The 109,459-nt window shown below is 46.7% G+C and overlaps 5 protein-coding genes across 18 annotated transcripts; 2 read left to right on the forward strand and 3 right to left on the reverse strand.

Annotated features, from left to right (window-relative positions):
- Window positions 1-996: 996 nt before the first annotated feature.
- prss35 (serine protease 35) lies at window positions 997-6,468 on the forward strand. Its single transcript, XM_030370245.1, has 2 exons — window positions 997-1,225; window positions 3,352-6,468. The coding sequence occupies exon 2, from the start codon at window positions 3,371-3,373 to the stop codon at window positions 4,658-4,660; it is 1,290 nt and encodes a 429-aa protein (XP_030226105.1). The 5' UTR covers window positions 997-1,225; window positions 3,352-3,370; the 3' UTR covers window positions 4,661-6,468.
- A 626-nt stretch (window positions 6,469-7,094) lies between these two features.
- Window positions 7,095-47,672, reverse strand: snap91a (synaptosome associated protein 91a). Of its 14 annotated transcripts, none has more exons than XM_030370233.1 (29): window positions 46,679-47,672; window positions 33,146-33,288; window positions 31,130-31,205; window positions 30,217-30,319; window positions 29,361-29,454; window positions 28,945-29,056; window positions 28,747-28,853; window positions 28,386-28,427; window positions 24,517-24,578; window positions 24,390-24,398; window positions 23,501-23,513; window positions 23,075-23,310; window positions 22,339-22,433; window positions 21,706-21,720; window positions 20,578-20,820; window positions 19,207-19,284; window positions 17,712-18,017; window positions 16,595-16,678; window positions 15,565-15,636; window positions 15,048-15,173; window positions 14,174-14,251; window positions 13,439-13,693; window positions 11,463-11,678; window positions 10,736-10,754; window positions 10,419-10,509; window positions 10,094-10,168; window positions 9,661-9,741; window positions 9,135-9,226; window positions 7,095-8,831 (listed from the first exon to the last, which is right to left on the reverse strand). In XM_030370233.1, exons 1-28 carry the CDS (start codon window positions 46,806-46,808, stop codon window positions 9,143-9,145), a joined length of 3,045 nt encoding a protein of 1,014 aa, XP_030226093.1. In that variant the 5' UTR covers window positions 46,809-47,672; the 3' UTR covers window positions 7,095-8,831; window positions 9,135-9,142. The 14 variants fall into 14 exon arrangements, with proteins under 14 accessions (XP_030226093.1, XP_030226094.1, XP_030226090.1 ...); XM_030370234.1 differs by having other exon boundaries at window positions 11,463-11,693; window positions 19,207-19,263; window positions 46,679-47,668; XM_030370230.1 differs by having other exon boundaries at window positions 11,463-11,693; window positions 46,679-47,668.
- A 754-nt stretch (window positions 47,673-48,426) lies between these two features.
- Window positions 48,427-76,642, reverse strand: dop1a (DOP1 leucine zipper like protein A). The gene is given in 39 exon segments (XM_030370204.1): window positions 48,427-49,083; window positions 49,780-49,909; window positions 50,351-50,515; window positions 50,963-51,018; window positions 51,604-51,740; window positions 52,217-52,369; window positions 52,756-52,817; window positions 53,040-53,189; window positions 53,447-53,556; window positions 54,195-54,274; window positions 55,007-55,151; window positions 55,503-55,569; window positions 56,208-56,312; window positions 56,415-56,470; window positions 56,979-57,113; window positions 57,936-58,061; window positions 59,480-59,662; window positions 60,559-60,670; window positions 60,924-63,168; window positions 63,434-63,702; window positions 64,195-64,295; window positions 64,838-64,990; window positions 65,384-65,676; window positions 66,308-66,678; window positions 66,680-66,813; window positions 68,250-68,525; window positions 69,818-69,938; window positions 70,368-70,487; window positions 70,579-70,699; window positions 71,312-71,426; window positions 72,397-72,506; window positions 73,187-73,286; window positions 73,480-73,578; window positions 73,876-74,065; window positions 74,767-74,937; window positions 75,139-75,320; window positions 75,466-75,661; window positions 76,003-76,041; window positions 76,415-76,642. Coding segments are annotated over 37 exon segments (7,596 nt in total). The 5' UTR covers window positions 75,604-75,661; window positions 76,003-76,041; window positions 76,415-76,642; the 3' UTR covers window positions 48,427-48,768.
- Window positions 76,643-76,841: 199 nt separating this feature from the next.
- ube3d (ubiquitin protein ligase E3D) lies at window positions 76,842-92,603 on the forward strand. The gene is made up of 10 exons (XM_030370205.1): window positions 76,842-77,397; window positions 78,098-78,300; window positions 79,204-79,294; window positions 79,874-80,096; window positions 81,321-81,393; window positions 81,654-81,732; window positions 81,947-82,055; window positions 82,507-82,688; window positions 85,548-85,686; window positions 92,189-92,603. The coding sequence occupies exons 1-10, from the start codon at window positions 77,318-77,320 to the stop codon at window positions 92,207-92,209; spliced, it is 1,200 nt and encodes a 399-aa protein (XP_030226065.1). The 5' UTR covers window positions 76,842-77,317; the 3' UTR covers window positions 92,210-92,603.
- A 13,144-nt stretch (window positions 92,604-105,747) lies between these two features.
- Window positions 105,748-107,935, reverse strand: tpbg (trophoblast glycoprotein). The gene has a single exon (XM_030371428.1). It carries the CDS (start codon window positions 107,461-107,463, stop codon window positions 106,327-106,329), a length of 1,137 nt encoding a protein of 378 aa, XP_030227288.1. The 5' UTR covers window positions 107,464-107,935; the 3' UTR covers window positions 105,748-106,326.
- Window positions 107,936-109,459: the final 1,524 nt, after the last annotated feature.

Below are 109,459 nucleotides of genomic sequence, written 5' to 3' on the forward strand. Positions count from 1 at the left end.
CCCACCCTTCCTTCCACGCCCTCCTCCATCCCTGACGGCCGTTCTCCCTCATTACACATGCATACTTCCAACGTCTACCCTACCCCCCACCCCCTGCTTGGGATTGAGCTCTGGTGCGCTGTGAGTCCACTGAGAAGCACAGACAAATTGCGTCACCCCGTTTCATGATTTATGGAATTTGGTCCCCTAGCAATAAAGATCCAAATATTCATGAAAACACTGCCAACTTCATCTAAGATCATGTGACGGCTCATATTTCTTTTCAATATATATTTGGGTTGAGACGGTCAGGGGGAATCACACTGTGTATTTATGTTGGCCTCTGTGTTAAACACATTGTGTTCTATGTTAGGAACAAGTCATGCACATCATTGTGTGGCTGATTGGCGATGCTTGTCCGGACTGGAACGGCCAAGACGGGACATAACATGCTGTGGATATTATCAGTTGGCTTTAAAACAGTTATTCTCAATTGTTGAGTTCCAATACAACACGATACAGCAAGAAAAAAAGTTATACTACACAGCGGTATTTATGAAATGACACACTTTCTTCCTCCGATCATAAAATAAAAACTCATACTCAATTGACACTGGTTTTGTTGTTTATTTTCCCCACGTGTCTATTGTGGCCCAGGGCATGCAAAACACTAAAACGGCTGTGTTTGTTGGAGCTAAAATGGACATGGCCTATATTGTGGACCAACTCAATCCTTCAGAACAATAATGAAAGACCTCAAAATGCCATCGAGCACAAATAGCTCTAAAATACAGGCGCTTACGTGCGTTTGTGCCTGCCTGTTTGCGCCCACGGGCGCGCCGACGAGGGGACCTCCTAACTTCTAAATGGGCTGTTGCCCGCCGCTGACTTCGCCTAGTACAGCCTTCAGTGAAATTGTTTGGTCCCACCCATTTGTGAACAGCTTTTTTCGCTCATGGTGAAGAAAAAAACCTTTTCCTTCCCCCCCCCCCCCCCCCCCCCCCCCTCTCTCCTCCCTTCCTCAGCATCAAGTGCAGCCCAGGCGGACCGTCCTGGCTGCGACTTCTCCCAGCCTCTTTTCAACGCACTGAGGAGAAGGGCAGCATCAGCACCGCACCGAGCACAGGACGTCTGGGATGCAGTACTACTTTGTTTTACTTTCTTGAAAACGAACTGAAATATTTTTGTTTTGAAGACAAACAATAGAGAGCGGATTTTGGCGTATCCGTCAACCGGATGCAAGCAGGTATGATGAAGTCTTCTTGTTGTCCGACTTCTTGGAAGAGCAGCGGGAAAAGGGTCCATCTCTTTGGATTGCCATTGAAATTTTCGGTGGATGTTTGGATATTTGCAGGATTTTCTCTTGCAGAAAATCCCGTTGTCAATACTGGCCACGGTTGTCTTTTGAAGACTTACTTATTTTGGAATGGAATAAGTTCAGCGACATTTTGCAAAGTTTGCCTATAGTTTGCAGAGACAGGCTTATGAGTAGGGAATGTACCAATGTCAATTGTGACAATTTTTTACAAACTAAGATAAAATGTTGTAGAAATGTCCCTGGAATCAATAACATTCAATTATTCAAACTAAGTTGCGTTTAGTTTGAATAATATAGCAACACATTAACAGTTTTTCATTATATGCATCAATGGAGAAAATCGATGGAAGACAATTCAGGATCAATTGCGTCCATTGAATTAAATATACAATAATGCTAGTTTATGAGGGATAACCAATTATATTTGATGACGAGATTTGCAGACATTGATACACATATTTTATTCTGCTAACCCACATTGATAAAACAGGCAAACAAATCACTTAAAATGCTGTCCTGTTTAGATTAACTGAGTAAGTCCAGCACGACTATAAACTATTAACGAATTCAGCGTGTTGCAAGGCATTGATTAACGATGCTTTATTGAAAAAAAATATTGAACATTGAACTATAGTGCCATCTGTTGGTGATTCTGTAAATTTCCTTAATGGTGTGGTAAATCTCTTGGATCTAGGATGGGCTTGCCAGTTTGGTTTGGAAACCAGCTTGATTCCTCATGGAAGGGTATCAGATGTAGCAGCTTAAAGTAATATAAGGCCTTGTTTACATATGCTTTAGTCACTGTGGCAATCGTAAAAATGTAGCAGTAATTGGGAAAAAGTTTTAAAATTGAAATGTGATTCTTAATCAATGGTATTGCTATAATGCATTAACTACCTTTAGTTCTATAGTATTTCTACAATGCATTGTCGACCCTAAGCTCCCCAGGTATGAGGCAGATGGCAGTCTTTCTAGGGGTGAAGCATGAATGGTTTTCTCTGGCAGCGTCCTGCCGGTGAACCCTGGCTAGCCCACACTATTCAGCTACTGTGACGTCTTCTTCGTCCTCCCTTAAGCAACTCCATGGCGCCACATTGATCCACGATTTAGGCTATACAGTTTCCATGGTTTCTAATTGTGGTTTTGGTTTGCTGTTATACTTTTTTTTTATTAAGAATGGTCAGTGTGCTAAGTGGCAGGCCATTGCTGACCAATGCGGGAGACAGACAAAATGAGAAGCTTCGCTCTCTGTAGTCTGCTCAATGCTTTAACGCATCAGGCACAATCAGAGGATACGTTCTCATGAGCTGACGTTCACTGTAGCTAAACTGTGCTTTGATTGCCTGGCCATGCGGCCGGGAAGCTGCTCAGCACTGAGAAACCAGATACGATGGTCATTGCTGAGAAGGTTAACCGCTGTGGAGAATGCTCCAAGCCACTGTCTCAGCCCAGCGAGGGGATCATCTTCTGCCCTGTTCCCGGACCACAGCTCAGGGAACCACTTCATAAATCCTCTCCAAACCGCAAAGTTAATGTATGCATTTCCAGAGAAGTGATGATCGTTTCACTTTTAACCATAGGCCTTTTGGAAGCAAGGCAGCCGTCTGGTTTTGTGCAGAAGACAATATAGCAGACCGGTGGAGAACATGCCTGGAACGTGCCGAGGGTTAAGCAGGAACCGCAGGATACTTGCTTGGCTGGCTTGTGGTTAATTTGTGGGAGAGCGTAGATGACTCCCCCTGGGCTTCCTTTGGTTGTGTCGAGCTCCATAGTGCAGTATACTCTACTCTGGTGTGCTGCGCCCTCTTGTGGACCAAAATCGTAGAGTACAGAAGCAGACAAATAAACTTCTTGCTCGGTAAACAATCCATTTAAAAATAATTAGGATCAGATCAGAATTATATATAAATAATGAATCCATAATGATATTGGAACTCAAAATACTGAAATGTAAAAAGCGAAAAGCAAAATGTCAGACGGATGCGAAAGTACGTTGACCAGTGTCAACTATGTCAACCCCTCCAACCCCCGCTGTTTTTCCTTCCTCATTTCAGAGCCAGGCCCACCTTAACAATGGGCCTCGTAACGCGGTCCCTCCTGGTCCCGTTGGCAGTGCTGGCTGTGGTGGTGGCAGCCTCGCTGACAGAACAAGCCCCAGCAGAAGACGAGTACACCTGGCCACAGTGGGAGCTTCCCCTGGTGAGGACCAGGCGCACGGTGCCCCTCAGCAGCCCCAGCTTCTCCGCCCGCCCCCAGGCGGAGCTGAGCGCCACCTGCGGGATCGAGTGCCAGCGGCGCCTCCCCGAGCCCTCGCTGCTGGACCTGGAGCAGTTCCTCTCCTACGAGACGGTGTACGAGAACGGCACGCGCACCCTGACCTCCGTCAGCGTGCAGGGCCTCGACGCCCCCGCCCGGAACTCCTCCTCCCGACCCGCCTCCTCGGCCAAGTCCCGCCGCAAGCGCGAGGTGTACGGCATGGACACCCGCTTCACCATCGCCGACAAGCTGTACTCCACCAAGTACCCCTTCTCCACCACCGTCAAGATCTCCACCGGCTGCTCGGGGGTCCTGCTGTCGCCCAAGCACGTGCTGACGGCGGCCCACTGCATCCATGACGGGCGGGACTACCTCAGTGGGGCGCAGAAGCTCAGGGTGGGCATCCTGAAGGAGAAGTCCAGGAGAGGGAAGGGAGGAAAGGGAAAAGGAGGACGAGGAGGGAAGGGCAAGAGGAGGAAGGAGGAGGAGGGCAAAGACGAGGAGCAGCCCGAGGAGAACCAAGAGAAGGGGAAGAAGGGAAAGGGGAAGGGGAGGAAGAGCCGCAGTCGCCGCAGCGCCGACAAGGCGGACAAGCCCTCGTTCAAGTGGACCCGGGTCAAGCAGACCCAGGTCCCCAAGGGCTGGTTCAAAGGAGGCACGTCCGAGGGGGTTACGGCAGACTACGACTACGCGGTCCTGGAGCTGAAGAAGGCCCAGAAGGTGAAGCACATGGATCTGGGCGTGGTGCCCTCGGTGAAGAAGCTACCGGCCAGCAGGATCCACTTCTCAGGCTTCGACGACGATCGGCCCGGCAACCTGGTGTACCGGTTCTGCTCAGTGTCGGAGGAGTCCAAGGACCTGCTGTACCAGTACTGCGACGCCGAGGCGGGCTCCAGCGGCTCCGGGGTCTACGTCCGCCTCAAGGAGCCCGGCAAGAAGAGGTGGAAGAGGAAGATCATCGGGGTGTTCACGGGCCACCGTTGGGTGGACGCCAACGGGAACGGGCAGCAGCAGGACTTCAACGTGGCCGTGAGGATTACACCGCTCAAGTATGCCCAGATCTGCTATTGGGTGCACGGGGACTCCAGCCAGTGCCGGGCCGCCTAAGGACACACACATTGCCCAGATACACATGTACACACACACATTTACAAACACTCTTACACACACATACATACAGACACACAAACACACACAAACACACACACACACACACACACACACACACACACACACACACACACACACACACACACACACACACACACACTCAAAAGCAAACACAGACACATATTCAGCAGGAAACACACATGCAAACAAACAAACACAAGCGTACAAATACGTATACAGAGACAAACACAAACACAAACAAACACGCCTCAAAAACCATTCACCAGACATCTCACTACGATCGGAGCACTCATAAAGAAAGCAGTGCTAGGTCACTTTACTGTCAATCTAAACTCCCTCAGCTGAAAAGGGGACTTGTCACACTAATTGACGGTATCAATATCAATATGTCACAGAAACCTGTATGCGTGTAGCACATGCAAGCAGACAACCCACGGCATCTACAGACCGACATTCAGAAAAACAAAGAGTCCCAAATACGAACACATATGCGCTTACATTCACACATGCATCCCTTCACAGACACAAAGCCGCAAAGACTCCATGTTGACAATACCAGGAACTTGCAAACTCAACGGGTGCTAAGGCTTAGCAGCTCTTCTAATTTATTTAAACAAACAAAAAACAAAAAATATCATTATTATGTATTTACAGATAAATTAGGTGCCTTTTTTAAAAAATGTATATATTTAAATGTTATAAATTGCTCTATATTGGCAAATCCTCACATAACAGCAATGTTTCCAATAAAAGTTTTACTATTCTGCATTTTTTTGGTGGGGAGCATAATTCATACAAAGCAAATGCATCGGCCTTAACACAAGACAACACAACAAGACCCAGGAAAAAATATTTTTTCTTATGAATTTACTATATTAAAATATTGAAAAGAGGAACGTTTTTATGATGATTTTTTATACTCGAAGTCCAGTGTTTTCTGTATATCTAGCTTTAAGCATATTTTTCTCTTCTTTGTTTGTTTTATCCGTTTTTGTTTGTCAACCACCTTTGAAACCATCATTTATATTTCTTTCTAAATAATTAAGTAAATATTCCCAGACTGGTTATGGTATGAAACTCATCACTTAGTCTCTGCTCCTCCAAAGAGGTGAACTGCGGATTCATTGTTGTTTCAGTGGTGCTTATCAAGATAAATGGTGCTAATGTTTAGTTTATTTGTTTATTAAGTGTTTTGGGGGAGAGTGTACTTGAGTAGACTCGTCAGATAATATTTTCATTTTGGCTCCCTCATGTGGAGGTTTGTCACACAGCACTGTAAAACTCAATTTTCACATCAACTTTTTAGATTGCCGCATTAGGTATATAGTTAAACTAAATCCTATCGTCAAATTTTAAAAAAAATTCCAGTGTGTGTTGAATTTCAACTCCTGTATTGTATAGGCTTAAGATATTGTTGAATGAAGTTCCATAATTCATTTTGAATTCCTAACAGTGTTGATGCAGAGTGAAACAGACCAACCATTAAACCAAGATTACAATATAGCGTGTTACTTTGTGTGTTCATGAACACCTTCTTGCCTAACGTCAAAGTTCTATATTTATTCATGGAAATTCGGTATATTATGAAATTCTATGTTTTGTTGACATTCTATGCACAAAGGATTGCAGGACAATGCAGCCTTTTATCTATGAACAAGATGGCGACTTTTAGCATCTCTTTGAACTCCTGTCTCCCTCTTTCATCTCCTCTTCTCGTCTCAAATTAATATTTTCTATTCTCATTTCAAATAAATTGCAAAGCATTGCTCAGCAAATTAAATATACCTCTGGCTGGTTATTCCACTTGTTGCAATTGAAAGCAAACAACCTCTTACTACTAATCTAAAACGTCACTGTGTACGTTTTTCCATTTGCAGCTTGTAGTGGCTTGAGTTTTTGCTACAGTACATTCTTTAATAGCCATGCATTATTTCATATAATGTAATGGTTGGATCTTTCATGCCAGTCACTTTAACCTGCTTCCGTTACGTTTTTTAATTTTTTTAACAAATATTGCAGATTAATCAATTTAATTGTGTAATAGATAATTAATTGTGTGCACGGAAGGGGATTAGGGCCACAAGTGATTTTCTTTTTTGAGTTCTGAGTTTATAATCAGAATTCTGAGAATAAAGCCAGAATTCTGAGAATAAAGCCAGAATTCTTACTATATAAAATCACTTGTGGCCCTATCCTCTTCCGTCTACGTGACCCCTCGGCCCGAACCCGCAAAAACATGCTTGAGACCGATTTATTCGGTCAGCATGTGGTTCCCATCCTGTATGTCGCAAAGCGACTCTCATTGAACTTGGTTCCTTATAGGTAGCCTTTAAGGAACTTCCCTACTTAGCATGTGAGATGAAAATCAGATTTCGGACTAAATTGTCATTAGGAATAGTGAGCATCCGTGGGCAGTTTGTTCCGTCATCGGGTTTATTGCATTTCATAGGGCTTACATGCACTGGGTAGGGCCATCGTAAATAAAATAAACAAAATGAAACAACATAAAAATAGCATTTTTTCATCCCACCATTTAGTCATCCAATTGTCTTCCCACCAGTTGCTAAAATGGTCCATTGAAGTTACACAACAATACGCACACAAATGTTTATATTAACGGGGGTATATAAAGAGGTATACACCACAGGACTTGGTACTCGCTGGTAATACACAGCCATTCAAACACAGGTCAACGCCAAGAACAAAGTTGGGTCTAGTTGAAAAGTTCATGGAACTAGGACACACTGTGCATGAGAATGATTCGTTTGAAGCCCCTACCCCCTCCCGAAGAGTCCCACAATACACAGCGTTTCACTGGTTCACTGTTACTGACGACGGCTGGACAGAAGCAGGACCAGGGGGTTCAAAGAAACATGTAGAAAAGGAAAGGGGTACCTGATGGCTCATCAATCTGCTGTGTCCTTTCTTCAACGCATCCAATCACACGCACCATGACCAGTTAAGAGCCATTTTTCTTTAAAGCACATACAATGGTTATGGATAAAACAAAAACAATGTCATGGACAGTATCAAAAATGGCAAGTTGTGTGTGAGTGTAGATGAGTCACACGGGTCAGTTGTTCACATGGCAACCGTGATCCAATTGACCGGCGTGAATGAGTTATTCTATATTGTTTTGAAGAGATAATATGTTGAGGAAATATGTTGAGGATAAATACCAATGTTAGTGAATATTAACAATATGTGATACTAAAAAAAAGACACGACAAATCATGGAGCACAATATTGACCGAAACATTTTAAAGGCTGTGGATGAAAAATAACAAATGGATGAAACATACAATTATCTTGTACAATTAGCTTTAGAAGCCCATAAATGTTTCTTACTATACAGATACCATCTATCAGGATTTATATTTGTCACTTAATTCTCCCAAACAATGACAGAAAATCAGATAATTCTCACAAGATTTCATAAATTCCTATCGGATCACATGTATATTTCTTCTCCACAGACATACAGAATACAGACACAATCCTTACATTTGTCAGAGAAATGTATGTACATCAAAAAAGACCCTTTTGTAAACGACACACTACACGTTTTGTTTGTTGGTCTGTTCTTCTGTTTGTTTCCAAACTAATGTGAGTTTTTTTTTTCTTTTTTTTTACCATTGCCCAAGAAGAGCAGGAAAAGGAAAAGAGTTGCCCTCACATTCGCAAAGTACGCAGAGTTAGACGGGATTATGGGTGGGGTTTAGGACACATGACGCACATCCGAACCAAATTCAAACGGCAAACACTGGTAACGAAGAATCAGAAAACACACACTCCTTAACCTTCTCTCAGTTACTTTTGTATATATTTTTTCTGTGTTTTCTCAGCTTTGGCTTAGACCAAGGATTATTACATTGACATAAGCACACGCTTGTAGTTTAGTATTTTTTTTCTCCATCTTTTATATATAGATAAACCGCTAGTGTTCACTTTCACATTTTGTGCTACGACATCACACTGGAATGAGGGAGGGGTAGGGCTGGGGTCAGGGGGATACCGGGCCGGGGATGAAGAAAAGGGGTTTTAAGAAGCTAAAGGGGATGTTGGGGGGGGTCTCTGGTATCTTGGGATTAACGGCGACATCCGGCAAACGGGATGAGAGCTCAGTCTGCTCCCCAAACAGCAGTATCTAAAAGAGAGAGGGAGAGATACAGTCATTCAAACTGTTGATTTAAAGGTGGTCTAGGTGAGATTTATTATTTGAGTGAAACGCCGTAGAAATGCCGTAGCAATCCATCGGCTATTAGTGAGTGCATGCTCCGTTAGAATTTCTCCCTATCTGAGAGTGGAGAGGTGTTCTTTGGGGTGGGGTTGCCGTCCAAAACTTGCTAACTCTTTTCGGCCCTCTCTCTTTTCAAATCTTCTCTACATGACCTATATTATTCTTATCTTCTGTTGAAAACCAAAGGTCCTGACTGTGCTCAGCACCCACCTGAGGCTTTATAAGAAGTCTTTGAGGTCCAGTTCTGCCAGAGGGTCCTTGGGTTTCTTGGGACTTTGGCCGGCAGGTCCTTGAGAAATCTGCTTGATAGAGAGAGCAAACGACTAGTGGTAATGATCAATAAAAAATACACACTATGTATAATATAACTGTACAGTGTAAAGTCCTATAAAATCTGTAGTGTATATGTAGGCCGTTACATGTAGTGTGTGTGTATGTGTGTGTGTGTGTGTGTGTGTGTGTGTGTGTGTGTCTGTGTCTGTGTCTGTGTCTGTGTCTGTGTGTGTGTGTGTGTGTGTGTGTGTGTGTGTGTGTGTGTGTGCATGGTATGTGTATGTGTATATGTGTGTGTGTGTGTGTGTGTGTCTCTGTGTGTGTGTGTGTGCGCGTGCGTGCGTGTGTGTCTGTGCGCGCGTGTCTGTGTGTGCGCGCGTGTCTGTGTGCGCGCGTGCGTGCGTGCGTGCGTGCGTGCGTGCGTGCGTGCGTGTGTGTGTGTGTGTGTGTGTGTGTGGTTTACCGGAGCCCCTGGTGCCGAGGCCATGCCAGTGAAGGGTGGTCTCATCATGGGCTGGCCCATCATCGGCTGACCCATCATGGGCTGGAGCGGAAGAACAGAAACCATCAGATTTTCAGCTACAGAAACTGTAGAGCAGTTGGCCCATTTCCACAAGGGGGCGCCACAGAGTTGCCCTGAGGAGGCTAGGAATTGTAACTTTGATAAAGATACTGAATGCATACAAAAAAGGAATTAACATTCTATCATTTGGCCGACACATATATCATACAACTTATCAGTGAGGAGAAAAAACACAAAAAAATTGTAAAAGAGCATGCATCCTATCTCATTCATAGTGATTTACAACACTGATGAAGGCGAAACATGTATTGAAGGCAGGAAGAACCTCTGGTTATGGTTTACAAAAATGCTTCATCATATCATAAATGCTCACCATGCCATAACCAGACTGTGAGCCAAGCGGTGGCCCCCTGGCTCCAGCAGGGGGCGCTGCAGAGGTGGCACCGGCCTAGGATTCCAAGGAAGAAGAGACATTAACAATACTCCATTTTAAAATACAGACTACATTCAGACTACTTTTCTAAAATACCCCGGTAATTATTTAATTATTATGTTCTTTCATTATGGTGCGAAACCATGAAGCATTTTCATCAGGTTTTGATAAAAAAAAAAGATTGTCACTACAGAAAAAAAACAACCACAACTAAAATGTTACTATCCACTATGAATAATATCTAGAGTGAAATGCGGGCTCATACCAACGGGGCTGCAGGTGTACCCCAGCTGGAAGGGGCTACCTTGGGGGTCCAGTTGGCCCCTCCTGTGAGTTTCTTCTCACTGTTTGGGTCCCTGGAAGGAGAACCAGTTAGCCAAGCTGTGTCAAATGGTGGAGCCTTACTGTACATCAAGGAGCTATGGATCACTGTGTACAAGATTCCAGAGTTGTTTTCATCAAAGGTCCAATAAAACACAGGGTAGTTGCATTGGAATTATTACAGTATATAATTCCATTAATAACTAAAGCTACTTGATCAAAAAATCAAAAAAACACACGCAAAACAACACATTAACTTACCTTTTCTTCATTCCGAGGTCTGCATAATAAAAAATAGAAACAGGGATCAACCGAAGACAACCAACAACTGGCCAACTGTGGTTTTGTTTGTTGGTTTATTTCAGTTACATATCAGTTACATTTCCCATTACTGCCTCTCCATACTGCCTACCCCCAGGTCACCCACACTGCCTACCCCCAGGGCCTCCACACTGCCTACCCCCAGGTCCTCCACACTGCCTACCCCCAGGTCCTCCACACTGCCTACCCCCAGGTCCTCCACACTGCCCACCCCCAGGTCCTCCACACTGCCTATCCCCAGTTCATCCACACTGCCTACCCCCAGGTCCTCCACACTGCCTACCCCCAGGTCACCCACACTGCTTACCCCCAGGTCACCCACACTGCCTACCCCCAGGTCCTCCACACTGCCTACCCCCAGGTCCTCCACACTGCCTACCCCCAGGTCACCCACACTGCTTACCCCCAGGTCACCCACACTGCCTACCCCCAGGTCCTCCACACTGCCTACCCCCAGGTCACCCACACTGCTTACCCCCAGGTCTCCCACACTGCCTACCCCCAGGTCCTCCACACTGTCTACCCCCAGGTCACCCACACTGCCTACCCCCAGGTCACCCACACTGCTTACCCCCAGGTCACCCACACTGCCTACCCCCAGGTCCTCCACACTGTCTACCCCCAGGTCCTCCACACTGTCTACCCCCAGGTCATCCACACTGCCTACCTCCCACGAGGTTGGCCAGGGACGAGTCCAGGTCCCCTACGATGGTTTTAGTAGGTGGAGGCGTCGGTGGGGGGGCCGCCGCCATGCCCATGCCCATGCCCATGCCCATGCCCATGCCCATGCCCGAGACGGGGGTCCCGAGGCTGCCTGACACGCTCCCACCCCCGGTGCTGCCCCCGGTGCTCTGGGGTGTTATGGCGGGCATCAGCAGGTCACCTATTCCACCAAACACTTAGGAGGACAGGAAGGACAAGCATGAAATACAAGGAGGCATGGAGGTACAGAGAAGTAACCCCAATAATGAACAACACCGGTCTTGCAGATTATACCATTGAAACCATCGCTCAAGGCTTCACCAAGACCTCTTTTACCAATGTTATTACTCTTTAGCACATTTAGCCTGAGCGGGCATTGAACATGCATGCGCCAGTCTTGAGAGTATACAACCTCAGTGGCACTTTTGTCTTTTTTTAAATGTTGTTTCGTAAAGTACTTGAATTGTAATTTGCTGTCCTATTGTCCACTAATTCTCAGACTGACATTCATACATAAACGTAGACAATTATATTGGTAGATCACTGATTTAGTGAAGCCAGGAGAAACAGCTACGATGGTTCCATCCCCCAAACTGATTGGTCCTGTAAGCAGGGTAGAACAGGGGTAGGACCAGGCTGTGCTTTTGGTAAGGGGGGTCAAATGTCCACGCTACACAGCCCCACCAAGTCGGCTACACACTGCATGCGGCATTTACATGAGGGAAGGGGGACACACACAAAAAATGACTGCAATGCCATTTGTCTGGTATCCATGAGAGAGCACGATTCAATCTGTGAGTCACTCCCTGAATAGGTTGGGGGGCAAATGAGGTAGAGCAGTGCAGCCTGTCTCATGCATCTGAAGGAAGGGAGGGGAATGCAGTCATACATGCCAAACAGGGCTACAAATACTTGCTTAAAAGGAATTTGGTTCCGTATGTGTGTCTGTGTGTGGTCTAGCTTAAAGTACCCATGCTGCACGTTCCATAGCGTTTGGGGGGCTGGGGGGGGGGGGGGGGCATAGAAACTCACCCATTATATATTAGAAGTAAGCAAGCAAGCAGAAAGCCCTCAGCAGAGAGAGACAGAACAGAGGGGAGGGAGTGAGTGGTGGTGGGTGTACGGGGGGGGGGTTGCAGCAGCAGAAGATGAAGAAGAAGAAGAAGAAGAAGAAGAAGAAGAAGAAGAAGAAGAAGAAGAAGAAGAAGAAGAAGAAGAAGAAGAAGAGGAAGAAGAGGAAGAAAGGCAGATTTGAGTTACATATGTAGAGCAAGAAAATAAGCAGAGCGGGCCGTTTGTTGGCCAGCGAGAAGGAGGAGAGAGAGTTGATCGACAGATCCGCAGATCAGGAGAGAATGGAATTGCGAGGGCTAGAATTATGGATCAATTCTATAGAGACGGATAGAGAGCGAGAGAGATGGATAGAGAGCGATTGAGAGAAAGTGATGGAGGGAATGAGAAAGCAATGGAGTGAAAGCGATGTAGAAAGCCAGAGAGATGGGGAGAACGTTTGCGACTAAAGGGAGGCAGCAGCAGTAAGGCGTTAGCTTGCTGTGACCGTGGTCAGTGACCGTGGCTTGCCATGCTCTGAGGTAACGAGGACCCCTCGCACCACTCATGCGCAAAGAAAAAATGCAGTGAGTCAAGACCAGAGCAACCGAACCGCTAGGCTAACAGACCACAGCTATGACAAAGCGCCAGAACCGCTAGGCTAACAGACCACGGCTAAGACAATGCGCCAGGCTTACTTTACAAACCAATTCACAGATGTAAAACACATTTAAAAATAGAAAGGCTTTAATGACTTTGGACTGAATACAACATTGGACTGAATAAATGTAATGCTATTCTACATGTTGTGCCACAAAGGTGTTGTAACAGAATAATCGTTGATACAAATGAAGAAGAAAAGAATTTCACGCTCATTAATCCTCCACTTACTCGAAGCATCAAAGCCACCAGAGGGCGCTGGAGCCATCGTGGGCTCCATGGTAGCTGCCGGTACCATGATGGGCACCACGGGAACTGAAGCTGGCATCGGGGGCGTGGGGGAAGGCAAGGAGCCCAGGGCCTCAAAACCAGACTCCAGGAGGTCGTTCTGGAGGGGGGCCAGGGCCGGAGCCATGGCCGGAGCCAGGGCCGGGGCTAGGGTCAGGGCCGGGGCAGCTGTTGGCGCCAGACTGGGGGAGATCAGTCCTGGGTGAGACCAATAGAAATATACATCAATAAATACAGTAATATATAACATTAAATAACAGACAGGCTTCAATCAGAAAGGTTGAGAAATTGAATTTGAAAAAGCAATGAATTACAGTCAGTAATAGGGTCAAATAAATGAGTATCCTAACATATTATAACTTATAACGATGATAACAAAGTATTACATGAGGATTTGGGATTATAAATGACATATCCCGGCTAATAAGCAACTGTAATAGAAAGGTACTTCAACTGTACTACAACCAGATTACGATGAGCGCTCCAATTTGTGTTCCACGTGATGTTTGAGCGATCCAAACTTTAATTAAAACACATTCTGAAAATGAATCAGACACGCAAGCGTAGCGGGCTCACGTTTACAGTAAAACCACAACCGGCAAAAAGTCTAAAAGTTCGCAATCGCAGACTGACGGCTGTGAAGGAGCACCAGACTGACGGACTGACAGAAACACACACCTCCCAGCAGGTCCACAGCTTCCACAGGGCCAGTGGGTGCTGAGCTGGGTGCTGCGTCGCTGGGACCGCTGAAGTCATCTGTAAGGGTCGTCCCGTTCGCCAGAGGGCCGCATGGAGGGAGAAAAGGGGTTTAGAAGCAGTCAGCCTCGGGACTTTCCCACTGGGACAAGTGAGGGGGAACACCAGGTCGCACAGGGTGTGTTGTTGTACTGTGTAGCCACACACAGCCACTCCGCACAGTCGAGGAAAGTTTCAATCATGTGACCTGAAGTTCCATAAAGGAAGTTCAAGCCCGCGGTCATGGGAATCTTGACCAAACATTCTAGAAGGACCAACTAGCCATGTTGTTGTCATTGTTGTAATAGTGGTGAAAACATACCAAGATGGTGGCTTGGAATGTGCGTGACATCATGCGATATCGTCCTATACTATAAATGACCTGTACTTCTAATGTCTAAACTCCGCTCTGTTCTCTTGCTATAGGAAGCTATCTACGAGCTGATCTGCTCCTGTCTAAATCACACTCTATTATCTCTCTATATACTACAGGGATCTATCTAAGGGGCGGTGAGGACACTACCTTCAATGACATCAACATCATCCCTGGTGATGGAGTACCTGTTCCGGTCCTAACAGCCAGACTACTGATAGGAGAACAATACAAGTTGTAGAAGCGTAGAGAAAGGTGAAATTATCAATATAACGGTTAAGAAACAAATAATGGAGGAGAATAGATAAAATGGAGGATCAAGGCTTTGTGAGTAATTCTGCGTTTGAGTGCATGTGTGCGTGTTAATATCCATGTGTATCTGCATATGATTGTATGCATCCGATTGGCTGTGCAGGTCATTTGACTTCTCGTCAGTGCCAGTACCCAGCAAGTCAATGACGGCTGCTGGCTCTGCTTTGGGTGGAGAGGGGACGTCTGGCAGTGGAGCTGGAGCAGGAGAGGCTGCAGGAGCTGCAGCAGTAGTAGGAGAGGAGGAGGAGGAGAAGGTATCTGGAGCCCGAGACCCAGAAGATGACGAGACAGGTAGAAGGATAGAGCGGTAAGGATTACTCAGAACAAGACAAATCCACGTTCATTCAAGTGGACGGATTCATTTGTGTCCTCTCTTGTTAGAACAAGCCGAGAGCAAAGGAAAGGCATCCTGCTCAGACAGGAGGTCACAAAAGAGGAAGGCATGCCTCTCTGTGCTACACAAGCACGCTACTCCGACACGCCTGATGTGATCCGGACAACCGCACGCACCGAGGACTAAACCTAAACACAGAGATCCACCATGCCAGGCCTTAACGTCCGGGTAAGCCCCCCCCTTGCAGTGTGCAGAAGGAGGAAGGGGGGGGGAGGAAAGAGAGTAGTAGGGGAGGAAGCAGAGGCCTAAACTCACCCGTCACGATGTCCCCAGCCAGAGCGGGCTCCTCGGGCAGAGGAGAAGGCCCGCGAGACACGGCAGGGAGGTCTACAGCAGCCAGCGAAGGCCAGGCAGTGGCAGTGCAAGGGAGGAGCAGCAGCAGCAGCATAGGAGGAGGAAGAGGAGGAGGAGGAGGAGGAGGAAGAAAAGGTGGAAGCATAGTAAAGGCGTTAGCGTAGACAGGGGGAAACGGGGGGACAGAGACAACAAGAGATTGAGACAGAGAGAGAGTTAGACATAGAAAGAGATCAACAGAGAGGAGAGAGTTATATTGATAGAGAGATACAGAGACAGAAAGAGGGACAGAGAGGGGAAAGAGACAGAGAGAGACAGAGAGAAACAGAAATTAAAGAGAGAGTAAGAGAGCCAGGGAAAGACAGAGAGACAGATAGGGAACGAGAGAGAGACAGAAAAGAGAGATAGACAGAGACAGAGGGACAGAAACAGAGACAGAGAGAGGGAGAGACAGAGACAGGGAAACAGATAGAGACAGAGACAAACAGAAAGGAGAGAGAGAGAGATCGATAGAAGCACAGACTGGAGAAGTTGCTCCTAGTGGCCGTGTGGGGGAGGGGAAGGGGAAGGGTTTGGCGTGCACAGTCACAGTTGTCATACCACGATGGACGGATCAAGACACATGCCGCCACGACTAACAAACGACATGAGAGACGACAGGGAGCAGTGAAGGTCCAGTGACCGATGGACGATAGGGGAGGGTTGCTCTTAGAGAAAGAGAGAGTGAGAGAGAAAGAGAAAGAGAAAGAGAGAGAGAGAGAGAGAGAGAGAGAGAGAGAGAGAGAGAGAGAGAGAGAGAGAGAGAGAGAGAGAGAGAGAGAGAGAGAGAGAGAGAGAGTGTTAGAGCAAAATAAAGTGGAAAAGAGAGATAGATTGCACTACAGAAGAAAAGAGTAAGAGAAAGAGTGGAGCAGATAAAGACCAAGTGCGAACAAAAGAGTGAGAGCAAGAACATGAGGTACAGAAAGGTGGTGGACATGGGCTCCTGTACCTGAACCAAACAGGTCTACGCTAGGTGTGGTAGCAGCTTTGGATTCAGCGCTCGGGCTTTGCTCAGGCATAGAATCAAACATATCTACAAACAAAGACACACAGGTCAGATTCCCAGGCCAAGTGCATTCAGGACATGATGGATAAGTAAGAAAAATAGACGGATGGAAAGGAATGCATATATGAACTAAAAACTCTCTCTGGAATTGTCTGAGTTGCAAGGATTCATTTATTGTGGTGAGAAAATAAGGGAGCATCGGTTAAAGAGAAGGAAACCAATAAATTTCATTGGATGCCATGAGGCCCACTGAGCAATCATTTAAAGATATTACTGATATCAAAATAAATTTGATTAAGCATAAAAAGGTTGAATAGCTTTTCACAGTAGTCACGCATAAAAGCTTGTCATGGTGTCACTGAAATATATATATTTTTTTCTCATATCTAAGTTATAGTGACACAAAATAAGCAGTATTACACATGGCTCTTGAAACTGAGTGGTATTCCCTTTAAGCGATGCACAGGCTCAGGCGAAGCACTACAAACTACCGCTAGCAGCTAGCAGTCCACGTGCCTACAACCACACCATCCAGAAGTCCGAGGCGAAGAAAGCATTGTTAGCGTGTTAATGGTCAACTGTTGTGAGAGACAACAGCTTCTTTCTTCGCCCAAACGTTGGACGGCGTGTGTGTTAGTTTGTTAGTTATCACGCGACCAATCAAATTAGGTTGTGTCACGTCTTTGGATAGGATATACGTCACAAAGGTAGGATATAGGACAATGTCGTAATAACTGACCATGTCTGTGGCACCGATGTGTCCCACCGTTAAAACTCATGGTGGCTTCAACAATGTGTGAATGTTTTCGGAATATTTCAAATAATTGGATTCAGTTGCCGTCATGTGGCCAATTCAAGTGATCATGACAGAAACTCAAATCAAAACAGAAATGTAGGGATTTGGGTATGCGGGTTACCATAATCATCATCATCAGCATCATCACCATGTCATGGTCATAGTCAAAATGCAGGGCAATGCAGAGCGAGAGGCTTAATGAGAGCAAGAGAGAGAGAGGGAGAGAGAAAGAGAGAGAGAGAGAGAGCGGGAGAGCGACTTTACCACCAAAGATATCTAGAGCGGGTGCTGCTGCAGACTCTGTGGTGGTGTTGTGACTAGCGGTGGTGGTGGTGGTGGTGGTGGTGGTGGTGGTGGAGGTGGTGGTAGAGGAGGAAGAAGAAGAAGATAAAGAAGGGGTGGAGGCCGCTGCGGGGGCCGGCGCCTCACTGGGGGCGGGGGTGACGACCACGGTGGCGACGGCGGTGGGCGTGGCGGGGGTCTCCGCGGACGGGGGGTCCGAAGGCCTCATGGCGAACAGGTCCATCTCTGGGGCCATGCTGGCACTGCCCTCGGTCGTGGCGAAGGGGTCTTCAGGCGGACGGAGGTGGGGGTTGGTAGGGGGTTAGGGTGGAGGGTAAGGGTGATGACCAGAGGAGGGGGGTGGGGGGGGGGATAATTAACAATCATATAATTAAAAAAGGGAAAGCCCCCGATCCAGGGTTAGTTGGGAGGTAAAGTAAAAGGCTGCATCCCTCATTAACTTCTGTCCTGCAACCACAGGCTTGAACAGACAGAAAGGCACTCACACACATACACACACGGACCCACGCACACACAGCCGCACCCACACACTCTTTTGATTACCAAATGTTAATCGTTTTTTTAACAGAAGGCTCTGTCTGAAGTACAGCTTTTACAAATCGAATATTCCCATTTAAATTTTGACCATTTCAATTACTGCAGTGCTCTCCTATTACGAACACTGTCTCAGGTTGCAGAACAAAGTTAATGTGGAGGCGTGTTAGATACAGGCAGCCCGGTAACCTTTGTGGTTATTCCGGCTTACACACGTTATGACATGGGTTATGTACAGGAGTTACATGAATTGTTATTGATTTAAAGAAGAACAAAAAAAAGATGGTTCCTCTGCCCTGCCCTCATACTTACACAACCAGGTCAAAGAGAGAAAGGACACAAATCATTGTCCTTAAATAAAGGAAAAGGCCTGAGCGATGATTATCCCTATCATCGTCTTCAGGGCTAGCTTGCGTTGGTATCGGATGGAGGCGGAGCTCCAGGAGAGTGTGGAACAGTCAGCAGCAGCTACTAATAGAAACTATTAGCATGCAAACTGTGTTTCCGTGTTCACCAGGTGAATGTCCCATGTTGGTAAATCACAGAGTGAGGGCTGCGGGGGGGGGGGGGGCTGCGCGAGGATTCATGACAGACCCTATCGGGGGGGCAGGGGTTGGGGCGGGGGGTGTTTGGGGACGAAACAGTATCCTTCTGCCAGGACACACAGTCAGGGCAAAGGATCCCACTGTTCTCCTCAAATGTAAGCAAAGAAAGCTGGTACAAAACAGACTCCTGCCATTCATACACTCAGACACAGACGGACAGACTCACAAACACACACATACACAGACACACACACACACACACAGACACAAACACACACACACACACACCCACACACACACACACCCAGACACACACACACACACACACACACACACACACACACACACACACACACACTGGCTGTTTTGTCACCCACCAGATCCACCGAAGGCATCGGCAGCAGGACCGGCGGCCGCAGCTGCAGGACCATCTCCTGGGGAGGGAGCAAATGCATCTATAGGTGGAGGAGGAGGAGGAGGAGGAGGAGGAGGAGGAGGAGGAGGAGGAGGAGGAGGAGAGGAGGAGGAGGAGGTGGAGGAGGAGAATGATGGGAGGTGGAGGTGGAGGAGGAGGAGGAGGTGGAAGAGGATAATGAGAATGATGGGAAGAGGGGGGGGAAGATGGAGAAGGAAGAGGAGGTAAGGGTGGAGGAGCAGGAGGATGAGGTGGAGGAGGGAGGAGATGGAGGAGGTGGAAGCGGGGAGAAGGAGGGGAAGGTGGAGGAGGAAGAGGAGGTGGGGGTTGAAGAGGGGAGGGGATTGATTGGAGGAGGGGGTGAAAGTGGAGAAGGAAGAGGAGGTGGGGTGGAGGAGCAGGAGATAGAGGGGGAGGAGCAGGAGGTAGAAGGGGGGTTCGGAGGAGGAGTAGGAGGGGCAATGACGCGGAGGAGGAGAGCGTGGATGGATGGTGGGTGGAGAAGGAGTTGGCGGGGAAGTGGAGAGTTTGAAAGGGGGTATGCATAATGAAACGCGAAAAGAAAAATGTACACAGCGACATTGGACAGAAGGAGATTAAGTATGAGGAAAATAAAAAGAGCAAGGATGGAAAATAGAAAACGCATGGACGCACGAGGGACAACACATAAAACGAAGAGGAACAATGAACGAATACAAAAAAGTCTGTTAGGAGGGAGAAAATTAAAGCATAGAATACAAGAAATATGCAGCCCATGTGGATCAATTCATAAGATCTGTCTGGTCTTAGGCTGGCGGGGCGTCACTCTTTTGGAGAGTGACAGGGGCTGCATAATGCTGCATTCGATGAGCTTGTAAGTTGCCATGGAGGGAGGGGGAGATGGGGATGGACTCATCATTGTCACAAATGGTACTTTGTGACAGAGAAGGCGAACTGGGTTCAGCGATGAACAACAAAGCAAATAATAAAATCTCTCTTTGACGGCAAGCGCCGGCCTTTTCAGCGGAAAGTGCACAAGTGCATTTTTATCATCCTAATATTATTTTAACGTATTCTAACAATATCACCATTACTGCTGTAATTGGTGAAATTGATGACGTCAACACTTCACAAACTAGGCTACTCACCACCATTGTATTTCCAGTATTTAAATCCTACGAAAAGGTTAAGCTTGACATGGGAAGCAGTAAATACCAGTAGAACACAATCTCATGCTTTCCTGTCCTATAACTGAGGACATAGCGTAGTCAGGCAGACAGCGAACAACATCTGCAGCATGGGTTTGTGCCCGTGTCCGTCACGCCTGTATCTGTTGAACTACGACCCCACTGACCTCCAAACAGGTCCATGTCAGAGGTGGCAGAGGCTGGCGGGGGCAGGGTGGCCGGAGTGGGCGGGGCTAGTGCAGTGGGAGGGGCTGTCTTGGCAGGAGTAGCAGGAGCGGCGGCGGCAGCTACAGCCCCTGCGGAGGTGGAGGAGGAGGTGGTGGTGGTGGTGGTGGAGGGGGTGGTAGTGGCGGCGGGGGTGGTGGTAGCATCTCCGTCAGATGCACCGTCAGAAACAGCCGCCGGAGTGGCTAAGCAGGCGAGAAGCGCAAACCCACCCCCGCAACCAAACACACCCACCCAACGACAACAGCCAGATCGTAACCACGGAACAGTGGGAAACAGACAGACAGGGAGAGAGAGAGGGGGAGAGAGAGAGAGAGAGAGAGAGAGAGAGAGAGAGAGAGAGAGAGAGAGAGAGACGCAGAGAAAGAGAGACGGACAGCGAAGGAGAGAGAGAGAGAGAGACACAGAGAGAGAGAGAGAGACACAGAGAGAGAGAGAGAGAGAGAGAGAGAGAGAGAGAGAGAGAGAGAGAGAGAGAGAGACGCAGAGAAGGAGAGACAGACAGAGAAGGAGAGAGTGAGAGAGAGAGAGAGACGCAGAGAAAGAGAGACGGACAGAGAAGGAGAGAGAGAGAGAGACAGAGAGAGAGAGAGAGAGAGAGAGAGAGAGAGAGAGAGAGAGAGAGAGAGAGAGAGAGAGAGAGAGAGAGAGAGAGAGAGGGAGAGAGACGCAGAGAAGGAGAGACAGACAGAGAAGGAGAGAGTGAGAGACAGAAACAGAGAGCAAGAGAGAGGGAGAAAGAGTCAAAGACACATACAAAAGGTACAAGAAGACAAGGAGAGGAATAGAGAAAGGAAGGGAGGATAAGAAGGAGGATATAAGAGAAAGAGAAGAGAAGAGGTGTCAAAGCGATGACAAAGTGAGAGGAATAACGATGCACTCGTATATCCCAAGAGCATAAAGACAAATTAAAAGGATTGCAGGGAACTGACTCAAACCATTGAGCAGGGCAGCTCTACCCACAATATACTGCTGCGACCTTGAGAGAACGGAAACAAGTTGGTAGGCCAACAAGTAGTTCTTAGTCATCCCTCCTATTTATACTGCAGAAGGAAACTGTTAACACTCACCCCCTGCCAGGAGATCTGCAGAGAGGGGGAGAGGGAGAGAGAGAGAGAGAGAGAGAGAGAGAGAGAGAGAGAGAGAGAGAGAGAGAGAGAGAGAGAGAGAGAGAGAGAGAGAGAGAGAGAGAGAGAGAGAGAGAGAGAGAGAGAGAGAGAGGGGGGGAGGAAGATGAGAGACAGAGAGAGATGGAGAGATGAGAGACAGAGATGATTCATGGTGGGCACACAGAGGATCCAATCAATAGTTTTCATGGTGCCAACATGACAAAGCTCTGCCCTCCTGAAGTCAGACTCATAAGACTAAAAGGCCCATTATGACTCAGGCCTGATGAGAAGCCTGGCCAAGAGCAATGGGGCCAGATAGGAGGGAATGCCAACCACGCGCACACACACACACACACAAACACACACACACACACACACACACACACACACACACACACACACACACACACACACACACACACACACACACACACACACACACACACACACACACACACACACACACACAAAAGTCTACAACAAAGTCAAAAATTCAGTGTCATTCCAAGGGTTTGTTTAAAACATCTATAATGAAACCATTTGTGATATTAAACAGCTAGTCCTATGGCCCGGAGCCCAGCCAGGGGGTCTCACCTCCCCAGGCTGTAGTAGAGGAGCCAGCCGCAGCGCCCCCTGCTGCTGAGGAGGACATGGGATCCAGGTCCAGCAGGAAGCCATCATCCAGGGCACTGGAGGGAGGGAGGGAGGGAGGGAGGGAGAGAGGGAGAGAGGGAGGGAGGCAGGCAGGGAGAGAGAGGGAGGAAGAAGAATTTGATTAAAGGAGGAAGATGTGGGACTGAGTAAAATGAATAAATACTTAGGTATATTAAGTATTTAAATTATATTTAAAGCTGGGATATATGTTATATCTTGGCTTTATTTTAAGGAAGGGAGTTGAAATCGACTAGAGGTCTTTGCCCTTTTCCACAAATAAGAAAGATGCTTAGTCAATGGTGGCATCAGGGAAGACGATCTTAGGTAGAGCAGAGATGGTGTGGGAGATTTGATAATGACAAGTGAGAGTCCTTGTCACAACAAAATTGGCATGAAGGAACCAATCTGTTGGTGGTCGATACATCAGGGTGGCCAATACATGATAACATTGGTCACGATGACAACAACAGGGAGGGATTATATCTCCCAGCTGTCCTGGGAACACTTTGGTCCCCCCAGGGTGAGCTGGTGGACGATAGTATCTACTATCCCCCCCAACCACAGAAGATGGATAACATCCATAACCATGGTGCCATTGTCGAAAAGGCAGGAGCATTGGACCGACAGCAGGTTATCGTCCCGTTGTGTGAGGTCCTGAAAGCGAGGGGACTCCTACTTGCTGCTGGTCGGGGCCAGGGCTGGAGGGGGGGCAGTGGGAGTCACGGCTGGTCGGTGGCCGGGTCGCGGGGGGGGTCCGGGGCGGGCCGGCGGGCCACCGGAGGCGGGTGGGCCCGCCGCTGAAGCAGCAGCGGCAGCAGCAGCTGCAGCCGCTGCTGCCACGGGTCTGGGTGGAGCTGTGGCTGTAGGTGTAGCAGCAGCAGCCATCGGCGTGCCGTTGTTCTCTGTGGAATCCTGACAGAGAGAAATACACGGAGAGAGAGAGAGAAAGAGAGCGAGAGAGAGAGAGAGCGAGAGCGAGAGCGAGAGAGAGAGAGGAGAGAGAGAATCCCACCCATTCATCACTGTGGTGACCTACACAATTGACATCAATTGACAATCATTGTGGAACATTTGAAGTGTATGCGAAGAATAGGCGGCTTACCTTGTTTGGTGACCTGCCAAATAAAGGATAACAGTATAGTTAAAGTTGAACAGCTTATGATTTATTGTGGCTTTTATTGTTAAGGGAGGTAAAGAGGGGGGAAAAGTTAAATAAAGGGATTAAAGGTGCTGTAGGTAAGATTTAAGAGCTGTATTTTCGTGTAATCTGTTGCAATGGTATAGTCATCCCTCAGCTGCAACAGTGAGGATAATGCTCTGTGAGAATATCAGTTCTGGTTCAGTTCAGTTCATTTCTAATGGTCTTGGGAACCCATCTTTCCTGTCAATCACATTGGGGTTCACAGTAATCACTCTGCGTTATCATCTCAAATGTGGGGGAGAGATGAAGGGTATGATTTCTGGCTTGTTCATTTTCACAATCTTGCCCTCTGACACTCGTCTCCACACTATTTCTCTGCAACTCTCAAATCTTACCATCAGACCTTTAAGTGGCCAAATCACTTTGACAGACGACAGTACCACCGACTTAATGCAAAGCTTTACTTTCTGTACAGTTTCATGATCTGACGGAACATGCTCCCGGAGACTTTGTAGGAAGTTACAGTTATGGTCATGAAGTCAATGGCAACGATGAAGAGCTTTTAGTACATGTATGTGAAGGGAATTCATCGTAATATGTTAAGACATATTGCAGGGTTAATAAATGATGAACGTATCTTTTAAAAACACAACAAAATATCAAACTCAAAAGAACATAGAAACTAAAGGGAACCTCTCATTCTGTTTAGTCTTGATCTGTTGTCTTGACAACAGTCAACATTAAACAGCAATATGAAGACAAATTGCTTCCATGGATTAGAGTGAAAATGTTAACATGAAAGTACAATGTTAACGGGATCATCAATAGGTTTCGTCATTCACAAACTTACTTGTCCTCTCTGAAGGTAGAAAAAAATAAAGGATAGATCATATTAACAATACTGCACATTTACATTTCAGCAGACACACATGCTGCGTACATGTATCTCAAATGAAGTGATTTGACTGTCTACTCACGGCTTCTTGCCCTCCAGAGTGTTGAGATGAGTCTCCAAGGACTCCAGAAGACTCTGTGGGGCCTGCAAAAGCACACACACAGCGGAGAGAGCACTTAAATATGCATGCCATACATGTAGAACCCATAGAGAACACAGTGAGGCCCATAAGAGAGTTTAACATTGACATGGAGATGCACCTGACACAGTTACCGATAAACAAAGGCACTGTTGGATAGCTGGGATCAGATGGAGATATGTCCACTGAGATGATGAAAGTAAAAAAGGGTAGTAACTAGGAGCTACTGGTAGGTTCCAAGGTCCTGAGAGTGGGCAGGGTATGTGAGGTGTAGGGACGGAGCACCACCTGATCTCTCTGCCGTCAGGAGGACCACGGCGGGGGCGACAATATTAAAGGTGACATATTATACCAGCAGGTGTGTGTGTGTGTGTGTGTGATTAGCCGTTCCAAGCCGTATTGAAAATCTGCCGCCCACTTATTGAAAAAAGTGGGCGTGTTCACCTAGATGTATTACGGATAGTTGAGCAACATTTGCTACGGCCCACTGGTTAGGCTGGTAGACTGATCTATCCAGCACACATCTAGGTGGACACGCCCACTTGTGATGTCAGAAGAGGCAGATTACCGGCTTGTAACGGCTAATCACACTTGCACATACACCTTGTTAAGGGACAAAATAAAATATGGGAAATCCACAATGCACATGTGACAGCATGCCCCAGCTGAGTTGCTAAAGGCAGTTTTTCGCCGTAAAACATGCAGCAGTAAGAACAACACAGAAAAAACAGCAGGTCTGCTGCCAGTCGGCCACCAGCTAATGGGGTTTTAAAGTGTTGAAGTTAAATGGATCGCACTGACAAACGGCTTCTAGACTACGTCGCCCTAAATCCTCCACCGCCACTTATTTCCTTGCTCCGTTGCCCGACTATATATTGTGAACACAGAAATACAAACAACTCTTGTGGGTTGGCAGTGGCGTCAATGAACATCAAGCACCCACACTCCTAACACACCCACTCAAACCATCCAGAGACGGACTGCCATACTTTTCTTCGTAGATAACGAGCCGTGTTTTATTTGATCTATCCGTTGAGAAGGTACAAGACCCAAGCTCTGACAAGTGGACCTGAACCGGGTGTAGTACATCACTTATTTGATATGCTGATCCTGCTGCTGTTTCTTCCATGGTAACTAGGCTCCAGGGAGCCTGTACTGGAATAGAGAGCATTTGTTAAACCTGCCCAGAGGTATTATACGATGTGTCCCTGTGGTCCATTCATAAGCACACACAGAGATCAGACCAGAATTGGTCTACTCCAGGTGAAAATAACCGACTGGTTTGTAATATTGTCACGGAGCAGGGATATTTGTAATGTGTGCTCCTCTGAGAAAACTTTATCCTTTGAATCATCTCAATCAATCCCTCCAACACTGTGATGTTAATAAGCGGAGCGATAAAGCTGATTCAATTAAGGCACAGAATTCTGTGACTTTCAAAACTTTCTCTCCATTTAAATCATGTCTTCAGATTCAGTTACTTTTCTATTTTAACATCCCCCAAAGCCTTATGTGGGCATCCTTCCGGGATCTTGCAGAGAACATAGTAAAATGTTGATTGCATTTCCGAAACTTGCCAAAAGCTGCACCTAGAGACCAGAGCTCAGGTTCATGCAGTCAGGCCCAGCAGCACAGTGGCCTCCCCATGCTCCTTCCCTGTACAAACACACTGGGGCCTCATCCATTATCCATCTTCTCCAGCCCAGGCTTCAGTTACATCCGATGCACGATTTACATTTGACTAGGTTTTAGGCCAGTCGTGCATCTTTATAACCCTAACTGGATTAATTTAACGTTTATCAAAATGTCAAAAATTATTTCTAATATGAAATGAACACGTAGAAAAAGGTCAGATGGACATATTAACCGCTCATAGTTCAACCTCATTCTGTGGAAATAAGTCAGCCCAAGACCAGAGCATGCTCTGAATGCGAGTCATCGATACTACTGGGCTTTTGGTTTCACAAGCCAATCTTAGCTGTAGAGTTTCCACAACATGACAAGTGGAGCAGTGGATCAGACCAAGCAGATCGGGGTCGGACACAGTCACTGTGTGAGAAGGTGAAATCCTCCCCCTTCTCACTGTCCCGCATTAGAGGAATTATTATTATTATTATTATTATATTGTGTGTGTGTATACATTAGATTGGGCTGGTATAGAATTGGTCCTCCGTCCCGGTAGGGGGCAGTATGCTAAGGGAGCTTAGGATCAAAGTATCAGGGAATAGCCCAGGGGGGTGTTGATAGAAACAGCTGTTTTGTAAATATCTTTAGGTTCTGCACAGGGTGTGGGTATATATGTATTTGGTGATTGTTTGTTTAGTATCATGTTTATTTAGTATTCACACAATGTACTTTCTGTTCAGTTATGTTGGATTGTTAGCTTTAGGTAAATGTTCCCCCAGCTAATGGTCTGGCCCATATGGCCGTGATTGGTCCAATTACCATTTCCCTATTTAAGGGCCTTTTCATTTGGTGTTTGGGGCTGAAGGTGGTGCTGGCTTGGAGTGAGGCCAGTACGAGAAACGTATGTTATGGTATGCTGTTTTATGTTATCTTAGTTTGGTTTGCTGACTGATGCAGTCATTTCCTTTTCATTTTTGAACGTTGCTCTATTTTTGTGAATGTTTGGAGAGATTAAAACTTCACTTTTCTTAGTCGTCAGTCCATTGCCCTCATTCTTGCCCACACTCGCGATACCCAGTTGCCCGTATCCCAGATACGTGGGGCGACCACTCCGGTCCCTCACACACTGTTTAATGAACATTATTTTCAAATATATATATGTGTGAATACATGCTACATTGGTAATTAGTATATTGAAGGCTGGGGAATACTGTATTGAATAACAATATGAGAAGTGTTAAACATCTCCCATTTTTCACTTTCAAATTTGTATTTGAATGCACCAAATATTGGTCACGGTAAAGATCAAGACAAACTTTTTTATCCATGTAGGAAATTCATTTGGTCATCAATAAACGCTCCATTGTTATACAGCCTACTGTATAGCATTAAAAAAACATACATACAAAACATTATGAAAACTGCATGCGCAGAATATGAAATCCCTCGGTGGTGACAAGACACTTTCGTCAAGCTAATAAAACTGCATTTAGTTCAGATCCGTAGAAAGCAGATGCTCACGCGGCAGCTCAACAGCTAATATCCTGTTTGGGATTCTCTGTTTGCTTCCCTCTCAGTCGCATCATTCATCCGTTTCACTCCCCGTCCGCATTTCGTCCGTTTGCTTTCTGCACGCTTTAAGCATTCACAAACCCACCAACCGCATAGCGCACTCCCAATTCAGTTGCGCTCAACACTCAAGTCCTCAAATGTTCATGCCTCCCGCATTAGCTTTGCTGGCAGCTCCCTCCCGCGCAAGGCTAGCACATACTGTGCGCTAGACGCTACTCACACGCTCAGCCTGTACGATCAATCTGCATCTCTGCAAATAAGAAGGAGAAGTTGGCAGAAGATGTGTCATCTCTCAGGGACAGACGGCACAACTCATGGGCCGCAGGAGGAAGTGGGGATCCATTGGGGACCCCCCTCTCCCCCCTACCTCCCACCGTGCTGTGATGTTTTGATTCATACCTGGTTATTGCTTTTGTTTCGCTGAGGCGGAGCCTATTAGTAAGCACCGCTGGAAAGGGTTTTTAACAGGATTTTGTTTTAAGACAAGATCCAATCATGCAGCAGGTGATAGAAATAAACACCATACCATTGTCGTGCCAGAAGGAAGAACTGTGCACTATATAAACAGGAAGGAAAACCAAAACTGAGCCTTTCTGATCAACAGCAGGGTGTACCTGAGTGTGCTCCGGTATGTCGTTCTTGTCAATTCCCATTTGCTGTAAAAGAAGAGATACGGGCATTTTAGAAAGGTTTTCGTCAATACTTTTGCTTATCTACAGTTATATGATTGGAATGTCCATCTGCATTTGTTCAAGGATCCAGCAATCCTTCTATGTTACAGCAGAACTTGTCATCCAGCAGTCCTACTATGTTACAGATTTTGTCCAGTCTTTATGGTGTTCAGTAAAAACCTTCACTGAGGTTACAAATCCCCGCCTCCAGGAACATGATTGGTCCAGAACAAATATGAAGCAAAATAAAGTGAAAAATCCCAGTTCACTATGTCTGATTTGTGAGACTAATCTTCGCTCCTACCTGTGCGACTTTGAAGAACTCTGAGACACGGGTCATTCGCGTGAGGAACCTCTTGTAGATCTCAAGACCGTCTTTGCACTGACTTCTCTTCATCTGGAAGAATTTCTCTGGAAGGCAAAACAGACAATTGTTGTGTCTACAACTGCAACCCAAGTGACTTTTTCTTTAAATCTGTTGGGAGAAGAGTGACTGGGGCACCTAGGAGGTTGATGATGCCATCGTTGTAGCAGGCGTACAGCTTGATCAGATCTTTGAAGAGCATCAGAAAGCAGCAGTTGATCACCGCGTTGTTCATATCTTTTGGCTGGACCTAGATATGTGAAGGGTGAGGGGAAGCGTGACATAAATATACACAATTGATTTTGGTTTACAGATAGCACATTGAGTTATGGAATTGACCATGACAGTTTTACCCCTGATGTGTATTTGACTTCCGAAAAAACTTAAGTTAGTACTATCAAGAGATTTGATGTCATAAGAGTGTAGTTGCATTTGTAAACCTTTGACAAGCAAAAACAAAGTATGACTTGCAGTATTGTACGCAAAACCATTTTTTCCCATGTTATTGGAAACAACGTCCATTCAGATCCAACGTAATAGTTATTGTCACTCACGTCAAACTCCATCAGCGCGTCTATCTGGCTCTGCAGGGTGGGCATCCCTTTCAGCAGCTTCTCCACGGACATGGTCCTCATGGCTCCGTCCGCACTGGAACCGTGGAAGGAGAGGCAGAGGGGCGAGGAAGTGAGAGGGAGAAGTATGTGATGGCGTAAGGCCCGGGACGGGGGTTAATGACATTATTGCTTGAACCAGCATTTTCCAAAGACAAACCCCCCCACAGCAGTACATAAAAGCAACCCTAGGTGCTTCAATGTAGGGTCCTCCCATTTGAGATACACAGGCTTAAATTCCCAGTAATGATTTCCTAGTCTCTAGAGAAATGCAGCCCATTCAGCCAGACAGTCGATTTCCCGGTTAATGGAGTCTGTTCTATACTAGCTGCCACCGAACCACTGATGGGGTGGGGCTGGGGTTATCCAAGCCCACAGCACCAATGCTCAACTCTATCCACCTCAGTTCTGCACTTCTGTAGAGGTTGACCTTGTGTGTGCCAGAGGTACGGAGCGTGCCGGGCTGTAAGTACAACTAACAGCCTGCTCAGTATGCATGAAGCTGCGGAAGGCAGAAACCGCGTTCAGATAGACTAGACAGTGTGTTGCCGAGAGACAGAAAATCAACCTTCTCACGGGATTATCTCTCTCTCTCTCTCTCTCTCTCTCTCTCTCTCTCTCTCTCTCTCTCTCTCTCTCTCTCTCTCTCTCTCTCTCTCTCTCTCTCTCTCTCTCTCTCTCTCTCTCTCTCTCTCTCTCTCTCTCTCTCTCTCTCTCTCTCTCTCTCTCTCTCTCTCTCTCTAAGCACATGCAACAGGATAACACAGGGAGAATTCTGGAGATGAAATACAACACACACCCCTTCTTCACTCGGCCGAAGTCGAAGGACATCTGTCTGTAGGCGAAGGCCTTCTCGTTGAGATAGCGGCTGTAGCGCCTGATAAACGTGGACATGTCATAGCCTGGGGGGGAGGAGGGGGTACAAAAGTGAGAACAAGGCAGCACTGCCACAACGAACAAACATGAATAAATTTACAACGGAGCGACTGATTATCGTTTGACATCGCCGCAGGGAGAGCCTGGTGTCTAGAAATCAGATGAGTCTTCGGATGAAGAGATAAATAAAGTTAAAAACCAAACAAAAAGCTGTTGAATGGATGGTGTGACACAGAGCAGAAGTGGCAATGCTCAAGGGTGCTGTAGGTGAGATTGAAGAGCATTTATGGGAGTGTCATTGGCACTGCCATCTGTCAGCTAACAACTAATGAGTGAAAATGCCATGTGAGTGGACAAAATCTGTTTAGAGTTGAATGAGTCTGTGTCTGTATTTACACCTCTCCCGCCTTTTTTCTGACCAACAGGGTATTTCTTCTGTGATTGGGGGGGTGGATCCCTCTTGCCGGTCAATCAGAGGTATGTGAAATGCAACTCTTCTCAATGGTGGAGAAACGTGGTGAGGCTTGGAGCATAAGGGGAGGGGATTTATTTTAGGTTGTCAAGTTTCAAAATCTTTTTTGTATCTACAGCACATTTAAGAGGGGAAAAGTGTAGACGGTGCTAGAGACATGCAAGTCTAGCATCGTGGAACAAAGTAGCATAGTCCAATCAGATTTTATCAAATTAAATGATGCATGGAGAGAACTCAAAAGGGTTAAGGGTTTGAGCGGGAGCATTAGCATGCATATTAGATTTAACGGTACACGTGTCAAAATAAAATGAAGGCTTGCTGAATGGACTGTAGGCTCCAGTCAGATATGTGCATCTCTACTCACCATGTGAACCAGTTTTATCCAGGAAGTTGCTGAGGTTGAAGAGGGTGTTTCTGGAGGCCAGGAACTGGAGAAACCTCTGTTGGAGATCACAGATACACAAGGTTAGTTCACTCTGCTACAGGGGGAGATATAGGCACATGAACTGCTCATAATGTTTAATGGTTCTGTTATCCAACAGCCCCAAATATGCAAGCTCAGACACAATCGTTTTAAATAAAGGGGCTCTGAAAATAAATTGAAGGTTCATAGTGATAAAGATTTAATATTTACAACACTTTCTAAGTGATTGATCGGGATGAACAAAAGGATGTACAAATGCAAGATTGAACTAAAATGGCACTGAATTAACATTGGTATACGGTTTCAACTTAGACATTGAACTCCAACAATAGAGCCAAGTCCCTGGGCCATTATATAGGTACCGAAACTCACTATATAATAATACCTCCCCAAGGACCACTCTCAAGAGCAGGACTCTAATAACACCCAACCATACATACACAAAGCGAATCATGGCTTTCATGCATGGAGTCTAAATCCACGCCAAGCCTGACCCTATAGGCAGGCTTACCGTGGAGCTACACACATACAGTCACAACAGAGCTGTCAACAGCCAGCACACCCACTCCTGTTGCATGGGAGGCTAGTGGAACAGAACGTCCTGGCGCTTCAATTACCTCTGGTCACTGATAGAAGGGTTTCATTACAGCAGTGACACAGGGAGAGGGGGGAAAAATCCTGCTCCATCTGGAGCCCCTTGCTTTACTATTTTCCTTTCACAGTACAGCAATGGGTCCCTGCCATGACAGTGGAGAAGGTGGGCGAGCCACACACTTGCACAGAAATTTATATAGTCTTATCCAAGTGAAAGAGAGGGGATTGCATTTGACGATGGCAAACCAATAGAGCGAGGCATAGCTAGTTTAATCAAGCTCATTATGGGTTAAGCTCTGTTGCCCATAGCAGCATCTGTAAGAAATGTATTCTATCTCCCTCCTACGCTCTCTCTCTCTCTCTCTCTAGCTTACACAGTGTCACCTCTGTTCATCCTCCCTTATTATGATTCAGAGGTCGACCCCCCATAATAATAATCATACTAATACTTTGGATTTCTAAAGCTCTCTCCCGAAGACGCTTTGGGTGCTCAGCCAAAGTGCTCCATACATCGGTTCTTCCTCTTTCTCTCACATATTCCCACTGTGCATCGCCTGTTTGCATGGTTGTTTGTTTCTGAAAATTCTTCTCCCTCTCCTCCACATGATCCGGTTCTCTCTGGATTTCTTTGAACCATCCCATTCTCTAGTCTATAATCTGCTCTAGTCCTCCTCTTCTTGCGTGTGTGTGTGTGTGTGTGTGTGTGTGTGTGTGTGTGTGTGTGTGTGTGTGTGTGTGTGTGTGTGTGTGTGTGTGTGTGTGTGTGTGTGTGTGTGTGTGTGTGTGTGTGTGTGTGTGTGGGCGGGTATCAGTTATGTGAGAGCAGAGGAGAGGGTTTGTCTGGACCGCCGAGGCGGCCCTGGTAAAGCTGTCATCAAGGCAATAAGCGGACAGGAATGCAGCGGTGCTCAGAGCAGTACTGGAGAAGCTGGAGGTAAAGTGTATTACTACATTCTGCTGGTTCCTCCCAGTGTGTGTGTGTGTGTGTGTGTGTGTGTGTGTGCGCGTTTGTGTTTGTGTGTGTGTGTGTGTGTGTGTGTGTGTGTGTGTGTGTGTGTGTGTGTGTGTGTGTGTGTGTGTGTGTGTGTGTGTGTGTGTGTGTGTGTGTGCTATTGTATTGTTATCCCTTATGCCAGTGGTCAAAAAGGTACAGGTAAAGAAGGATGCATGCAGAAAATTGAAAATACTTTAAATCGTAATGTTTGTACGAATCTTTGGAATAATTAAACTCTCTCCTCCTACACACATTCTTCCAATAAAATAGGAGGCATTTAGGTTCCTGTTGGTGTCGTAATTTTTGCACCATATCACGCAGTATGCATACCGGTATATATGCACCATCCACACACAATCCCAGCTCACCTCGTTGCCGTGCACCATAAGGTGGTGGGTGGTGATCAGAGCTTTGAAGACCACCACCCAGCTGGCATTGCCCACCCTCTCCAACAGCGTGTCCGCCATTGTGGGCACAATGACTGTGTTCTCCTGGGTGGCCTGGATCAGACCTGAGGGGGAGGAGGAGGAGGAGGAGGAGGAGGAGGAGGAGGAGGAAGGAGGAAGGAGAGAAGGGGAACACAGGATAATGTTAAGATGTACAATGTGTGACTCATTGCTGTGTTTATTGGGTGTATACGTATACCTTTATTGCGTTTTCTTTGATTTTTATACCTTAGGGTTTGAGGTTATACTTAGGAATGAGTACGAAACTTTGATTTTCAGATGTTGTACTGAACTTTGTAAAATCATTGAAACAAAAAATCCAAATACATTCAAAAATATATATCTGATGATATTCCATTCATGCTTGAGTAGTCCTGGGAAAATATTAATGTCTCTACCATCCTGCCTTTACATGGCCAGGATGGGTTGCCCCAGCCTTAGTTCCACATATTAACTACTTGGTAGTTAGGCTATCAGTTATCTCTGGCTTGTACTGCCAGTTCACCATATGGCTACCTTTACCAGGGACAGGTCAGACAGACAGCTCAATGATGCTTTCATGTGGGTCCCCCCAGGATACCACACTGGTGGTCCCAGGGTCCAACATGGTGGTCCCAGGGTCCAACATGGTGGTCCCAGGGTCCAACATGGTGGTCCTAGGGTCCAACATGGTGGTCCCAGGGTACAACATGGTGGTCCCAGGGTCCAACATGGTGGTCCTAGGGTCCAACATGGTGGTCCCAGGGTCCTACATGGTGGTACGCGGTGACCAAAAGCGCTATAATACACTTTATACAACGGGTGACTTGAATCCAGCGATCTGATTGGTTCCTAACTGTTGTATAATGAGCGTATACATAACTGCTATGACGCCCAATCATTTTGTGAAAGTTTGCATATCACTCGCGCCTGGAAGTAGAAACAGTTATAAAGTAAAAAATATGTTGAATGATGGAGAGGGTGTAATGTTGTTACTCCGGGAGTGAGCAAGACGATGGAGAGACTAACGAAAGCTTAGGCACACGCCGAGTGAACTGCTCCATAGGATAAATTGCCGGCGAACCGCTCTATCGGAGCCTTCACTTGGAGGGACGCTAAAGTGTGTTGCATAGCGACCGTCGTGCATTTTGAAGGCAGCCAGGAGGGACTACTTTTTTGTATTCTTTAATAAAACGGTCACTTTGACTTTCTTGGTTTATTTTGAAATGTAGAGTGTCTATGACTTTCGTTTTGCCATAATAGTAACCGTTGTATAAAAGCAATAGATCACTTCAGTCAGTGGTATGTGCTCATTATACCACTGTGAAGGGGGTCGCCGGCCCTCCGCTGCGCGTCGGGGCCGGACAACGCCCCTTAACAGTGGTATAATGAGCACATACCACAGCCTGTCGTGATCTATTGCTTAATTCACTAATGACCTGAGCACATTTCTAAGTACATCTATGCATTTGCAAAAAGCATGGATATATTCAAAATAACATGTAGACATAACATAAATAACATAATAGTTTTCTTCATTTTAAGCAAGACGACAAATGAGTTTGTACAATTCTTAATATCATAATTGAGTCTTTTCGCTATAAACCCGAATGGAAGAGGAATGGAATATTCCATAGCAGATAAATAAAGAGAGGGAGGGAGATGGAGGGAGGGAGAGAGATACAAGGCATATTAACCAGGATGGAGTTTATAAGAGGGACAGGGAGAGAAGGAGAGGGATGGAGAGGTGTAAGGGCAACATGGTGCGTCAGAAGGGAAGCTGCCCTGTCCTTCTAAGAGAGACACACACGGCAAGCTGAAGGAATAGATAAGAGAGATGCGGTTAAAGAGATAACAAGCCATGTTTCCTTCCTGACAGCCAGCATTGAATAGAAAAAACACCTCCATCTACAGGCTTGATCCATCGTCAACTGCCTACAGAGTATCTCTGAATAATCTCCCCATGGACAAGGGATCAAAACCAGAAGAGATTCCCGGCATGTAACCAAACCCCCTGACCCTGTCGCCGCATCACAACATCAAGCTCCAGCGACGCCAGCAGCCCAGCCCTCCACTGTGGAGTCATGAAGGACAGAGCGAGGGGGCGGATAACAAGGAGGAAAACCAAAGCAAATAGACGTGGGTTTAGATTTAGAACTCCAGTCCGTGACTCTAGTTGTTTCATGAGGGCTTGGGGTTCGGCTGAGCAGGGCACCGAGGAGTGCCGGTGGTCAAGTCTCTCTGTCCTGTTAGCCGTGCCACGCCCCTATCTGTTCCATACACTGCCCAGGCACAAGGCCAGACAGAGGAGATTGCTATTGATTTTTTCCTCACGGGCATAATAGCGTCCGTCATTACCAATACACGTACGTGTCCATACCCATCCGTCACTTTGGTTGAGACATTTAGGTCCTTTCAGTCGTAACTGCTGCGGCCAAAGGGGACACGCCTGGATGGATCCCGTCCTCAACGAGTTGGCACAGGAGATAAACGTTTAACACAATGACATTAGTCTTATGTAATTGTGTTAATTATACACATTGGATCCATCCCTCGCACCAATCGCAAAACTAAAGGTGACTTCTTCAATTTTAGCCTCAACTCTCCGGAACCATCTTCCCCCATCTATCAGATTCGCTGTATCTTTGGATTGTTTAAAGCAGCTTCTAGAAGTACATCTTGAAAGGCAAGTCTTCTTTAGATCTGCATCTCAGTCTTGTCTTTTGAATATGGTTTAGTTTAAGTTTTAGTTTGGTCTCTGATATTGTTATTTATTTGTACTTAGTTATTTTAATAATGTTCAATTTTATGGGTGTGTATGTAGAACCCTTTGTAACTGTGTGCATAGGAAGTGCTATATAAACAAAGCCCTACTTACCTACTTACTGACTTAGTACAACTTTTTGCATAAATTATATATATTGTAATCATTCATATCATTCATTGATGTATATAATTGTTATTCTATGTATATTTTATAAAAAGAAAAAACGTAAAAGAAAACTGTCAATGTTATGACAACGAAGATGATGATGATAGAGATGTGGACAAGTAAGAAGAACAAGGACAAGCAACCATGCACTCCACAGTGCACTCTCCTCCCCTTCCATCCTTCCATCCATCCATCTTTCAGTCATTCTGAGCAACCATCCATCCATCCATCTACCACCTCCCACTTCATCTACTCGACATCTACCATTGCTATACGATTTCTAGGAACGAGAACCCAGAAGCACAAACTATGATCTGTAAACACACACACACACACACACACACACACACACACACACACACACACACACACACACACACACACACACACACACACACACACACACACACACACACACACACACACACACACACAATATTAAGGATAATCCCGGAGACACACAGACTGACAGACATGCAGGCAGCAAACTAACCTTTTGACAACAAACAAACAAACAAACAACCATCATTTAACCTAAATAATAACAATCTAATTTTAATGGAAAATGAATTCCTCCACCAGCTTGGTTTTAAGATTATGTTTGCAAAGATCTCAAGCTGAACCATGTGACGCGATGGAGATTTAAAGTACCGATAAATTACATTATGTCCCAATAACGGTTCGTGGTTTATTGTGCTTATACCGAGGCAAAGCAGGATAACACTAACGAACACTATGTACCAATAACCGGTTGTGGTATATTCTGCTTACACCACAGTTACTTACACTGAAACATAATACATAAAATATTAGTAACTTTCCTCTATAATGTAATTTGTGTATTGACTTCAGCTTGCACAGTTTAAATTTTTTGAAACAATCAGGATTAAGTATTAACCAATGCTGTGGTATAATGCATTATAGTTCAGTCTTGGTCAAGCCCGGCTGTTGCAGTCTTATGATTGACATTAAGTGATAGCAATAGCCGTGGGTTCAACAGCGAGAGATTACCAATCGCCAAAGTCCAACACACACACCTATCACAAACTAAACGGCAAGCAACATTTGCTGTTTTGCTGATATATTATATTTGATTTGGATTGAGGGTGGTATCTGATATTTATAAAACTGTATAATGTCGTGTTCCTCCTTGAGTGTCCTTTACAGAATTTGTAGTGCCGCCCACACACATTTAAGGCCCGCCGACACAAGGTCATGCATCCCAGGGAGAACGACAATCTCTAACATGATCTGTCGTTCTACAGAGGATAGAGAGAGAGCAAGAGTGAGAGAGCAAGCAAAGAGAGAGAGAGAGAGAGCAAGAGAGAGCAAGGCTAAGAGAGAGGGAGAGAGAGGCAGAGAAAGAGGCAGAGAGAGAGGCAGACTGAGAGAGAGAGCTAGAGTACCTGAGGCATCATTGTGCAGCAAAGCGGGAAGGAGAAGGGCCACGTCCTAGCATGATGTGTGTGTCACAGCCCCGTGTGTGCACGTGTGTTTAACTGCAGCATAGAGGAGTTATAAATAGATAGCCTACCACACTCAAACTGTCACCATTTTAATACATGCTATCCCCACTCGGTGAGCTCTATGTTTACATCGTCTTAGCATGGGTGGTGTTAGCGTGGGAAATGGGAATCAAACCCGTAACCCTGGCAGTGTGATTTCCTGTACTCTCTCTGTATGCAATCAAGCAATCAGACATACATACTGTCACACTGTGTATAGGCTTCAACAGAACCAGCATTCCTCATCACAGGGATTCTGGCTGAAGACCAGACTAAAGTAGCTATAACTGGGACTGCAAAATAGACAAGGATAAAATGCCCAAATGTTTGTACACCTATTCCCTTAGGTACAGAGAGAGAGAGATTTAGTACAATATATTTATCACAATGTTTGTTTTTTCTGTGAGTCATGACACACAGAAAACAACATATGAAACTCCCACAGAAAAGCATATGAAAAGTCATGCTGACATCATCATGCTGTCACAACCTCCTCTCCCACTGCTGACCAGAGCCAGCATCTCTTGGTTCGGGGAAGGAAATGAGATGCAGGCCTATACGCCAACGCATGGACAGACCGCCAGCCAGGTGCAACACCGAGAGACCCAGTGACAGGCTGATCCCTTCCCGATCTGATGAACATAGAAAAGCACTGTGTGATCAACCATTTACGAATGCATCAGTGGGGAAGAAGAACCCAAAACGGCAGACTTGAGTGAAGTAACAGGGTCACATTCTAACCCGAACCAAACCCATGACCAATGCTCATCCACAACAAAAGAAGCTGTAACTTACATTACTGTACAACCAGTTAAACACATTTGGTCATTACGAAGATCCTTTAACCCAAAAAGACTTATGAGTAAGTAATGCCTTATTTATATAGAACCTTACAGAGGCTGTCATTATATACCCTGTCATTATATACCTTGTATATAGTAGTATGTGGAGTAAGACCAAGACCCTGAAGAAGGGGAAGGGGGAAGGGTCATCGCTGACCCAATCCAGCGCTGAAATCCTAGTTCACTCATTTGTCACATCACGCATAGACTACTGCAACGCCCTCCTCACCGGACTCCCCACCAAACTTATCAACAGACTGCAGATCATTCAGAACTCAGCCGCCCGGATCATCACCCGCACCAAATCATCTGACCACATTACCCCTGTCCTCATTCAACTTCACTGGCTCCCAGTACACTACCGCATCCAATACAAAACCCTACTCCTCACCTACAAAGCTCTCCACAACCTAGCCCCCAGTTATCTCTGCGACCTCCTCCAAGAATACACTCCCTCCCGCTCCCTCCGCTCAACCTCTGCTGGACTACTATGTATCCCCACATCACGACTCACTTCAATGGGTGCCCGGTCATTCAGCTGTTCAGCACCCAGGCTCTGGAACTCCCTCCCCCCACACATAAAACAGTCAGACACCATTTCAACCTTCAAGTCACAACTCAAAACTCACTTGTTCAAACTCGCACACAACGTCTAACTGATCACTGTTTTGATTGTTTTTTTTTTTATTTATTTCTTATTGCTTATGTTTATTTATTTATTTATTTATTTATTTATTTTTTCCACAATGTCTTGCTTTTTAAAAAATGTATGATGACTATATGCTCTGTAAGGTGACCTTGGGTGTCTTGAAAGGCGCCTCTAAATTAAATGTATTATTATTATATTATTATCGCTTGCAGATAGTGCACCGCTATCGCACATTTACAAATGAGTAACCGATATCAAAACCAAGAAACAGGAGACGATTCACTGAGCAAGTGCACATCCCCACATGACACTCCTCAACAGCCACAGGCACAAGAACGGAGACAGCAGAATCTGTTCAGAATGTCGTACACACCAGAGTACCAGTGAGGACGTGCCAAGATGGTTGCCTGGGCAACCATCTATCACACTTAGTCATTGGAACTCAAGGATTCCGTAAAGTAAAGTACATTTAGTATTCCGGACAATCAGACAGGAATGATGTGGTCACAATGCCGGTGGTGAATCACAGACAAAAGCTAAATGGCCGCAGCCAAAGTCCTCACGCAGTAGAAACAAAAGCCAAACGCAGAGTGAGCCATTCCACTGTCGAGCAGGTTCGGTGGCAATAATGGAACATCGAATCTTTAAGGATATGATAGTACCAATAAGAAAAATGCTAGATAACTACCTGGCTGACTACTTTATATCAATTTGAAGCCAGGCATATATTTTCTTAACATATTTTGTGTGACACACTAATCCACATCTTTTAATTGTATACGTATTTCTGTCAATGCTTATTTGGATTGCAGATAAAGAATATTATAATTGAATGGCATACATCTTATGGTGTGCGTGTGTGCAAAGCTCAAGCCCCACCTATGTAGCCATGTAGCCATGCATCCATCCAGTCACGCATCCATGCAGCCGTGCAACCATGCAGCCTTGCAGCACATGATGACATGCAGCCATGCCATTGGGAAGGGGGGGGGGGGGGAATTGTTGGAACTCAAATGAATGAACAGTGAAAGCACCATGTTTATATATAGCTCTTCTCCCCCCTTGAGCAGCACACAGATGCTGCCGGGGGGGGGAAATTACTCATAATTACCCATCCAGAGAGCCAGTGCAACAGTAAAGCAGAGGAACACTACAATGCAAAGACCAGAGAGGCAGGAAGACACGTGGCCATATGATCTTCTGCTGCTACTGGGTTTATGACGCAAGCTACGCTAAGTGTGTAAGCTACGCCTGTAGCTAATGTTACTACTGTAGCTAATGACACTCAGTCTTTTCCCTATGCATATTTTCCAGCAACCTGGCTGAGCTGTGTGTGATGTGCACTTTGTTGATGTGCGCGTGCACAGTGCTGATGTGTGTGATGATGATCACAGTGCTGATGTGTGTGATCACAGTGCTGATGTGGGGCATACACGGTTCTGGTGTGGGAGTGGGCGGCGCTGATGTTGGTCGTGCACGGTGCTGATGGTGGTCTTGGACGTTGCTGTAGGGAGCATTAGGTGCTGATGTGGGCTTTAGGTGCTGATATGGCCGTGCACGTTGCAGATGTGGCCATGCACGTTGCTGATGTGGGCGTGCACGTAGCTGATGTGGGCTTGCACAATTGTGATTTGAGCGGATGCAGAGGATGAATGTGATCACTGATGCCAGTAGAGCTACTGTGTATGTGAGTGTGTGTGTGTCAGTCCCATATATAACAATATAACATAACTAGAAATAGCAGGCATTTGTTTGGCATTAATGTTAGCGTAATTACAATTGTCGGTCTGCAAGGTGTAGACTTACCATTGTCCGGGTTTGATAACACTGTTGCATCGAGCCAACACAATCAAAGATGTAGGCTCCCTCTTTTTGATAGGGTCACGTATGTGTTAATTTCACTCTTTACGGGTCCTACATACAATCCAAAGACATTCATGAGCTTATGCCACCTACATCATCATCATGTGTTTTTTTATTCTTCTATAGCAGAGCACTATTTTGCAGTCAGTATTTTTCGTAGGGGAAACACTACACTACTAGTATGGCTACATCTAGTAGGGCTATTGCTACAGCTTTAAGCTACAGCTACTGCTACAACCACAGCTGCAAATGCTGCTCCTATTTCTGAGACTAGTGCTATCGCTACAACTGCATCTAGTGCTATGTTTACAGCTACAGCTAGTGCTTTGGCTACAAATGCATCTACTGCTATAGCTACAACCGTATCTAGTGCTATGTTTACAGCTACATCTAGTGCTATGTCTACAGCTACATCTAGTGCTATAGCTACAGCTACATCTAGTGCTGCGTTTACAGCTACATCTAGTGCTATGTTTACAGCTACATCGAGTGCTATAGCTACATCTAGTGCTGCGTTTACAGCTACATCTAGTGCTATGTCTACAGCTACATCTAGTGCTATCGATGCTGCTTTAATGACTACTGCTGTTACTAATAGGGTTACTGTTGAAGCAGGGAAGTCCATCACATCCTTTGTTCCTCTCATCTCAGGATAGAATATCACATTTATTTTAGTTTACTGCAGGGCAGAGGCAATGTCAAAACTATGAAATATCCTCTGCTATCTTACTGTGCTCTTTACTCACAGCACATAGCAGCCACATAAGCCTTCAATAAGCCAGCTCGCTTCCTTTGCTAGCAAATATCCTCGTAATCCTTTTGAGTTGATGAGTATTCTCCGTCACTCATCAACTCTTGATAGTTTTCCACCATCTCCTCCCACCAAATGTTGTAGCCCGGAGTGCTAGCAATTTACCGCTAGCCCTCACACACCGAGCCATGCCCTAAGGAGGTGCGAGCTTCCCATTCTGTGCCTGTGCGCATTAGAGCCGTGTGAGCCTTCCATGCCGTGACGGAGCCAAGGGTGGGTTGCCATCCTCCAGTGCCATGCTCGGGTCTAGTGAGGTGGGAGCCTCCCCTGCCTTGCCGGCACCTAGGGTGTTGCAAGGGTGTCGCAAGATTCTCATGCCCCGCCAAGGGAGCCACGAGCCTCACGTGCGGCGCCTGGGCCAAGCATGGTGTGCGCCTGAGGTGACATCTCCTGTGTGCCCACAGCCCTCTGAGACTGTAGTATCCGGTGAGACTGTGCCATCACAGTGCGAATACAACGGGCCTTCATGGTCTGTTTATGTCGCGCAACTCTTTCTTTCTTTTTTCCTGACTGATCCCTCCTACTTTTTTTAAACAGCAGAATCTGTCTTTATCCTCATTTTAAGTTTGCTTCTTCTTCTACTATAGTATTCTTTTTTCTATTTGATTTCTCGATTTGCGAGTGCCCTTGACAAAAAGGAAACAAGTCTCGCCAAGGAGCGTTAATGCTGAAACTCGTGTTTACAGCACAGCGATGCACTGTTGGATGTTTACAGCACAGCGATGCACTGCCGCAGCACAAAATAGAGAGAACTTTTCCCACAGTGATTGAGCTCCCTGGCAAAGAGGCAACCCTGTCGCGAGGCAGAGATCAGAAGTTGAATCGACTGATTAAACAGCAGGAAACCCTAGACCTTCCTGCATTATTGATACCCGGCCTGGGTGCGGACAAGGCCCTTCGCCACTGTCTGCCCAGGGGGCCATGTGCTCAGAGGTACCACAGTAAGTCGTAAGGGTATGCAATCATAGCCAGATAAATATGGGCAAATTTGCAGCAACATAGCGTTGTCAATAATGTTAGGGGAGGATGAAGTGATGATGCTGGTGATGATGATGATGAAGTGATGACGGTTGTGATAGACATAATCAGTTAGTAATGAAGGTAATTTACAACGGCAAGTAAACTAGTAGTCCATTGACTTGGCTAATTGCATAATTATCGCAGGATAGGCCTTCACTTTATCTGTAGGGGTTGTTTGTCATTGTAGAAGTATGTCTAGGTATGTTTCAACTTGGTTGCTGGTGGGGCCCCAAAGAAGAACAAAAGTAAGGTGAGGTAAATTAACCCACACCGATTCATGTTTCACCGGGTCATTGTGGAAAAAACAGACACCGATTGTCCTGAATGGAAGGGCTTGTCACGGGCGACTGACAGTCTCGTAATGTGAGCAGTAAATAATTAGCTCAGGGCTGGTGTGAATGCTCAGGCTGACGATCAGACGCTTCGGGTCATATCATCGCTGGCGACAATGCTTTGGTGCTTTGCATTAATGAATGCATTCCTGCTTCAGTGATCTATCGTATGCGGGATGAGATTGCACCCATGGCTAATGCTAACCAGCTTCCCTTCCTTGGCTCTGTATTGTACACACTCCCACTCACACTCTTCCACATGCACACAATGATAGGTGTTAAGCCCTGTCTGTGAATCAGAATTTTCAACACAGACAAGCACAGGAACAAGAACAGGATGAAGAGGATGATGGTGATGATGCAGATGATGACCATGAAGAGTGGGTCCCTCTGAAGGTTGTGTTAGCAAGAGAAGGGTTGCCGGAACGGGAAAAGAGGAAAGCAACAGGGGTTATCAACCATACAAAAAACAAGCAAAAAACGGGCCCAACCTTTGGGAATGTTAACCTTTCACATTAAATCATGGCTCCCTTTACGGTGAGGGCAGCAAGGCCACAGAGTTCACAAGGGAGCTTAAGAAGAACGGTCTGATTGGCCATAGAGGAGGGCATGGGATGGGTCATGGGGTGCATTCTTCCTTTGGCAGTCACCCAAAGTGCTGCTACTGTACCCTACCGTGTGATGGATCTCGGGCTGGCTCCCTGTCCTCAGATCTCTATCCAGGCCAGAACTTTTGGCATCCAAAAACGAATTGAATACGAAATATGAAAATGTAGGGTTTGGATAGACACCAAACAACTACTTAGATTTTATTGACGTCACTTTGTAATTTTTAATTTGTATGGAGGGTCACTGTCAACCCAGCTCAGACCATAATGTAATCTCATTTGAAACCTAAAGTGACATCATCTCCTCCACAGGGCACTTTCTCTTGGAGGAGAAAGGCAGGGTGAATTTCCCAAAGATCAATACAGCAACAGAAAATAAATCCACTACTGTAGTAACTCAGAAGTAAACCTCAACAATAGCTGTATCCTTCCAACAAACTATAGATACAAGCGGCTTAACAGTCACTGTGTAATTCATTTAGGTATTTCTTTACCTTATATAGTATACTTTAAAGAAAGGCATTATTCCTTAGCTGCCATGAAGCACATCCTATGTGACCACTAAGGTAGGCCTACACTGAGCAGTTCATTGGTGGTGATTCTACGATGTGGTCCATATTGAACTAGACGGCCCCCTCGTTTTCTGACCTCTAAATACAAACATGAAGGTCACAGAGACAAGTTATGAATAAAAAGAATGAACGTCCAAACATAAAAAGTTAAGTAATCCGTACGGAACTACACATCGTCGACTGAATCCACTTTGAATCCTTTTAACAGGAACCCCACTGATGGGAATGTCTTCAGTCTAGCAGGTGAACTCGTTGACACCAGACTCAAGACTGATTGTGTAAAAATGGCTGACTGCTGTAGCTTGCCAATCGCCGTGGGAGAAGGGAGGAGCTGCTTAATATGCACTTTGAGATGCAAAATAAATGCTGACACATCCTCGGCTAGTAGGTTTGCGAATGATTAAAACCATGATAAACAGGTGGGAAATGACCCCATCTCCCTCCCTACCATACACACAGACACACACACAGACACACACACACACAGACACACACACCTTTAAGATTGAATTCTTGCCAATGCTCCTATATCCCTCATATTGAGAGTCAAAATCCACTCTATAGCACCGAGGCGGAATTAGCCAGACGAATCTTGCTAGCTCATTCACTCTCCCCCTCATACAAAAAATATTTCTACCCAGTATGTGATAGGCCGACCAATCACAACCGTTTATCTAATATGAGGCGGGATAAATACGATGATGTTGCATGGGAGGGCCGTAGAGGCATTTTCGACAAAGCTGGCTGCCGCCGATGTAGTGGCAGCTCTTCTCTGTTTACAATGTTTTCGTCGCTCAGTGCTGCGTCACCCGTTTCACTGCTGTGATTGGTCGTAGGCCTATCCATTTGGCTGCCAGAGGCATTTTGATCTGTGCCTGTTGGTGACACCCCTTGACAAATTCGAAAATGAATGGAGAGGTTCCAGACCCACTGCAGTTTGTAATTCGGAGGACATACCTATACTCAAAACTGCATTTCCAGGTGTAATTATGTTAGTATATCACCTTGCAATTCACACAACCTCTTATCAAAAACACAACCAGTCACGTTATCCAATCACTGTCAACGGTGTAATAAAGAGGCTGGGGCTGTCAGAAATGGTCTTCTTCAGTCCAGTAAACCTCCTTAAAGTCTAAACTATTGTTAAGTCATGGTAAACCGTTCAGTTGCAGTACTATAGCATGCAGAATGGATTGGGCTGTGAACTATTTGAATGTGTTAACGCAGAGAGCACAGACGCCAGAGGCTCTTGTGAAATCCATGGGCGGGTGTAATCACGATCAGTGATACAGAGTGCTTGTGGTTATAGGAGAGGATTGATATTTCAACGTGACAGACTTTTGGCTTGTATATGGATGTCCTCAACACTAGGGGTAGCTGTAAGATATGCTGAGTATCTCACCAGAGGACCTGTTCCAGCATTTCATCACTGCTCTTCTTCTTATCAGACAGCCTCTCTAAATCTATATTCAGCCTAAAGACTGAATAGAAAACTCTCAGTGGGGCACTGTAAGACAGGAGTCACACACACACACACACACACACACACACACACACACACACACACACACACACACACACACACACACACACACACACACACACACACACACACACACACACACACACACACACAAGTTGCGCCACGCCCACATGTCAAACACACATACACACAACAATTAGGGTATGGATTCCAACTGCCCATACTGTACATCAGGTATGTGTTTGACTTGCATTACGGTTGCCAACCATCTGTCTGTAGTTTTAGAAGCGTTCAAAGAAAACTTTATCCGTCATCCGTTCTGGACAGATGGTAGCTCCCTGCACATCAACTGGTTGGATGTGCATGTGGAGTAGCATTTGAGGCAGCTACACCTACATCAGCCCTGGCTGTGTATTCCCTGCCGGTCTGAAGCAGGAACCAACTCATTAAGCAGCCTGTGAGTCAACCTGGGAACGAGAAGGGAATGCCAAAAACGATCTCATGATTATTAAGTGTCCTGTTCCTCTGTTTCCCATCAGGTCTGTTTTTCGTTGATTAAATTTAACTCGAAAATGTCCATTAATTGTATTACACACATGCACGCAGAGACACACACACATCCCCCCCCCTCCCCCCGCACACACACACACACACACACACACACACACACACACACACACACACACACACACACACACACACACACACACACACACACACACACACACCCAGGCACACAGTGGCGAGTGTGTAACTTGCATGGTATCCACGGGGGGCTGGCTGTCAGAGGGAACAGAGGAGTAGGAGGTGGAGAAGGTGGAGGGGTTCGGATAAAGGATGGAAGGGCATTCATACTTACATTCCAGGTGCTTCTTTTTTGGTGCAGTCTGTTCGTGTGTGGTAGCCTTGCATACAGCTCGGCACACGTCGGAGCCCGTCAACGTGTACTGGGCCGCGGCAATGCGGTCGGTCAGTGTCTGGCCCGACATCTTCTCTCCCCGGCGTTACGAACCTCGAGAAGCAACGTCAAATACGCTCCCCCCCCACCCCCCCCAAAGAACGTCCTCCCAGGTTCCCTCCACGTACCCACTGAGAGAGGCAGGCCTACTACTATGTATACTATATACTATGTACTTAATACTATATAATAGGCTTGAAAAAGAAAAACAAACATAAGACCTGAATGAACTAGTTTCTATCTTTACGGCGTGTAATATTAACCGTCGCTTTAATTAGGTTGACTTGACCCAGAGTGTCCCAGGTATCATTAGAAAGAGGGTATCTCTATACGATCGCAATAAGGGAATGTTTTGTGACGAATTGCTCATGTCCTTCTGGAACAATCATCGGCTGGTTGTAGTAGGAAATCAGGCATGTTAAATTTCCTTCGTGGTAACCCCGTTTGGGAAAAACAGAAAAGGCTGATTTGGAATATTTTTTCACAGCATACTCAAAAAAAATCTATCCTACTGTCTTATGTTTCCGTGCAGGCTGTGCTGTATGCTTACTGTATTCTAACGGACGTTCATATGTGGAGAGTGTTCCCTGGTCCTCCAGTGATGCTCGATTATCCTCCACCTTCCTAATCCTCCTCACTGCGACCCGTTTTGTGGTGAGCTTGGATGGAGAGACGGATAGGGTCCCTGGTTTGCAGCATCCCCCATCTACAACACTTTAGTTTATCCCCACAGATCGTGTCCTTCCAGGAGCCACCAATTCAAACCAACCACCGACAGTATTTCAAACGGGATCGGGGGATGGTGGCGTTTTTTTTTTTTTTACTTGATTCGCTTCCTCTCACTTATTAATTTATTTATTTTCCTCACATCTATCTATCCCCGCCCCTCTCGTCGAAGTCAGGTGACACGCGACTGCCAACACATATTCCTCTACGTCATCAACCCTGACTGCGTCTTTTTCTGCACTTCTCGCGGGAACGAAACAGCCAACCACGCAAAAGATCTTCTTGACGTCATAAACGTGAAGCACGAATCAGCCAATGGGCAAGCCCACCCAGAATGTAGGGGTGGGGGTAAGCCGGTTTTGGTAGAGGCTCAGTACATGTTATGAAGGTCACGATAGCAGTCAATCAAGCGCTCAAACCCTATTTGAGATTTTATTTAAATAAAACTTTAACCAACGAGGTTCTGGTTTCATTTTCCTATAATAGGCTAAAGCTCACGCTGTGTAACGTGTCAGTAGATCTCCTACTGCGTTAGATCCCCCGCCTTTTTAAAAAATAAATAAATAGCCAATGTTCAATGAATAACAAATAAAGTAGCCTAGATAGTGGGTGATGTCTAGCATTACAGAATTGAGTAATGCCAATGCCTAGGATGGAACCACAGTAGGCATACGGGCGCTCCAGCGGAGCCAGATGGTCGCTGTCCAGGGTTCTGAATTTACAACCGGGGACTATTTCTTCCATGTAGCCACTAAACCCAAATTGATGACAGTAGTTAGGTAGCGTGAACCAGCAGTACTACACCAAGCAGTTTTATAGTGGTTCGTTTTAGATATAAAAAGACGAAAAATAAATTATCCTCCATCAACCCTTTAAAGCTTGTAGTCAGTTAGTCCTGCAGACACTGAATGTACACCAAAGCCTCACAATTTGAAAGCATTTATTTTATTAAGTCACATTGATATGGAATGGCACAGCATCTTTACATTTTCCAAAATAACTCAAACTCACAAATGTTAAAGTCAGTCATCAAAGCATCTCCGTATATACAAATAATTAAAATTAAATAGCATTTAAGAAGTAAAAGTCATTAGAAATACAAAAAAAAAATCTACAAACTTGATTATGTTTTTTTTCTCCCTTAGTTTACCCATATCTATCTGTACAGACTGAGGTGTTTCACTAGTGTTGATCCGTATAACCCATCCCCTCCCCCCGTGATATACATATGTTTTTTAAATACTCCTTTCTCTTTGTGGCCCTTCTCACGTCTTGATCAGTCCCTCCAGGAAGTCCTTCTCCACCATCTCCTCGATGTTCTGCCGGGCGCGGCTCCAGAACACCTTCTGGCTCTCTAGCTTATGGCCAGCGTCCTTTTGACCCGGAAAGTCTCCCTCGCCTGGTGCTGGGCGGCCGCAGGCCGGACCAAGGCGGCTCCCGGACTTACAGTTGAAGACCTGGCTGAGCAGGTTGAAGAAGGGCAGCAGCTGGTCCATGCTGCGGATCACGTACAGCGTGAGCAGCAGGTGGCCCGGCTCCCAGGAGAGGGTGCGGATCGAGAAGTCCTCCTCCGGGTTTTTCTGCGGATCACAGGATCGGGTGGAAGGAGTGAGGGGGTTGGGCTCCCTGTGCTTTGAGGGGTGTACTGGAGTGACTTCTTCAAATTAATTTTAGCAATAATTATTAGAATTAATTATTAGAATTAATTATTGTACTAAAGGGACTCTCGGATTGATTACTGACGGCACTTCTGTGTCGAACTGAATAATAAGGGAATTACAATGCACTCCATTATAGCGACACTGCTAAACCAACCAACTGAATCCTGCTTTCTGTACCAAGCCTATTCTGGGCAGTGCAGAATGGTAACAAAAATATGTTACGTTTGCCTTTTAGGTCTAGTCAGTACAGTAACACTGCAGTAGATCAAAGACAATATAGGATGTGTGACTAGGGGAGCTACCAAAATTTTTTAAGATTCAGTAGCATAATGTAGCCTTACGCTACCATATGCTGTCACGGTAGCCTTATGCTACTGTGCCTGTAAAAAACAGGTTAGAAAAAATACATATCCAGGCAAAAACCCAGAAAAAGATCTGTCAGCAAAGAAAAAGCAGCGCACAAAACGCTTGGTTGCCGATGATAACAATGACAAAATGACCCCCCCCATCTGTTAAAAAGCCTTGGTGGGACTCGAACCGAAAACTTTCAAAATTCGCCCAACCCCTTAACCATGTCTAGTTCCGGTCCTCCACTGAGGTCAGAATGTGAATTACCTTGGCCCGTTTCCTCAGCAACTTGGCCAGTCGGACCACGTAGGGCTTAAACTCTCTCTGGTGGGTCCCCTGGCGCCTCACTTCTAGCCCGGAGTCGTCAGAGGACTCTGGGATGAAGGCCCAGCGGTACCTGGGTAGAGACCGGGCCGAAAGAGAGACCAGAGACGGCGTCAAACACAACCCTCAACACAATGATCTGGAGATCATCCCAATAGCTCCGCAGGCAAGTCCATCCTTCCTGAGCATCAACAATATATTTTGAACACAACAAGCATGCACATTGCCGACATCGCTGCAGTGGTTTTGATCCCAACCCACACGTACAAAAAGGTTGACTAGTTTCACAGCCAATGAACGCAGGAGTAAATGCAGATGAAGAGTAGCACAAATTATCAAAAACATTATCACTTCTCTTTTATGTCTGTGACTCAATAAACCTTTGGTACATCCCCTCGTGAAAAAGAAAACCAACAGATTTCCCCCTCCCCCCCAACCACTACTTCAAATTCCCTCTGTTTTTATCTTCCCATAAGCAGGACCATGCAAAGCGGCTTATGCATGCTGCACTGACATCTGGAACTGCGGCAGGCTCTCGGAGGGCAGGGCCAGGGCCAGGTCCAGCAGCTTGCAGGCCGACAGGTAGAGGTTGAGCCAGCGCTGGCTGTTGTACGAGGTGGAGAAGCCGTTCCCCCCGGAGTAGGTGGTCTCCAGCCCCGCCACCGAAGGGCCCGACGTTCTAGGAAGAGAACAAAGAACTTTACCAAAGGAACCGGTGCTGCTGAAGATTGTCATGCCTTCTATTTATCTTCTTCTATAAGTATTTTCTTTACTTTGATCCTGAATCTGATTTACAACAGCGCTAGTGTAGGCACTGTACCCACTTTTATTCGCTACTCACTGTCCTGTCCATAACAGGCACAAGCCCAAACTAATATATAAAAAATACATATATATATATATATATATATAACGGTTTGCATGACAGAGCTTATATCCAGAGGGAGAATTGTTGTTATAGAGATGGTTGATAAGTTTCACCTTGAATTCTGTGGACAAGGCCTACCCCCAATCCCCCCACCACCACATTGGAGAACTGGGTGAGCCCCATTCCCCCCACAAACGCCTTTGAGGGCAGATAACTGGGTGACCCGAACACTGAGTTCCAGCAGAGCTCCGGCGTTACCTTGAGATGTCCTCGTCGGCCGTTAGCTCCTGCTCCATCAGGAGGAACACCGTCACCTACAGCCAGCCAGGACACCAAAGGAACACTTTAGTCCTTTAGCATTTAGTCCTTATGCCACAGATTACCCAGCGGACCAGTTTCTAACAACCAGGAAAGGAGTGGCAGTGTTAGTGGAGCAGTCAGACGCAACGGAGAGGGAGGGAGAAAGAGAGATATAATGTTAGAGAGGAAGAGAGGGAGGGATGAACTATACTGCATGACATTAGAGGAAATTATATAGTCAGAGGACTCTGACGGTATAAGATAGAGAGAATGAGAATGAGAGACATAGACCAATGGATAGACAGTCAAGGAAATGGAGTGGGGAGGACACAAAAATGCTGACAAATTCTTGAAAACCTTTGTCAGAGAGAGAGGTAGCAAGCACATGAGAATCAGAGAAAATGATGAACATAAAGAGTAAATGACTCGCAGCAATACTGAGGCAGAGACAGGGTGTGTGTGTGTGTGTTTGTGTGTATGGAGGCGCAGGGATCCCATTATAAATCTAGCCTTATAGATTTGCTATCCTTTATTGTAAGGCTAGCAAAAAGAAGAGCCTCTACCAAACGTTGTTGAGTCCCCAGTGTGTGCTCTCTCACCAGCTCTGTGATCATGGTGGGCCACAGCGAGGTGAGGTGCTGGGGGGACATGCGGAGCAGCAGCACCCTGAAGAAGAGGAAGACCTGTGCGTGGAGGATGGGCACCGCGGGCAGCCGCAGACTCTCCACCAGCCGCTCTGCACGGGCAACACACACACAGGTCACATGACGCAGGCCGCCGCCACACACACACATAGGTCACATGATGCAGGCCGCCGCAACACTGGGGGTGTGTGTCTGTCTGTCTGTCTGTCTGTCCGTCTGTCTGTCTGCCTGCCTGCCTGCCTGTCTGTGTGTGTTTGCATGCGTGCGTGCATGTGTGTGTGATCTGACTACTATCTGAATGTATACTGTGTTTGTATGCGTACAAATTGGTGTGAGTGAGTGTGTATGAGAGTATCTTTGTGTGAAGCACTACAAGTGTGATAGAAAGCTCGAACTTTGACTGTGAATGTAATGCATGCGCGTGTTGCCAACATGTGAAACGGTGTTCATTCAGGCTTTGCCTGCTGTTAGCTATGTCTCGCCTATGAGAATGTGATTACGTGTGTGTGTAGATGCACGCGTGTGTGTGTGCTTGTATGTGTGCTTGTCTGTGCCCGTGTCTATGTACCCTGGATGTCTGGCAGGTACTTCTGGTACTGGTCCACCTCGCTGCTGTAGATGGTGAAGGCCAGTCGTTTCAGCAGCATAGCCCTTTGCTCCAGCTCAGCGTCGCGGTTGGTGAACAGACTGAGGGAGCTGCTCTGGGCTACGGCCACGCGCGCTAAAACAAGGACAAAGCCACCGCGATGACATCATGAAATACTATCAAGGTGGGCTTGGAATGTGTGCTATGGGACTATGTGCAACGCAGCCTATATTGAGAATGGCACATGGGTAGATTTATCGACCACACAATCCTTTTACTATAATCGGATCTAGTCTATTGATCCGGTCAATTGATTACCTGTTTGAAAAAATGATGGCGCCTCCAGCGTCGAGGTTTTAATATTAATAAGAGCAGATTCATTTTAAATGAATCAATACCTTGTTGCCGATGACATACATCAATTTCAATAGTTGAATGAGCTCTGAAATGGGGGGGGGAGGGGGTTGTAATGGTAACTCTCTCCAAAGAGAGCCTGAGGGGAAGGAGTGTTTGGGGCTTACTCATGAGGTCCCGGAATGTGGTCTTATCATGGGTCATCAAGTGATCGATGATGGCTCTCCAACTGAAAGCAAGGCAATTAGACCACATCGTTACGTTTCAGTAATTATTCATCAATGTTAGACACACACATACATCTATCATTCTTTTTTATTATTGTGAACATTTGCCTTGTTCCCTTTTTGCGTGCCTCGTCTTAAGACTTTCCCCGCTCAGTACCACCCAATGTTTTTCCTGTGCGTCTGATAAATCAAACTCTGGCATCCCGAAGCCTCGCTCCACTCACTGGCTGACGCAGGAGGAGTCCATCTGGAAGAAGGTGTGGTCCATGAAGAGATCAAAGGCCTCCTTCTTCCAGGCGCGCCGGGTGTACTGGTACCCACTCAGGCTGCTCAGCAGCTGGATGCACGCCCGGTAGCTGGGGGCGTTGTGGGCACTGCGGCACACGACCAAACACCACGGCACAACGCATAGTAAGCAGGACACATCAATAACAGAACCATGACTCATCTGAATCTTTTGATGTAGCACCTTTGTTCTTTTGCTTTTTCATTCGTTTCTTTTTGGGGGATATCGCAGTGAAAACCAGCTTCTGTGTGCAGTTAATGGATGTGGATGATCTACACCACACACTTTAAAAGGTGAACCATGGACAGAGGTCCCTGTTTCCTCATCAAAACGTGCTGGGTTTACCTGTGGTTGCGGAGGTAGGGCACAACATAGTGCATGATGTTGACCAGCAAGGGGATCACCCTCTCCTTCTCATCACTGTAGAACACCATGTCCAGGAGGTGAGCCAGCACCTGGACACACACACACACACACACACACACACACACACACACACACACACACACACACACACACACACACACACACACACACACACACACACACACACACACACACACACACACACACGTAATGCAACTTTAGACTTCATCGAAACTTTCCATCATACAAAAGGCCCGGCTAACACTGCAACACCAATAAAATGTACACTAGCAATAGCATAATGTAATGCAGCATAGACCAAACTGTGAATCATCGCCTTGAATAGTCTAGAGATCAATGCAGCTAGTCTGAACCATGGAGGCTAAGAAGAGGCAAAGAGAGTGTATTCTATCCCCCGCCTCCTTCCGCCTGCTGCTCTGAAAGACCAAAGCGGATGGATTTATTGGTTTGTTAAAGCTGAACGAAAACACTCAGAGGGTTCGGGCATAAATCCCCCACCAGGAGATGGTGATGGTGATGGCGGGGGGGCTGTTGGTGGGTGTAAAGTCTTGAGGCTCCCAGTGCTCACCAACGCTGTTAGTGAGCACTGGGAGGTCATGCTACAGACACATGCTGCTGGCGTGTGAGATAGAGAGGAGGGGAAGGGGTAGGCTGGGAAGGGGATATAAGCAGGAGAAGGAGGAGGAGGCTGGGTTGGCGTGGTTACCTCGGCCAGCAGCGTGAGAGCGTGCACGCTGTACACAGATGGAGTGAAGCTGGAGGCCTCCATCACTGTGAGCATTAAATCTAAAGGAAGAAAGGCGAGGCAAAGACAAAACAAACAAGACACAACACACACACACACACACACACACACACACACACACACACACACACACACACACACACACACACACACACACACACACACACACACACACACACACACACACACACACACACACCATTAGTAGAAGCTAGACCAAAATGTACATGTTGTAATGCAGGAACATGCCAAACCTCTAAGCTCTGTGTATCCAGTGTGGGTTAACAAACATTCCATGGTCCTTGTTAGAAACCACATCTGTATGTAGATAGAGGTACCACGACCTTTCCACTAGCAGTATTCATTAGTCAATTGATAAAGGCTTAAGGCTGTGTGCTGGGAGCTCAACGGGGAATGCTTTAAGTTATTCAGCTGATGATCACACCTCGACTTGTCCTGGGGGGGGGTGAAGGGTGTTTCATAGAAACACCAACAGAGACAGATGGACTGTGTCACTGAATTACAACCCCAAATAAATTCATTTTTATATATTTGGATTTTATAAATATACAAATCGACACTATGCCACTTTTCCACGGCAGCCATCACCTAACGTGTCAAATGCGATTCCCTCACCAGTTTCTCCACAAACTGGGAGCCAAACTTTAAAGAACTAAAGGACTATATCAGAATATATATATGAAAAGCAGTACAGTGTAGGTCGAAAACCAAACCAAACCAAACAGACAGACGGCGAGCGTCGGATCTCACACCTTCTACGTCGGACTCCAGGTTGCCTCCGTCCACCACAATCTGCGGCGAGGCCTTCACCTCCAGGTTCCTCCTCAGCCATGTGGTCTGCTCCAGGGAGGAGCCCGCGATGGTCCCGATGGCCTCCACCACCTTATGGGTCACATCCTGAACGGAAGGCACACACGCACCAAGCTTTGATCGGCACAGTTCCTCGTCTCTTACTAGTCAAATCTGCGTGCCACCGTTTTTAAAGGAGGAATCAAATATATGAATTGTAGATTCATGACTGACTTTATTTAGAATTTGAATTTTATGGATGTGGAATTTATTAGCACCCAATGAAACATCGTGTTAATTGGGAGACATACAAAGATCGGAATTTATCAATGTGGACTGCTAAAAACCCGCACAGAATATAGATTCTGCAGGTTTTACAAAGCCTAAATAAACAGCACATGCTGAGGATTGGGTTAAATTACTTGAGACACCATGACACGCTGTTCCAGGCATGTTTACCTGTAGCTCTCGTTGGTCCTTTTTGCTCTCCAGGTTCGGGTTCTTCAAGATGAACTCGTTCAAAACCCTGGGGACCAGAGGGGGGCGGGCAGAGGGAAGGTGGTGTCACGTAACAGAGAGCGAGAGAGGGAGCAGCCGCAGAGAGCTCCCCAGAGAGACCCCTGCTGATGAAGTGCTATGCTCTGAGCTGTTAATCCTGTGTGCCGCCTGTTGGGTTAGGGGGTTCAAGCAAATACACGCTCATGCAAGGGAGGGTTTGACTGTTCTGAGAGACCCATGCCTGGTTCCAGCCCCTGAATACCCACACATATACTTTTAGGATATTACAAATTCAGGGTCTGGTGACAGTTGCTTGATCGATACTCAGCTCTGCGTGAATTTTCCCCAGGCCCAATGGGCACATTGTCGGCACGACACAAACAATATGCTGCTATGCTATCCCTTGGAAAAAGAATACTCTGTGAAAAGAAAAAAGCTGTGTGTGTGTGTGTGTAGTGTGTGTGTGTGTGTGTGTGTGTGTGTGTGTGTGTGTGTGTGTGTGTGTGTGTGTGTGTGTGTGTGTGTGTTTGTGTGTATTGTCTGTGTCGTGTGTGTATTGTCTGTGTTGTGTGTGTACAAGTGTATTTGTGTGTTTGTAAACACGGTGGTGCGCATGCGTGCGTCCGTGTGTGCACGAAGGGCGATTGGGACAGGGGAACCACCCACCCCAGTAGGAGGAACTGTCCGGGAGCGGGCAGGCCCAGCTGAACCGAGTCTTTGAGCAGCGCCAGCAGCGACGGCCAGCTGTCCACCAGACTGGAAACGGGGATCCTGGGGAAAAGGTTCAGAGGAGTGTTTCATTTACACTAAAACGCTGGGGTAGGGGAGGAGAACATCACAGCATGCAGATAACTCAGAGACGGACGGCCTCACCTCTGCACGTAGGCGTAGAAGAACTGAAGCATGCACACCTCCAGAGAGAGGTGCTTCTGGGGAAACAGAAACAGAATGAGCCGCCTTCTAATACGCCTCCCTCTGGATTAATGAGGTAATCTGATTCGGTTTTATGGGACTGATCTTGAAAAACGACTGAAATGACACCACTCAGAAACACAAAAGTATGACGAATGCAAGGCAAAACCTGGCACTTCATTAACAAGAATCGTGGAATTGAGAGCAAGCGGCAAGGAAGGATAAAATTAAACGGTGCCAACGGTGTTATATTTCTACAAGTGCTAGATTGATGCTCAAGGGAGAACGCATTTTCTGTGGCAGCTGTGGAACCGCCTCCCCATCTCCATCAAATCTGCCCACTATAATTCATATATTCAAATGACGTCCTACACCCACTTCTATTTACCAGCCTTTGAATCCGTCTGCACCACACCTAAGCAGATATTTCCTGTTTGGTTTGTTTGCTGCCATCTACTGGATTAATTTACACTTGGTGGGGGAGGGGGGAGGGGTGGGGGGGTTGGAGGGGCGGGCTGCGCCCACCTTCTCCTTGGCGATGGCCGGGGGCTGCTTGAGGACCTCCTTCACCGTCTGCATGACCGTCTCGGTGCGCATGGCGCTGACCGACCGTACCAGCTCCACCAGCAGCAGCTGCTCCTCGCTGGCCGCCGGGATCACCTGGGAGGCACAGACACACGGACGGGCGGGCAAACGGACACACACAGACAGACGGACAATCTCAGAAGAGCGGCAACATGAACGTTTGAAGGGCGCTGTACAGATGGATAGATGGTATAGATGGATTTAAGTTGTTTAATTTCGAAGCTCAAAATAGTGCAGTGCAATTTCATCCTCCGATGCGTTCCCACAAACATGCAAAAATAAATGCAAACTAATTAATTACATACAAATCCTTCCATTATTATTTAGATGCATCACGTAGTACGGTGCGGTGAAGCCAAACAGAAAGTACAATGATTGGATCTTATATGATCCCCACTCTATTATATGGTCATTGCAAGTCCAAAGTGGGCCCTTCATCCAAATCAACCCAGTGCTTCCCCTATACGCAGTCAGCAGCGGCACACTGCCACTGCTGGATTGTCAGCACCACTGCAAATATATGTATACACTTTATAATACTGCCAAGTTCAAGGCACATTTGCAAAATGATCTGGTCTCAGCAGTTCCCTTGACTCTGTTGGTTGTTTAGTCATATTTGGAAGCTCAATCTGTACATTTTCCCCTAAAAAACTCACCAGCAGTAACCATTAAAAGGGTTATTTTTCAACATTTTCTTCCGGGGGGGCATTCCCCAGACCCCCCTAGCGTTGCTAGGTTACCAACTCACAGCACCACTGCTACAAAAAAAAAATCGAGGGGAAACACTGCAACCTAAATGAATAAAGTCAAGTGGATGTTAAAGTAACCAAGAGTAAAATCCTTCAATAAGAACAGGAAGGTCTTCTGCACCGGTGAGGCCAACACACATTTACTGACCTTATTCCTGACTGGGGCCTTGGTGTGTTTCCTCTCGTTCCAAACATAGGCAATAGCGGCCATGAAGTGGGCCCCGTGGTTCATGGAGATGGGTCCCAGCAGCTCCAGGACCTGCTGCCGGAGATTCTGGAGGGGGGGAGGGACATACAGAGAAGAGATAGATCCACATGTTGGTAGGAATACCTAGAAGGACCTAACATCTCAAGTCTCGAACACAGAGCAGGAATCTGGCTTCATATTTGCTGTGCGAGCTATAAAGAAAGTCATATCGTTTTCACAGCGAAAAGAACACGCAAATGTAGCGAGGCTATGCAATGCGGCCGTGTGCTTTGGGCTTAGGGCTTCAGTTGGAGTGATCCAATTCAGTTGAAGAACCAGCTGTAGTCTTTGAAGGGGAATGGAAGTGAAGACAGCAGCTGCCTGCACCACTCAGTCTCGTCAGGACCAGTTTCTTCTCATTGTGAAAGGTGTGAAGTGAGCGTCCAGGCGTCAGAGGGCTCAGAGCTCGGTACAGAACACAGACAGGTGCTTAACAGATACGGCAAGTACAGTTGTAGAACATCTGACACAAACCGGTCCAGACTCAAGAAGCACTTCTTCCATCACCGTACCTCATTTTAAACCAACAGAGACACAGACACAGTCACTAGTGATGGATTAATTGGGCACCATGAGGTTGTATTTTCACGGACTGAAAATACAACCTCCACCTGTCAAATAGCAGACTTATGGCTGGTTAAGTACTGGAGTGTTGCTCAGAGCAAGGCAATTGATGCGTGTGTGTGCAGGTGTGTGAGTGTGTGTGTGTGTGCGAGTGTGCATGCTGGCGGGCGTACGTAATAGGATTTATAGCCTGAATAAGGGCACACGATTGAGCCGTTTAACCGACAACCTCCATAGGGCTTTGTGAAGGAATGGTGCTTGCATTGATCTGGATTCAACTGTAGGGTACAACCATCACAGATAAGTCCCAGATGATTCTGAGGTTTTATTGCCAGTGTTAAATAACTGCCTCCCTCCCTCGCTCCCTCAGAGTGTACAGGCTTCAACGAGCAGGGCCGTCCAGTGGTCCAGGGCCAGGAATAAGTCATAATATGTCACGACAGTAAAACGCTCAAACGGTGGTCCCGATACAATTCTCACAGAAGTGCTCATGGCGAGAGACGGTTGTCAGCAGGGGGCAGTTTGTTGGGTTGGTTGTATTTTTTAAATTGATCATGAAAGAGGCGGCAGGCCCAACCCGCTAGTACGCTAACCATGTGCTAGACAGAACACCTTGTAGCGACCCAGGGTCCACTCCCACCTGTATGCCCATCCTACAAGTCACTGTCTTATCTAACACACGTTCCTGTCGCTTCACTGTCCTGACCATAAAAGGCACAAAAAAAACGATGAAAATATATATTTTTTAACAATTAATCAAACTTTCGAAGTAAAGAAAAGCCCTAAAATGACCAATCGGTTTGAGGGCTTTGAGTGTCGTCTTGGCGCTGGCCTGCTCCAGACTGAACCTGTGTGTTGGTGCTCTAGAGGCGGGGCGGTACCTTGGTGGAGCCCAGGTTGATGAGGGAGGTGGAGCAGCCCGAGGCCACGGCGGGCTTGTCGGAGCTGTCTGCCTGGTGGAGGACGCTCCACAGCAGGGTGACCGAGGACATGATGGTGTGCAGGATGGACAGGATGCCGGCCCGCGCCTCCGCAAGGTGCTTCTGGTCCACGTTGACCTTCAGCTGAGGAGGGGGCACACACACACACACCACAGGTACCACAGACACACACATAAACACACATGAGAAGGGGCGTGTCTGGAGCGATAGACCCTTTCAGAGGTCTTAGGACACACACACAGGCGTCGCTCATGATGCTATGGGTCTTATACTCTAATGTACCAGGAAACATGGTCCAAGTTTAATGTGTGTAATCGTCTCTAGTTTAGTCTGCTGACTGCGCCCCGCTACATTTAAAGAGCAGACATGCATTTTTAGTAACTCTAAGTTTAGATTGTATCTTAAATATATGTTTGTAAGGTAAAGTCCAAACCACACAGCCTTGTCATCACAAACACAGAATGTTGAATGAATGAATGCATTCCAAAATAGACTTGAGTCATATTTGAAGCGAGCTTCCAAATACAGCCAGGTATGCACTGCTTGTGCTCTACTCCGTTGAAACGATGTGATTCTACAAATATCAGGGCGAAATTCCCGCTCCTGCAATTATAAGCAATGTCAATTGAGCGTGTTGCAATATCAACCAGATTAATTTAACATGCCTACCACTCAACAGCACACTCAGCCTAATAATAGACAGACTTAAAACAATTAAGTCCACATCATCTTTCCTAATTATTCACAAGCCAGCGTGACAGTGGATTAATTAGACCACAAACGTCGTCAACCTGAAATCCCATCAGATACAAACCATAAGTCGGCCTTATGGCCTAATGGATAAGCAAATACGACGTCACAGGAGTACTTTATAGTTCAAGCGAGGAGACACCAGAGGTCCCCTCTAGACGGCTACAGCCGGCTGGCAGCTAGTTGCCAACCCCCGCGTGATGAGGTTGCCTCTGTGAAAAGGTGACATCGTCAGCCATCAGCACATTGGTGGTAGACAGCGCCCCCACCTGATGGTACTGGGAAGATGGGTCCAGGAGGCAGTAGTGGATGATTGCAGTCACCCCCTCGAGCACAGTCAGAATCAAGTCCGGAGGGATGCACAGAGCCATCCACTGAGGTCTGGATCAACAAGCAACGACAGGGAACAGACTTTATGAATAATTCAAGAATCTTTAAGAATCGTTACGAAGAACATACATCTATGAAGCACATGTGCCAATGCTGATGTACCAATAAACAAGCACTCTTCAACTCCCTGGGCCATGCGAGTTAAGATGTGTATATGTATACCCACAACGCTGCAGACTAACTGTATTAATATCATTTGCTGATTATGAAAGGAGTCAAAAAGGTCAAAGGCTCCCGGCCTCACCTGACGTCGGTTATGCCGCTCTCGTAGCGGTACTGCTGCAGCAGGTTGTCCAGGTTCCGGCAGAGCTGCAGCGTGACCGAGGCCACCACACGGCGCAGCACGCGCCCCATGTAGGGCAGCGTGGCCGTGATCAGCCCCATCCACTGCGGGTGCATCTTGCAGGCGTGGTGCTGATGCAGCGCCCGGATCACCGCGCACAGGAACATGCCCTGCGCCGTGATGGGCTGCCCGTGGAGGTACTGCAGCGAGGTCATGGGCTGCTGAGGGTTCACGTGCTCCACCTCGCTGCAGCCCAGCAGCTCGAACCCGGGCCCCGCCGCCGCCCCTATCCCGCCGCCGCCGCCCCCGGCCCCGCCGCCGGCCCCGCCCACGCCCCCGGCCCCGACGCCCAGCCCGCCCTCGCCGCCCTCCTCCTGCGGCAGCAGCACGCGGTGCTCCAGCTCCACCAGGCTCTGCAGCAGCCGCAGCAGCTGCGACTGCACGGCGCAGCAGCCGTCGATGCGCTCCTCCGTCAGGTTGATCACGCTGTCCTCCGACAGGCCCTCCTCCGTGGCGGCCGCGCTGGCGCCCGACGCCCGCTGCTCGTGCCACTTCTGCGCGCTGAAGATGGTGGAGAGCAGGCAGTGGAGCACCACCTTCTGCACCTTGCACTTGGACAGCACGTCGCCGATGAAGGAGGCGAAGCCCTTGGCCGAGCCGCCCGTGGCCTTGGCCAGCTCGCCGAACAGCAGCGTGAGCACCTCCACGCTGGTCAGCTGCATGGCGCGGTTGCCCGCCAGCTCCTGGGCGCCCGCCGCCACGTGTGCAGAGTAGTAGCTGCGCAGGAAGTACAGGCAGAGGGAGATGACGATCTCCAGGTACATGGCGCTGCGGAAGGAGTGCGTGTGGGAGTCCTGCGGCAGGGGGCAGTAGAAGTCCTTGCCCATGACCGACACCCGGTGCCGGGCCAGCAGGTTCTGCAGCAGGGACAGCTGCGGAGTGTAGGTGTTGTTGACGCTGGTGGTGGAGATGGCGCTGACGAAGCCGGCGGGAGACGCCCGCAGCATGGCGGCGACCGCCGACAGGGCGTGGAGCGAGCGCGACGAGTCGTAGAGCTGCAGGTAGAGCAGGACGTGCTGGTAGAGGGGGTGGATGTTGAAGCGGGGCAGGGCGGGCGACGGCCGGCGCGCTCCCGCCGCGCCGACCCCGCCGCTCGTAGCAGAGAGAGGTGCGCCGCCGCCGCTAGCGCCGGTCCCGCCACAGGGCGATCCCGTGTCGCTCTCGATCTCCGACACGTCGCCCTCCCCGCAGCTGTACCAGTTCTCCAGGTCCAGGCTGTCGCCGAAGAAGATGTTGGGCGGCCGGGTCTTCTCGGCCTGGATGGCGGCCTTGCGCAGCCTCTCCTCCTCCTTCCTCTTGGCCTTCTTCACCTTGGGCTTGGCGCCGGGGGATTTGTCCGACAGCCGCTCCATGATCTTGCCCTTCAGGCTGAGCTGGGTGCTGCTGTGGCTGCGCTTGCGGGCCTGCTGGGGGTCCTCCACCTGCAGGCGGAGGTCCGCCGCCGGGGGGCCCAGGCTGTCCGGCAGCGTGACGATGGAGGGCGACGAGCTGTGGCGGGTGATGCCCTCCCGCTGCTGCTGCTGCTCCTCCTCCGAGACGCCCTCCGCCGCGCCCACCGACAGGAACTCCAGGGTGCCCCCCGCCACCATCTCCGGCAGGCTCTGGTGGGGCACGTCGGGGGCCGGGGCCGCGTCCAGGCGGGTCCCCGTGGAGGTGTCGGAGGAGCTGGTGCTGTCCGAGTCCGTGTGCGTCCAGGCTTCGGGCGGGGACGGGGTCTCGGCGGGCGCTTCCTCCTCCTCCTCGTCCAACTCCTCCTCCTCCTCCTCCTCCTCCTCTTCCTCCTCCTCCTCCTCAGCTAAACTCACCACCCGGTCGATCAGCTCCTCCAGCAAGCAGGCAACGACCTCCTCTATGGGGTCCCCCTCCTCTGCCGAGGGTTCCGATCCGTTGACCAGGTGACTGCCGCCGGCGTCGGGCTCTTTGAAGCTGCCCTTGCCAACGGCGGAGGACTGAGAGCCGCAGGACTCCAAGCTCTTGGGCTCCCCCTGCTGGTCGGCCGAGGAATACTCGCTGGCCAGCTGCAGGTTCTCGAGGCTCATGCTGAGAACAGACAGGCTGTCGCTGAGGGGGTTGACGGTCAGACAGAAGGGTTCCAGGTCCCCCAGCGGCAGGCTTCCTGGCGGCTGATCCTCCCTTTGGCTGAACGCTACGATGAGAACAAATCAATTAGAAAAAGTGTTGCTGTACTCTACATTGATCAATGTTATATACAGTGGTTTGTGTTGATAACAGATCAGCACGTACATAACTTTAATTAAATAAGAATACTTAAAATGTTTATCGTCCTTTTGTAATCTTCACCCTTTTATATTATGTATTTAGTGTCTTAAAGAATTCAGAAAGTGTCTTAAAGAATTCAGAAAAGCTACTTTTTAAAATGCATTGTTAATAACTACAAGAACATTGCTTACCATCGGAGAAGCCAGAATCCCTGATGTAGAAGTCCTCCGGGGTGTCCTGCTCGGTGGGGGGCGTGGGGAGGGTCTGGGCCCAGTGGCGCTGGGCCTGGACCCTCTGGATGGAGACGCGGTGGGTCTTGGGGTGCAGCAGGAGCAGGAGCAGCGGCTCCAGGACCCGGGCGATGTCGTGCCTCTGCAGCACCTGGTTGAGCCAGGCCCGGCCCACCGAGCTGGCCGACGGGTCCCAGTAACTCAGGCTGTCCAGCATGATGAACAGAGACCTGGGGGGAGGAGGACAGGGGGGAGAGGGTGGGAGAGGGAGAGATGTAGAGAGGGGGGGTAGAGGGATGGAGGAAGAGAGGGGTCGAGGGAAAGAGGGGTAGAGGAAGATAGAGGGAGAGAGAGGGGTCCATGGAGAGAGAGGGGTAGAGGAAGAGAGGAAGAGAGGGGTAGAGGAAGATGGAGGGAGAGAGAGGGGTCGATGGAGAGAGAGGGGTAGAGGGATGGAGGGGTAGAGGAAGATAGAGGGAGAGAGAGGGGTCGATGGAGAGAGAGGGGTAGAGGGATGGAGGGGTAGAGGAAGATAGAGGGAGAGAGAGGGGTAGATGGAGAGATATAGAGGGAGAGAGGGGGAGAGGAAGATACATGTGAAGAGAGAGTGACGCATGTCATGGAATACAGAACTGGCATTTAACCGACCTTGAATGAGCCTCGGTTTAAATGAGCCGTAAGAACCAAACGACAGACATGTTTCATCGGGGACAGGGTTTTACCGGTCAAATGTGCGGGTGAAAGGGGAAGACTTTGTGATGTTCAAGTCTCTTGTCAGGTGCCACAGCACCGAGAACTTGACGTGAGCCTCCAGGCGAATTCTCTGTGAAGGGATCAGGATCACAATTAGGCAGCAAATAGAACACACACACACACACGACAGCCATATTATCCTCTGCTGAGCGCATGTATGTGTCACACTGCACGGCTCTGTATGCTTTGTGTTTATGCAGTTATTTTATTTGCAGACCGGAATTCTCTCTCCTCTCTTTATTCTCCCCAGTTCACCATTATATTATTTTAACCTGAGAAAGCAACGTTCAGTACCTACAAAAGCGCTATATAAGTTGACTGTGTTGTCAGTATTATAAATATCATCATGATTGTAAGGAATACAAATTAAGACAACAAACAAATAATGGCCAGGAAGTGTTCCTTAAAGGGCGACTGCGTGCGTTTTGTTCACGACGACCAATGTTAAATCATATTATATATAGGTCAGTTCCCTTTATTACATGGCTGTGTATCCATCTCTCATGCGGCTACCCTGTACGTTGCATGACGGCCACATGTGAAATGAGGTCAAGCATGCTGGACTGCAGGGAGAATGCGTCAGAAGGTTATCATGTTAGGGCGTGGCCGAACCTTGTCCCGGTGCATGAGCTGCTGGCTGATGACGTCCTCGCAGATGCTGGAGGAGGGCACCAGGTTGTGGAGCTGGTAGAAGAGCTCCACGCTGCGCTGGTGGTGCTGTGGCGTGCCCTCGCCTAGCTGCTCCCACAGGATCACAGCCACGCTCTGGCAAGGGGGACGAGGAGGGGGCAGGATTAGCAAGGCTAGGCTAGGCTAAGCTAGGCTGGGGGAAGATAGTTCTACCAAGGCTACTAGTGTAGTCAAACGGTAACATCATACCCTGCTTATTATCGTATTACAACAATAAGTGCTTGACTCTCCTGGGAACTAAGTGGAAGGTGTGGTGTAGTAGTGTTAATGTGGGCTTTCTGATTGTATATTTATATTATTGTGTGGTATAATAACAATGATTAATATACATGTCTGTCTATGATATTCGAGCAAACACAAATTGTTTCAAATAGCTTTGTTATGCACTATAAAGAAGTTAGAAGTCTGAGTTTGACAGGAGTGTGGCCTGAACAAGTCCACATTATAATAGGATTCTTGGTGGGTTACCTTGAAGAAGTCTGTCTTGTGCGCCATGTACTTGAGTATTCCCTGAGTGAGTGGCGGGCGGATCACCACGGCAACGCGGCCCTGGCTGGGACTCATGGGCTGCTGGGCCGACTCAGGGCCCCCGCCGCCCGGGGGGCCCTCGCTCTCGGCCGTGACCATGGCGACAGACTGGGTGAGCCCCACCAGGTCCATGAGCAGGGAGATGGCCACGCCCTGCAGGCTGAAGTCCACGTCCAGGCAGCAGGCGTCCATCAGGGTCTGCAGCCAGGCAGGCGGCACCGCCTGGTCGCTCTCTGCAGGGGGAGGAAGAGGAGGGAGGGGAGGAAGAGGAGGGAGGGGAGGAGTGAGGAAGAGGAGGGAGGGGAGGGAGAGGATGGAGGGGAGGGAGGAAGAGGAGGGAGGGGAGGGAGAGGATGGAGGGGAGGGAGGAAGAGGAGGGAGGGGAGGAAGAGGAGGGAGGGGAGGGGAGGGGAGAAAGAGGAGGGAGAGGAGCAGACAGTGTAGGGGTTGAATTATTGAAGGGTTTCCACTGTTGCCGATGTATTATTGATACTCAAAAGTTCATAAAGTAGAAAATGGCCCGTTTGGTATTTGACACTATACTACCCTATACTTAAAAGAGATGAATCATCTAATATAAGTGATTTTTATGGCAGCTTTTGCACTACATATTTATCATATTAGTATATATATTAGAGCGTGGACCTTTTTACTCTGTGGGATGTTTTACTATGTGTTTAATAATATGTGCTATTTTTTCTTTTAAAATTCATTGACTGAGTGAACCGTACAAAAATTCCAATGCCCCTGTGCACCTGTAGTTCAACAAATGGCAAAATAAACACTTGGACCTTATCCTTTATTCCCAGCATCCACCTCTGTATCGGTGGTCCTCCACAATAACAGGTAATGAACCCGTCTCACCTCGCTGCTCCTCCTGTGAGGGGGAGGACTGGAGGTTGCCCTCGGCGATGTAAACGGGGAAGCTGGAGCACTCCAGGAACAGCTGACAGCCGGCCGCGAACGCCCGCACGTACTCCGTCTGCCGGGACCCCGGCCCCCCGGGAGCGGCCCCCGCCTCCGTCTGTCCCCCCGGCCGCACGCAGGCCCCCTGCGGCCCACCCACCGCGGCGGGCTCCAGCTCGCAGCTGTCGGCCCGCCGGTCGCGGCCCGCCCGCTGGGGGACGATGTACAGGGTGATGAGGTGGGAGAGGAACCGCTGGAAGTGCTCCAGGCAGCGCTGCATCACGGGCCTCTCCTGGGGCCGGGCCGGGGGGGGGGGCGACGGGGGGGTCCACCTCCTCGGACCCGCCGGCGCGGTACTGCACAAAGTCGCTGAAGCCGCACTCCGAGGAGCGGCTGCCCGCCGGGGGCTCCGCGTTGTTGTCCTGGAACACCTCCCCGTTCCCGGGGAAGACCGGGGAGGTGGCCTGTGGCAGAGGACAACCAAGCGGAGGGAGGGCGGAGTGAGCATTTCGACATGATGCACCTCTATAGCGTCTCGCATTCAGAAACAAGTGCTTTGTGGGAGCAGAACATGTCTCATGTCTGGGCTCCAAGGTAGTTGATATGAGCGCATCATAGAGAAACCAATACCATCATACAGACGAATACAAACACTTAGATAAGTACAGCACAGCTGTTTGGTTGTTCTCCCTCTGCAGCTAAATCTGGAGCAATTTGCAAATCAGGTCTGCAGCCGCAGACAGACCCACAGACTGTCTTTGCGGGTTGAATCCCACAATGCTTTGCTACAAGTGGCCGTTACAGGCGTTCTAAAACGCATCTGAGTTGAGGCAGGACTCCAGTCATAGAGCCTTGACTCAGATGGTCGATCCATAGTACTTTAATGTCCCTTTAGAGCGACTTTGATTGCAGTTCAGAGAGACGATGAGGGTTTGGAGGGGGGGTGGGAGAGGCAATGCTCAACGTGATTTGAAACGGCGCACCTATGTGGCACCATATGCCAGTATATTGCTTTTGTTTCCATTACTCTAGCCACACAGAGACAGAGAGAGGAAGAGAGACACAGAGACAGAGAGAGAAAGAGAGGGACTCAGGTGCTGCTGAACCATCCATGAGAGACCAATTCCCGGTCTCTAATGGGGCTGCCTGCGGTCCATCTGTCCTGTCCCCTGGGTGTGAGCTTTTGGTGAGGCTTCAGTGCGCTCACAAAGCACTTGAAACAGCCAGGTAGATGGACAGGGACCAGGAGGACCTCTGAGGCCCAGAGTTATATCCTCTGAGTGGATCTTCAAAAGCCTTGTGCTCAGCGAAAGAGAGAGCGAGAGAGAGAAAGAGACATTGAGCGAGAGTAGGAGATTGCCAGGCCCAGGCGCTTGACCCCCAAGCCAAAAGCAACACAGAGCAGAGGCGTGCAGGGTGCCAACCGGAGCCTGCCCTGGGAAGAGGGGATGCCATCAGAGCATAAGGGGCCAAACTGGGTCTTGCCCCTAACGGGGCTGCACCACAGGGGTCAGGGAGGGTTGTGTTACACTATAAAGCCCACATGATGAGAGGAATGAGTCATCAGCTTCCAAATATCAGACGCTACTTCAAGGCTTGGAAGCACTTGTTTTCGGACGAGGACAAGATAAAACAGTTTTAGTGATGCAGGGGAACAAGGGCTAAATGACTAATTCTGTGATTCCCCTCGTGTCTTTCATGTTGATCATGTCGTTCACCAAGCCCTGCTTGCGTACGAGTGCGACTACATGAAGGTAAACTCAGGCCGACCAATGGAGTTGCGTTCTTTGTGGAGGAATCAAAAGGAGAACCGCAGTTCCCCCAAACACACCAAAGTATTACATCAGTCAGAGAAAAAGTAAAGCGTTCTCTTTCTTATCTTGTCTCTTTTCTGTCTCACCTGTCCATTCCCCTCGCCGCCGGCCATGTCCTGGGTGGTTGAGGTCGTGGGGGTGTTAGCGGGCGCGCCGTGGCCCTGGGCCCTCGAGCCGCGGAGGGGGGGAAGGGACAGAGGGGACACCAGGGGCGGCTGCACCTTGCTGAGGATCTTGGAGCAGAGGCACAGGCAGTGGGTGAGCTCCTCCAGCCCCAGCGCCTGGAGGTGGCCGGTCAGCGCCGCCACCATGCGGAGCAGCAGCTGGGGGAGGTGCTCCGTCTGGATCTCGATGTAGGTCTCCTGTGGGGGGGAGCAGAGCAGGGCAGGGTGAGGACTCGGGGGAGAAGGGTGGAGGAGACTGCGATGTGGGAGTCCCACACTGACAAACAGACTCTGATGCTGCGATCGATGATTCCTCACTGTTGTAGATGATACTTACCGTACAGTCTGGGATCTTAACTTAGATCACCCGTCTCTCTTCTACCTCGATACTAATACATTTTATAATGAATTAAGAGGGATATATGATACGGTTTGCTTTCTATATCTGTTGGAGAATAAAACTAGTTAAATTCTAAATGGCCCAGGAAAATGATGAGAATTCAGAGTTGGGGAAACAAAGTCAGGAAATTAGCATAGAATTAAGGATCATATTTCTTAAATATGTGAAGGAATGAGGGAGCAAATTAACACATAAATGACGGACAGACAGAACACACACATACAGAGCATCAATTTCATTTTCACAAAGGCATAGCCACGGTGGCCTTTTTCCACCACCAATCAAATTGGTGGTGGAAATATTGTGTCATTATCACTTCTAGTGTAAGTGAATATGAAATGTTGAAATGTAGCACAGAGATGTTAAAGCAGTCTTTTTTTGGGGGGGATGTTTTTGGCCGGATTTGTGGAAATGTAATCGCAGCCTTAAGTGAAGCAAGATGAGGTGAAGAAGCAGGAAAGAGCAGTACTTTACCTGGCATATTACCCTCATGCTTCTAGTAGGCTTCAAGGAGAGAGAGAGAGAGAGAGAGAGAGAGAGAGAGAGAGCAGAGAGATTCAACAGACAGGAGCAAGCAGAGCAAAGGGCACACACCACGCGACCACACACGCACACACACACACACACACACACACGCACACACACAAGTGGTGTAAGGAATTTCCAAACTGTATTCATTGGAAACACTATAGAAGGAGCTTGCATAGTTCGAATAGAAAGCAAAAATAAATTTGGCAGCAAGCTACGTAAATGATTTAATTTCTGAACCTGGCATTCAGAAAGGCTTTGCCCGCACACACACACACACACAGGGGAGAAACACACATCCTTTAGCCAGGAATGTCAAGCATTCTGCAAGAATACGGAGTAAAAAATCCTTGCAGCTTTAGGATCAACCTTGCAGTGATGCTTTAATTACACTGCAAGTGGGCCCAGAGTAGGAGGACAACATAAAAAGAAAGACTCAAAGTAGCCTCTTTAAACTGAAAGAATAAAGGGAGTGGACAAGATCCCATCAGGAACAACCGGTAACACGCCGGTGCTAAAACGCAGAAGGTCAGAGCTCAGGGCTGAGGCGTGTGGATCTCACCAAGGACACGATGTCCAGTAGGAAGTCCACCAGCTGGCAGAACTCCAGCAAGGAGAGTGATGGGGAATCTATGCTATAGGCGTTCCGCGGCACATCACTGGCAGCACCGTTCACCGTCCTCCTGCAAGGAAGAGTGGGTTAGACCGCAGCATGACATGTTTCTACCGCAGCCACCAACCACATCAAAGATATATGAGGTTGGCCAGCTCTGTGACTAAACCCGCTAGTGCGCTAACCAAGCAGGGAGTGTGCCCAGTGGCGACCCAGGTTTGGTTCCCTCCTGCGGTCCATTCAACTATTAATGTGATAATCAGGTCTGCTTGCTTACACGGTTAACAAATTTAACTGAGAAGTTAAATAGAAAGTTTCTCAATAATAATACACAAACATCAACGAGTCAATACCTCAAGACAATTGACCAAATATATCTGGAGATATAACTCAAGCCAGGACTAAAACAACAAATAGCTAAAGACGAAAAACAACTACATTGACTTGACATCCATACAAAACCTCGCCATCGACGTCGTTCCACAAGCAAACGCGCTACCTGCAGCACTCCTCAAACCAGCGGGCGATGTAGTCCCACATGTAGTAGGGCTCGAAGGAGTTGAAGAGGAGGTTGGCTGTTTTGATCAGCTCTGCAGTCTTCTTATTCTCCCTGAGCTTACTGGGGGGATCGATCAGAGAGGCCGGCATTAACAACAGGCTCAGGCTGCACCGAAAACATTAAGGAGGCTGAAACATGAGGCAGGGCCAACCTGCTGAGGTGGGAATGATCCTTGCTGAAGGGGCTCTGGTTCTGCAGGTCCAGCTCTGTTCGGCACTGGGTGTGCAGCGTGCGGAACACCTCGATCAGAACGTCTTCCAGGATGGCCGGCCCTGAGGGGGGAACAAGAGGAAATGGGTTCGGGTTGAATATATTACATGGAAGTTCTTCATTGTACAACAACTACTACTAGGCAGTTTGCAAAAGTTTTACGGTTGTTTATTTGGAACCATTTACTCAGAATGGACTCTAAAGGGTGGGATTGCCAGCAGCAGAACTTTTATGAACAGAGCGGGTTCACAGGCCCGTACTACAGCACATCAAACCACAGCAGCATTGATCTGTGGGTCATCAGCTCTAAACACGAGAGCAATGGTGCCCAACGAGGGTGTCAGGGCGGGCACACCAGGTTGGTCTAGGAGTACAGTCCACCATCCAGACATAGGGAATCTCTATAATTGGTCATCTTTACAATATCTTCTTCCATGTAATGCATGTCTGTTGAAAGTATAACATATTGAGTGCCAACTGCTAATAACCTAGTATATATAGTATCCTGGAAATAATATATGGAACATTTATGCCCATCATGCCCTAAAACTTTAATTTGGTGTTCTTTGAATTTCTGGATGGGTCAAGGTGTGTCTTTGCCCCCAAATAAGGTTGGAACCCCTGCAGTAGAGAAACAGTACAGAATATATCGGCACCTTCACAAATTGACTCACCCAGCTCAGGCTTGTCCAGCAGACTGATGAGGATCCGGAAGGGCTTGAGGTCGTGCATCAGTACGCTCTCCTCCTCCCCCCCTCGGGCCTTCCCCTGCAGGATCCTCACCATCGCCTGGGGGACCACACACACACACACACACACACACACACACACACACACACACACACACACACACACACACACACACACACACACACACACACACACACACACACACACACACACACGATATTTAGAGTTGCCCAGGATTGCTAATTAGATCATTCCTGGCTAAATTCTACAGGAGCGCCAGCGTGTTTGGAATCAGTGCGGGCCCATCCACCTGTGCCGTGTGAGCACGCCTCATGTTTCACGCTTCGTCTGCCACAAAATGAGCCGCATACCCGGGAACAGACGTTCCCGGCAGCACCCACAGACACCCCCCCCAGGGGTGCTTGCAACAAGTGGCATGCGGAACGCCAGATGGCAGGGAAAATATTTGGAAAACACGCAGCCTATATTAACGTATAGGTTGGTGAAAGTACAAAAACAGAAAAAAATAGAAAAAAAAAAAATCTCCCTGGTGATCGCTCTCTTTTTTCCTGCAACGGTCCGACTCACTTCCCTTGGGGGCCTGGGATGCATCACACCCCAGCTGCACGATGGGGGAGCCATTGTTGTAGCCACGGGGGACTTACATAAGGGGGTGTGAGTGTGGTGTGTATCTGACCCAGTCATGAAGCACACTGGGCAGACGGCTTCAAAGGGAAGGCCCCTGGGACAGAGAGAGTCGCTGTGTGTGTGTGTGTGTGTGTGTGTGTGTGTGTGTGTGTGTGTGTGTGTGTGTGTGTGTGTGTGTGTGTGTGTGTGTGTGTGTGTGTGTGTGTGTGTGTGTGTGTGTGTGTCACACATTAAGGACCTCCCTCTCCTTCATTCAAGTATTTCTCTGAAGCCTTACGATTTGGGATTTTCAACTTTGTTTTTTATTTTAGGCCGATTTCAAACATGAGCGCAGCTGTGTTTATCGGTGACCTGGATTCGAGGTGTGTGTGCATGTGTAGGTGTATGTGCGAGTGAGTAAGTGAGCGAGTCTGAGTTCTACCTGAACAAGCATGTCTTTGGAGAAGGTGTTAAAGTAGTGGCTAGCGTGCTCCTCAGGGTTGCTCTGCCGTGCACTGCGAGGTCCTGTCCTCACACCGTTGTTGTCAAAGCCTTTGGAAGAACACAAGAGTACAAAACATCACGCTTCTTTATATGGTTCACCGGCATCATAGATGTTAGGACCAAGGCCAGGTATGCAGTGCATCTGAGAGTGCATTTAAGTGGTTCGTAATGGTTGTTGAAATCTAGAATCGATCAGCCAAGCAGACACTTACCGTTTGTTTAGGATTTTTTTATCCAGTGCAAGCAAGTTGCAAATCAACACAGAGAGAACACAGTTAAAGACAATGATCACGAGACCACAACAATGAAAGTCACGTTAAGACCTATGCACAGACAATGAGAATTGTCAATTAAGGTCAGATCTATTCATTTATAATTACCACAGGATACTTTTAATATTGGTTTTTGGAATGATGCAGGAACAGGTTACAGAGTTATACACTAGGCTCCCACCTGTATATGGATTACATTTTAAATAACAGGGCTGTCCTTTCCTTTTGGTGTACTATGGCATTTATGTGCATTAGTCTTTAGTAGTGACTATTACAAGAATGTTAGTTAATGCAAAACACATATATATATACACACACATATAATATGCAATAACATACAATATATACAGACATAGTGTGTGTGTGTGTGTGTGTGTGTGTGTGTGTGTGTGTGTGTGTGTGTGTGTGTGTGTGTGTGTGTGTGTGTGTGTGTGTGTGTGTGTGTGTGTGTCCCACCCAGCAGCCACGCGTAGAGTCTGCGGTTAAGCGACATGTCTCTCCTCAGAACGACATGCAGAGCAGCACACAGGATCCGAATCATGTCCGGTCTCGTCACCTGAACACCAAACACACACACACAACAGAGTATAACGATCATCTGCTAAATAACCCCACACACACACACACACACACACACACACACACACACACACACACACACACACACACACACACACACACACACACACACACACACACACACACACACACACACACACACACACACACACACACACACCAGTGCTGACCTGGCTCATGTGGAAGGGGAAGCAGAAGAGGATCAGGTCAAGGGTGCTGCGCTGCACCAACACACTGGAGTCCTGGACCGAGGTGCTCACTGCCTCCACCTGCAGGGCGCATCAGGGACAGCACACACATGTACAGACACGCACAGCTTATTAACATGCTAGCCCCGTCCAGAGTTAATGGAATGGAAATCGAGTGAGACAAAATTGTTTTTCTCAATAACTTTAAACCTAAAGTCAGTGATCATTGACAGTTATGGTGACGTCAATTATTGGTTATTTGCGCTTGGTTATTTATTTTGATTGATGTTCTATTTCAACTATAGCATGTCAACACGTGTAGCATTAGTTGAATCAAATCAAAAATGAAAGTATGATAGAAAGACGTGATGTGGGCACCATGAGTTCGATGTCGCTGCCCATGACGTAGAGCTGGTCCTCCATGGTCAGCTTGCGGTTGAGGTGCAACAGCACGAAGGTGACCCCAGGCAGGCGCACGGCGGGGCTGGTCAGGATGCTGCCCCACAGGGCGCTGTAGAAGGCCGACTGCTCCACAGCCGCCGCCACCTTCTCCAGCAGGGTGTTGGTTCTGTAGGAGGGAGAGGCAGGGTGGGGGAACACAATAGTAGGCTATTGTTACCCAAGACACAACAGAGCTCTGGGGGCCCTGGGACTGCCTTGGGGTTCATCAGATATGGAGGACAGGAAGTGGAAAGATATACTTGTGAAAATGTGCAAAGTCATAAAATGTCTGTGTGTAGAAAAGGTTTATCTGAGAATTTCTGATAGGGTTTATTCTGGTGTACTTTTCAGGCAGGGCTCTGGGCTGTTATCTACACGGTTAGGGCGTGGTCAAGTTGTGCTATTGATATCATACAGTCAATAGCCCAGAGTGAGCTGGTTACTGAACGTAAACAAGGTTAGCAATTACTGGGCGGTACTGACTACTGTAATAGTGAGCAAACTCAACTGGCTGTAGTGAGCTTGATAGATGTCTGCTTACTTTTATAACAGTTGCATGCAAGGGATGTACAAAAAACACATATTCACCGACTGCAAGTAACAATCATATTCCTTTGCGTGGCTCAACAGTAAAACACATACTCCAACTAGAATTAATGATTTGCCTACTGCTTTCTGTGAGCACCTAGCAGGTTTAGTATGCAAGCTTAGTTAGTTTGTAGTTTACTTTTGTTCACCAACAGTAGAACAAAAATACATCAAAACTACCATCAGCGCTTCTCAACTCTTTTTTCGATTGAGTATGAATTGTGTTATTGCTCTGCCCACCTGTCATAGTACTCTGACCCCTCCTCCAGGCCCGGCAGGACCCCTGTCAGCAGGCCTTGGAGACCCGGTTTCAGCGTCTTGCCCAGGGGGAGGTAGTAGGTTTCGTAGAGACCCAGAAGGGCTGGTTTCACGGACATCGCCGCATTGGACAGTAAAGGGAACAGCCCGGCACTACAGTGGCAGAAGGGGAAGTACTGCATTAACTTCTGAAAATATCGTGTAGCATTATTTATTCATCTGACTATTCTTATCAACATTGTGTATTCAGTACACACTGACAACGGAACTCAACCGCAATCGGGGGCTGATGGAATCGGAGCAGCCTTGTATTTAGATACAGGTCTTTAGATACAGGTATCGGTGGTGACCTACCTGTAAAGAAAGAGATCTTTGGCCAGCCTCTTGGGTCCTATGATCTTGAAGATGATCTCGTAGGTCTCCAGCGCCTTGCGGTGGACCCCGCTGGGCAGGGCCGGGTGCAGGCATTGGGCCAGACGTTTGCCAATCGTCAGCTTCTTCGGAACCACCTGGTACTTTGCATTGTTCTGCAATACCTTGGAAACCCAATCCCCACAAATATGGACTATTAGCCAAGCCTTTTCACATTACATTCATGTAACTGTGAGTGAAAGAAATCAAGACCTTTATGAATGGGTAACTACACGGCGACGAGACACAAGTACAAAGGATCGGGTGTACCTTGTTAAGCTTGCCCAGTGCAGAGATGAGATCGGCCCATTCACTGGAGTACTCAAAGTTCTTCAAGGCCTTGTCCACAGCTGCCACATAGTTCCTGTACTTGGAGTCGCTGAGCAGCTCCACTTCCTCTGTGTTCATTCTCCCGGGTGACGATTCTGATACTGCACGACACTAAGCAAGCAATTGTGCATCACACCTGTAAAGGGCAAAGAAGATGACGAAGAAAACAGATCAAAGATTAACAGGTAGACACTCATTAAAAAGTGAAAGTTGTTGGATCATGGTATGTGTTCGTGTGCTCGGTCTTCAGACAAGTAAATGACAAACCATGCAATTAAAACTTCATAAAAAATAATGCAATGACAATCACGTTGGGATATCACTTAAAATGTGAACCAAAAATAATGGATTCACATTTTAAGTGGATTACTAGGTAAAGGGTTAGGGTTAGGGTCAGTGTTTTCAGAAACATACATTATGAAAAAAGGCAGTTCAGAGATAAACAAACATTCAGAGACCAGTAGCAGTTCGACCTACCAGCAGATCACCTGTTATCCACGACAGAACATTCATCGCCTGCGGGATAGAAAATAAATGGGTTGAGCAAACTAAGTTACACGCAGGTGAATTGAGGGCCATTTGAGACGCTAAGGGGGGAGGCGCTGCTTTCGGTTAGCTGGGTACACCCAAGCTACCTCACATATGCTGTAACCAGCGATTCCAACATCACTCATCATCCATAACGCGACCAGCATTCAAGCTCACCGCTATTGAATTTCGGTCCAGCGCTGTCCTGCATTCGTACGGACACTACGTCACTTTAAAAAAGGGCTGTCAAAGCCTGAATCCGGCAGCTAGCCAATGTGAGCGGCAGTATATCCAAGAGACGCAAGATGCTGCGGTGGCTCAGCTTCTGGGCCCCGGCTAAAATGTCGCTCAATTTAACTACCTGTGTGTTGCATAACACGACTTCACAGGTCACGTGGTGGAGATATGGCTCACTGTGCTCTACATAGTGTCGGCATTTTAAGAGATTCCTTCTCGGTTATTAAAAAAACGACCCTAGACATCACCGTAGTTCAGCGGCCAGGAAGGAAGAAACACAAAGCGATTGACAGCTCCCAGGCTGCATTGCGGATTGGTTGCGCGTACGCTACGTAGTGGGCGTATCTACCTTGTTCCCAGGCGTTCTCTTCTGACATAAGAAAGCCTGAAACTGGAGGCTCACAATGAGCGTTATCGGTGAAAGAGACAGAGAGGGTGGGACTTTCAGTTCGGTTGTTTTAGAGGCGGGAGAGAGAGAGGGCGGGCCTTTTCGTTCCATTGGTTTAGCAGCATGTGAGAGAGTTGGCGGGACCTTTGATCAAGGGATATCATATCCGTTTCCATTCCATGTCATGTTATGCTTTCGGATATTGAATTTTAAATGTTATGGCTAGAAGTCCATTTGTCATCTCCTTGTTATTATTGCCATGCTCGTATACTTCCTTACTGCCCCAAAATTGTTATGTGGAGCACACAGCTTATCGGAAGTTGTAAGAGGCCGGACGTAGCATTGCGCTAGCCCGGGATAACGCTACAATTCAGTATCTTCTCCGGGCTAGTTTCAGGGACGGTAGCTACTACGTCCCATTGAATGAATTCTGTGGTTGGACGTTCAAGCGTGGAGATAACTTTGCATTGTCCGTGATTTCGTTTTTAATCGTGATTCTGATCGTTTTATTTTTCAAAACACGCCATTACGGATACTCAATTTTTGACGGTGGTTTGTGTTTCCGTTATTTTTTGCACCGGGATTGAGTGGTAGTGCGTGTTACAGATCGTGTGGCTGAGGCCCAACACAAGCGTGGGGATGGCAGCAACAAGAACAAGTAGAGTTGGACTATTCGTAGAGCTCAGAAAGAGACTGAAAACGGGGATGCTTATTATCGGGTAAAAAACGTTGCCATTGAGGTCTTGTTCCTCGTCTTGTCTTGGAGACCAGGCGAGCTAAGCTAATAGCAAGCAAGTCCATCCATGGATGCTACAGTCTTACCCTAGATATGTACATTCATTATGCAACATTTCATAGTTATTTCTTCAGATGTTGGTAGAAATCCCAAGATCTAGTCCCTGGAGACTTTTTGCGTTAACGTAAAGTTGTCTTTGTGGATCAATAAGTTGCATGAATCTCACGTTGTATGAGCTCAAACGGACACTAGATGGCAGTAGAGTTTTGATCATGCTGTACGATCGAGTCGATCATACTGTACATGAGTTGTTTTCCTTTTTTTATTAGATTTAAAGTCTTCGTTCTTAAACCTCCATTTTCTTAATGTATTGAAAAGCTCCACATTAATTGGCATTGGTGTTTAACCTGTTTAACGCAATGATTGCATCAACTAGACTAGACTAGAAATATGGTATAACATTTTTGCTCTGTGATTTCGCTAGGGATGTATATGGCAGTAGGTAGTAGTACCCACAATATTGAATAACACATCTGCAATATGGTGTGTGGAATCCATGACGACTGCATTTATTTTAAATGAATTTGCAGTGCAACTAACTAGGGTTGAGTTGCACTGCAAATACACTGCAGACATAAAATCTACAATACGATACATAAACTCGTGTCTCTTGCGTCCTCCAGGAAAGATCTTGTCAACGACCCAACTGAGGTGAGCGTGGCAGGAGGCGATGGATCTCTTGATATTTCCACGGCCCACGGCCTGTTAAGCCTTGCGCTGCCAGCAGGTGTCAGCCTGGAGCCGGGAAGTTGCGTGCAGACCGCAGCCTGCGACGAGGAGCTGCATTTCAGAATGCGTATCAATGTAGACCAAAGCACAGATGACGGTAATCTTCACAATAATGGACCCCTAGCACCAACACGCGCACACCAAACAATATATATAATCCTTGTGTCATGACTTGATGTATTTGTAACCTAATGTTATTTTTGTGCGATTACAGACGGGGTTCATCTTAGCCAGTACTATTTGTAATCATGTATACTCTATTTGAGAGTGCCAACATGCAAGGAAAAGATTAATTCTGAGCACATTACTAGCCAAGTCTTTACACAATTTAAAACGGTCACAGCTATTTGCCCGAAAATAAACAAAAACGTTCAATAAGATATATGATCCTCCGCTCCAAGCAGGTCCCCACAAAGAAGTTAACAACAGCCTGGAGAGCTGTGACAAATCGAATCCCCGCCAGATTGATGGCAGCACCCTACCAGGGCTAGCAATCGCTACCCAGGGTTTTATTGACTGTGGTGCTCTGTAGTACAAAAATGAGCCCACACTTTGAAAACCTTGAACTTGTTTATCCGCTAATGTTCCTTAATCCCATCACCGATCCATCCCACCTCTTCACCCCCCGCTACCACAAACCTCACATCTCCACCCCACTCCATCCCACCTAATGTTTCAATCCCACCTCTTCCCCCCCCCTTCCCTCAACCCCCCCTCACATCACCTCTTCGGCCCACCAAACCCCACCTCTACTCCTCATCCCTCAACCCCCCCTCACATCACCTCTTCGGCCCACCAAACCCCACCTCTACTCCTCATCTCTCCACCACAACTCTCCGTCCTACCCAACCCTCCCTCTCCGACCCATCTCACCTCTCCACACCATCCCATCTGACCCCAACTCATCCCCACCCCACCCCACCTCCACTCCATCCCTCCCCCCCCATTTCCCCTCTCTTCACCCCCCTGCCGACCCCACCTCACCTCTCCACCCCACCAGAGGGCATTGGCAGCCCGATAGAGAGACTCCAGACCAAGGATAGTTACTGCTTCCACTGTCAGGGCTGCAGGACCCGGCTGCTGGATGACAGGTGAGATGGGGGTGGGGGTGGGGGTGTTCCGGGAAACCCTGATTTATTAATGACCTTGTCTTTGAGAAGAGGAGCACTTATTGATAGTTGTGACCCAGCTGCAGGGAGCAAGAGATTCATAAAGTGAAGACAAGCTGGAGAAGAGTCTGTGATGACTTTGTCCCGAATAGGTCGGGCGAAGCTGGATTTAGTGGGTGATTAGTGGGCGTAGTTAAAAAGGCTACGTTGTATTTTCTCTGAATGTCACTTGCGCTGGCTCCATCGAGACGCTTCCACTGGCTAAGTGATTATAAAATAGGCGTCTAAAAATGGCAAGCTGTCTACATTTCCACAATGGAACGTAATATGAAATATGTCCTTTCATCCTCAATGTACTTTCCAGTTAGCCTTCAAATATCTTTGTATTGCTGCCAAGTTCCCCGTTTTGTTTCTCTTCTCTCGATCTCTCTTTGAAAAGACTCCTGCACAACGGGAGTTGCAGTTGAAATAACTCCACCAGACTATTATTGAAAAGCACAATGGCGCCTCTTCTCTTGACACACTGTCTGTTCTGGCGTTCCTTAACCTCGTCCATCTTAGGGTGTTCCAGCGCGTGCTCCCCCTCCCCAACGGCAACTGGAACGCCATCGTGGACGACTGGTGCTGCCACCCGGACCCCTTCGCCAACCTGAAGCTGCTGCCCCGGGCCCAGGACTGCCTGCTGGGCGACACCTTCTTCCTCCTCACCAGAGACGCCAGTTGCCAGGACACTCTGGTGGAGGAAGTGACCCGTGTCGGAACCGATGCCAGCCAGGATCCAAAGGTGATTTAACAACGTGTCAGCGACCCGACAGTGTTTCCCAACATTTATTTCTCGAGACACACTTTTTAGAGAGGGCCCATCATCGCGACCCAATTCACAATAGGCCTAGCGATGAGAAGTGACGCGTTGCACATGATGTAACTTTGACATTTATCAGTGCCATTTACCCATCACTTTATACTGGGCTTATTGAATTACAGACCTACTGAATTGATGAGCTGCGCATGTCACAGAGTAATTCCTTTGATTGATTAATGTATTGCACTTTAGGTGAACAAAATCAAAAATCTTCATACTTAAATAAAGGCATTAAGTTATCAGATTTCAGGCTCACATTTTTCATAATAAGTACAACAAACTAAATTGAGCCTGTAGCATCCAGCATTAATGTTGGATTAATTTTATAATAATAATCATAGCAGCACATTTAATATATATTAATATTTTTAGCGTATTAAGAATCAATTGTATAATATTGTAAGGCATAAACATAACGTTGTAAGCCAGGGAGATTTTGGCTGAAGAAGAGTGTAGCGGCAATCCTGATCTCGAGAGCTCAAGTGTCTTTTGCTATGCAGATAAGGTCGGGCTTTTCTCTCATGCCAAAAGATCTCTGCGGGGTACGAGATAGACCGACGGATGAATTGATCTAAGGTTTTGGATTGGTCGGTCTGCCTCGTACCAGGCAGAAGTCTTTTGTATGGAAGGGAGGGGAGCCTGACCTTATCCACAGAGCCAAACATGACCTCACGAGGTCCGTCTGGTTCCCAGGATCCAATCCTGATTCCTGAGTGTCTATTGGTAGAAACGGTCAACCCCCATGTGTTTAAAATAAGTACTGCAGATGAAACAAATGTGATTTTGAAAATGTGTTGTACCACTATTTGCAATCCTGTGCTAACCACCCAATTCAGAAACACTGATCTAACACTCACACGTGGCCTGGTGTGACGCAAGCACGTCGCCACGGTGACCATCATTTGTCTAATTGCCATCTTCAAAGTCAAACTCTCTGGCAGTCTGCAAAGGGAGGATTGATATGTCCCCTTCTCCATTATTCACTTTCTCCATAAGTGACATGAGTGCACGACTGAGAGGGGAATAGAAGATGACTGCCCTGTCTCCAACAATGAGACAGAAATTATTGATTTGAGTGTGTGTGTGTGTGTGTGTGTGTTGGAGAGAGATATTTATATAATTCCTTTGCTTTGTGTCTGTATTTAGAAATCCTGCCGCAGACTGGTGAGCATCTCCTGCCAGAGTTGTTCAGCGGTGCTGGGAGAGGCCCTCGCTCCAGGTACAGTCAGCCACTCTCCAAGGCAACCGCTCCACTCTTTCTCCCTTTTTTTTCTCATATACAACCACGCATATAAATATACACGGTACATAGATGATTTGTTTAGTTTCTTTTTTTTTTTTTTTTTCTTACCCCAGATTTTCCCCTCCCAGTTCTCATAGTTTGTCGGGTTTCCAATAACATCCATGACCACGGGCTGCAGGAAGTCAATGTGTGCTAACCTAACGGACCTCTCTGTGTCCCGGTCATTCCCTCCGCAGACAGCCTGAAGTTTTACATCACCCAGGTGGTGGTGGATCTCAGCGTGGGTGGGAGCCAGGTAGAGGCCGCTGTCAGCAGGTGGGTGGCTCACAAAGGCCTGTCTTATGCTGAAGGGTGGGGGACCGGGGAGTCTAACCGGGATAGCACTAGGCTTTGTCTCGGCTGATGACGGATACATTTTTAAAAAATGAACGCATCCTTACTTTTTACTCTCCTGTCAGTGCATATTGGATGTTCTTACTTTCGTTCCCCCGCTCACCACTGTCTGGTTCTCTCCATCCCATCATCCCAGATCTCTGTTCCTGGAGCAGAGCGTCGCGGCCAGGATGCTGGAGCTCTCCAACACACTGAGTGTCTTCCACTTCGCCATCCAGACCCCTGATGAAAAGCCCTTCTTACTGGTAGGGCCGCCGCGTGATCAGGGAGACGGGATTGAGTCGTCTGTGCGCACCCTTCTTCGGTCCCTCACCGCACGGTATCTGAGTGCTGCGTGTGGGCCCACGCTAACATGGGAATTGGCTGCAACCACTCTGAACTCCTCGTGCTGAGTGCTCTATAATAGTGGAGTCAGGGTCCACAATTCACTTTTTAAATGTCGAATGTCTTTTTGCCTGGAAAAACTACCGGCCAGCACTCGTTTTAACGTTCCAACCTTAGTCATTATGTTAAAGTGGAGGGGTGTCGCTTTATATTTGCAAGTGTATCTGTGTATTTATACCCATATGCAAGTTGGTTTGGTTCTATTCCTCGCTCATTACCCTGCAGTTACATGCTTTCCTCCAACTAGAAACTCACGGTAGTTCCCATCTGTAAGAAGCGTTTGACTCAACCCACACCCCCGTCTTCTCCCAGATCTGGTTGCTGAACACAGACTCCGTCATGGTGTCGGTGGCGGAGGCGTCTGTCCGCCAGGTTGATGGCTCCGTCTCCCCGGGGCCCGAAGAGGCTGACGGGGAGTGTCTGTCGAGCCAGGCCCGTCCGGCCCTCAAACTCCTCTGGATCGTATGCTCCGACGAGGGATTTGCTCAGAGAGAGTAAGTCCGGAATCATCCCGCCTCCCCTCGGCCCCCGCCAACACCATCCGTCTCCGATTGGCTCTCCTTAATCTCGTCCTGCCATCTCTCCCCGGGCGCGTGAGCTACTCCATCAGCCGCCGTCTCGTTACGACCCCCTCCCGACAAAGGATGAAAGACGACTCCATAGCCCACACTCCTTTTCTTTTCTTTTTTTGCAACCGTTCTCTTCTGACCCAACCGCCTCATTACTTTGGAGACTCAGGCCGCCATCAAGTGGGTATTTACTGCCTTTTCCGGGCCATCACACAAGTAAGCCCCCCCCCCCCCCCCCACCGGCACCGCCTGTCCCCAGCCCGCCACTACAACAAACAGGGGGGAGTCGCCGTACGACTGCGGTGATCCACCAGAGGAGAGAGTGTGGGAGGGATTGGATGTCCTGCCGCCTCGCGGTGCCAACGCGGTTCCAAAATAACGCTCCATCCTCATTACCCCGACCCGACGTTCACTCGCTTGCTTATCCGGCCCTCCACCCCCTCGTCCCACGGCGGACGTTGAGGACAGGCGGCGGGCGGTGGGGAAGGGATGGGTGGGGGGGGGGAAATCGGCGTTTCCCCGCAGCCTCCTGACAAGCTCCCCTCGGTCTACGTCAGGCCCTCCGAGCAGACAGGGGTTCATTAGGGCTAACATGTTCTCTGAAAGATAGGCCGGTCCCATCCAGAACGAGGGGACACGCAGAGGAGCCCAACTGCTAAATAAGGATGAATAATGACGTAAAGTTGATGAATAATTAAAATCCCATTAGTTGTTCAAAGGGATATCCGGGGGAAAAAAACTGGCAGTACCTAGAGACCGGTGTGCCATTATTTGTTCCAAGGCTGATGGCAAAGAAAAGGACGCATTTTCTTGCTTGTTTTCTAAGTGTTTTATTTATAGGCTTGACAGGCTTTAATGCTGAGAAACTTTGATATCATTCAACTCTTTTTCCTGGCACAAAGTTGGCAATGTGTGTGACAGCTGAGGAAAAATGCAAATCCCACGTGAGCGACATAAGGGAACCGGCTGCGTTTTTTAAAGGATTTGGCTCGAGGATCAATGGCTCCGTTTTAAGTAAACTCAGCTTGTCAGTTACTTTTACTACTCGCTTGAAAGCCTTACGTCCCTTGATGTGACTGCAGAATTAAGAGTCTGTTCGTAGGTAGGTAGTGCTCCCAGTGCAGAGCTGCTCCACTTCTGGCAAATTAGTGTTGTTAATGGGAATGCTCTAAAGATTGGCAGCCAGAATCCCCCGCTGGGACGATGCTCAGAGGATAGGTTTGAGCTTTTCTTCCGACCCTATTAAAAGCATTGCTCATTTGAGCATGATGAGACTCCTCTTCAGGTACTGTACCACGTAGCTTCACAATAGGGCACTTGGTGCTGACATTTACGATTCTGCTGTGGGTTCAGTAGACTGACCAGCTTTTTACTTCCCCAGGAAGTAGTTTTAGCATCTTTCTAGAATACTGTGTATTGCAGAGCTCTAGCGAAAAATTCCTCTAATTCCTCTAGTCTTAATAGTAGTCTTAATCAAATTAATTGGTCTGTAAAATTTCATTGCTAAAAATACCTGTTAAAACTTGCCAAAGCTGAAAGTCTCGTGAGCAACACCAACATTAGTTATGTCATCCAACTAATCCAGAGAATCAGTTAACCGTTTGGGCAGTGCTATGTATTGCAGTAACCTTAGAATGTGTACTTTATATACATTATTCTCTCTGCATCTGTACTGAAGGTAGTATACACCAAATGGGTGGGGGGGGGAGAAAGTGTTTCTGATAATGCAAGATTTTGTTTTCATGATAATCGCTGGTGGTATTTAGTGCTTAACCTGAGCCTATAGGATGAAAGATCCCTGAAACCAAATGATAGGTCGTAAAAAATCTATTTTGAGGTGTGTGTGTGTGTGTGTGTGTGTGTGTGTGTGTGTGTGTGTGTGTGTGTGTGTGTGTGTGTGTGTGTGTGTGTGTGTGTGTGTGTGTGTGTGTGTGTGTGTGTGTGTGTGTGTGTGTGTGTGTGCACAGCTGCAGCGGTGTGTGGGGTCGTGATTAAGGGCCGTGTTGCGGTGGGACTTATTAGAGGACTGTGTGAGATATTGCCGGGGCCTTTATCTGGCAGGGCCAGGTCCTTTCAGGATAACAACGCACACATGGTTAAATGTCACCTCAATGAAACCCAGAGCCTGCCACATATTCTGACAAGGCATCCATCCTTGACCCCCCCGCCCCGCCGCCCCCTGCTGTCTTCCTCTTATCTGACTCGTACACTCAGCAGGGCTGACATTATCACACAACATCAGTCCTGTTTTAATGCAGCACTGGTAAACCTCCACTGGGGAAGGCTTGTACGTCATTTGGATGAGAACTGCAACGGTGATATAATGTCTGGTTCTAGCCACTGGCTGCTGCTGTAGAGGTACCGGTCACCATGAGGCTGGGTACATCAGTGCTCCTCTGGCATCCAGCAGTCCTACTTTGCTTTCTTGGGGGTGATGGCACAAGGCAAGGCATGGGGTGGGGACACCATGTTTCGTTACAAAGGTTTTCGCCCAAAGAAATCTGGAGATTTCCCAAGAAAATTTGTAGAGTGTATTTCTATAGTGGCCAATCTACAGGGTTGTTTATTTGAAGCCTTTACAGACACGTTTTTTTTGCATTTTACTACTAGTGCTGGCCAGGTTTGTGTTTGCCAATCAAGCGCCTCCAGCAACATGATTGGTCGAAAACAAATAAGAAGTGAAACGCTGCATTCACAAAGATTTCACCTCGTCTGCCTTCAAGTAAAGCAGTATCTGCGAGATTACACGGCAGTGCATAACATGCATTGTGTTTTGGGTTTCAGAATCGTTGGGAGCTGGGAGACCAACGCCATCGGCCACCCCCTCATCCTGCCACTGACGGTGTGTGAGGAGCTGCTGCAGGCCATGGAGGACACCAACGCCCTGCTGCCGTCCGTGCTGCGACACATGAGGTCCTACCAGGTGAGGACACACACACACACACACACACACACACACACACACACACACACACACACACACACACCCAGGACTCCAGACTGCAACAAGTGCGACCACTAGGGCTGGGCGATTTGGCCTAAAAATACAATCTCGATTTTTTTCTTACTAATGGACAATTTACGATTTAAACCTCGATTTTTTTTTTCTGTTTTTCTCTAAACAAATTAAAAAGACCAAGGCAAAATTTAAATACATATTTTCTTTATTAACACAATAAAAATAAATGAGGTTACCAAGTAATCTAGGCCTATGTGAACCAATCAGTTGTTCGAGGATAAAAAATAAAATCAGTCGTTATTGTGCAAAGATTTATTTATATCAAACTGAAAAAAAAAGATCTTGTAGGCCATCCCTGAAAAACGTGTAAAATGCGATCGACTTTCTACAAACCTTACAAGGAACAGTTTGTTCTATTTCTGACTGCTTGTACCCGAACCACTTCCATACAACTGAAATAGCACCCTTTTTATGAATGAGTTCTTCATCTGTGTTCGTGGACATTTTTATGGTAGGGGAGATCCGGGTCGATTGAAACACGGGACGATTGAAACACAGCGATTTCCTCGAAAACCACAGAAGGCTTTCACGTCAAATTTCGGCACTACGTTCAGCACGCAAGACTGGCCAACCCCGCGAAATTTCGTGTAATGACGTCCCACCGTTCAAATGTTATCCCCCAAACCTGATTTCGAGAAAAAAAAAAAAAAAAACGTGATTTTTCGGTTCAGCCATTTCACAAACCGTAGCAAAGTAAAAATGCAAATTAATCGTTTAAACCGAAAGAATCGCCCAGCCCTAGCGACCACTAGTAAATTTGCCCTTTCAAATCTGTACACGTTAAACGGGGAAGGTGCGTGTCAACGAATCTGGAACTCTAGCAAGCCATTGAGTGAGAAGGATAGGGAATGGCCACTGTTAGTGGCTAATTTGTGGAGGGGGAGGGTCCTAGAGATTTAATATCGAGCACGCGTAAACGTCTTTGTGAGAAGGAGAACGATTTCACAACCTGCTACGTGTGTTTGAACAATTCGCAAACTATTGACTCGTTCTTCCTACCTGCGGCTAGTGTGCCAGTGCCCGAGTCCTGCACGGGTCTTATTTTGCAAACCCGTACCCACAATAATTAAAACCACACCCGACCCGTGTACACACACACACACACACACACACACACACACACACACACACACACACACACACACACACACACACACACACACACACACACACACACACACACACACACACACACACACACACACACACACACACACACACACACACACAGTCTTATCAGGTGAGTACTGCAGGTTCCATCCTAGGCACGCACACCTTGGTTTCCTATGCATTGTGAGCTACTAGGCAGCCCTAATTATGTTTTGCTCCTAGCAAGGAAGTGTGCTCGTAAAATGGCATATATTGGGTTATCATATGTAATTAGCAGGTTTCTGACAGCTCCCTGGTTGAGCAGGACAAAACGCAGCCCATTAGTGGGCCTTCAGACACTCGTCCAGCTGCCAGAGATCATTTAGTTCATATAGCTGGAATGTCTCGCCGTGATAAAGACTTGCCCGTCGACGGCTTACTACTGTGGAAATTATTAATTTCAGGATTCAGAGCCGTTTGTGGATAAAAAAAACAACATACTGAATTTTCTGGTTATGGTTTTGTGTTTGTACTTTTGTCAGGATTTCAACTCTATGCACCTGTGGGGATACCGAGAGTATAATTAGCGGGAACTGCCTTAAGAAACCGTTTGACTCGAAAATAAGCGCTGCCTAGCTGTGCCTGGGCTGTTTTTCTCCTTCCGACAGTTACCAAGTAATTATCATCATTACCTGTTGAAGAACGTCTTGGAGAGGAGACTCCAGGCCCTTTTTTTTGCCTTTAATTGAATGAGACTCCTTGCAGAATAATGTACAGCTAGCACATGCTGGTCCTGCTTTTCTTTTATCTTTTGTTGGATTTCATCCGACACTGTCGCTTGAAGAAATAAAAGTACATTACATAAGAAAGCGTTCACACACACACACATGCTTGGACTTATTTGCTTGTGCTTACTCTCCAAAAAGTTGGGGCCCAAGATGATTCTCTTGTGGTAAGCAATGCCGCAATCCAACAATTGTCGATCCCCCGAAATAATGTTACATCCTTGAAACTGCGCTCATTCAAATATGTATTGATGTTCAGTATATATCTGGGTGTGTTCATTGTTCATGTGTGTTTGCAGCTCTAACGTCAGTCAATCTGAACAGATCTCTCAAACCCACATCCCAAACCAACCCCTTAAGTCCTTTCTCTGTGGAATCAGATTCTCTCAAAACATAGTAAGGTTTCTGTGCATTGGGTGAGGCGTGCAGAATGCTATATACCTGTTTCCACTGCTGCCGCCTGGCTCGTATCATAAAGGTAGAATGCTCTGGGCAGACAATTACTACTGGTTTCCTTTCCTCATACCAACCCCCCACCCCCACCCCAGGATGGTGTCGTAATTCAATTTCCAGGCTTGGTGCCGTCTCACTGCGGCACAACGCACACTTCCACAGCGAGCTCCGCTGTTACCCAAAGCTTCCCCCTCACACAGAGGACCTGAAGCCCTCTGCACACACTGTGGTTCATCAGGGAGACCGCAAGAAGGACAACTCTGCGGTTACACAAAGGAACCCATGTGGGTTTATCCTGAAAAATATGCAGCGTTGGGGACGTAAAACATTGCTAATAAACAGACCATACTCTCTGGTTCCCAGGGAGCAGAACTCCCCGCAACCACAGACCACAGGGGGGGGGGTAATGCGATCACAAAGTCATCCCGTGTTACCAGAGATGGTCTGAGAGAGCCGCGCCAGGGACAGCAGGGCGAGGGCTGGGCTGGTGCATTCAGAGTGATGGCGCTTGCGAGGCTGCGATAAGGATCTGAGAGGGTCGGCTTCATCCGCTGGAGGATGGGGGTGAGGGTCGTGCTGGAAATGGAAAAGACGGGGACGGCCAGAGGGCCTTAGGCGAGTCCAGGGGGCACCACAGTTGTAGACCTGTGTGTGTGTGTGTGTGTGTGTGTGTGTGTGTGTGTGTGTGTGTGTGTGTGTGTGTGTGTGTGTGTGTGTGTGTGTGTGTGTGTGTGTGTGTGTGTGTGTGTGTGTGTGTGTGTGTGTGTGTGTGTGTGTGTGTGTGTGTGTGTGGTCGGTCTTGTAGGCTTGGGGCATCTGTGCTCCGTAACTTGATCAAAGCTTGCTCTCCCTCTTCCCCCCCCCCCCCCCCACCCCCTGGTTATTATGTTCTCTGCTATTACGTAGAATGTTCTGCTACTGTTCCTGACCCTTCCCCCTGCCCACCCATTGCCCTATTCCTCGCCAGTGTAATGAGAGTATTTTCAGGCTCTTAAGTGCAACCCTCTTACTGGAGGACAGACAACACCCGCACCATGCTTTTCACACACATTCACACGTTAATCCGCGGCCAGAAATGGTTTCCAGCCGTTAGAACGGCGTTGGAATGTGATTGATGCATAACCACGGTCCCATCTGCGCATCACACCACCGCACATTGTGGAAACTCGATGCCTCACCCAACATGCCCGCTGGATTCATTAAATGTGAGAGGGTGCAGGCAGAACGCTCGCCATAACAATGGGAGAAAGTGACGGCGAGGTTCTGAGGCTGAGCCTGCATGCGTGTGTTTGCGCCAGATTCCAGAAGGAGAGTCAAGAGAGACGTTTTTAATCACGGTGCCCTTATTGGAGCCCTTGTGCCTGTTTGATGGAACATTGGGAAAGGCAAATCAGAGTCACTCAAGATTCAGTGTTTTACATGCACACCACCGACTGACAAAACAGCCCAGGTTTTCTCTGCGAATGGCTCCCAATGGTGATTCCCTCTTCTTAAACACCTCTGCTTGGAGAGTACAATGCCATTTGTGTAGCTAATCCTTCCCTTAAGCCCAAGCCTAACATTGGCAGGACAACCCCGCTGTAAAGATCACATTCTTCTGGCTAGGGCGTCCTGAGTTTTGTCAGCAATTGACACGGCACATTCTTGAAGTCACAAAAAATATTTAAATATTGTTTTATCCAAGATAACACTGTTTGAATATTTATTCAAACATCCATTAGTTCTTCTTTGTTTGGCGGAAATAGTCTGCCATATCAGTGTCGCTACGAAGACTCCTTTGTCTGTTTATTTCTGGTAAACCATATAATGTCAGCAAAGACGTTAAGGTTTTGGCCGGTGTGTAAAGACCCTGGGCTTAGGTCTTTACGAGTCATTGTCTATGCCTAGATGTAAATCAGCCATGATTTTTGTTTACTCCCCCCCTCACGCCGAAGCCTCGAGTTCTGAAATTGGGCAGATGGTGAGCAATTGACATGCATGATATTCCAAACGAGTGTTTAGCAGCGCCCTGTATCTGATAATTGCATGAGTGCAGAGCAACATTTCAATAAGTTGCGAGGGTAGGCGAAGGAAGTGATTTCAACTGTTTGGAACGTGGCCTAAGCATTCAGTTCCCTAAGCCACTGTCTTCGCTCAGAATTGTACATTGTGTGGCACGTAAACACAGAATTGTAACTTGTTTGTTTGTGGTTACTATTGGAGAAAGCAGCGTAGCCAGGGCAGTTTGTGTGTGCTTTAGTGGGTTGGACGAAAAGAAAGAAGATAAGAGGCTAGGAGAGCTGTTAAACGCTCCTTTGAAATATAATTGTCAATGTCGCACAAGCTGCCCAAAAAGTGAGATGAACAAAATTCATGGCTGATTTAAATCTGGACACGGTTAACGTCACCAATTAACCAAATCCCTTAAGTGCTAATCCTGTGATTCCATCACGTCCTAAATGTTCAGGTTGTATCCCCATAATGATCATCCTGCCCCCAACTCCACCAACATCCCCAGGGTTGTACTTGATCTCAATCGCTCTCCTTAAGTTCAGAAATATTCTCCCTGCACCCTCGCCCGGGTCCGATTGAAAAGATAAACGGCTGTCGGCGGTGAGTTCTGAAGAGCAGAGCTGGTCATGGGTTAGCAGGGACCAGTGGCACTGTCCCCGGGCCTCTCCCGTCTCAATGGTTCAACGTCTATTATGAATTCATCTTGGATCCAGCAGTGATTCATTGATTTTATTTGACCATTTTGATTTAAAATATGAACAAGCACTCTGTGTCATGCATTAAAATTCATTAATAGTCTGGGATGACACATTGAAGCCCGAAAGTTTATTTCCATTGTGGTCCCTGTCCCAGTCCTACTTTGTTGTAACAGAACTAGGCCGGAAGCCAAAAACTGCAGGGGACGGGTGATTCCCGTTTTTATTTTTAGAGATATTCCACCAAAGGAAACTAATTTGGTGAGTGGATGAACCTTTCAAAGGGGCATTTTAATTAGTTTCTCTAGAGTTGCCAGTCTGCACTCTGCACGCCGTGATTTGACATCTTTAGACACCGTTTTACAGTTGACAATTCCGAGTTTGTGTTTGCCAATTACACGCTTAAACATCCAGCAACATGATTGGGCGAAACAAGTGTGACGCAAAAGAAAGTAAAGTTCACAGAGATTTTGAGATTTTAGCTTGTCAGACTTAAGATATAAATCTAAACTCAGTTTGGTGAGACTAATCTCAAATAGAGCTAATATATGTCAATGGGATGGAGGAGGGACACAGACTCCAGCCAATCCGCTGATAGGAGGGGTGTGTCTGCCTCTACGGGCCTCTACATAACAGTTTTATACACGGCGTGTAGAAGCTGAATTTGAGTGAATCATAATGACCGCTAACATTCTCCCCTGATTCCCCCTTTTGATGTTGGCCCGGGCGTCCCGGTGATGTATGCCTGCGGTGACTCACCCCCGGACGCAGTTTGTTATCATTTGGATGAATTACCACTGTTGCGCCTGGCTGCTGAGCAGACAGGGGCACTGGGACAGCGTAGACAAGGCCTTGAGAGTGGCAAATGCCCTCATCCATCATCCCGATATAGAGCTCTCGGTGGAGCAGCAACAGAGGCTGTAGCCGGCGAGCGCCCAGGATTAGCAGATGGTCTGGGGAGGGAGGGCTAATGGAAGGGAGTCTGGATGTGTTTTTAAGTCTTTTTTTCATCACCTTTTATTGAGAAAGGCACATCAAAGAATCATCCTCATCTTCAAAACCACTTATCCGGGGTCGGGTCGCACATACATAAAGAAACATTATCATCAAATGTTTTTCTCTTTCCCATCCCTATGTTGTATTTCTTTGTTTCTTTGTGAGGCAGCATTTGCCTTACTTGCTCCCTCCTGTGTGATGGAATGAAATGCTAAAATGGCATAAATTGTAATGGTTACAATGCAGCAGAAATATGTGACTTCTATCACTTTTTGGCTTTTGATGTGAAATCACAATAAAACCATGTCCTTGTGTTTTTTTCATTTCTCTTTGTCCTTTATGCTTTTACCTTAAATTCAAAACCAATCTCCTAAATGTACTGACCCTTCTCTGCAGGTGTCCTATCTGAGGCTTTGAGGAAGTGCCACCCCACGTCGATCTGCATTTGGAGATCATGTTGTCAATTGCATGGCATAATTTTGATGCCTGGAACCTACCGTTGGGATGCTGCGTTACTATTTTTAGTTTTTTTGTGGATATTTTTTGTTTCTTGAGGGGCCGTTTGAAACTCCCTAACACAGTTAAGCTGGTTGATTTCGTTTTTTTGTTTTTCTACTTGGTTGTGGCCAATGAGCAAACCATCTTTCACTACCAAGCTAGTAAAAAGTTCCATCTCCAATATTTTTTCATGTACAGATGTGTATGAAACAGCATTCCAATGCCTTACTAAACAAATGTCTTCATCTGTTGTGAATACGGTGTATTTTTATATTTTGCAAATCTTCAAATAAATAAACCTAATTGAATTGAAGTATCGTGTCCTTGTGCCAGTTGATAAATGAAGTAGGCTTACTTGAAAAGAGAAGGGCCAATCCACTTCACTATAATAATCGCACCAGTGTGTGAAACCGACGGCAAACCGTAACTGTGGAAAACAAGTTATAAAATTTAAACCACCATTTGGAAGTTAAAGGAGGGATAACATTAACATTATTTTTAAATTTAGGCTAGGTGGAATATCAAATGGACTAGTATATTGATTCATCAGATTTCTTATCATTACCGTTTTGTTTCGGAAAAGGACTTCAAAGCTGATCTGTCCGAAGCATTCCTCACCGACGGTTTAAAGGCTGAGCTCAACATCAATTTATGCATAGAAACCCAAACATCCATTCTGTAAAGGTTATCTTGGACCAACAAAATACCAGAATCCGCCTGCCAACGTGATCTGCTTTCCACCAGCTCTTGCCAGAGAAGAAGGAAGGGGGACTTTTTATGTACCATTTCAGTCTGCATGCCTGGATACGCTGCGATGCCGATGCAGCAGCTGACAAATTCCTTTCAAATATACAAGGAAGCATTGTGCCCGCTGAGGCGGCGTAGCAGCCGGTGAATTGGCTAATTAAATACAACCAGAACTAAAGCATAAAAGGGGGGGGGGGGGGCTTGCATTTCCTCTCCATCCTTTCCCAACAAGTGTAAATGGAGTAGGCTCTAATAACCCATTTGCCTCTCGCCTGCTGAGCAGAGGAAGGCGTGGTATGGTACCTGATGCTGCTGCCTGTGGTACTTTGAAGGCGCTGACAGACACTTGTCAATAAGGAAATGCTTGTTAAGAGTTGCCAGACGTCTTTGTTTTTCTCTGTTTGATGCTGGGGAGGGGAGCTTGGGGATAAGGGGGGGCAGTTCTGTTGATGGTGTGTGGGGCTCATTAGCCTTTTCTTACCGAAGTTATCTTGGGGAGAGCTATCTGTCTGAACAAAGGAGCGTGTCCATATTGAGCCATTGTAATTATGGTTGTAGTTGGAGGATTTAGCTTGACAGTTTCTTTTCTTGCCTCCCGTTTATATATTCTGCGTGCATATAATAGCTATAGGTATGGAGGGAGATGGAGACGAGATCCGGTGGTAATTGCCTTAAGAGGACTGCACCTTATATTCTCCCTGCTTTACCCATGTTCTCTGCTCCAACTCCCCATTCTTTCACACACACACACACACACACACACACACACACACACACACACACACACACACACAGACACACACACACACACACACACACACACACACACACACACACACACACACACACACACACACACACACACACACAACAAGTAGGGCAAGAGGGTTTTAAAAGCAATCCATATTTATATTGAGTCAGGCATCAATAAGACAATGCCATAATTGCTTAATTTGCCTTTATGGATCATCTTAGTTGGCATGGAAAGTTGTGTGACAAAATTTGATCTTAATTAATCCATGAACAGAAATATAAAATAAGCTGAGAAAAAAGCCCAGTGGAGCCGTTCATATAGGCCCACTGTTATCTATAGCTGCTGCTGGAGACTAGGGTCACCAGGACTGAATACATTACAATTTAATGATGTGGTTTTAATCTATTTCCAAGGGTTTACAATTAAATGAAAAGAAAATACCTCCATTAGAAGTTGAAATGAATGTGGCCCTTTTACCTTCAACAACTTTTTCCACTTCCTCTCATCAGCCGAAGTTTCAGCTTCCCAATCACGAAATCGCCACAGAGAATAACGGCACACATTTAAAATGGGATTTTCATGGTCTTTGCCTACGCTAATGTGTATGATATTATTTTGTGATTGAGCTGGACAGTGATGTGTGAGATTACATGTGGCAGAGGGTTCTTTGGGAGAGGTCGTGCTATAAAGCCGGGCTCATCTCTGAAGGTAAATGAGCCATTAGATTGAGTTCCCGTTTTGGTCACCCAATCCTAATGGGTCATCTGTCTCCGAGTCCTCTGGGTCAATGCAGCGAAAGAGTGACTGCCAGAACGCCTTCTATTTTTAAGTGATTTGTTGCCGTGTACAAACAAATTGAGTCTAGTATATATAGTCCTCGGCTGGGGATCACAACAGTTCATTAATAAAGCATCTATAAAATTGTTAGTGTATGGAGCTCGATGACAATCTCGGCAGTGGGGATAAAAATAAATATGCAGAGGATCAGCGCATTTGAGTTTGAGTTGATGACTACAGTGGCTTTGCTAACTGAATTAATTACGTGGACCAGAAATAGATACTATTCAATGTTTTTAATCTAGATTTGCATAATTAACGGTCAACCTTTTTTACTAATACAAACACTATTGTTATTTTTTATATGCGAGTGCACCAAGCTTGAATAACAAGCTCATTAAACAAAACATGTGACCTGCCTTTGTTTGAAACATGCCTAATTGTATATTCTACTTATTTGTTCAATGCAATCATAGAAAAATACTTGCTCCAATTTAAGTGGAACTGGTTGGCATGATAGATATAAAAGGCTTCAAGTGTTTAATATTGCAACTAAACATGGCTTAGCGGGGAACAAAGTTCCCCAAGAACCACACAATCCTACTCTCTCAATCTCTCGTCTCCGTTGATCCCCAGGAATGTGTTTGTGGTAAAAGGAAAGCGTCTCTCCTCTTTCTCTTCCATAGGTCCTTTCTCTCCTCATATCAAACACTGAAGCAAACCACTCAGATCTGTAACTCAGTCTCGCTCTATGTACCCGTACAATGCCCTCTTCTCCCTGACTATTTTCTAACAAGCCCACTAGGGTATATCAGTGAAAGCCTTCTGGGACTCATTAGTTCGCCTATTGGTGTCAGAGAGCATCTGTGTTACCTATAGGCAAGATCAAGGTAATGCCAAGCATACTTGTAGCAGGAGCTGCAAAGCTGACTATACACTGTAGGATTAAACACAAACCCAAAAATATGTTTAGAGTATGATTTGACACTGCAATTGCAATGGTCCAGAAACGTTTAATCATTTGTCAATGCTCCTGATGAGAGATCTATCTCCAACTAACAAATGACTCAAAAGCCTTTGTTGACTTAAATAGGTTTCTGTGTGTCGACGGTTTCTACTTTCAACTTGAGTGTTTGCAGTTGCTATCAACAATATGTGCAAAATATTTGTTGCCACGTGAGCAGTTTATCAAACATCTGCCCTGCTCATTTTTCCCTTGTCTTTTCCTTCCCTTTCTTCATGGTTTTCAAACCGTGTTGCCCTTCGGCGAAAGGGCCTTGTGTTTGTGTAGGCATCCCGGTCCCTAGGACTCCCCAGCAATATACGTATCTTCACCTTATTACCTCGGAACAACCGTGTTGGCTGACAGCTGTTGTGCGTGTGTGTGTGTGTGTGTGCGTGCGTGTGTGCGTGTGTGCGTGCGTGCGTGCGTGCGTGCGTGCGTGCATGTGTGTGTTTGTGTCCTTGTATGCATTTGTGTGTGTGTATGTATGTGTGTTTGTGTGTGTGTGTGTGCTTGTATGTGTGTGTGTGTGTGTGTTTGTCTGCGTGCATGTGTGCCTGTTTCTGTGAGTGTCTGGATGTGTGCAGTGGTGTGGATGTGCTCAGCCAGACAGTCTCTAACTTTTTTAAATCCTGCCGCTCAGTAACACGATGAGCACCCGAGGCATAAACACGAAAAGTTCCGCTCTCGCTACCTCATCCTAAATGACTTTTTACCACCTAATGTGTCAAGTGTAGCTTGTTTAATTAAACTTGTGTAGCTTGTTGATATAAAGAAAAATAAAACCTTGACTTGCGCGGCAGCGCGGGGAGGAAGGAATGGGTAAAGGGAAGTATAGTTTGGGGCAATGGCTCCAGGTAGGAGGGAGGGCGGGAGGGAGGGAGGGAGGGAGGGAGGGAGGGAGGGAGGGAGGGAGTGAGTGAGTGAGTGAGTGAGTGAGTGAGTGAGTGAGTGAGTGAGTGAGTGAGTGAGTGAGTGAGTGAGTGAGTGAGTGAGGGAGGGAGGGAGGGAGGGAGGGAGGGAGGGAGGGAGGGTGCGTGCGTGCGTGCGTGCGTGCGTGCGTGCGTGCGTGCGTGCGTGCGTGCGTGCGTGTCCCTGCAGCCTCACTTGGTAGGCGTGTGCATGCTGGGTAGGTGTTGTCTTATTGTTTTCCATCCATATGCATTTCTTCCTGAGTCATGTAATTGCCTTGTGGCCAGAAAGTCCATCTCAACGTGTTCTCTGGTTTCCTCTGTTCATTTCACTTAAGTTAGAGATTTGTGGTGTACTGTGGTATTCCTCATGCAAGGAAAACTAGCAGGAAACTGTGTACTACAGAAGTGATTGACAATCCCATTATTTTGTCCTCTGCACTGTATGTATCATGGTGTGAACTATCAATTACTTTTTAATCTAGATCACCCAGGGTGGCAATGGGATAGCCAAGCAGTCATCTAATAGCGTGGCATTATCTCCAAGGTTTGACTCTGGGCTCTACTTTACATTACCATACAGTGACCTGAGGACGCACTTTTGGCAGCGAGCCATTCCTCACTCACAGAACTTAATTTACCTTTTGGCTACCGGCCATTAATGTCTGACCGTCATTCACACACACACACACACACACACACACACACACACACACACACACACACACACACACACACACACACACACACACACACACACACACACACAAAAACACATACACACACACACACACACACACACACACACACACACACACAAAAACAGACACAGACACACACAAACACAAACACACAAACACACACACACACACCCAAACACACACACACCCCAGTCACTGGCTTCTCATAATGCTTGTCTGTGTCCCTTGAGAAGCCCCTTGAAAAGGGGCGACAAATCCGCCCCTTCTGCCTGGCTGCTTGTTATCCAGAATCTGCTTGATCTAGCACAAGCACCAATCTTCACAAACAGCACCTCAGAGGGAAGCGACACAAAAAGATCCATGGGCTTCAGCAACAGACATTGTTTTAAGCACCGTCTTGTGACTGCGCTTGCTGCCATCGACCATAAAAGAAGGGGCAACGCGTTATCCAGACTGTCATCAACACTTCATCACAATAGACATTTACTTCTTTACACAAAAGATACACAAGAAAACATAGAGTGGCAACCATTTGATGTGTGTCTGCATCTGTGTGCGTCCGTGCGTGCACACATAGACAGATACCCCACCCCACTGTGCAGTGCTATACACAAAACCCTTGTTGATGATGGGATGTCATAATATTAAGTTAATGAGCAGATGTAGGGAAAAATAAACCGTGTTTCTTTTCATACCAGATGACAAACTTTGTCCCAAGTGAAATTTCTAAATGATCATGATTTTCCTTGACCTTTCTCCTTATTTTACACGCATACTTACACATGTCGTACATATCAAATATTTGTTCTCTCTCTCGCTGATTCAGGTTGGCTCTTTATTGTGAGGCTAAATGAGGAGACTGTATACAGCTTTATAATTCAACTCAAGTAACTTGAAAGCACTCCATGTATAAAACACAAGGCCAAAGAACAGAAGGCCAATGGGCAGTGAAGTAAGCCTTGCTTATTTCCCTTTAACCTTCACATTTTCCCCGGAAATCTACATTAAACGATAAGGCCCTGCAGGAATATTTTCTGTTTTTCAGCCCTGGAAGTGGCTTGGATATTCCTCATTAACAAGTCTACTTGAAATCAGCATAATGTGTTGTTGAGGACAGGGGAAAAACAATGGAATGTGTCACAGAGAAATAATAAATAGTAAATGATTTGTAACATTGGGTGATATGATTTTGCAGCAGAGAACACACATTTTGTGTTCCATTTAAATGACTTTGAGTAACTCCACTGTAAATTACTATTCCATGGAGACTCAGGAATGACAGAATGATACGTCTGCAACACAATTACACAACACAATTATGATAAATCGGATGTACCCAACCCCGCACTCAGAGTTCTACATGAGAGGGGGACTGCCGCTTTCGTTAAACCATAAGCAACCAGAGCTAGCTACCCTGCATGGATGTGACTAGTAAGCAATCTTTGAGTATTTCATATGTAAAAGCCGCTGTAGGACATAATCTTACAGGGCCTGCTGTCTCGTGTACATCATGACCACCCCTGACCAGAAGCAGTGAATTACCCTTCCAACATGCAGGGCTTTATTCATGCTTTTCTCCCCTTCTACACTGTTCAAGGGATTTGGGGCGAGTCAGATAGATTAGATTAATCCTCCCCTGGCATGTAGGCCTAGTGCTTCTGTGTACTTGAGCGCATTGCTGGAATTTGGCCTTTAATTGGCCTTTGAGGGATGACTATTTCAAAGCCTTAACGTTGCGTTAGCTTGTGACGCCTCATCAGATACAATGGATCGTAAAAATAAAGATTCAAAGAGTATTTCTACCGCGCCGTGGTGTGTGGAGCATGCGAGCCGGCGGCTGGGTAGAGTTTGAATTAGCTAACGCTAAATGAGCTTTTATCCGTCTTATCTCCCGACCTGGCTCATGTACCGAAGGGTAACTGGAGAGAGCCTAATTGCCCGATGCATTGGCTTATGCTTGCTAATAACGGTATCTGCAAGTACTATCTGATTTCTAACCATGGAGGTCATGTTACACAGGGCATTTAGAATATTGTATTCCATCCTGCTGTGTGTCTGTGTGTGTGTGTGTGTGTGTGTGTGTGTGTGTGTGTGTGTGTGTGTGTGTGTGTGTGTGTGTGTGTGTGTGTGTGTGTGTGTGTGTGTGTGTGTGTGTGTGTGTGTGTGTGTGGGTGTGTGTGTGTCGGGCGCAGTGAGGTTGTTTACCTATTATCCTCATCACTTCTGTTACCCGCCTCGCTGGCATTTAGGACTCGTCTCCTTTTAAAGTGAATAAAACATGTTGACAAGGGTGTGGGCACAATTGGCTAAGGTGGGTTGTGATCATTACCAAAGAAAGGTAAATGGCACACACACATACACCCAGTTTATTATTTTATATTAAAGACCTGTGGGAACCCAGGACCTGTGTGATCCATGTTAACTAAACGCAAGTGAGAGCCTTTATTAAAACATTCAAGAAGAGTGATTTGCAATGCTCAAATACAAGGCAGTTTAAGAGCAGTAGGTCTACTGGTGAGATATGGCTCAGGGAAGACTTTAGTTCAGCTGTGAACCGTCAGAGCGTTGTTGCATTAGGACTTATGACGTATCCAGCATGCAAAGTGATTTATGGTTGGGTTATTTTTAAGGTTATTTTAGGTAAACGCCTCTTCGCTGACCATGTTCAAGCAAAAAACAAGGCTGAACGGCAAACAATCATAGCAACCAAACACTCTGTTAGAAGGAATTACTTTGCGTAGTCTTATGTTGCCATGGTCTCCCTCAATAGTTACTAATACACATTACTTATTTACAAAGTTGAACAATTGAATAATGTGTTTGTTATTTAAAAAAGATAATTCCAATTATAAATATTGATGTATTTATATATATATATATATATATATATATATATATATATATATATATATATATATATATATATATATATATAATATATTTGTTTTTAAATGTCTTAAAAAGTTAATCTACTTCGACTTTTAATCATGTTAGCTTTGCTTGTACTACGCTCGATCTTCAACGTATTTAATTGAGCACTATTTCACGTTAAGTTTAACATACTAATGCTCCAAAATAAGCTTCACAAGGATGGCCAGCAAGAGTGTACATCAGCCCTTAAGAGTATGAAACTCTCTACTGTTACACTTCGGCTTTTCTTTGAATGATGATCTAACCAAGACACCTCAGGCACTTTGATAATGTATTATGAGTTACTCTCCTCCTTAATCACCGTATTCACTTCCTTAACCTTCCCTTCTTATTATACTAAACCTATATACAACTCATATTAGGGACACCATACTTCCCTGAATCCCTGAGAACTGAAATTAAGCAGAGCATCCCCCCCCCCCCTTCCCACACACACAAGACTGAGGCAATGTTTTGGTTAGATGGTCTCTACAAAAATAATATTACTGATTTGAGGCAGCTTTTAGGTCGCCACTGCCAATAAAATACCACTCCCTATGGACCATAAATTATTTACCCGTAATGGCGTCATGAAACTGATTAAATACAGCCACAGTATATTTCCGTCTTGTTCAATGGGTCTGTGAATGTGAAGTGCTGATATTCACTCATTCCAACAGTGGTGGTTCATTTATTCATATGTACCACAACAAATCGTCAACCAATGCGATTGAGGATGTTTTTGATGGTCTTGAGCGATGAATCTGGATTTAGCACATTGGACGTACAAGTTGGTGAGCATACACCCACACACAAGGCTGGGCCCCCAGTAACATTGGACATACAAGTTAGTGGGAGCAGACACCCACACAATGTTGGGCCACAGGTAGAAAACATACATGGGGAATAGTAGTGTGTGGTTGTATTGTTGTTTCTCCTTTTTTTACAAGTTAAAAAAAAGCCCTCTCAAGAGTGTCCTATAGGAAAGGTCACAGAGTAAAGGTCAGCATGTAATTAACATTATACATCATCAACAATCGCGCACCTGACTCATTCAAAAGTTTGTAATACCCGCCAGCTATACCTCACCTGACCCTCCACACTGGCAATCCAAGTCTCATGAAAAGGTAATTCTCTCTATGAATTTAATTTCTACATTTTAAACAACGCACGCATAAGGCACCATATACTCCATCCCACCACAACCAGCATGTTACTGTGCCAGTGTCTTCTGGCCGCGGCTTCCTTCCTGTCCAGTGGTTATCTGGATTCTTCCTCTGGAGCGCACTTGTGGAAAGACATCCCTCACAGGGTGGGCCGCGGGGCTGTCAGTCTAGATCTGTCTTCGTTTGTGTGTGTGTTTGTGAGTGTGTATGTGTGTCTGTAGGGTGGGCTTCTACATCAAGCCCAGTGTGATGCAACTGTATTCGCGCTGCAATCGCGCCAGCAGCAGCACTTGCATCATAAATTCACATTAGAGAGGAAGGCGACCAACAATGTGTGTATGTGGGTGGGGGTGGGGGGACGGAGGGTCGGCCACAGTTGACCAACCCAGATGCCGAATAGCCATCATCACATTACCATAGAAACCTGAGAGCGACGGAGCATAAAATGCCCCCTCCAACGACTGAACATTAAGAACATTGCATGGTTTATAGGGACATTTGAGGTATTTCTGCTTTTTTATTATATCTATTGGCCCACGTTATAAGGTCGGGAATTTCTACGGTTGACCTGAATGTCAGCACACAAAGCGCCATTACATGAGCACCGCTCGGTGGGCCAGGCAGCTCTCCAGGTGTTTGTGGAGCAGCAGACCAGCACGGTGAATGTAATTACGGCACTCTGGCCATCTGATAACCTGCCACTCTGCCTCTCAACATGAGGAAAGAACCCCGGCATATTGAATGGGATTCAGCAAACATGGTAGAGTAAATGGAGAACTTATTCATGAAGTGGACAAGAGGGAGTTCAGAGTGTGATGTAGGGCAGTGGTTATAGACACATGTTAGAAGGCCTATGTATTTTTTTCATAGTTATTTTATGTAAATGGTCCATACACCTACACACACATATATATATATATATATATAGACCTTATATCAAATTTTGTATGAAGCATCTATGACATGCTGTGCACGTTGGGGGGAATTTAACAATGCTGTAAATTTAGAAAACGGCGTTCTGTTAAAGGTTGGGTATGCGATTTGCGAAACGCCAGCAGATTTTGAAAATACACAACTCAAATGGTCCTACCCCCTCTCCTTCAACGCTGACTCTGACTCCACCCATTCCAAGTACCTGGACGCGCAATCATGCACGAGCGCGAACAGAGATGCGCGAGAGCGAGCCAGGCTAGCGTAGGTTTTCGTTTAACAACATGGCACTACATTCAGCTGTATTGCACCCAGTACCGCGGGAAGTAGGGGTGCTGGGGGTGCTGCAACACCCCCTGTCCGAGGCCCTGTCTTATCACAGAAAACGATCATTTCTAAAAACTCCGGCCAAAGTGGAGATTTCTGAAAACGCCGGTTATGTGTTGTCGTGTCAACGGGGAGAAACGGGATTTTAGGTTCTGAAGCGTCACATTATGCACCAGGAAATGCTTAACGTCATGTGAGCGCCCGCTGTACCGTATTGGTCCGAATATAAACACAAACCCCATTGTAAGACGACCTATATTTGGAAAAAAGATTTGAAGACCAGATCTTGTTTTTATGAATAAATAAATTGTATTCATTTAAATAATATACGAAAATAAAAAGGCATAGAATAAAACACTGCATTGCCACTAAACAGTAGTGCAAATAGGCCGTACTGATGTGTACACCAAAGACTATTCCTGACACTCCTCTGCCCCGCTGTGTTCGCTCTGGCTGTGGTCGCTCCGAACTGTTTCGGCCCGTGGCAAAGCGAGTCATCCTCGCTGCTGTCCAAGGCATTTTGAGACGCAGCATTTATTTATTTATTCATGACCTAGTGCTGAAAAAAGGTTATATGAAAAAGTGTGAGGGTAGCGGTGGTGCGCTAAACTTGTTCTGTGAGCAGCTGGATGTGAACCATGGTGTGAAGGAAGTGAACACAACGATCGATTTTCAACTGTGCGCGCATGCACTGGTTTAATTGAGCTGAGCTGCTATATATCTTTTTTTATCAATGTAACGAGTTGCAGGTCTAGTGCAGGCTGAGTTTTTTTTTCCAGCACCCCCTGCTGAGAATACGTTCTCCCGGCTATGGTTGCACCAGATGTTATAAACATTAGACGGTCACATAAATCATTACTATTTTTAGAAAATGTATGTTTGTTCATATAATTGTATTGGAAGTCCTGGTTTTCACTATAGTTGCTGCGGTGTGGACATTTTCACAACGAGTAATACACTCCTCTCATCACCGGTATTACCGAGTATAAACGGTATAAACTTTGAAACTAGGTCAACCGCCACACAAGCATCGGTTTTTAGACCCTTCTTGTCCTTCAGTTGCCGCCAACGTTCGAAAGCAGCGCCTAGGATTATTCTTGATTTCAGTTTTTCTCTTTCAGCGTATTTATTATCAATTACTCTCTGAAAAAGAGTTTTCCTTCTCTTTGCTGCTGGTGGTGGTGGTGGTAGGGATGGTGGTGTCTTGTCTGCCATGGAAATTGTCTTCTACTGCTAGGTCCAAATGTGGATTAACTAGTTCCAGTAGCTACCGCAGGATAACAACAAACAGGAGCTTGCTCTTGGTCACGAGCTCTGGGTCACGAGTACTGCGCGCGCGGGGCGCGGGGGAGGGGGAGTGCAGTACGACCGTTTGATTGACGTACTTACTGTCCAATGCAACTCGGTGGCAATGGAAATGATTGGCTGGAGTTTTTCGAGCCCTGCCCGTTCCACAGATGATTGACTTGTTTAATTTTCATGTCAGTACTTCTAACTCAGTGGCTGTAAGCGGGTTATGATAAGGATTTCAAGTAATTTTGCAAAAATGGCCAAAAAAGCTAATTCCATACCCAACCTTTAAAGGTCAGAAACGGCAGAGCAAATCTAGCCTGCTGTGCAAATATTGCTTCCATAGAAAATAAAAACACACACACATCAATAAATAATTATTTAGAGGACATTATAACAAAACTGAACTGATGTAAGTAGACCAAGGCCTTGGCTAAGCAAGGATGAACATCAATGCCTGTTTGGCAGAAGTTGGGCAAGCAGACCCTGGCCCTTCTCGCCCCGAGCCCACATCAGAGCTCAGATCTTACCTATTTAAACTTCAAACGGGTCCAGGGGACCCGTTTTACCAATGGCAATAGACCCATGCAATCTATAATAGGAGCTGGAAAAACAATCCTTACCCTGAGTCGGGTTTCTCCTTCACCTGTATCTTCCTCCACACCCCAGCCCCCTCTTTTATGACACATTTCACAGCACGCGCCACATGCGTACAAGAACAGTCTCACGCCGTAACTGTGGAAACATTAGATTGTGAGCAAACTGCACATGGGCCTCGCTCCTGGGATGAAGCAGCAAGCAGACTTCACCTTCAGGGAACGGTGTCTATGCCAGCCCTCTGAGAATTGCTCCTTTGTAGGTTGCCCTCGGTTTACCACCAGCAAAGAGCCTATGCTGGAAACTCACTGCCTTTGGCATGCCGTAGCAGTTGGACCTGTTAAAACCATAGGAGAGAGACGGCAGGGGGGTACACAACACCACAGCATTGTATTCTTAATACAGATACAAAATAATACAGAACCACATTTCATAGCTATTGCCATGATGCAACATCGTCAGCTTATGTTGCTACTGTATTTGACCAGGAACACACAATCCGGATTTTAAACACAGAGAAGTGGTAGGAACCTGGGCAGTACCACACTTAGCAACCATAGTGAGAGGTTTGACATTCTGGTCGGTGACAGGTTTGCTCCAATTCTCAGATCTGTTAGGGGCACCAAGGGCAGGTCCAAACAAGGATTGCTGCAGGCGACATGTTGCTGCAGACTACATTAAAGAGATTGTTAAAAATGTTAGAGTATGCACAAGAGATACACATTGTCATCTCGCGTTGATTGACTCTAAATGGCCTGGGGAAATTTGCTAATTTCCGTACCTAGACAACTGGCATACATTTAAATCTGTGACGGATATATATACAAAATACGGGCTATGTAATAGTGTAATGCCAGCTTTTTTTTCTCTGAAGTAAAAACGATTCTTATTTAGCAAATGCATATTTATCCACACGACACTAGCAATTCAGGGGATAGATCATATAAACAAAGGGGGAAGCATTCCAACAAAGGAAAGGCTTTTACGCTTCTTTCCCTATATGATTTGGATTCAATTGTGCCATTTGCATTGCATTCATCTAAAAAACACTTCATCAGCTGTACCTTTGACATCTTTGGAATGGTTTTACCTTATTTGGCTGTAATAATGTTGGACGTTTATTTTTTTTGTTTCTAACCCTATTTAGAAAAAGCACATCGGAAAACCTTGTAGCATGATGTGTAGTGTGAATAAAGGATGTTTTTAGTGGTATGGTTCATACAAGTTGTAACATTCCTTAAGGCGCTTCTGATGTGTTTAAAGTAACATTGAGCTCAAACCGAGTGTGTGTGTTCCCAAATTCCTCAAACTACTCACTCTTGCCAGAGAAAAAATATGAATATAAAAATTACAGATGAGGCATTTTATTTAGGATGGAACATTTTTCACAGAAAAAAAAAAAGATCTTTACTCAATGCAAAAAACTATGTAATTAGCACAATAAGTAGGCCTTTCCAAATACAATAAAAGCAATAGATTAATAGACAAGCAGTATAGTACAGTCAGGAATAATGACAAGAAATTATTTGCACTCCTACCCATTTACCTATAAAAGCCATAAAAGTCATTTCTGTCCCGGTTCTCCTTTAAGTTAAGTTAGAAAACAACAACATAGTTACACCCCCAAGGTTGATGCAATGACACATTGTCCATGCAATGTTCAAGTATATAAAAAAGTACAAATTGACATCACAGCTACCAGATGCGGGAGCATGCGTATATTCTTCCAATGGAAGTCATGTGTTTTTTATTTTACTTCTTCTTTATTGGGGTGGGATTAAGGCGCCATCATGGCAGACAATTGTTTTCTGTTATTTCCACAGGGAGTAAGAGAAGCAAGAGCAAGCACCCTCTCATGCAGACCATAATAACATATTGCCTTTCGCTCACTGCAGGGCATCAAAGACAGTGTCCCCACCTCCCTTAAACATCAGAGTTGATGCTGAGATTGGCTAGTCGAGGGTCCGAGTTGATCTCGTACCGGTAGTGGTAGCCCTCCATGTGGTCCCGGCACGCGTCACGGATGTTGTACATCCACCGCTTGATGCCCTTGCGGTTTAGGTAGAGCACCAGCAAGAAGATGACCCCGATTAGGGCCAGCACCAGACCCAAGAACACGTAGGACGTCTCCAGGACCCCCTTCGAGTCGCCCGAGAAGTTGCACTCTAGCCGTGAAGCGTCAAGCTTCAGTAGATGCACTTGCTTCATGTTGGCCGGGTCCACGCAGGTGAGGTTCTGCCGGTCAGTCACTAGCTCCGAGTCCTTCAGCCACTCCACCAGGTCCTCCAGGAAGCAGTCACAGCGCCAGGGGTTGCCCGCTAGGAGAACTCGTAGGCCGGGCTTGAGGCTGAATTCTGCCAGGGTGGTGTTGGGGAGCTCCCTCAAACTGTTGTCCCTCAGGTCCAGGTCCCGTAGTGGGGGGCCAGTGAGGGTTCCGTTCAGAACAGCTATGAGGGAGCCATTTCGCAGGCTCAGGGTAGTCATCTTGGGGAGGCTGGTGAATATGCCCCCCGGGAAGATGACAAAGTCATTGTTGGACAGGTCCAGGCTGGTGAGCTGTGAGAGGATTCCACTCTGCAGGACACTCAGGAGTACATCCAGGGAGGAGCGGTCTTTGAAAGCACTGCTGAGGTTTAGGACTTGCAATGTATTGTTTACAGGGAAAGCTCTAGCGCTAAAGTGCAGGATTTTGTTGTTGGTTAAATCCAGCCTTAAAAGGTTTGGCAAATTGTCAAACACCGTTGAATCCACAGATTGTATCTCGTTCCCATTAAGATAGAGATCTGTTAACAGCTCAAGGCGGGTAGGAAATGACTCCACGCCGAGGTTAGTAATGTTGTTTCCTGTAACAAACAAGGATTTAGTATTGTCTGGTAATGGTTGTGGAATTGAGTCCAAGTCCCGATTTTGGCATTTAACAGTCTGTGTGGCGCACAAACACATGTCTGGGCAACCTTCACAGGTCGACGCCACCGCGAAGAAAAACAGCACACGCATCAGACCGAGATGTGTCGGTCCGTCCTGGGGCTGTCCACCCCTTTTCACACGCGTAGTACACATTTTGACTCCAAGGATGACCAAAACTGAATACCGCACGTAAAAATTGCGATTGGACACGACTCAGTCACGACCTCGATCCGTGCCGAGACGGGAAACTTTTCAGCGTTTCGCCCCCGACTCTGCGTAGCTGTGGTCCTCAGTTCCGAATCAAACTTGATGGGATAGATCCAAAGAATTGGCCCCAAACCATAACTATATAAGTCTACATTTCCTTGAATGGTATCACCGCTACGTGGTAAATTATTGAAGTTACTTACAGCACGCTATTCCTGATCCCAAACTTGAAATAAATACCAAGACACAATATTGTCTCATTTAAAAACGAACTGCGCGTTTCGTTTAGCTTTTGTCGTTGCAAGACAACTTATTTCTAAAGATGAAAAACAACAATCAAGCCTTAAATCCACATGACGCTATCGTTTGTGCCTTCTCGTTCTGCACGCCGGTTCCAAGACAGTGGGATACCAGGGGAGCTTCTGATATGATGCCACGGTGCAAACCAGAAGGAAGGGACCAACCTCTTTTCGTACGAGGGGGAGCTACAACTAACTTTACTTTCAGTCAAATTCATTATGTACCTCAAATCCTCTTGCAATGTAAGACCTTTATACCCTTTAATATAGGTTTAACTGATTAACTGTATAACGTTTATCTTGAAAGGCAGCACACATGCCAAAGGGACCAGAATGATGCACACAGAAATCTTGGTTTGCTCCAATTTCACTTTTCGAGTGGTGGTGATATGAGATTGTGCCCCCCATGGGTAAACCAGTTTGATATATAGGCCTATTATAAATGTTGTCACCCTAACCAGTTCTCTAGGCTCTAACCTAGGCCTGCACATGTATTTGGTTACTGTCATTATCTGTTGGAAACACATAGAACTTTGACATATCCTTTAATTTAAATGATGAATGACATTTCAGGATCAGACCTTTTTCAGAAGATTTACTCGATTATCAGGATGGCAACAAAATCCTTACTCAAACCTAATCCAATGGCCAAATGTTATTCCGAGAAGATTTATGATTATGCTTAGTCCCTAAAGTCTCGGGCCTGTGTTCACAAGATCCAATTCTAGCTCATTGGCCCTGTTGAAATGTGATTTCGACCTTTACGGTTTCACAAAGATATCAGATGGAATTGTCCCCACCTAGTGTTATATCATTTGAATACACAATTCTGTATACAGTAGACTAAATACAGAATTAATTTGTTCATCAAAGAACCCCCCCCCCCCCCATACACAACCGCACAAAGAGTTGAATAGACAATCCTTATTCACTTATCACTTCTTTATTAATGAAGGATTAGTCTCAGTGAAGCCCTGCTGTTGCCCTTTCTTGACCCCCCCCCCCCACCACCATGTATTCAAATGCCAGCTAACAATTTTTGAAAACACAAAAACCAAATGAGTATTCTTCTAAAAGAAAGAAGTAACAGGTGTTAACATCCATTTTTACCTATTTTAGGAGAACTACACGTGAAGAAAAACATAGCACAACATGTTTTCTTTATAAAAAAGGTGATGCAAAATAGGCCCTATTACATCAAGTACAAGCGCATTGAGAAAAAGTCATCTTTCATACGTGAAGCTTTGAGGTGTGAGATTTTCATTGCGATTTCTTTACTACCCTGTCACTCTTAAATTAAATGATTGAATGAATGAATAAATATTAATAATTGTAATCTTTTTTTATTGTCTAGATACTGAATTTGGCAAAACACAATTACCTGTCCTTTATTGTGTTATATATTATCCACCAATAATTTAGGCAGTAGACGTGGGCCATGGAGTCAAGTCAGGTCAAATCAAATCAGGTCAAATGAAGTTCACTTGTATAGCCTTTTATTATTACAATATCAAAGAGTTTCGAATATTTGCCAACACATATTAACAACACACCATTAAAAGGGTAAAGGCAAATAAACAAAAAGAAAACTTCAATATTTTACGGATTGGCCTTTATTAAAATTCCTTAAAGTGCTAAACTGA

The sequence above is a fragment of the Gadus morhua genome, chromosome 11, assembly GCF_902167405.1.
Source record: "Gadus morhua chromosome 11, gadMor3.0, whole genome shotgun sequence".
NCBI classification, from domain to species: Eukaryota; Metazoa; Chordata; class Actinopteri; order Gadiformes; family Gadidae; genus Gadus; species Gadus morhua.

Coding starts and splice junctions, on each gene's coding strand:
- prss35 (XM_030370245.1), top strand. CDS start 3,371: ATGGGCCTCGTAACGCGGTCCCTCCTGGTCCCGTTGGCAGTGCTGGCT.
- snap91a (XM_030370230.1), bottom strand. CDS start 46,808: ATGTCGGGCCAGACACTGACCGACCGCATTGCCGCGGCCCAGTACACG. Junction 16,679..17,711: donor CGCTCTAGATATCTTTGGTG/GTAAAGTCGCTC, acceptor CTTTGTTTGTAG/ATATGTTTGATTCTATGCCT. Junction 13,694..14,173: donor AGCTGTGGACCTGCTGGGAG/GTGTGTGTTTCT, acceptor GGTCTCACCCAG/GACTGATCTCCCCCAGTCTG.
- ube3d (XM_030370205.1), top strand. CDS start 77,318: ATGGCAGCAACAAGAACAAGTAGAGTTGGACTATTCGTAGAGCTCAGA. Junction 77,398..78,097: donor ACGGGGATGCTTATTATCGG/GTAAAAAACGTT, acceptor TGCGTCCTCCAG/GAAAGATCTTGTCAACGACC. Junction 79,295..79,873: donor ACCCGGCTGCTGGATGACAG/GTGAGATGGGGG, acceptor CGTCCATCTTAG/GGTGTTCCAGCGCGTGCTCC.
- tpbg (XM_030371428.1), bottom strand. CDS start 107,463: ATGTGTACTACGCGTGTGAAAAGGGGTGGACAGCCCCAGGACGGACCG.